General features: G+C 42.7%; 1 protein-coding gene across 1 annotated transcript; it reads right to left on the reverse strand.

Moving 5' to 3' along the window:
- Positions 1-10,713: 10,713 nt before the first annotated feature.
- SMS (spermine synthase) lies at positions 10,714-91,948 on the reverse strand. Its single transcript, XM_090062311.1, has 11 exons — positions 91,758-91,948; positions 55,328-55,448; positions 44,772-44,865; positions 43,122-43,186; positions 39,080-39,255; positions 37,854-38,010; positions 36,944-37,031; positions 34,809-34,923; positions 29,550-29,629; positions 15,699-15,814; positions 10,714-13,656 (listed from the first exon to the last, which is right to left on the reverse strand). Exons 1-11 carry the CDS (start codon positions 91,813-91,815, stop codon positions 13,614-13,616), a joined length of 1,113 nt encoding a protein of 370 aa, XP_089918437.1. The 5' UTR covers positions 91,816-91,948; the 3' UTR covers positions 10,714-13,613.
- Positions 91,949-136,482: the final 44,534 nt, after the last annotated feature.

The following is a 136,482-nucleotide window of genomic DNA, read 5'->3' on the forward strand; positions in this document are numbered from 1 at the left end:
CCAGGGTTTCCATATTTCCATGTCCAAAAAGGAGGACACCTGTTGGAGGGGCAGTGGTGCCCTGCCCCTGCCCATTCTGTTGCTCCTCACTGACAAGTCACCCCCCCCAGCCCTGCTACTGCCCCTCACTCTGGACCCATTCCCCCCTATCCTACCCCCAGCCCTGCCAGTGTCCTTTACTCTGGACCTTAAGCCTCTGCCCCAACCCTGTTGGTGCCCCGCACTCCCCCCACAGACCCCTGACCACCCCCAGCCCTGCTTTCTCCCTTTCTCTCGCCTGAGCCTGTGTGGGGAACACATGACTCCTGACAACCAATCGCCTTGCCCGCTGATCCCAGCAGGAAGCAGCCAGTCTGGGACAGCAGAACACCTGGGCATTTGCTTTTTTTTAAAACAAACAAAAACAAACAAAAACAAAAAAACCCCACCCAGCTGCAGCACAGGCATCCAAAAAGAGGACATGTCTGGGAAAACCCAGACATATGGTAACCCTAGTGCACACTCCATCCCATCTTCCAGGTCATTGATAAAGATACTGAACAAAACTGGCCCCAGAACCAACCCCTGGGGCACTCCACTTGACACTGGCTAACAACTAGATATCCAGCCATTGACTACTACCCTCTAAGCCTGATGACCTAGCTAGTTTTCAATTTTACAGTGCATTTGTCCAGCCCATACTTCCTTAGCTTGCTTGCGAGAATATTGTGGGAGGCCGTATCAAAAGCCTTGCTAAAGTCAAGAGGCAGACAAGATTCTTTGGGTAGATTTGATATCTTTTATTAAACCAAGTAAATAGTTGGAAACATTGTTCTTTGCAAGCTTTCAGGCAGAAACGCACTTCTCCAGGCAGGGAAAGTCTGTTGGTGTGTGCATGCTTTCTTGGGTAAAATAGAAGCCAAAATGCAGGTCTGTGAAAATGCAAGTACATGGCAGTAAGTGTCAAAGGGAATGGGAGACAATAGGTGTGAAAAGGTAGTTAGGGGAAGGAAGGAGAAGGTGATAAAATGTAGTTGGTAAAATGCAGATAGGCTAATCAGATGGCAGGCAGGCTAAAACGTGTCATAAATCCAATGTTGTACCTTGCTAAAGCCAAGGTATATCACATCCACCACTCTCCCTGCATCCAGAGCCAGTTCCCTCATCACAGAAGGCAATCAGGTTGGTAAGGCATGACTTGCCCTTAGTGTTTCCATGCTGACTGTTCCTAATCATCTTCTCCTTTTCCAAGTGCATAGAAATTAATTCTTTACCATGTTTTCTCTACTGCTAGAATCCTTTTTCAGTACCTGCCTCAGGGCTGGGTGTTTTCCCCTCACTCAACACACTGCTTTTAGCTATTAACTGACCTCCAAGATTTTATAAAAAAAAAAATCAAGTGTTCCTCAAGCAGGCTTAAACACCTGCTCTCAGAAAAATTGGGCTGACCCCAGGCTTCTCAGACCTTAGTGTGGCAAACTACCCTGTGACCGACTCTTATGATTGCATAGTTTCCACGGCTGGTCCCAAAGTCAAATGAATATTGTGGTTTAGTTCAAGCCACAATGAGGAGGCTGAAATGAAAATTAAGTTGATAATCCTCCCTCCATGCATCTTCTAGCATTTAAACTGAAAAACAAGATTTGTAGTCCAGCCTTTCTTTACAAAGACAGGGTAGCTGAATTTCATTTCATCTGGGGAGAGCTGAGCATCCTACCAGGCAGTTTGGACTTAATACATCTGAACTGCTTGAGCTGCAAATTTGGTTATGTCCATCTGGTTCAATGATTCTCAGAAATAGTAGTTAGGCTATGTGGAGCCTACTGCGGTAATACAGCTGTCCAGAGACCCTGTGTAACCCTTTACAGCATCACATTGGGCTGTGCAGATATACTCTGTATCTAAATAGCCACTCAAAAGGCAAACAACTTGATGAAATGCAGTGTTATTCAGAAGAGGCAGATAAAAAATAAAAATAAAAAAAGAGTACAGGCCTAACTTGTCAGCAGAGAAAGGATTCAATTATTGTCTTTTACATACAGAATTGCAGGCTTTGTACTTAGAAAGTGTGCGCTAAATAGGCTGATGCAGTGAATCGGGTATGTTTGGGGTTTTCTTCACAAATCCTGTTTCCTTTCCCCCCTTCCCCCGCAACCTCCTTCCCCATAAACTGAGGAAACACATTTATCACCACTCTGATTTAGTTACCATATTTTTTCAAATACAAGATGACCCCCTAATAATGAGATTCTATATATGGAAAATTATAACAAATTAATCAGTTTTCCAGGTATAGAATCTAATTATTGGAGGTGTGTCTTGAATTTGTCCCCCTCCCACTGCTACAGCTGGGAAAATAAATCAGGGGGGTTAAGGCAGCCCTCTATCCCTTGCTCATGAAGGAGGAAACGTCTTCCCTCTGCAGCTTCTTCCCTCCAGCCTTACTGTCAGACCCTACTCTCTCTGAGCACATGGAAGTGAGGAGTGAAACACTGACCTTGAAATAAACATAGCTGCAGTAATTTGCTTACAGTACCCATAGACTTAGCTTATCCAGAATTGATGCATTTTACCTTTCTTGAAATTGCTGCAAGTTTTAGCACAGGTACTCCATAAATATACTTTTAAGCAACACTTTTGTACTTTTGTATACATACTACAAAACTTTTTTTGGTAAAAATATGTGTCTATATGTCTATGTCCATACCTTTAAAAGGTTATATACACTCCAAGTATCACTCCACAAAGAAAACCTTAACCCGTTACAAAAACCACACCCACACAGCCGTACAAAGGCCCACTGGCCACCCAGACCCATTACATTATCCGCTTCACATGCTACACTCACAAACACCCCTGGTCTCTCTCTTCCTTTCATCCCCACCCCACTTCCAGGGTCACATACTCAGTTCGCCTGTCATCCATGTCACTGTCAGTCCAGCTCCCACTGGAGGACCTGCTGCTGCTACTGCTGTCGCTGTGCTCAGTTCCATTCGTCTCTCCCTCACTGTCACTGCCCCCTTCTCTGCTAGGGGAAAGTTGGAAGATCCTATGCCATGTGTCTTTGTGCCAGGTGGCTTTGGTCGTGTCCTCTCCATCCTCCACTACCAATTTCTGGTTGTAGGTCTGGAGTTCACTCAGCATCATTTTCACACAGCCTACTACATCTACATATGTGTCTGTACAACAGGCAGTTGCTAGCCTTCCACAGGATGCTCCTGATGCAGGACACAAACTGGTTGAAATGGGCCAATGGGTTCCCCTGTTTGGCAAGATGCCAGAGATACAACTCTGGTTAGCCACTTGATACCAGTCACCATTTGGCAGAGCTGTTTCACCCTTTTCTATACCTCCTTGGTGCAGGTGCAGAGCCAGGGGAGGTGGTCGATTGTCTTGGTGGCTCCATGGCAGTTGGGCCATGAGCTGACCCTCTCCATGCCTCTGGGCCCTCACTGGCCAGGCTTGGTAGGCTATTAGCCAGCTTAGGTCATGGATTCATAGATGTAGGGTCAGAAGGGACCTTGTAGATCTTCTAATCCAACCCCCTGCCGGCCCGGGCAGGAGAGAAAACTGGGCTCAAATGACCTCAGCTAGGTAATAATCAAACTGCCTCTTAAAGACCCCAAGGTAGTAGCCAGTACCACTTCCCTTGGAAGTTTGTTCCAGATCCCAGGTCCTTGCGAGTGCTCCCACACGGCTTGGCACACGTCAACCGCGAGCAGGTCCACAGGCGATGTGATGTGCCTCAGCCTGTCTCCTTGATCTGCTTGTGGTTGCTCATGGTGGGAGGCCATACAAGCTGCAGCACTGGTTTAGGACCTCTTAGAACCACAGTGAGCCCATGATCCATGGTCTGTGGTTGGTTGGGGTGAACCCCCCACACTGTCTCAGGATGTACCCTGCAAAATATCTCACAAGGCAAGAGGTTTTGGATTCCGTGCCCATCGCCAGCATGCAGAACTGGCTTACATACTTGGTCCATGGGAACCAAGCATGTCTGGCATGCCCCTGCCTCCTTGTACAAGGTCTTCCTGGAGACCTTTTTCCATCTGGAACCCCAGAAGAAAACTCACACAGCCCTCTGGATCCTGTGGGCAACACACTCAGAAAGAAGGTGTTACACAAATTGCCAATTGCTCAAATCACAAGACAGACCTTATAAAAGGGAGATATGGCAAAATGCCTTGTTTATTGATTACATGAATTAGACATAGAGGTTCCAACACACCACTCATATAGACACACACAAATCATCATATATATCATGTATCATACACACGGACACACACTCAATACAATGATTCCATTCAGAGAGTTACTAGCAGCAGTTGCTCAATAATGGCACTGGGTGGCCGGCCCCGGCCTTATTGAGAAAGATTCCATAGATAGCAGCTTTGGAGCAGGGTGAAAACAGATGCATCTGTCCCCTGACAAAACAGTAGAAAGAGACTCACCCAACTTGGCATTTTCAAAGTCTTCTTTTACAGGGATTGGCATCCTTTGTTTCAGTGCTTTGGGGTTTTTCCATACCCAGCTTCTGTTGTTGCAGTTGTAGCTCATTCAGCCTCTTATCTCAGCCCTGGAGTGTCCTTGCTGCCCATCTGACAGGATGTGTGCCTTTCTTCTCCTTGCTCTCTCCTGTTGTGTCTTAGGTCTCAAAGGAATTCTTCAGGCATCCATTAATTAGTTTACTGACCGGTACCTCACATTCGTTGCCTTGTTGCTTACAAAAAGAGTTAAATCTTCTTCTCCTGTCTCTATGCCATTCTCTCACCATTCGCCCTTTCACATCCATTCACTCAAAAGGGGCATACAGAGTTCACTTGCTTATGTAAAGCAAAAGAATACAAAAATGGAGTTTTCAAGTTACTTACAGGACAAAACTAACATGGTTACATTTCACTATTATTACACTCTATGTTAACATCAGCTGTTAGTTCTGTTCATGCCACAAAGGGAAGACCAGTACAGTGTACAGAAGTATTGGTAACAACACCTTGACAAACGCAATGTGTTGCCCCCCCCCATGGAAAGGGAGTGCATGTTCCACAGCCCCTCTCTGCTTTACCTTTGCTTCCATCTTCTCGCATTCTGTCCTGCCGCTCAGCTCAGGGGCGAAATCTATCCCAAGGATTCTGATCCCCCTCACAGGGGACAGAAACTCCCAGGGACTCCAGGTCCCTGAGCTCACTCACAGCCAGGCAGGTGCTCTTGCTCAAGTTGAGCTTGGCCTCTACCACCACCTTGTATACCTGTGTGTGCTTTAGGGCTCTCTCTACTGACCACTTGTTCTGGCACAGGATGTTCAAATCATCCATGCAGGCCTAGACCTTGGCCACTTGATTGCTGCTACCCAGGATGTAGACTCCGTGGATCCCTGGGTCCTGGCTCAGGCACTGGGCCAGGGGCTCGATGGTGCAGATGAACAGGATTGGGGAGAGCAGGCGGTCCTGCCGAACCCGATACCACCGCATCAGGCACTCAGGAAACAATTGATCTGCACTTCACAGCTCATTTCTGTGTAGAGGATCCTAATTCAGAGGACAAAGGTCAGGGGGACCCCCATCCACTCCAGCATCTAGAACAGGAACCGGTGGGACACTGTCGTAGGACTTATCCAAGTTTAGGACTGTAATGCTCTATCCTCTCTACAAACTAGTCCACAGCCAAAAGGCTCATGATTTACCATGTAGTTCATTGGGATGGGCCCCACCAGTCAAGATTTCAAGCCATGGTGACCCCGCAACTCAGCATTGTTTGGTATGTGTGTACTCAATACCCACCCCCACAGGATTCATGTGCTAATTAGCTCTGACTCATAATTGGAACTGGGTGTTCTTGTCACGAGTCCTGGAATCCTCCAAAAATTCATATACAGATGAGGCACCAGGCAAAATGGTCCAACTCCACCTCATGGAGGGTAGGGTCACACTAATCACGTGACAGGCTGAGACAGGGGGGTGACAGAGGGATTCTGGATGAATGGTTTGGGGTACCATTTGGTGATATCTTCCAGACATTAAGGCCAGTGAATAAACATGGATCATTGGACATGGGAAAGAAAGGCACAGCTCAGCTATGGGAATGAAGAGGAAGTCAAAATGTACATGATGTACTAGCTCTCCATGACTTACGACTTGGTGCTGAGAGGAACTGTGCTCAATGGGCACTACCATATATCTTATTCAGATGGTCTGAATTAATTAGGGATGTGAAAACTTAAATGGTAAGTATATTTATACAGTTAACATTTAGTGTTGGACACTGTCCAGTAGGGAAGGGAAGTAGTGCAATGCCCTAAGAAGGTAGCTAGCATGTGGCTCTCTCTCTGCTTCCTCCCCCTCAGCATGCTGGTGACTTGGGAGGGATGGTAATAGGACTAATTGAGCATATGGCTCTGCCTCCACCTTCCTCTCCCTGCAGCATGCCATAGGTTAAAGATGTAACAGTCAAAAAGAAGCCACATTCTATGGGCACCATCCTAGGAGAGAGCCACAGTGTGCCCGGCTCCACTTTGTGGGAAATTCTTCAGGGGATTGGGGAGGGGCATAGGGGACCTGGCCTACACACACTGGGCAGTGTGGAACACACTTTAACCAATTTAACCAATATCATTACAGCTTAAACAGGTAATTATTTAAACAGTATTTACATCCCTAGGAATAACCTATCCTTGTGGTACGTTACCATGAGAATGTTTGCCCAATATGGGCCACATGTTTTATAGCCATGTTTTGCACTGGCTGTATTCAATCAATTTCATAGTTACTTGCCATCACTGAACATGCTGCTTTTGACAGCAGTTTAATGATGGACAGTATATTCAATGAGGTTTCCTTGCATGCAAATATGAGGAGGGGCTCCCCCCCCCCCGATGATTGGGGTAAAAAAACCCAAAAAACTTCATCTTGTATTTTACAAGTAAATACAGTATTTAAGGACTATTGAACATAGCAGCTTATTGCAATAAAATGCAGTTTAAAAGGTTGAAATTAAAAGCCATTTTAATTCATGTAGTGTTGATGCTACTCTACTACACGACTCATTTTTACTAATTAGTTATCCACATGCAGTGGGTAAAGGTAACTACTAACCTTAATTTACAATTAGGTTGACTTTCAAATAAAAGTGATACACTTCATTGCTGATTCACTGCAGATAAGATGAAAGCTTATGCTTTCACTTCTAAACCTTGTATCTCAGAATGCAGCTGGGCTTTCATCACCCTCCCCAAATCAAGAGAATATAATTTTAATGAGTTTAGAGTTGAAATGTAACCACTAATCATCCAAGACATTTTCAGTTAAGTGCTGCTACAAAGCTGGTTCAAAGGCATAGCTCAAGTTTATCTTAAGATTTTTCCAACTTTGTAGCATGAAGCACAACCTGCAACAAGATGGTCATTAACACTAAGGAACCAATCATAGAATGCTTCAGTCCAACCCTACTGAATCCCACCCTCCTTCCAGCTACAGCCCACCATGTAAGTATAATTGTACTCTGATCCTTAAATAAAAGCATCAGATGATTTCTTATACAGTGATACCACTGCTTTTACAAGCAACTTAATAGCTAGACATGGAATTAAGAGCACACTGCTCTTATTGCATACTATTCCAATAAAATGAGGCGGTTGTCTTTTTTGAGTGAATGTAACTAAAAGCATCAATTGCCAAGATGTTCTGAACTGTGGAAAAATACGCAAATACACAACTGCTTTAAACCTCAGTCTTACCTTTGCAATTCTTAAAACTAAAAACCTCTCTTAAAAACTAATTATGAAATGTACTTTATTCAAAATCCAGCCAAAGACAATACCCATTTATCTAAAGTGAAATGGGAAGGAAGAGTGGATACTCTTAAATAGTAGAAAATCTTTCTTTATAAGCAGGTTAAGCCTGGCAAAATCTGGAAAAAACACATGGCCTCAAAACATGGATTTAGAATTAAACCTAAACTGAAATCCCAGCTAACTGAAGTAAAATTGTGGCTTGTGGTGAATTGTCCTGCAGCTCCAAAACTCTGGTTACTTGAAAATTGTGAATGCCCAGAAATGCTGTGATAAATGCTTTTCATAGGATTCAGAAAATGAAATTCAAGCCTTAACCCTTTTTCAGATTCCTCTCTCCCTACGAGGTTTGAACAAAGGGTTTGATATTTCAGCCATGCACTTGTAGGAATGGGCAAACTGGCTTGAAATGTTAAAACAGAACAACCACCATTAAGTTCAGTCAAGCGTTCAGTCAAGATTTTTTGACTTCGAAGAGTTGAGATTTATTCAATTCCTGTGCACCTTTGCATTTTCTATTTTGAGACTGCACCAGAAAAATGGAAACACCAAAACATACCATAAGGAAACTTATCTTGATTGCATTTCTCAGTCTCCCTGAAATTAGAAAGTTCTATTACAGCCTACAAAATAAAGATGCTCAGATAAACCTGGAGGCATTTTACCTGTGAATTTAAACCTTTGAATGTTTTTCTGAAATCAAGCCTGACAGCATCTTCATTCACGTGGGTTTTTTTATGGTTTGGATTTCCAAGAGCATTCAACACTTGAACCACATTAATGGCAGTTAAGTCTCTTCAACTCTAATCTAAGTCTTCATTTTCCAGTGCAGGATTGTCCCTTAAAGTAAATTAGACACCTTACATAGTTCCTCTTTACATACTCACTCAGATTGATCCTATTTTCCAATTTCTCCAGTCCTGGTGTTTGCGCTACATTTACTAACTTTTCTAGATAGAAGTAGATGTTGAACCATATTAGTTTTAAGGCACACACTATGAATGGACACTCCTTTTTAAAACAGAAGAACTGCTGTGCCTCTATCACTCGGGACTCTTTGGAGGTAGCGGTATGATACAACTAATGGGGAACTTAAAAACAAAACCATCACAGTGCAACAGATCTCTGTAAAAATCTCCTCTGATGAAGTTCTCTGGGAGTCACAGTGCTCATAAATAGGATTATTTTCAATATAAAATGTAAAATTTGAGGTTTTACTAAATTGATATGTACTTTCTTTAGCTTAGATGAACTACAAAAATATAATTCCATGTCAGGATTCTCAAGTCTACCATGTAGATCTGGAACTTTTGTCTAAAATATATTACTAGAAAATATTATTCAACTGTACATGTAAGTCATACCTATGGGTCAGATCAACAAAACTACCAAACACAGACAGAATCTACTCCTCACAGCATGCAAAAACCCCCTGCTAAATTGTATTAATCTACACTCATGAGAGAACTCCAGGTTGTGGAGCATATACCTGCAGGCCCAAGCAAAATGCTTAAAACTCAGAGAGTTCCTTCCAAGGCAATCAGCTCTTTCAATACTTTTCTATAAAAGGAGTCCAAATGCTTCACTCAAGCCTTTTTAGTTAACCTCATGGGCCAGAGGTCTAGGAGTGCTAGAAAACTTAACTTTTAGACAACTGAGTCCTTCATTAAAGAAAGTCTTATATCTAGAATCACTAGTAGGAATGGTAGAGTCTATTAATAAACCAATTTCTCTTTGAATTTCAGTGTCATTATTCTTCTGGCCTTTTCTTTCTCCTCCTCTGATTCTCCCCAAAGATGTATCAAGTGGTATCATTAAAATAAGGAGAGATGGTTTGGAGAAGTTTCACAAGAGACAGAAAATGCATCCTGGAAGGAGTCTTGAGATATAGTTGGAAAACTGACTTCGCAGGTGGTGTGAGGCTTTCAGTAGTTTACTGTAGGACATGAGGTAATTTTATGGTGGTGGGAAAACTCTCTCAAAAGGCATAGCATTTTCTAAAGTACTTAAGTACCTAAGTGTTTCTTGGAAATGGCACTCTGTAGTCACTGAGGAGCTTCTGAGTTTTGTCTGCATTAACACAACTATGCCCTATGAAGGACTTGTTGCCTACAAATTCTGGTTCCCAAGAAAAATAAACTAACTGGTGGTTATAAAACAATATTCAGAACACGCAGGGATCAGTAAAGCCAACAGTTGCTATGTTTTTGGGGTTTTTTTCTTTTTCCACAGGATGCTCCAATGTGAAATTTATGGCAATATTTAGACAAGGAATGAAATAATAGGAAGCAGAAGTGTCAGTTTTGATAAGTAACTGAAGAAAAGTTAAACAGCAAAGCGTTATTTATTGTAATTAGAAACTGCCAAAACACTAAAAAAAAATATGACAACGGTTAAGTGCTAGAACTGCATATACTCAGTTCTGTTATTATTATCCATGACTTTGGGTATTATCCATGGGTATGACTTTAAAATTCCGTCATGGCTTGCTTTGTATGCACAAAGAGATTGTTCAAACATCTTTACTGGTACTGAATTAAAAAGTTTTCTAGTATTCTATAAAGACAACAGTATTCCAAGAAGCTTTTCAAAGCACAACAATGGTTGCAGAGGCAGACAACGTCCCTGATGTGTGAAGTACTGGACTGATGCTTTTATTTTACTGAGATTTTCGAGACACCAAAGCACTTGCTTAGTTGTGTTTTGATTTGTTATAAAGGCTGTAGAATTTTGAAGGTAAATGAATATAAAACTGCTCTCACCTTTCTCCATCACAAATCTCAAAATTATTAAATAATAAAAGGCAAAAAAAGATTGTTTTAATTTCTCAGTAGAAGGACACAGAATAGTGTGCGTGTGTGTTTGGCAGTTACCATATTCAAATCATTGCATGGTTTTAATATCAAATCCACAACTGTCTTTTAACAACTGAATCACACAAGAAATAAGAGCGTACCTTTAATTTAATACGTGCACTGCGTTAGTGTGGCAGATACATAGCCAGCAGCCTTCTTTCCGCACAGTCAAATTTCTATGAAACAGGTTTTTAAGTATTTTATCACATTTTTAGGTGGAAGCAGCATTTAGTGCAAAGAATAAGAAAAACCCACATCAACTCTCTCTCAGAAATCTGCCTGAATACTGTGCAGTGAGGCACCTGTCTATATCCCAACTAGCTTTAAATGTAAGTTTTATTCAGTACTGCAGGTTTCATCTGGAAATTTTCACAACACAAACATGGCGAGGTTTTCTTTTAAAAAAAGTTATACTACAGCAACAAATAAAAAAAGAATGACAGTGCTTACACATTTCTCCTGTTCAGCGAGAAGAAAAGAAAAAAAACTGCCGTGTTCAGCATTCGCGAATTTTTTTTTTATACTACATCATTTTATAAAGATACTACATAAAAGGTTTCAAATCAAAATAGGCACTGCCCCCCCTTCACTATATTAAATGCATTAAAAAACAACCCTCCCCCCTCAAACTGGAAGGAAGCTGTACATATTGACCAGCTTTCTAAATGACCTTTTTACTTCCCTACCACTCACCCACCCACGAGTGATCTCATTCACTGAACAATTCAGGGGCTGACTTCACAAACATCCCTTCACCCTCAAACAGCTCTTATTTTTCATCCATGGAGTCTTGTGTATCCGTGAAAAGCAAAGCACTATTGTTGGTGCTGTAGACCAATCATGTTAAATCTCTGGTCCATTTTGAGGACTGGAATGTCACAGCAAATTCAGGCACCAAATATATAGCCATGTGTTACCTTGCGCAATCTTGCAAATGCATGCACAGATACAAGCTTAACAGTATTTTCATGAGTAATCACAATTAAATCAATGGGACTATTCATGCATGTAAAGTTAAGGATACGTGTACATTTTGCAGGATCAGAGCCTTGGCTTGTACCCTGTTTGACTGGACTGACTTCATCACTGAGTTACAGTTGCTCTATTTTTTTATTTACTGAATAAGTCAGGGTTGCACAGGCTCTCAGTCATGGAGTAATTTTGTTCCAGATATATAAGTATCTTGACTGCAATTATTTGAAACAGTTAAATTAAAAAGGGGGAATATTCCATTTAGGTCTCCAAATTAAAAGTAGTCTCTAGCAATGTAATCATACTTACAAAAATAATTATGCACCAAGTAAAGAAAAAAGAGAATTTTTTTGCAAGTAAAACTTTGCAAGTAACATCTAACACCATTTTAGAATTCTGTTTGGATCTGAGAGATGACTAATAAAAATATTTCTTATTTATTTAGGGGTACGAATATGAAACCTGATTTTTTTGGACAATCTTGTTATCAACATAAGGAAAACCCACCACTGTCTCAAAATACAGGACATGGAGATAAAATGGTTTAAAAAAAATAAAAATATAATTTTGGTCCAAAGCGTGGAATATTCAGGGAAGGATAGTGCATTTCTTTATTCTCTCTCTTGGAAATGTATATAAGAGTTATTCTTCTTACCTCCTATGTATTGGGCTCTTTTTAAAGATCAACTAGGATCAATGTTATGAAATTGGTAAATAGCAACTTTTTACAAAAATAAATTTTGTGATAATATGAAAACAGCCAAAGGAAGAAATGTTTACCTTTCTAAACAAAACAAAAGCAATGAAATCTTGCTTCCCGCTGGAATTCTGACTTGGAGGTGGATACAATGTACGGTCCTAATCCTGAATTAATGTCAATGGGAACTCATACAGCCATTTGATCAGAGCTCATCCTAGTGAAGTAAACGTATTTGCTTCTAAACATGCACATATATGTGCATTGTACTATATGTGTGCATGTGTGTACACACACAATATAGCTGCACCATCTATATAGGTATACAACGATCTAAATAATGTTCTGTCTCATTTTCAAAAAGGAAAACAAGACAGAACATTACTTAAATCATTATACACCTATATAAATGGTGCACCTATATTGAGCGCACACAATTCCTCTGCAAGGAACTGAAATGTGTGTGCGTGTATACACAATGATCTAATAATTTTTCCAGTCTTTATTAACACAGTATTAGGCCATAACTATATACAAAGTCTTTCTAAGGAAAGCCCTCATTACACTTCTCACATAATGGCAAGAATGAAAACCTGGTTTAACGTTCAAAATCTATGGTGCTGAAAGTGCTTCTATAACCTATTGTTAACCTACATTAAAATCCAAGTGATAAATGTGACAGCAGCTAAATAATTTCAAGTGGCAACAGGTCAAATCTGCTGCTGGAAGGACTACAGCAGGAGCAAACGAACAAACCTAAAATTCATTCCTTCACTTTATAATCAAGGACATAGGGTATTTTGATTTAAGTTATGCCCTTCAGAATTACTGTATTGGAAGCATTGTGATGTTCACTTAAAAAACAAAAACATAACCAGCAACCCTCTCTCCAATAAAAGCATTGTAGCTTCAAAGTAAGTATCTGGAGGGGAAAAAAAGATAAAACCAAACAAAGACTACATGGACCACCCTCAGGGATGAAATGCTAAAGATGTTGCTTTTAATTAGTTTGTGAAGATCTACAAAAAATAAAAAGGATCACATTCTAAAGGTTCAGTGCATTCAGCAGCTATAGACTTGCTGCTAACTCATCTTTAAGTTGACTTTCAAAAATAACACCCTAGCTCATCAAAATATACATTTTCCATTTGCTTTTAAATTAAAATAATAATAAAAAACATTTAAAGAATTCACAATCAATAGCATGACTAAGTTTCAGAATCATCTACAGCATATAATTTAAAGGTTCAAGATGCCAATATGCAACACATGGCAAGCCTATATGCTCCACGCAGCATGTACACTTAGGAAATCTTGAGCTTCAAATTTCAGTTCTCTTCTTCCAAACAGTATAGAACACCCATCTGAATAAATCAGTTAAGGAATAAAGCAAAGTGGGTCATACTTTGACAAAGTAACACTTTTAAAACTGGTGAGAAGTCTGCCGATAGTTTGTTTACAGCAGCTCAAAAAGACTGAGTGGGCAGAATCCTACACTTGCTTCCATAATCCAAAATATAGGATCTCTTTCTTACACTCAGACCTGGTCCAGATCCACAGAGGTATTGTGGCATATAACTCCCATTGAAACTAACAGGAAGTATGTGCTCTACAGAAATTAGGACTCTAAATATCTTTGAAGAGGTCAGTCTTACCTTTGTACGGTATCTGCCTTGTTCTCGCATAACCATGTTGTACATAGGACTGAAAACAGGCTGAACAGGACGTTGCACTAAAAGGGCAGATCCTCCTTTTCCCTCTGAAGGAAAAATGACTCCGATATAGCAGAATCAATGAACTCCAATTGCTCAGAGGATCTGAAGAAACCACTTAACTTTTGAACAGCACAAAGGGCTGATTTACCTAAATTTTCCATTTTCTGTTATTCATGAAGTGTAAGTGAGATTAGACTCAATTCTGTGGAATAGGACACAGCAAGGGGACATAAAGACTTCTGTAGGTTTTAGGATTGCAGTAACAGAGAGAGCAAAACAAAGTTCCAGGATTTGGAGCTTACTCTATGGAAAGTAGTTTCACATAGATGTATGCATTTAAGTTTATAAATTGATTTCGCACATGCTCTAGATGGCAGCCTGGATCATCGTTTTAGGTCTCTGCAAGGAACTGAAATGATGGACTGTCCATAAAATAAATTATTAGCGTGTATATCAACAAATACCTACATTTCAGAAGTCCTCTTCTGACAATACAGTCAGCATGAGCATTCTCTAGTTTATGTAAGTTTGCAAAAATTGTGGAAGCATGGAGAGAATAAAAAGTTGAATATTTTGACTGTATTGAGATACTCATCAGCTGATTATTCTGCCAGACTATCTGCATGCATACAGAGAAAAAAACACCTAGAACAGCAAAAGGTTTGAGCAGGAGGAGAAGGTATCAACCTGTTTCAAAATACTCAAGGAGAAATGGAATCAAGTCTTGAGGCCACCCATACAGCACACAAAAAGCACTCTGGTTTCCCTGTTAATAATTTGTCATGCTAATATATGCAACTGTAAAATGTTGTCAGAAGATCAGTCGTCTATAAACAGAGCTCAGATGGAATCTGCTTCCCTTTCTGACGCGAGCTTCCTCCTTGGAAATCTTACTAATTAACAGCTCACGTATCCTGCATATACACCAAAAAGCAAAGACAAAATTAAAAAAAGAACAAAGTAAGTATTTTGCTAAGCACACCTTGCTTGGTAGGGGCCAGTCTGAAGTCAGTGTGACTAGTTTCCTGCCGTGGGATTCTTGTACATATAGCAGTCATTTCATATTACAAGTGAAGAAGGCAAAATGCACTAAAACACATATTTGTGTAAAGGCTTCTTTCTGCACTGGCAGCCAAATTATGCCTGCTTCATAGCCCAAAACAGCAGAATTTATCACTTAAATGGACCTTCCAAAAGACAGATGTAGCCATAGTTCTCTTGAATTATTCTGCATACAACTGTGCTAATGGTGCAATAACTACTTAAAAAGGACTTTAGCATTAAATTAAAAATATTATTTTGTTTGGCTCTAGCATTTCTATCCCTTTAAAATACATCCATAAAGTGGGGAATAGAACTCATCATCATTCTATCTAAGCTTATTTTTCACAGTATATAAGCAGCTGTATTAACATTTTTGGAAGGAACAAGGGATCCAATTGGGAAAGAAGCATACCACAGATGTCAATGTGAGCTATGAGGTCATGGCATCTTAAAAAAAAGCCCCTGTATTTTCATAATTTATATTCATTTTATAGTGAATGAATCACGTTTAAATTACTGCATTAAACCCAATTTACTGACCACTTAGGAGTAACCTACTATTCAGTTTACTCCAACACCAAAAAATACCTGAGCTTGTTTAGTTTATGAACCAAGCAGGAGCAATCTTTTACATTTTTCAAGGATACAACTCCATGTATGAGGGGACACATACAACCTCCTTTGAGAATTCCACAGGACAATAAAGCTTGCCAAGCTGTTCTTCATAGAGGGTCAAGGCTTCAGTTAGATTGATGCAGTTTCCCTGGCAGGACCGAAAAATAAAATAGTGTCTTAGTTGTAATCATATGTAAAGAAATCCGCATCAGCAAATGCAAATACATTTTAAGATTGAATTCTAGGCAGTTATGCACTACAGAAACATAAAAGTTTTTTCTTAAAGTAAAGGGATTCTAATGTAATATGAATGATATCGATTGAACAACTCTTTTATTTTGTTGCATTTACTTAGAAAATAACAATTTATAATTATTTTGTATTTTTACAACAAACCAGACAGGAGAATGATCCAGCTACCTTGTTACTGGAGTATTCATTTCTTTCCATTTTTGGCAGCCTACTATTCAATAACGATAGTCTTTCTATTGTTTGTATGCATTAGTAAATGATGAAGAAAACCCTGCCTAATATCACTTAATATCTTAACATACTATACTATGAGTCAAGCCATGTGTTAAAGTTTTGTTTTTACAGTATAATCTATTCATACAAGAAATGATGAAATAAGAGAAATCCAGCAAAGTTATTTATATTTCTGCCTTACAAAGCTGAAACAAGTATTAAAAGACTTTAGTTCTTCCCTGTCAGGTCACTGAAATGCAACTGCTTCCTACAAAAAGCAGTCATATTTTCTGCAACCAACAGTGGTTTTTTACCCCTCAATAATATCAGCAATATTTTTTTGCTGAACAAAGAAAGTAAAACCTGACAAAAACAGCTATCAAGAAATACCAGCCAAAGTCCAAGCTAAGAATTAAATTAACTTCAAGTAACCAAAAAAACCTATCCAGATCAACTACAAATTCTTGGACTATGCACACCCTTCTATGGGATTAAATTTGAATAACGAAAAAGCCAGCATTGAAGAATTATACTTTTCAATGGCCATTTAATACTGAGGTATGAGTCCCTATGTAAAGAAGACTGTCATGCAACCGCTACTCCATAACTTGTTTGAAAAATGTAAGGGCAAACTCAGTAACACTAAACATTCAGGAGAACTTTACATGCATAACTGGAGCCACAGACAGACAGGGCCCGCAGGCACTTTGAAGCACTGCAAAAACATACTGCTACACGTGCAGATACATGGGCCAAGTTACAAAGTTACTTTAAAATAGGGCTGTACGAAATGGAAGCATTCCGTTTTGACCAGCGTTTCAACAGAACAGTGTTTTGTTTCAACTTTTGTTTCAAGTCAAAATGGCTGTTCCGTTTTGACATTTTGCCCATAGGCTATAATGGGGAAGGTCAAACCAGGCTCTAACTTTGTCATTTCTGACCAGATTTGGATGAAACTTACAGGAATGGTAGCCCCTTCCCAGGGCATGATGCGTGTCACGTTTCAGGAAGATAGGTGCAGGAGGTTTGGGGAAATTGCACCTCAAGCTGCAGACAAGCAATACTCATGGCTTGGGTGACACTGTTTATGTAGGCTGCAGCAGGGTGAAAACTGCAGGCCTGCTAGCCCCTGCTGAGGGCAAAAAGCCTGCCAGCTGTCAACAAGATAGGTACAGGGTTTCTGGGTTTTGGGGCCCTGCACCTCTGGCCACAGGTAGGCAAAACACGTGTCATGGGTGCTTGTGCAACTATGTCTGTCTTGGGGCAGAGGTGGGGGAAAACCACTGCAGGCCTAGCTGCTAGGTTCTGCTGCGGCCACAGAGCGCTCAGCTTTTAAAAAATAGCCCTATATTAGGCTTCTTTTAGAACATACAAAAAGTATAACTGGAAACAAACAGTCCAAAATAATGAGGCACAAAAGGGAGTTTAACCAATGGCACACATGAGATGAGCCTCAAACAAGAGGGGCTCATATTTAATCCACTGCATCAATTCCATTTAGTTTCTTCCAAGACTTTTTTCCTCATGGCCCATATGTAGCCTCTATTAATGAGTACAGAGCAAGTGCATGCTGTCAGTCTGTTTTGGCTTCAGGAATAAAAAAGGTATGGAACAATGTTCATTGTCACCCAGTAGTACTAGGATTTTAGCCATTACAGTGTATTAGAAATATGAAAAAAATTTAGGAGTTTGGAAGGGAGAGAGAAGAGCTCATTTTACTCCCCCTCCCCCTGCTTTCTGAATTATGCTCCAACTTCCATGTGCGTAAGTCATACTTTTCTATAAGATTTATACATTTTTCTCTGGAAAAAAGTGACTTAGTTTGCTGACATGCCAAAAAACCCAGCTCAGTAAAACACATTCCTGGTAAAAACCAAAGTAAAATTTTGTTATAAATGCAGTCTAGCACTCAAGTCAGAACACTTCACACTATACATTTCGTATTTATTTCTGAAAAGGTAACAGATACCATAAGTATCAGGAAACAGGAAAGGCGACATTTATAAAAAGGTAAGAGAGGCACTCTAACTTTGCACAATTGTATAAAACACCAGACTGAAGAGACTGCTGTAGTACTGGTTTAGTAACCTATTATTATCCAGGGGCCTGCAGTGGTTATTTGGTTCAGCCGCCCTTTACCAAGCATATAATTTTGTTTTGACATCAGATTGAATGTGAGAGTAAAAAAACCAATCTACGTGTGTAATTTAAGATCACAAATAGAAAATTCTGCTAGGTAATTTATGGAACATACCACCATTATGGAGGAAGTTTAATAAGATACACAATGAGATAAAAGTGTCTACAGACTGTTTCCCAGACTGTCATCTCAGGATTCCTTCCCTTCTCCTGTCTTTGCAAGTGACAGAGGAATCACAACAGACAATGGGGCAGACAAACTACAGGAAAGAAAATAACACTTCATTGTGTAATTTCTGCATTTTGTTAAACCCACAAACGCCCACTCCCCAAATCAAGATTCACTTTAAAAGTAGCCAGATACATTCTTTGTAGTTTCTCTCCCTCTTCTGAATGCTCATATAGAAATGTAGGTTATATATAAAACTTCAATTTCAAAAACAGTTATTGCAGTTTTACATAATAGGTCCAAACTCAAACAGATTGTACCTACAAGATTTACACAAGTTTCTGCCAATAATAGAAACAAAATACAATTCTTTTCATTATTAATAGCCAGTATTAGACAACTTGGATGATTTGGTCTATGGCTCCAAAGTCCATACACCCATAATTTACATTTTGTTGTCAATTTAAAATGTAATGTGTGTGAAATCCCTGAGTCATTTAAGTCAGAGCTGTCCAGCTGGCAGTGGTTAAATTGCAACCTGTAAGACTGGTTATAGCTAATGGCGCTGCTATGCTGGGACAGGTCTGGAACCCAGGGAATGAACACCACTGCCACTCCGCCACCTCCCTTGCCTGCCAAAGTCAGGGGCTTGAGTTGCCACTGGAGATTGAGTCAGCTGAAAGAGAAAAAAGAGAGGGCAAGCAATAGTGGCTTCACACCATGGGTTTTGGAGCCACACCAGTGCAGTAGCTCCAGCAGCCTTACCAACAAGCTGCCACGATGCAGCTGGAGGTATGTTGTCCATCCTGTAAGAAGCCCTGTAGGCAAGATCCAGTCCATGGGGATCAAATAACAAGCTGGATACCCCAGATTTAAAAATCAATGGGAGAGGGAATCAAGCACAGCGGTGTACTGTATAAGGGAAAATTGTTTAAAACTTAAAGTTTTAAGAATATAAATTTAAAGGAACAGCCATATATCCTGACCCTACCGTTCTCCAGTATCAGGCAACATTGGACAAAGACCACAGTCAAGGAATCACATGCATTCTGATCTCAACTTCACAAACTTTAAAGCAGTTAAACAATTCAAAAGAGGGAATTATTCCTTACAGGGATATATCTGAGGTCAGAAATCAGAAAGCTAATTTTTCCCATTTTGTCTAGACAGCAAACTTTCAAAGAGTTAGTTAAATTTACTCTGTACTGTATTTTATTAAAACTGGGGAAAATTCACCTGGAACCTTTAGGTTTTTTCTTTTCTTATTAGTTCCACCTTATCATTAGTGCCAAGATATTAGCTCAGTATCTCTTTTGGCTTGGAGAGAGTCTAAAGCCATCTTAAAAGTTTCAGGCATACTAGTGATTAGGAGACTGAACTTTGGTTCTTTTACCCCGTATCTTTCTACATAATTATATTTTTACGATTCCTACATACATGGTAATGCTCACATAGATTAGCTGCCCACACCTTTCCCCATGAAAACTGCCTTACCTTTTAGGGTAAGACTACATCACTTCCACAGCACACTTGAGGAGGGATAGTTCCAAGCATATCCTACTCACCCACTCCCATTAAATATGGGAATGAAACAGTGGAGCTGCTCTGTGGTGCTCCTGACACCTTTGTCTCCAGTGTGCCTGAAAGTAGCCACTAGGTAATGCCCCAGAGTAACTTCACCATTGCACTTGTGGGTTTTTCAGGAGCAGGTGGCTGGGACATGCCCAGGAAAATGTTTCCCTAATACTACTGAAGTAAGGTAGGTGTACTGCAGAGGTTTCATGCTCTTTAGGACAGAAGTCCTCACTGGTGTGTTTGCAGAGTACATAACATAAACCCTGACATGGTTAACACCTCCAAGCAAGTGCTCTGAAATAATTTTTAAATAATCAAGGTGGATTAGGTTGGAAAATGGGAAGCTCTTGAAGAAAAAAAAGTCTGTCCTATTGTAATGCCTCACTCTCATGATAGACAGATAAACCAACGAACAAACATCCTCCAGCCAGCCCTGCTTAAATGCTTGACATCACATACAGAACATTACCAATAGCTCCTCATACTTTAAAGACTTCTTGTCCTTTGCAAAATCACATTATCTCCTCTCCCTGCCATGAACATATAAGCTATTATTGTGCTGGGTGAAGTGGCAGTAAATTCTCTCAGTATTCAAGTGTAACGTATCAGTGGATTTCTCCTTACATGGGATGGAAAAGGAAACAGTTGAATAGGGCCAATATTTATTTTACTCATTTCAGAATGGACTATAGGCCTGAAGATAGCTAAAGCGTGGCAGTCATTCAGTCCGAACAAGGTCATTTGGAAATGGTGGTGAATGGCCAGAAAGGGTTTTGAGGCTTTAAAGTTTCCGAAAATACAATTACATTTGATGCAATGGAATTTTGAAGAATTTTGAAAGGAATTACATACGTGATGCACACAACTGTGGCTCCAGTCTTCTTTACATCTAAAGTTCAGGAGAATCTTACTGCAACAGGGAGCCAGAGACTCCTGGTACTTGAAGGCAGAGGCAGTAGCAGGGATATCCCAAGTTGGGCAGGAAGTGCTGCATATTATGGACTGGTTGCAGGGAAGTAGGCAGCTACGGAGTCATAGATAGAGGCCTACTGAAATGGGGGAACCTGCACTGCCCCCCCCCCAGTTTTGCAGTCTAAGCATGGCAGGCCCCCCCACACCTCTGATTGATTGACAGAGGGGCCCCGGATGCTCTGCGCCCTCCAGAGACTGACAGATGACTTCTGGGGAGGGGTAGGACTTCCAGGGCAGAGGTGTGGGAGGGCCCACTGTGCTCTGCCACAAAAATTTTCCCTCCTCCCCCATGCTTCATTACACCATGGCTTCTTAGTTTTGTTTTGTTTTTCTGTTTGTAGCTTCCCTTCCCCCACACCTTTTTTGTCTCCTGCATGCTGTCCATTTTTTGCTTTCTGGCAGTCCCTGCACTTCTTTTGTGAGGACTGGGCTTTTTCACGGGAAACCTACCAATTTTGGGGTTGCCATTAAAATCACGAAACTGCGATTTTGATAGGTCCCTATTCATAGACTAAGAGTACTTGCTGCTGGGCTACTAGTTGAGAAGTAGGACAGTAAAGCAGAGCCCTGCTAAGGCAGCAGGAGTAGCAGTTGTATGCTGCCCTGGAAGTTAGTTGCTAGGCTCTAACAGGAAACCCCACCCCATGTCTAGGAGAAGAGCCACCAGACTGGAAGGAGCACATAAAGCTATTGCCTGAGCCCAAGCAAGGGTTTAGGCCAGGGGTTGGCAATTATTTTGGGAGGGGGGCTGCTTACTGAGTTTTCGCAAGCAATTGAGGGCTGCCTGACAGGTAGCCACGGGCAGATAAAGATTAATTTTCTAAATTTTTTAGGGGCCCCATGGGCCAGACACAGTGGCCTGGCGGGCCGCATCTGGCCCACCCCAGTTTAAGCAGCAAGGAAAACAGCCCTACAGCAAGATGGGTGCAGGGGAGACACTGACCTGCTACCTGAGCTGCTCTGAGACTGCAAGCAAGGTGCTTAAACTGGCAGGGAAGTATGATCCTGTATGTGTGTACACGCAGTGAGTTGTTGTTTACATCTGCACCCAGTATGGGAATAGTTGAGTTACAGCCTGAGGTCTTGTATTTTGGTTTATGGTTATACTGGTGGTCCAGGAGTGGCTACAAAGGGAGATAAGGAGGCCACACTTGGGTGCCTGAGGGTTACATTGCAGTCAGCCCACAATGGGGGCCCAGCCACACGCCAGTGTTTTGAGCCCTTCCAGGAACCTGGGCTCAGTTCACAGAGTAGGCTTAAGCTAAAGGATGGCAGAAGCTTAGAGAGGCTGAAGCCTAGCATGGGCAAAAGCCAGACAGGGCCAGGGGGTCCAGGGCATAAGAAGTGCAGACACCAGGATCATGAGAAGGCAAGACAGGGGGGTGGAGCCCAGAAGTCATGTCCAGCACAATGGGCCTGGGCGAAAGAGCCCAGCTAGAGGAAAGGGGTGGAGACTGGGAAGGCTGAGGCCCCAACAAGGGCGGAGAGGCCTAAGGAGGCTTGATGAGAGTGATTAACCAACAACATCTGCAAGGAATGGGAATGACTGTGGGGGCAGCTGGAGGTAACAAATACCCCTTAAGGTGACAAGTGCCCAGGGGGTATGGGCAGATCAAGAGGGCCCACTTAGCCTGGGAGGAGCAGGACTGGGACCAGTGGGTCTGAGAGGGATCGGTTGGTTGAAAGACAGACAAGGGCTCGATCTGGGACCCAAAGACAGCCTCCCTTTTCACCAATCAACTCATTACATCAAGGTGTGGCAGATGAGGGAAAAAGGAAGCCAGATCAGAGAAGCCAAGGCCACCAGAGGACCTCACGGCTGCCCCTGGGGCTCCTACAATTACCACTCCAACAGAAGTTCTAATTAAAAAAAAGAAAACCAAAGAAGCCAAAAAAGGAGAGTGAATATGAAGCAATGGCATAAGTGGCCTGAATAAGGCAGAGACACAATGTGTTGGAGAGCTCCCGGAAAAATGCAGCAATGACAGATGGCAGCATGGGGGGAGAAACCTGATCCTCGCTACAGCGGTCAGAGTTTACTGGAACACACAACTTATAAACACTGAGAACATGTCTCTCTTTAAGAGTAAGATGACCTAGGCTGGAAGATGGTGCAGGCTCTGTGCAAAAAGTATTTTTAAAAGTTTCATTTTATTAAGGGCTCAAGATGACAGCCATCAAAGATTAGTTTGTTAAGCAGCAGGACAAGGATTTAACATTACAAACAATAGTTTAATCATTAAAAATGCTGAAAAATGGCTGGGTTAAACCAAAGAGCAGACTATCATTAATATAATAAGGGGAAAAAAATTAAGCATCTCACATCAGTTCCAAGACAGCCTTACAATAGGTCTGGGTAGCATGAGCTTCAAGGCAGTTTTGACAGCTTGGGCAGGATTCTCAAGACACCAGACTGACCTGACACAGGTGTCTGCTTTCACTAAAGCCATCTACTCCTAAGTCACTCAAACAATTTGAAAATCCAAGGCTATGCTTTTGAGAAGAGGATTACTGTTAACATTTAATGCATGGTACATGGTCCAAACCTCAAAACCCTAGCTCCCACCACCTTGTGGGTACTCCTTGGTTGGAGAAAAGCTAAGGGATATCACCTAGACAGAAATGTGCCATCTCTAAGGCAGCAGCTCTAATCTATCCTCTCTGGCAGAAGCTACCACTATCGAGGCACTGAATGTCTGGACTCACTCTGGACTTTGGACTGTCTCGATGATCTAAAGGAGGGGATGGTAGATCAAGGGCAGCCTCCATTCTTCTATACTCTAGCCTAATTGGACATGCTGAAGGTCTTAGTGTGATGGTCACTTAGACCTCTTGTGTGTAAACCATGATGCAGAGGATCAACAGTTGACAAGAACACGGTCCAAGGAGGACAAGACGTGGTGGGGTCTGGAAAGAATGACCAAATGGCATTAAAACTAAATTCTCATGTCAGTTGCTACCTTGAGGCTCTATCTTTGAGGTGCAAAGTGTCTAATGGCTTCATTGGGACATGATGATACTCCTCACCCCACAGAAGCATCATTTTCACTATGCAGCATAAGTCAAGTCACTTCATTCCTGAGCTTCAAAATGAGAGGACACCAGAGAAGCAATAAGCTATACTAAGACCAAGTCTTTTCAACTCCTGCTACATCATGCAGCAATAGGTGATTAAAAGGATTATGCTCAGGAGTAAGTGTACAAGATCAAACCTCACACAAGATTCACAGAAGTTTCAGGGTTGGAAGGAACCTCATGAGATTATCAGGTCCAGCCCCCCTGCTCTGGCCAGGAAAGACTGCTGGGGTCAAATAACCCCCTTTGCTTCTTTGTAATATATAAAAGCCTGGGAGTTCTATCAGTAACAAGTTACTGACAGCTTGCTTCTACACTGGAAACGTGGATCCTGTGCAGGCATACTGAAATAGTGAGTTCATACAAGTCAAGAGTGAAAGCTGAGCAACTGAACAGCCTACGTTAAAGGTCAAAAGTCACAAGAATACTACCACCCTAGTATTGGGTGACAGGGAAAAAATTTAAATTTTAACTGCCTTTCATAACTATCTAAAAACAAATCCTAAAATTAGACAAGCCTGTTTTAGCATCGTTAATAATGCAGATTATCCAGAAGCTCTCTTCCTCTAGATTCCGCTGTGCTGAGAAACTGCTAGCCAATGGTCATCATCTTCCACCTAGTGGTACAAGACAATACTGCACAATACCCAGAGTATTCTTAACAGTGTGATACGAGTTATTCAAAGGTAGCAAAATTGTTTCAACTTCAATCCTGGAAGGAATGTTAAAGTTGGAGCAGCTTGTTCACACGTAAGAAGTAGAATATACCAGCTGCTGACTTTCTGAATCATTCCCTTTTTGAAAGGGCTCCGAATGTTCTCATTTGTCCACACCCTATGGGCTAGATTCTATTCCATTTCTGTTATATGTACATGTGTATATAGACAGACAGACAGAGCACACATTCTCATGAACCCAAGTTCACTTCATCAGGTGCTGTGAATGGACAAGACAAAGTAGAGACATATTAATGGATTTTCAAGGACTTTGTGAACAGTGGCCTAGAATTACACTTAGGCACCTCAGTTCACTTAGACACATCAGCAGGTAGAATAGGACCTGGCCTGAAGCGCTTCATCTGTATTTCTAAAGAATGACCATGTCGCAAGGTGAAATTACATGCAAGGAAAAGTTTACAAAGAACAAAGCTACTTTGCAAATATCAATAAAAAACTAAAAACTGCAAGTACATTTTAGTCATTAAGAAAAAAAAGGTAAAACAATCTAATTTCTACTATTCTTAGAAAGATATTCCCACTATAATAGCATGCCCTGTCAACTGTATAAAATACTAAACCCATATAATTTCATAGTATAATGAAAGACCCTGTCCCTGTTATGCAATTTCTATTAATTTTTAAGTATTTTGCAGATTTTGTTATATATACTATGTAAAGGGCAAAAACAATCAGTCGTTCACTGACATTACCCCTTGCTCCATTCTCCACTTTATTGAAATGATGTGGAGCCCTCTTACAAATCAGCCATCATGAAAAGCCTTCTGAGCTAACCTGAGATGCAACTCTAACTAAACATTTCTGGAGAGGGATCCCTACAGCAATGCCAGGCCTATCGGTTTGGTAACAGAAGAGAGAAAAAACATGCTGTACCAGACTGTGGATCCCCGTATGTGGTAATGCTACGTGACAATTCTAGACAACCTGGCAGCCAACAAAGACATGGACTGTTCATAAGTTATGTACAATAACATACTATGTACAAGCAAATTATAAACCATCAAGGAGTCGCTACTGATACGCTTAGATTTTTATCCTACCATGCCACGTCTTGCTTTCTTTCATAGTTTGCATTTGGAAGAGTTGCAGGTTTAATAATAATAAAAAAGGAGTCTCCCATTCCAAATACAAATGGATCCCAAAAAACACAATATTATTGATTCAATGGTAAAAATTTAAAAAGTGAATGGGCATCATTCACTTTTTTGCAGACCTTAATACCATTACAGCTCCATTTTCCTTACGATACTGTATTTTTAAACATGTTTTTCCAAATGGAGGAAGGCTCTATAGGCAGAAATTGTACCTTACTACACATTTGTTAGTGCTTAGCAAAATGATACAATAAAGATTAGTGTTCCCTAGACACTGTTGTAATATAGCTTATAATTTACATATGCTGTGCTTAGCTCATCAACCACATCTGTTTTAGAACTGCTAGATGTTAATACTGACACATTTTTCACAACCTTGATCTTCACAATCCTGCTTTGACAATGCACATTGCAGTCTTAAAGCATAAGTCTGCCTTAGGCCTGTCAAAAGGTGCTGCAGAGAGGTCTGTGTATAAAGGCAGCTTTGATGAAGATGAATTTGAAATTTAAATCACTTTATTGGAAACAGTAATTTTTAACCAGTTTGGAGCATTAAGGGCTTTTTTATCCTCCTTAATTTATATTAAATACTCAAAACTTTAAATAATTAAAGAATAAGGGGAAAAACTCTAAAAAATTCAGAACTGCATCTTGCATGTGTAACAAAAATAACTATAAAGGCTAAATTAGTCCAAATATAATATTGCATAGAAGGAAAAATTACATTACACATCTAAATATGGAGGGCATAATGGTTATACAATAGCAAGGGGCATTCAGTTACTACTCTTCCAGACTTTCATGCTGGCTCTGTTTCCTAAAGTTATTATACCTCTATTGCTTTTGTATCTAATTACCTGTTTACAATCACTTGTATGTTTTAGTATCTCTACCAAACGTTAAAAGAACCTCTCTACCAGCTCTTCAGCTTTAACTGCATGAAACTGCAGAAAGATCCTGTGCAATACCTCACTACAGTAAGTTCTGATACCAAATGGAAATTACTGGTAATAAACTTTAGAGACACAAGTTAATGTTAAGCACATCCTTTAAGAAAGAGGAGTAAGAAACCAACAGCCCACAAGCCACATTCACCAAGTTAATGTATCCAACCTAGTACTGATCTACAGGGGGACCCCTCAGGTCCCCTCTGCCTGTGTATCCCACTTGCCACCTTATTCCAGTTTCTCCATCTGTTACCATCCCAGTCCTCCCTGCTCTCTCTCTTGTGCACCCCTTTACTGCATCTGCCACTTCTCACAGCTGAATGTGTCATTTATGATACGAAAGGGTAACAGGAAACAGTGGCAAGGGGTAGGAGGCAGAAGCTACAGTCGGGGGGGGCTGGAATGGCAGCTGGGACACAAGCAGTGGTCCACCTTTGGACCAGCCTGCCTTATTTTGGCTTGAAGCTCCTTCAAGGTTGCTTACCCCTGCTTCAGCAATATCTAAATTTGAAGTACATTACTCTAAGTCACTGGTGGTCAATCTTTTTGGGAGGCATGCCTCAAAATTAACCCCTGCCCCAAACTTCCTGGGAGCCACACTGGTTCTCTTTCCCTGTGGAATCAGCTGGTCTGTTTTCTGTTCCCTGCCCCATGCTCCTTGCCCAACCTGCTGCTTTGCTTTCTGCTTCTTCCCCTATCTGACACCATACTGCCTGTCTTCTTGGTCTGCCCCCTGCCAGTAAGACTGCCACTTGCGGCATGCGTGCTGCAGGCCGGCCACCCCTGTTCCAAGCTGCACACAATTAATGACAGATGATTTTACTAAGCATTAAAAACGCCCCTTCAAGGAACTGAGTGAGGACTGTTCAATTACCAGATCCAGGTGTAAAGGGTTCAAACAGGTCTCAAAGGGGTAGAGGTATGTCAATGAAAAACCCTGTTTTGTCTTTACATTAAGAAACTGCATTGTCATTGAAGGCTCTGAAAAAACGTGAGTGCAGCAATGAGTTTTTCCTAAGCTAGTGAACCCAATGAGTGTATAGGCTTTTCTTTTTCTTTTTGAAAATAATAATACATTTAGTCTCCTCAGCATGGGTGAGCTGTCCAAGAGCCCATCTCTCCTGTGCTTGTGTAGTATGTCAAATGTTAACAGCTTATGTCAATTCAAAGCATTTTTATTGGTTTTCTTTCTATTAGCAGTCCCTTCCCTCTACCAACTGACCTATAAATATTCTTTTGGGATAAGGAAGATTTAAAACAAAGCCCACCACTCATATACCAAAGCAAAACATTTTTAAGTCTCTTTCTGGAACTTCTTTATAAAATGCTACTACACACACCTGCATATAGATGGAGTTTATACACTGAGCATTAATGTAAAACCTACAATTAAAAAAAACCTAAAATGATGTATATGGTCATTGTATAGGAGACTATATGCCACATGTGTCATGACAACCACAGAAGCGTCTTTAATACTTAATAAGTGATTAAGAAATTGCCCAGATTCCAATATTTCAAAGATGTTCCATTCTCATGGTCAAGGCTTCACAGAACTGTTTAGGTTCTAAATAGCATGGAAATCAGTACAAGAAAATCAGCAAGCCAATTAAGAGACTGACCCAGAATTGAGGCTATCTGAACTAAAATCATCTAGCAAAGAACAGCAAATAAATTCTCATTTTTCACCAACAGGTCTCCTATTATCAAGTGCGCCGCTGGCTTAAACAGAAATCAAGGTCAAATTAAAAAATTCTGATAAGCCATCACAGTTAGCTTGCTCACTAAATACAAGTTTTAGAGTATTAAAAAATTCTAACTTATTACTACACCTGGATGTTAGACATGCAAAAAGAACAGTTCAGAGATTTACTTAGTTGGTAAAAAAAACCCCACTGTCAACAACTCAAGAGTACAAGTATGTACTTGGTAAAATGTTTTTGCTATGTTTATGTATGGTTTTATATCATTCTATAATTGTATATAAAAAAGGTGTTGCCTAATGAATTTTAGAATTAGATTTGAAGTGGTCGTACTTCAGCTACTTTAAAAAAAACATACACTTAAAAAGGAAAAGTTAGGAACTGAAAGATATTGGACTAAACCTTTCCACAGTTAATGGGTGAAATCCTATCCTTATTAAAACGAAGAGTGTTCCCACTCTCTTTGCTCAAAGTGGTTTCACAAGTTGAAGTTTTAACAAATTAAACCATATTGTTCAAAGGTTGTGTCTTGCAAAATCTTATCCTCGGAGCAAAGCTGAAATTATGGCAGGGGAAAGAAGAGAATTACACTGTATTATTTATTCCAAATGTATTGCTTGTTAGATGTCCAGTAGATCAATTTTAAACTCAGTCATGCCATATGAAAAACAAGTTTTCATCTTTTGTTTTTATTATCAGTCATTGGCATGAAAACCAGTTCTCTGTTTATAACAGTTCATCTGTTCTTGTTTTTTTTAGAATGTCACTTGAAGGTATAATCCTCTACAACAATTCATCATGTTTCTGAAATTGTGTTTATAGATGGCAGGACATGAACAGTATGACCTCAGCTGAGAATAAACAGTAAAAACTTAAGTCCAATAGAAGCAAAGTCCATGTTTCACACAAATATTTCTAGGGATATATTAAACAAAGAAAATGTCTGCCTGGATATTTTTCACTATCCAAAGATGTAAATTGTTGGTGATATATATTTAGCTGTATACCTGTGTGAAATATTTTCCATCTTGTTTCAGGACTTTCATGGAAAGGTCAAGAATCAAGTGTAGAAACTCCCAAGTAGAATCTGGAGATCAAAAAAAGAAGAAAAGAATTAACACATTTAAAAGTTACCAGGCTTCCATTAATATTTAATCAGTTTTACTGATTACTATTTATAGAGCAGGGGTTTCAAATACATGAACCGCAGGCCAGACCCAGCCTATGCAGTCTTGTCATCCAGCCAATGAGGCCAGAAAATTGGTGCTGAGGCAAGAGAAAGCAGTGTTAATTCCAGTGGTTTTAGCAGCCCCAGCAGCCACCATTTTTCTCACTCCAAATTTCTGACCTCCTGGCAGTGCCACAGGTGAGATCTGGTGTGCAGAGCCATGTTATCTGGCCTGTGGGGCTGCCGATAGGTCAGGTATTTGGTGGTAGAATGAGCAGCTGCTGCTGAAGCTCCAATTAACACTGCCATGTGTCTCACCCCACCACCAAATTTGCAGCTCAGTGGACCAGATAACAGAGATCCTTGCTCTAGATCCCACCCATGGGGCCAAATGAGTTTGTTTTAGAGAACAGTTCAGAGGTGATTAGCCATGTTAGCATCAAGTCAGCCAGAAGGTAGGGCAAGGTAGCACCTCACAAACTAAATGATTCACAGAGGCATGAGCTTTCATAGGCAACAATTTAATCAAATGCTAACCACGTGCTCATTGCTGCCCAAGCTGCCAACCACTACTACGTTCCCACCAATAATTCCATGTTTGTGAGCAGCAGTTCAAGAAGAGCATGGCCCCTATTGACCACTCCAGTGCTTGTACCAGGAAGTTGTCCCCAGCGCTCTCTAAAAACTTCCTAGATTACCCGTGCACTGCTGTATTGTCCTCAGCAGATCTCAGGGTGATTAAAGTCCCTCAAGAGAACCAGGGCTTGTGACTGGGAAACTTCTGCTAGCTGTTTGAAGAAAGCCTCATCCACCACAATCTCCTGATCTGGTGGTCTATAACAGACCCCCACCATGACATCGCCATTGTTGCTCTCCCCTCTGACGTTAACTCAGAGACTTTCAACAGGCCTGTCTCCAGTTTCAGACTGAAGCTATGAGCTATACAGCTCTTTTACATACAGCACAATTCCTCCTCCTTGTCTCCCTTGCCTGTCTTTCCTGAACAGTTTGTACCCACCCATGATGGTGCTCCAGTCATGCGAGCTATCCCACCAAATCTCTGTTATTCCAGTTACATCATAATGCCATGACTGTGCAAGGACTTCTAATTCTTCCTGCTTGCTTCCCAGGCTCCGTGCATTCACGTACAGGCACCTAAGGTAACTAGCCAATTGTCCTGATTTCTCAGGAAGAGTGAGAATGCCTCCTTTGTTGTCCCCTCCTGCTTGTGCTTCCTCCAGGTCACCCACTTACCCCAGGGCTTTGGTCTCCATCTCCTGGTGAATCTAGTTTAAAGCTGGGGAATGGAGAAAGATGGGGATACCTGTACCTTAAAACATTTTTTAACTAAAACAACTCTCTCACACTAACCATTTTTTCTTCCAAAAGTTCTTCCATGGGGGTAATAAAAAAAATAGTTAAAAACTTTAAAGTTACAGTTATTTACAGATAATCAACTGTTACTGATTTATTTATCCATTCTAAATGGAAGGTAAACAGCTCTCCTTTTAAATCCATTTCGTACATGTTTAGAGTCACAGAGGTTCAATTCTATTTATCCGCATAAAAACAAGCAGATGAAAGAGTTGCAACAGTTTAGCTGATACGTTTCCAAGAAATAATGCTTTGGCCTCTTTGAAAATGGTTTGGCATTCTGTCTTCCCAAAGCCTAAGGTGCAAATGAAGTGCTGTTTATATTTTTTTAAAGTCTTTTTCTGATGGATTTGCAGTCTGTGGAAGGGTTTCTTTTAAAAAAAAAAATCAAAGTGCAATTCAGGATCTATGAGATTCTTTTAGACTTGAATTTTTGTCAGTTTTCTTACTCTTTATTTTGGATTAAGCTTGGTAAAAATATCCTTGACTTATACCAGTATTAGAAAACATCTGTGCAGTGGGATTTTTATTAAGTCAGAGCTGGCCTCATAAAAGAAAAGCAGTATTCTGAAAATTGAAATCCAGAGTTTATGTACTACTGTTCTTTTACAGAATATGTGCTTATATACAAAAGGTCAAAAGCAGGTAAACATTACTTATGTTTAATGTCAAATATAAACAAGAGCACAGACTACTTTAAAACACTAAAGATTCAACTGTACAACTTGCATGTAAAAGATACATTTTATGACTGTGTTTAACCTGAGCAAGTCATTGTTGGTTTCCTTCCCACTTTCTCCAGTCAACAAATCATGCCTTAGGCTTGCCTATCCTTATGTTTTAACCTTGAATTTAATTCTGCATGGATTCAAGAATGCGTCTGACGGCTATATATTACAAGATCAAAGAGAGTTTGATGGCTCTGTAAAGAAATGACAGTCTTTCTGCAGACCACATTATGACCAATTTTAATGCTTACATTATAATGATATATCATTTTTATTGATACCATAATGTAGATTTTGCCACCAAGAGGAAAGGGAACAGAACAAAAAAATGCTCAAAATGTATATTACATGCACCTCAAATATGGAAGTAAATTTTATTTAAAAACTGAATTATACGCCTGCCAGAAAATACTCAAGACATCTTTATGTTATATATTCCAATTTTATAAAAGGCCCAATTCAAGAAAGTGTACATATAGATTCTGAACCCATCAAATCAGGCCTGGGGAACACTGAAAGTCCTATATTTTAAGAAAAGCAAAAGAGGGGTGAAGGGGAGGTAATCTTAAGAGCTATGGGGCCCTTAGTCTCATTTCAACAATAAGAAAGGGCACACAAATTTTGAAGGAAAAAATAAGTCAAGCCATGGCAAGCAAAATAGATTGTCAAAAGGGTCCATGAAACGTAGGTCCTGCCAAGATGATTTGGTATCCGATTCCTAGACAAAGGAAATGCACTAAATCTAATTAACGTGGATTTCAGTAAAACATTTGAGATGGTGCCACACATGAATAATCAGTTCAACAGGGAAGAACTGGAAGGTGGCTACACCAATCCATATCTTGCACCTTCAGGACATGCAAGACAGAGCCTTCATCAACAACCCATCATCCTCTTTCATTTACTCAAGATGTTAATCTGTAAAGATGCTGCTTTGGTATTTAATGTGCTGTGAAGACTGGGGTGGAACAACAGCTCTCCTTTTGCCTTGGAGTTGCTCAAACATGGCTTGTTTGGAGAATCTATGAGTTGGCAGGCAAAAAACGTGGTCTTCTCATCTACTCTATCTGCAAAGCAACTGTGCTTGTTCCACAATCTAAAACATTTATTTCTGTCTGCTCCTCTTCACTCGAAATGTCTGGTACAAACATCTGCCTGGAAAGCTATTTAACTTCCCTTACACAAACTAGATGCTCTTTAATGAATCTAATCCACCCAGAGCATGCTTAGGTCACTGGTGTTATTAAAGATTTACAGCTTAGTGCTAATACTCAGATTTCCACAATGGCATAAGCTGCTCGCTTTACCTACTTGAACCATCGTAGTTTAGATTTACTAACCAGAATTAAGAAACAGGCTATTTGGATAAGAAAAGTAATTTACAGTACCAAAGGTCATTATTTTAAATTTTCATAACCTTCATTTTTGACCTATAATTATAAGGCATAATAGTTTAGCAGTGATCAACTTGACTACTTTCTTTGCTGCATTTTTTGTTCATTTGTAGAGTTATTCAGGGGACAAATATTATCAGCAAAAGTCTAGATTTCTAAATACATTGTCTACCAGTTTGCATGCCAGAGGTCCATTGCCTATTAAAGGAAAATAATAGCACAGAGAAAAGAACATACTCTTGTTAAAATTTTGGTGAAGGCATCAAACTAGCTAGTTAAATTATAGTTTGAGATCAGAGACCATCTGATAATCAGGTTAAAAAAAATGGGCTATAAAGTAGATAAAAATGGGTTGTACTAAAAGGAGAGGCTGTGGCCTAGAGGGAAGTTGCTTGAGGATTTGTCTTTGTATTCAGTGAAATTTGTTAAGGACAGTCAATTGGGATGCATCACCCATACAGCAGCAGATAAGAATACATCATACAAAGAAAAGCTGGACATTTTCTTTGAAAAGACTGGAGTAAGAGAAGTGGGCCTCGAGACCTGGAGTAACAGAAGTGGGATGCTGTCTGGAATCATACCAGAGCAACCCAAGCTTTTACTATTTTTTTAAATGGAGTGAGAGGGGAGGAGGGGTTGGAAGGTGGCAAAGAGCTATGCACACTAAAAATGTTAGCACAATAATACATGAGAGAGTGAGATAGCAAACAGCTATGCACACTAAACTGTTAGCAGAAGAATACATGAGAGAGAGAGAACAAACAGCTATGCACGCTAAAGTAAAATGTTAGCACAAGAATATGAGTAGCACTGACTATTAACAAAAGTTTAGTCTGGAAGCTGAAGGTTTATAATCAGAGGAGGGCAGTTCTGAAACAACACTTGCATTGTATTACCCCAAGTATTCTAATGGGTTTGAAAATACAGCTTAAATTATATTGTGAAAGGAATTACAGGACATAACCATCAACAATAGCAGGGTACTACATGACTCAAAAAATCCTTCTAAACAGTTCCCTACATAGGTCAAAAACCCATGGCAAGCTGTAGAGGCAGATTTGTATTGCCATTGTCTAACATACTTTATTACTGTTTAAATGAAGCTGTATGCATATGGGAAAGATATGGTGCCATTACTGCTTATCATGATCCCAGGCTCCCCCAAGCCAGTAAGGTGAAAGCCACAGGCTTACAGCCCAGCATGAGCTGGAGTGGTCCCAGGGCTATGATCAACAATCAGCTGATAGACAGTCCCAGCCCCAGCACCGCATGGAAGTCTGGAACCAGCTCCAGTTGTTGCTACCCTACAACACATTAAATTTAAGGTGCAGTGGAAACAAGCCAGAAAAAAATATGTCATAAAAAACATGTAATGTTTTTGTGGCTGGCTTTATGTCATGATTACCCAGGTCAATCGCATTTTAGGTGTAATTTTTAAAAGGGACCTAAATCCAGGGAAACAGGAGTACCTAGAAATGGTTGCTCTTCAATGCTCACACTCTGCTATAGCAAGGATTAAAATATCTTTAAGCCCCAAAATGTTTTGCTGCAAATTGTCAGAGTTAAAAATAAAATGTCAGAAAAGAAACAAAGAGAATTAACCTTCTTCTGGAGATGTGGAGATTGGAACAGCTGTCAGATCATTAATTACATAATCAAACTTCCTTCCTTCTTTGGCATACCTCTTCAGCACTGGAATACAATCTTCTATTAGAACCTAAAAGAACAAAAGATATTATTTTAAATGTGTAATCAGCAGGGATCCTGGTTTTCTGATTTTAAAAAATTCCCACTTTTTCAATTTAAAAAAAGTTAAACCAAAAATTGGGGATTTTTTTTAATTCAGAGAAAACCAGGATCCCTGATAATCAGGATCCTCTTAAATGGGACTATCTAAAAAAAAACAAAACATGGATTCATAGGGATTAAAATTGAAAATTGAAACATGGTCAAAATTACATTTACCTCTAAAATCAAGGACTACCTTGTGGCTTTTTACATTACCATGCAAAAGACATTCCCTTAACTGAGGGAATGGGAACATAGGGAATTTAATTGAGCAAAAATAAAAATAAAGAACAAACAAACAAAAAGAACTTCTATTCCCATGTCCACCACCAACTGCTGGGCGATGACCGAGTTTGCCATTTTGATGATGGGGAAGTTGAAGCGTAATGACCATCACCAGCCTTACAAGATAATGGAAAGTTTTAAATGTTCAAATCACAAGAACTTGACAAAAGCCAAAACAACATGCAATGTAATTATTATGTTTTCTGTAGGAAGCAGACATTTATAAATCCTAACTAGCAAGATAAGAATTTTGGATACAGCCTTGCAGTTATGATATAGGACCATCCAGTAAGTATGGGCTAACTGGCCTGATCTGGTAGATAGGGCATGTTATATGCCCTTTTGTTATATGGCCCCTGGCAAGCAAGATATTTATGGCACAACTGAAGAGTTAATCCCACCATAAGTAACAAGATACTGCAATTCATCAGATTTATGGCACTAACTATAAAATGGCAAACCAGGCACAAAGATATTCCACGGAAAAAAAACAGAGCATCTTTGCAGCTGATTTGTATGGCACCATAAAATGAATATGTGGCATACATACCTCACCATTCTGGTGCTCCCAATTGGGTAACTTTTGGCATCAGGACCTGAGCAACACCCAGCCTGCAACCAGTGAGGGCTAGCCAGGATCCAGCATGTTTGCTGCCCTGTTTGCAGCCCCTGGGAGCAGCTGTAGGGCAAGGCTCTTTAAAAGGTATCAGATTCATTACAGTACCATGCCCCAGGAAACCCACTGTGACCCAGTACTTCAAAGATCATGGGTCCCCAGGGATGGTGCTGGCAATCATCTGATTGCTGGCACCAGTCCCAGATTCCCTGATCCCCAGGATCAAGCTGGTGGCAGCTCTTAAACCAAACTGGGATCCAAGGCTGTCGGTGTCCAATCCCAACACCCAGCTGAGGGCAGCTCTGCAAGTGGCATGATTTTAATCTGAGGAATTTTATGCTGCATCTCAACAATGAGCATCCTGCCAAGCACATGGCATGGCAGGATATACAATGTTTGGAGTGAGGCATCATTCCTCATGTCCCAGTTGCACCATTTTAATATAGGTCAGGGACCTCCTTTTTTTCCTCCTTACAATGGGGGCACAATATTAAACTATAGGCTAATGATATAGGATTTTCCATGTTTGTGCTCTAAAGGGCTCCAGTCATGTGAAATACATCAGAGATACTGAATAATTTATTATAAATCAATTCAAGTTTGTGATTTATATAATTTATCAACCAGTTTAGAGGATTATAGTAAAAAAAAAAATCCCCCTGTATTTTTATGTTTCTTTCTTTTATAGCCATTGCCTTTTTCCTCCCCATTTAGCCTATACCAAGGTTCAGTTGTGGCAACATGCATTATTGTGTTCCTAGTTTCCTTCTTGTGAAAAGTACAGGTTATTCATATTTTTAAAAATATTTGTAGTGGGTTTGGAGGTGGAGAATAAAGTAATACACCAGCATTTGAATTTTAACTCTTCTGCAAACTGTACTATGATCTAGATATACAGATATCAATTAAACTGCAAATCAAAAGGAAAAGAAAGTGTCAAGTAATTCTGAAGTCACCCAAAAGCCTTTCTGAAAAATTTAGTTTTTCAAGTCTCTTTCAGTTATATGTTCGTACATAAGTTTAATTGCAATGAAAACAGAAAGATTACCTGATAGCACTCTCCTTTAAGATTGTCTAAGACATCTCCACATGTTTTACGCATGTATTTTCTACACCCGTCGATCACCAATTGGTCAATGTTTGATGTCAGTTAAGGTGCTTTTAATTTCAGCCAAAGGAGCTTCTCAAAGAAACTGAATCATATAGAAGAATACTAACAACACATTTACATATGAATTAATCCCCAACCTCCGTGACAGGTTTAAAGAAACTATATATTTTTTAATGTTTTATTTCCAATTAGCCTTACCGGCACTAGAAATTCCCACATAATTAAAAAGCTTTATATTATAGTTAACATATATAATTTGAAATTAAACAAAACTGGTAGTGATGGATTGGACTTCATTTTAAAATTACAATTTCAATTTCCAGCAAGAAGGCAAGAGAGTACAGGATGACCATAGATTTCATGTATCTAATGGTTAACTTTGCAAGCAATGTCTGGAATTTTGAGGTTTAAAGTTATTTTCTTTAAACTGCATAGTTGAAAAAAGGACCGGGTCAGTCATTATTACCAAGGACTAAATCCTGATGTTCCCATTGGTTCAGTGGCTTTAAAAATTAGGCAAATAAAGTAAGGGGTTCAGCCCAAAGTTCAGGTAGGTTGGCTGCAACAGCAGAAGACTAGCCTTGGCACAAGCAGCCCTTTCCTGTCCTATGCAAGATCCCAGTTTGGACTGGGAACTACATCCTGGAACTAGAGCAGGATCAAGTAAAAGAAGTAGTGCTCAGATATTAGAATCAGACTCTTTTAAATCAATAGAAAGGAATTGTTTTATACTCAGTCTTTCAATGTATATCAGCATAACAATATGTTTAATGCTGAGATCCATAGATACCACAGAAAAACAACACTGAAACTTTAAAATGAGTAATCAGTTACACACTGAAAGGATATCTCTACCATAGTGACCATCTTTGGCTTCAGTTTGACTATTTCATAAAGTATACCCCCATCACCACCTCCAAGGATCAGCACTTCTTTCCCAGTGTAGTCTTCCTTCCCACTGCCCATAATGGCTTTTGTATATGCCAGGTCACTTTCTGCCAGATCTGAACAGAACAAAGAGAAAAATTGAACAGAAACTCTGAATTTGTAGATTTACTAAAATCGCTAAAGTTGTTGGAGAGTAGGTTTAGATTAGACATCTGTAAGAACTACTTCACAGTCAGGGCGGCTAGGATCTGGAACCAGCTTCCAGGAGAAGTGGTGCTGGCTCCTACCCTGGGGGTCGTTAAGAGGAGGCTTGAGGCCTACCTGGCTGGAATTATTTGAGTACAGTTTTTTCTCCTGCCCTGGCAGGGGGTTGGACTTGAAGATCTACAAGGTCCCTTCCAACCCTACTTCTTTGATTCTCCTCAGTGCTGTGAGGCAGCTGGGAGCCATGTGGCAGTGGAGCAGCATGGGAGCAGGAAGGTTGGGAAATGGCTGGGGGGGGTAGGCCTGGGCTGCTGACAGCTCCCCTTGGGTCCTACTGCCACTGACTCCTGTCATCTTTGACACGTAGCCAAGAGCAGATAAATTTTTTCTACATTCTTTAGGGGGCCTGCAGGCCATATTTTGTCCACCCCTGACACAGACAGACTTCTATAAGTTTGGATCCTTATTTAATTAATACTTCTTCAAAATTTCTGTGGGACAAGAAGAATCCAGATAAGTTTAATAAAGGGCTAATAGGAAGGGTGATATATTGGTGTTCTACAGCTCCTCAGCCAAAGAAAGCCAGTTAACCAGAATAAAGCCATAATTCTGAGGGGAAAATAAGTCATCACTTTGGCTTTGATACTGTAAGATAAACAGAGTTTCACATGATAAACAGGATTAAACTACTCCATCCCCCAATCCCACCATTTTATTTTTCTTCAAAAATGAAAAATTGTTTAGAGGACTGATCACTGAGTTTGCTTTCTTGATCCTTAAATAAAATTTCAAATACTGCAAATTGAAAAAGTTAAATGTGAAAAGAATATGGTGGTGTGGATTCCATAAGAAAACGTTTTATTTAAAACACTTTCTGAGCAGCTATCCAAAAGACTATTGGCTAGTAGATGGGTACATTGACAAGACAGAATCCAAAGGACCTACAGTTTCAGACGGTACGTTTAGAGAGACAGTACTTACTAACATCTCCACTGAGGATAAGAATATTCCCAAACTGTTTTGAATGAAGAATTTTGATATTCTGAAATGATGAATCTTCATCATAAACAACTTCATCTATGTCATATTCCACCAGACGTCCATCAGCTGTGGGCCAGTATCTATCAATGGCATCTCCTCGCACAATGGCTGGCAATCTAAGGAGGTGGTGAAATATTACAAAACCTTTAAAAGTTAAATAGGTCTCATCTTAATTTTATGTGAATGCATAACGTGAGGGGATGATCCCTTCTCCCCATGGCAGTTAATGTTTTTCTTGATTATTATTAGGAATGTAGCATTACAAACCAGGATATAAATCTAAATAAAAATGATAGCGATAATACTAAACACAGTATTGATACCCGTTCCAGTGTTTCAGATCAGATCTCTAACGACAAACACGAATCAAACAAAATTCATACAGTAAAATGTTGCCAAGGTGGGATTTTTTTTTTTTACATTATAAAGACAGCAACAGTTTTCCATAAAACACATTTAGCATATAATATTCAAGAAGTTTATAGCAATAGCTATGTTTAAGTGAGAACCAAAGCATTGATACTTCAAAGGAATATTATGCAGTCTGGATGGAATCAATCTTTCAAACAGGGGAGAACATGTTTAATACACTGAATACATACAATACAAAGTTAGTTGCCAAAAGTATGAGAGACAGTGATAGGTCACAAATACAGAATATAAAACAAAGTAACTTGAGTTCTCTCTCTATTATTTTAATTCAGTCATAAAACAAGCATTGATCCCTACAAGTGTTTTAATTTAGGGCCAGGTTTTGTTGGTAAGGCAAATACATTTTCTCGGGTTCCTTTTTGCAAGTTACAAAGTGCAAGCATAATCTTTGACTTTATTTTTCTGTAATTTTGCCTGGGCATTTACAGCCAAGCATGCATTAATTCTGCATAACTGGTTCAAATATGTGAGGATAAAAATAGAATTAATTCAAATCATTTTAGAGTGTCTAAACTGTATACAAGTTTGACATAAAAATATAAATATACTTTAAGAAAGAAAAATTCATGTTTATAAGGTTTATGAATGTGAGACCACACTAATAGAGCAAAACACTTGTACGAGAGTACCCAAATGTTGATTCAATACATTTTCCTATTTGCATTTAAAAATGAAGCTTTTCTGGAAGGGGAGGGGAAGGAAGAGATAGTTTTTAGTTTCCAACTATTCTAAAAAGACATGATGTAAATTATCTCTTTTGTGAAATACTAGGTCAGGCGTGGACAAAAGATGGCCCACAGTTAAATCCAGCCTGCCAATTGATCCTATCTGGCCTGCTGGCCTGCATTCCCTTTGCACTGAGACTATCACTGAGGGATCTAACAACAGAGATTCCACAATCTTGTACCTAACTTTAAAACCGTAAAGTTCTACTTCACATGTAAATTAAATCCTTTTAGTTGGGAATTCAGATGATTCCTTCCTGTGCTACCCAAGGCAGACACAGAAAGCAATAGATCAGTGGTCACCAACTGGTGGATCGTGATCTACTGGTTGATCAGGGAGCTCTTAACAATCTATCTCAGTTTTGGGGAGCTAGCCCCCCAAGACTGAGATCTATTGTCAGAGGCTCCACAATTGGAAGCGGCAGGGTGCATGTGGCTGGGCTGAGCCAAAGCCCCCTGCCACTGGGCCCGGTTGGGTAAGTGGGATGATCACCCTTCATACCCCCTGCCACCAGGTGAGTGGGGCCCCAGCCAGAAGGGCTGGGTGAGGGTCAGAGCCCATGCAGCTCATCCAGGCATGCAGGGAGGCTGCTACACACTCTGGCAGAAGCCATGCTGTGAGGTGGCTGCTGCTATAGGCTTGGCTTTGCACCTGGAGCCCCGCTGCAGCTGGCCTGGGAGTGGCCCGATGCCATGTGCTGGGACTGGAGCAGGGCAGCTGCCGGGGGGCTCCCCTTGGCTCCAGCCCCTCAGTCCCTGCTGTCATGACGGCACTCCACTGTCTGCAGCTGTCTGTGCACAGCGCTCTGATTGGCTGCTGAGACAACCAATCAGAGTGCAAATAAAGACAGACAGAGACAGACAAAGGCTTTTATTATATTAGAAAATGCATACACACACCAGCTGAACACAATGTTTTCTTGATATATTTACAATTTTAAAGCAATTTGGAAGTCTGCTAGTGCCTCAATCACTACAATAATATAAATTCTAAATACCTATCAATTTTGGTATTAGATTTTGGGTTTGTTTTTTTTTAAAATCAGAAAAATCAGAGCTCCCGCTACCCACTTAGCTCACAGAAGACAGGTCCAGGCTCCTCATTCCCAAGCCACTTCCCCCTGGTCCTGCTGGTGCCCCCCACCCCTCACCCACAGCTCCTGCCCCCCCAGCCCTGCCAGAGGAGGGCCCCAGCTGGTGTGACCTGGAAATACAGGGCAGAGCAGCGTCATGTGGGGAAGCTACTTGCTGCTGCAAGCTCTGTGCTGCCCTGGTGAGGCATCCCCTGCTCGCCCCTGCAGTAGCATGGGGTTGTGCCCCTTGCTGCTGATGTGCGGGCAGGGGATGTCTCACCAAGGCAGTGCAGCAGGGCAGGGTGCCCAAGCCTGCAGTAGGCAGCCCATGCCTGCCCCCACCCCAGCCACAGGTCTGCCCTGCCCCTTTGGGAGCGAGCACAGCGACAGGGAGCCAGCTGCTCCCCTTCCCCCATCCCGCTCTCTACTGAGGCCCTGTAGCCACACACTGAAGCCCTGGGCCCCAAGGCACATACCCCCCAGCTGGGCAGCAGCCCCAGCCCTGCCCTTCCCAATTCATTCCCTCCCTCCCTATGAGGGCTTCAGTCCCTGCCCCCTACCAGATTTGCCTGCAGAAGCTGCTCTCCAGGCTGCCTGGTGACCATGTGCATATACATGCACATGGCACCCCTGCCTAACCATCCTCCTCCTGCTCCCACCTGCCTTCCCAACACTTTGTAGGCTGCAACTCTGCCAGCCTGCAGAGAGGTCTTTACAAAAGTTTCTCCATTAAAATAAGAAATCCACATTTTCTTCTGATAAAGTGGTAAATCCACATTTTTCTCCGTATTTCCATGGAAAACAGAAAACCTGGATCCTTGCTGATTACTCTCTTTGGAGTACAATTTTTCAATCACTCGCAAACATATATAGTTGACACAACCTCGCATTAGAGCACAAACTGCCAGAGGATCAATGTAAATTAAAAGGGTTTTTTTCTTCCTCACCCCATACTTCAAATATTTCCATAACAAAACAATTAACTTTTTTCCACTTTGGATTCCCCTTCTCCCCATGTATCATAATTATCCTACAGCATAAAAAAAAGTTTTACACAAAAGAACTAAGATGAAAAAAATATACAGAATTTTTGCAACTTAACTAGAGATGGCATCTATCAATTCTACAATAAAACTGCCAAAAATATTTGTAGCTATTTGGAAACACACATACACACTCTTTCTGAAAACATTTTATTATAAATGCTTTTAATAAAGCCTAAGAAATGTGAAGCTGAAATTTACCTGAAAACATGTCCCTACCCCATAAATGCCTATTGCATGTTATTAGTGTTGCTCGTGGAAGCAACACAAAAAAACAGCACTAGCAAATCCCATTAGTAGCCATGTAGAACTTGAAATAAGATGTACTAAAGGTAAAATTTTTTCCAAGTGATGTATACATTTTTAAAAACTAGTTAGAGAAGACATTAACTGCCCTACAAATTATTCAAATTGGGGAGGGGAGAGTCCATCAGTCCTTATTGACAAGTTTAAGCATTTTTCATCACTTTTGAAATAAATCAACAGTAAGTCACCTGGGTATGTATAGGTCTACCTCGTTAATATCTGTACCAGCAAGCAAATAAAGATCTGTCTAAATCCTGTATAAATTCAAAGTGATTCTATGGCTTCAAGGAATGAGGCCAGATTTACAATAGTGTAACAAAGCAGAAGTTAGTCCGTTGTCTTCAATAGTATGAAATAATAATGTAGACCAATCTACACGAAAGAGAGCTTGTATAAAACTTACCGCTTCACCCTTTTGATGCTGCCCTGAAACAACTCTTTCATTCTTTCTTCTATTTTGTTCAGTATCTGTAAAAAGTATAAAAAAGGCTGACCATATAGAGACTAGAAAGGTACTTTCCACCCATGAAGCATCATTTAAACTGCTGTGGTAAAGAGAGATGTATTAAACTGTGCCTTTCACTCCTAAGTTACCAACACAGATGCTGTTCTTATGAGGTCAGTGTAAAATATGGTAATGGTTGCTGCCCAGATCCTAGCAAATTATTTATTAAAAAAGATAATTAATTCTCCATGTCAGGGTTAAAAAACAGCAGCATATGGAAATTCTCTCTTCTACTAACAGGATTGTACACCTTTGTTGAAGAAACTACTCACTTCTGTCTATGGCTCTGCCAACCCAGCTCATATCACAAGCAATAGTTCCATAAAGAATGTGCCTGAAATTAGTATGTTCAAGGTATGTTTGAATTATTTGGGGTTTTGTGTGTTGATTTTTAAAGAAATAGCTTTGGGTTAAAGCAATAAATTTCGGTTAACTAAAATGTCAGGCATTCCAAGTACACATGCTATTGAGACAGAACAAAAGCATCAGGAGCTTGGAATTCATCTGACTAGCGGACAACGATTACAACGCACAACCTGTTCCTCCTTGTGTTACTGTGTGAGGGCACCACGGCAAAGTAACCAAGACGTTCAGTTCAGTCACCAATTCAAAACCTATGTTATTGAGGACTTCAAAAAACAGGGATGAAGGACAGATTATGGAACCCACATCTCAAATGACCACGCATTTCGTAAACAAGCATGACCATTTTTCTTCACGTAACTCAATGTGAATCCCAATCTAGGGGCATGTCTACACAAGATGCTTTACTGTGCAGAAGAGCTAATTACTGCATAGTAAGTGTCACTGTTTACAGGTGCTGACTGTTATGGCGCAGTAATTTCCATTACTCAGCAGTTAATTTGCTACCTGTAAATGCAAGTAGCAAATTAACTGCTGAGTAATGAATTACTATGCAGTATGGTACATGTAGATGGCCGACTGGGAGCAAATTTGCTCCCTGTCAGCTGGACAGCAGGGGGCAGGAGAGTGGTTCCTACCCTGGGGAGCTCCCTGTTGTCAAGGCGGGCTCCACCACCATAGCCCAGGAGGGGACAAATGTCCTTCTGCCCCAGCAGGGACTGGAAACAGGTTGGGAGATTGTTCCCAGCCTCAGTTCCACGATGGTAGAGCAGGAGCTGAGAGTGTGTTCCCAGCAAGCTCCCAGCCTGTTCCCAGCCCCTGTTCCGTGATTGCAGAGTGGGGATTGGGAGCTTCCTGCATGGGGAGAATTCCCTACCCAGCCTGGAGCTGGCTGGGACCTGCCCCTGATTGAGACAGTTCCCAGCCAGCCTTGAACTGTGCAGGTAAATCTGCACATGCAGCCTGCAGGTGGCTGGGGACTATCCTACTTCAGGATAGGAAAGGTACAGGAGGAGACAGGGAATGCACACATGACTCCAGCAAAGACTACTCTTCTTAACTCGCATGCCTTAGGTGCACACACATATACCCACAGCAGATTTCCAAAACAATAGATTCAAATCAGCAGCTAGCATTTTTCCTGTACAGTTTTCCAGAGCTAAAATAAAAGAGGTATATAGTTACATGATCAATTTTGTCTCTTCCTTTCATATCATCGTTGTAGCTCTGCAGATCCACTGACACTAATCCATGAGGGTAAATTCTCAGCGTGGCAAAACTGCAAAACCAAAGAAGTATTTGTTATCAATTAGGATTGTGTTTATTAGCAGAACTGGACTCTAGCAGGAGGAAAAACTGAAACTCCATGTTAAAGTCAAAATGCTTGTTTATTTTCGTAACATTTTTTTTTTGCAACAATGTCAACAATTACTTTTCCAATTCTTATTTTTCAAGAAATCACTGCAAAACAAGAGAAGAATTGCAAAGGCATGCCAGAAACTAACAGTAAATGGTAAACAGCAAATGGTACCCTTTATAAGAAAGGGTACTAAACCTCCGAACAGCTATAAAAAGAGCCAGATTTTTAAAGCAAAAACAAACTTCAGGAAACGATTACATTCCCTACCCTTCCAAAGTCAAAAAGCTTATACAATGATCTCAACCAACATTTTCACGTTCAAAGATTAACAGCAATTCAAAAAGAAAAATGTTTTCATGATGTAAGACTGGGCAACTATAATTACTCTCTACATCTATTACAGTAGTGTTTAAGAATCAACCAAGAATGGAGCTCTATTGCACTAGGCACTGTATAAACACAGCAGTAGACAGTAGGCCCGTGCAAAGCTTCAGGTGCTGATTCAATTCAGAGATGATTTGGCCCAGTTTGGTGGCCGAATCTCTGAATCGAATCGGGAGACCAATAAAAAGGTCTGAAGAGATTTGAAGCTCTCTGAATAGATTCAGAAAAGATTCAGAGTTTGGGGATTCAGGCAGTCCCCACTCACCACCGCAGGGAGCTAGACCCAGACTCCATGCCGGTAAGCAGCGGGGAGGGGAACTGAAGGTGGTGGGAGGGGACCATTGGGGGACCCCTACCAGGCTCTGACCCCCACCTGCTCCCCCGGATCCCGCGAGTGCTCCCCCAGCCCCTCCCTATGGCTGCCCTGCCCACCCCAGCTCTTTTAAAAAAAAAAAAAGCCCTGCACTCACCAGCTGCTGTAGCAGTCATCAGGGCTTCTGGGGGGCTCATGGCAGAGCCCCCCCATGCAGCACAGGGCAGTGGGGATTGCCCCCCCCGGCAGGAGCCCATGAATATGGAGGTTTTTGTTTGTTTTTGGTTTTTTAAGAGCCACAGCACTGGGGCCGGGTGGGGCAGCCATGGACAGGGCTGGGAGAACAGGTGTGTGTTGGGGCCTGTTTGACTTGGAAATTCAGCAGCGGTCAAATCTCCAAAATCATATTTGGCCGAATTGATTCAGGACAGTGATTTAAATCACCAAATTGAATCACTGCCCCCAAATCAGCCAAGTCCGAATCCAGAGCAAATACTAGCCATTTCACACAGGCCTAGTAGACAGTCCATGCCTCAAAGAGGTTACATAAGAAAAAAAACACAGGGTTGGGGGGGAGGAGGGGGCAGAAAGAAAACAACAGCACTAGCAGCAAATGTCATGTTAGTTCCATATTTTTCTTGGATGGATTTATTTAGGAAGGAAGAAAAAGAAAAAAAAGGAAGAGAAAAGGGGTCTGATAAAGAAAGGGTTGGTTAAACCAAGTTAAGAGGGACAGGTATGGAATGAAGCCATGGTACATAGCTAGAAGAAAGAAGGGGCAGGAGAGAATGTCCAAGGAAATCTGCATAAAGTTGGCTGGAAAAGTCCCATCTTTGGCAGTCTCTACCATTGCTCCTACTGGCTGGAGTCTCTGGACAATATGCCTGAACACCAAGGAAAAATACTTTCATTTATCTATCATTCAGTTTTTTGTTCCCCCTCTCTTTAAGGAAAAAGAGAAGGAAGGCCTTTAAGAGATGGTTAATGCAAGATCATGCCAGACTCTATTTTGGAAGACAAGGAGTTTGTATACAGCATATCAAATACTTTTCTTTTATAAAATAAATTTCAATAGTATGCAGATTTAGTTTTCCTTCTGCCCCAGATGGTTTCAAAAAGTCTAACTAGTTTCCTTTCCCTTACGGCTAATTAAGAGATATATGAACAATAAATCCCATTAAAACCATGACTTAGCAAAGCCAAGGACCAGTATTCTTCCTTGTACTATCTATAAAATTAATTCTGCATAGCCTATAACTTGTAAATAAGCAGTAATACAAATCTTTCTTTGGAATTGTTCCAGCCAGGATTAGATAGGACCAACTGGTTTTAAAATGCCTAGGATACATTTTTCCTGAAAGCAGGGACTGTAAGCACTCTTACGTTATGCATTAAAAAAAAAAAAAAATAGGAAAGGCAAAAGAAAAAAAGAAAGGAAGGCAGGCTTGTGAGGGTTCCTAAAAAATGTTCTGTCTCAGGATTCACCTATTGTAATGCTTTGCCTATACATACACATAATGAGTACATACACCTACCTTTAACTCTTGGATATTTCTTTAGCTAAGTAGGACAGGAATCCTGAATTCAGCAGAAATATTTAAGCATTTTATACTCCCTTAGTCTACTGTACCTGCACAGCAGATGTAGCTAATTTGTTTTAATTACATAGATGCTTCCCAAATATAATTTCTGAGTCCCTTAAACATCACCAAGTAGCTGGCTGATGATGAACTCTGCTCCTCCTCAAGTGTGTGCAAGTCTTAGTATCTTTGCAAGTTTTGTTACCAGAGAAACTACAGTACCATACACCCCCATTTTACAGAACTACGAATCAGCAAGAACAGGTCAGACTGTTTTTTTTGGTTTTTGAGGGATGTAGCTAGGACCTATCTAAAGAGAAAAAGGAAAAAAAAAAAGCGGCAACTAGACTGCTAAACTAGTTCTGGTATAGTCAAGCCTTCAGTCCATGGGAGATGACTCTCTCTCAGACTGAGAAAAATTTTATATAAAATACAAATAAATTACTTCAGCTAAGTAGCTAGAGCTGGTCAAAAAGTTATAGGCAAATTGACTGATGTGACAAGGAAGAAAAAAAGGCTTTAAAATATCTACCACTTACCCCTTGTTCTTCCCCACATCTTTCCTGACAAGCTCAACTGCCTGCCAACACTGAGAGAGTGTGTGCGCGCGCGCGTCCCTGAAAGTGCCTTCCACATTTCTTGAGCGTTTCTTAAATAGCTCTATACTCAAAAAAAAATTTTAATTAAAAAAAAAAAAAGGTGGCAAACAGAGTAATTCACAGTATAACCCCTCCAGTACGTGAGGAGATTTAGTTATAAAGAAATATGCTTGCTTAAACATGTTACATGTACGTAGGCTTGGCAGGATTCCATTTTTTAAATTGGTAAAGTTTATTAAACATCAATTTCATCTCACACTTGGACTGACAAAAAAGTATTTCCATCTCTAATAATCAAAATTTATAGAACGGGGACATAAATACAACAGCTGATGGACTATGTGACGACAGGGGGAGCAGTCCTACAGAACCATGCTGACTAGTTTGGACTTGTTCCCAGAAACCCCAGGGGATTGGGAACAAAGGAAGAGGAAGTGACAAAGCGGAAGAGGGAGTTATGGGTGAGCGGAGCTGGGACTGATGGCAGCTCTGCTGGTAGCAGTCCTACAGTAGTCCTACATTTGTCGCAGCAGGCAGTCAAATTGTTCTATAGTAATAGTACAATGTCATTAATAAATTATCTGCCCCCCCAATTTCATGCAATCCTGAAAATTTAAATGGATAAGAAATCTAAATAAATGCTTAACAATGAACAAACATTGATACTATCCATCTACTCTAAATTATTAAAAAATATAAATCAAATTCTGCCAAGCCTAGTTTTAGGCTACCTCTGTAGGCTCATACAATGCCTTCAGCCCAAGAGGCAGATACTTCAAGTCACTGGCAATAGTTTCGTTAAAGTCAATGAACTTGTACCAGTCCATAGGTCCAGCTATGCTGTTAAGCAGAAGGCAGATCAGAGTGGTATCTTAGAGACTACATGGTACAGAGTGGTATCAGCTTTATTAGGAGACAGCCTCTACTTCTCTCTCTGGTGTTAAGGGGAAAGTAATATTTTCATTTCACTAGATGGCACTCTCGCACTCTGAACTAAATGCATGTTTCTGCACAGTGCCAAAGACTGCTGCACTATTACAGGTAACATTTTATCATATTATACATATATTGCAAGAATGGGAGTTATTTAACCTCTCTCAGATCAGTTACTCAATTGGGTAAACCCTAACCACAAACTAAATTTCCCCTTTAACCTGAGCTTCCTCTCCTAAGCCATTTATATTAAATCACTGTATTCAAGAGCTGTTAGGTTTCTCCTCCAAATGGGAAAGCATTTCAAAGTTGGATGATATGCTCCCTCTGTATGTACATACACTGTTTATAATATTCTTTAGCATTCTTTCTTTAAAAAAGTAATATGATAAACACATAAGGCTATTTTACGGGAAGTATAAGAATACAGAGCAGACGCACTTCTACACTGATTTGGATTTTATCTGTTTGTTATTTCTAATGTTAAAATAGAATTCTCATGCCAACAGAACACTGGTGTACTCTCCTCTCTTCCTCAAACTGGAACTGGTACAAAGGCCTATAATTCCCTTTTTCGGACCTTTTGAAAACACAAAACTATACTAGTTTAACTAAAGACAGCTTTTAAAAATCTACTTTGCTAAACTGATAGAAGCCCTTGATTGTTATTGTTTTCAAAATGGCTTATTTAACAAAACAGCCAAATCCAAATTAAATGGGATGTTGTTGTGATCCACTTCAGCTAAAGTTCATCCTTTCTTCTCTGACAAGTTTTTTCTCCTAACAATTTTCCTTCGTAGCTAACCAGCTTTGCTTATCTTAGCCACTTAACATCTAGTGAAAATATTTTTCACAGTTTCCAGGGGAAATTGGAGAGATGTCCTGTGCAGGTGGTATGCGTGCCAAAACAGCAAGAGGTAGCTCAGGCTGCAGGTCAACTTGGGAGAGGTTGCTATTAAAAGCTGCCTTGTTACCTTAAAAAGCTAGGATTATCCGAGTAGGCTTATTTCTTTTATGCCAAGACTACAGAGAAAGAAACAACTTTTTTGCCAGTTCTAGGTTAGATCTACTTTTGAACAGTGAACCAAGCAGAAGATGAGAGGTGACTCAAAGGAGCTAGATATCTCAAGTAAAAAACATCTAACATTAAGTCAGAGACTTGCCAAACCAAATCTAGTCCAATATATTTTAATAAATCAAATCTTGCTGGAGCAAATTGTTCTCTGCATCTAATGATGTCAATGCATTTAATATGCTTTAATAAATGAAATCCTCTCAAATCTCTCCTTAAATATAGGGGATTTATTTATTCTACTTTTACAGATAAGAAAAAATGAAGGCACTGGAAAACATCCAACATTACAAAAGAAGTCACTGGCAAAGGCCACGTACTTATGTTCAGTTTTTACTAGGAGAATTGCCGTTCTGGTAGGAAATAAAAGTGTGCAGAAGTTAAAACTTATTTTTTCCCCTGGAGCTCCAGGAACAACCAGGGTTAAATCATTCCCAGGCGAATTTCTCTTGGGAGACTAAACATCTGCACACCTTCTGCTGGCTTAACTCCTGTGGGAGACCAGGAGGACTGGAGCTGGAGGAAAGACTCCCATCTCTTTCCAGGACTGGGGGACCCTGGTCTGGGGAGAATGCAGAGGGCATCTGCTCTCCTCCTCCCATAGATGGGAGTGAAGGGGAGCAGCCCCAACTGCTCCTCACCTGCTTGTCATACTGGAGGTTTGGGTGCAAGTTAAAAAAAAAGGGAGTGGGGGGAAGAGGAGGGTAGTTTACTGTTCTACTCCCTCTGCTTGGCTCCCTGCTTGCTTCTTCTTGCTCCCACCCCTCCCCAACTCAGCTAAAGGGCCCCTTACCTCCCAACCCCTCCAGCTTCCTCTTGCCCCTCTGCTACTCAGCTGAGCAGTTGGGACAACAATTTAAAAGCTGCCTTCAGTGCAGATTCCTAGCCCCACCAACTTCCCCTTGCCACCCATCTGACACAGAATAACATGAAGTGAAACAAGGCAGGTTGCTGTGCTTCTGCAGAAATCTCACAGAGCCCTGCCATAGCAACTGAGTGCTCCTGCCCCACTCCCCGAGGGCAGGCTGTCAATTAATGGACTCCCTTAAGAGCAGGAGTGGCCCAGGGAGCAGCCTTCTTGTGCCTCATGGCTAGAGCACATAAGAACTGCATTTGCTGGGTCAGACCATAGGTCCATCTTGTCCAGCGTCCTGCATCACAATGGCACAGAGCAAATGCTGAAAAGGAGAGCAAACTGGGTATGACCAGAGTTTTTTCCACTTCCAGCATGCCTGGTCTAGGAAAGGTCTCCAGCCACAGGGCTGGGGGAACATCTGTACAGTCCATCTCCTGAGCTATCTTTCTACAAAAAGAAATTTCCAGTTTGTTCATTCCCACCTCTACAGGCAATGATTCAATTGGTTCAAGGGAGCGATGTCCTGCCTTGCTATTGACTGCGAATGGCCGTTTCATCCATGTTTGTGTTGACAACTGGATGAGTGATGTTTTACAGTTGAACCCTCCTCAATTAGGTCCTTGGTCACGGTAAACCATGAATTCAACGGACCAGGTAAAAGTTGCCAAAATGTGACTTTTGGTAGCCTAACTTCAGACAAAACAGAACATGGATCAGTTGTTCTGGTAATGACAACAGGAAAGTGTGCCTTAATCCCCAAATCAACTCCAATTCATTTAACAGCTGCAGCTTACCAAATGACAAGGTCTTTGTCAGAGACAAAATTTTGCCAACAGCAGTAGTAATGGACTAAATTCATTACAACTGTAGCGTATGCAAGGTCATCTTTCCAGAGTCTGTATGGTAGAGCTAGCAGTATATTTGTATGTTTTCCCATTTGTTTTTCCAGACTAAGTATTTTAACAAACTACAGCTTTATACCTGTAGTCATAACTTGGCCCAGCTTTTCTTATCTAGTTATGAACAGTATAAAATGAAGTAGTAGCACTTCCCAAACCAAGGTCTTCTATATTTATCTTTCACATTAGAACTGGCTACTCACTTCTGCACACTACAGATTGTGTGTGCCTGCTAAGACCCAGCTACCTAAGCAGGAGAGCAGTTTTGCTCATATCTGTAAAGTCAGAGGCATTCAGGCAACACCTTCACTCTGCCCTGAATGTTGTTGCTTATTTTGCTAGCGTATTATTTTTGGAGTTACAAGCTTCCTCCCAAAAGTCATGTGAAGTTTTGTTTGTTATTTGGGAATTTTGGCTACTGCCTATGTAGGAATAAATGCCTGCTGACAAAGACAAAACTACATCCGCATAATAAAATGAAGCACAAAACAGCTGCCTGTAAGTCCAGAGAGATGTCTCTAGTATCATCATCAGAACTTAGAGGATGTCTTCATTGTTGCTGAATGAACATTGCTTGGTATGTACTTTTGATTTCCAAGAAAAATAAATTCAGCCTGAACTGGAGTTCAGGCAACAGTAAAACATCATAGAAAGCAACAAAAAACTAACTTCCTTAGCCTTATAAAGGGTTTTTGAACATGAAAGCTTGCTTAAAATTGTTCTCCAGTTTATTTAAGTTGGTCTAATAAAAGATAACAGATTCACCCAAAGAACCTTGCCTGCAAATGTATCGGGTACTTACAAGCCTAAGTTTGCACTGAGAATCCAGTCCCTTGGCAATTTTCAAAACAGGCTCTCTCATTGCTTGGAAAGGACGTACCACACGTTTGAAATTCCTACTGTCCTGTCACCTAGAAAATTACTCGCCAAAACAGAGCCCTGGCTTGTTGAGGCCTTAAAAAAAAAAAGGAGACTCAACTGCTCTATATCCACAGCTAGTCTTTGTACAAATGACTGTGGTAGAGTTGGCAAGACAAGATCCTTGCAGATCACCTGCCAGTATGATTGCATCTTTAACAGGATTTGCAGTGTTCAGATTTCACAGATGGGCCCTCCCACTCAGGTCACCCAAGTAACTGGCCAGAGGGACATTTGAGACAGAAAGCTTGAACACAGGGGGATCCAATGTGGATCATTACTGGAATCTTATATTCCCGGATGGCATCTTCAGAGTCTTTCCTTAGTGTTACATTCCACAGAGCGCAGGAAAAAAATCTAGAACTAAGTCAAGGAAACTATTCCTTTTACCTTGCAAATTCCAGACTGGAATTGGAAACTACTGTGCTGCTTGAATTTAAAGGAAAATTTCCCATGAGAAAAAAGCCCAACAGAATCTCTTTAATCCTTTGGCTCTAATTCAGTTTTTCATTTTTAACTTTAATTAGCTTTGTCTATATACTATTTGGGGAAGTTAGATTGCCAAGCCAAGCAAAAAATGAAAGAACCAGGAAGTGGAGAATGCACATGCACCAGCTTTTTTTTTTTCAATCCAGTTTTTCAACAGTACAATATAGCAAAAGAAGTGAGGACATGAAGGAGAAATTTGAGGTCAATCCAGTGGAAATTAGTTTCAACTGACAAGGAAGCTAAGCTGGAGAGTAGAAATAAAGTTCAAGTCTCATGTACGAGTGCATTATGCAGCCTGGTGGGGACCTTTTAGACTAGAAACACTAGGTTATTTCTCAGAGGCCCTGCAAGGGCACAGATACTTTTCTAGAGGTCCAAGCTTGCTTCAGACAAAAAAAAAACCAAAACGCTTTCCTGCCCTTGGCAGGAAAAACACAGAGAAAGCTCTTTTCCTCTCTGTTCCTCAGTCTACCGTTCCCTTCACTACTTAAGTATTCAGTACCAAAGGTCTAGCCTACACTTAAGCATTTTACTATCATAATATTTTTATTAAAGGGTATGTTCATTCTTACAGGCAAAACACTCAAAAATAAATACCACTATGTTGGCAAAAAGTCTCTTATTCCCCTTCCTATCCAGGTAGCTGCACAACTTCAACCATACTGAGAAAACCTTTTTGTTTAGAGAAGGCCTTCATGTTTCTAAATATTGGACCAATAAGTAAAGCGGCACTGCTTTTTTTTAATGGGAGGTAAAGTTAGAAAAAGTGCGGAGATTCTTTTTTTTAACTTGTTCAGCAGAGAGGAGTCTACAAAAAGGGGAACTGAAGTCTTGTAAACCTCTACACAGCGAAGTTCAGACAGTATTTCTTCTAATGGCAAATTCATGGTCTTTCCTATGCAGAAGTAATTTTATATTCCTGCAGAATGTAGTTATTAATATGGATTAATAAAAGGCTTGTTGCTTACACCAATGCAATTTCACACTAGCATACTTAACCTTGCTTAAAAAAGGAGTCACACTAAAGAATACCTCGTATGGCCAAAGACAATGTTTTCACACTGTACAGATAGTAACTTGGTACAGTGCAACTGGCTCTGTATAGCTTTGCAGGTGAGAGCGCAGTGAGGGCAGACCCAAATGTCACACTAACCGATACAAAGCATAAAACCCTACTCAAACTCCTCAGATTTTTCTTTTGCTCATCCTTGGGAACAGAAATTAACAGATTCTCAGGTACATATGAAGTGCAGTAAAGCTCATTTAACAGGTTCTATGAAATGTTGAATAACCCAATTATATATACAACCCTGCAAAATCATTTTCTGTATCATAAAACAGATGAAAATAAGTTTTGTTTGGTCGCTCATCTCAATTAGCATTGTTTACATGAACATATGGTCCCCACTCACACCATAAGCAACCATTTTTGTGCAGTCAATTTTTAAGTGACCATACTTGCAAAGAACCAATCAAGTTTTTCAAGAAGCCAAAACAAAGGCAATAAAGGGGAAGAAATACCTTAATTACTATAACTATTATTGTAAAAATGATGCAATTTTCTAAAGTTGGATTAGATGTATTCAACTAAATATTACTTTTGGAAAACTTTGAGATTCTGAGGCCATAACAGCAGTGATATATAAACAAAGGGTTTGAAATACAACTCACCCAAAATACATATGGAGAACTTTCGATTCTGCAGAATCTAAGTGGTTATTTAGAAGTATCTATCTGGCTGAATAATTAAGCTGATATCTGAAAAGTTAAGGAATCTGAGGCAGACTGTCCTAGATCTTTAGACATGACTCTCCTGTCCTTGCTGCCGAGACATTGTGTATAGCAGAATGAAAGCAGACCAAAATGGTTCTGTTCAGGAGGTGAACTGAATCTTGTCTAGTTCTTTGTCACCAAGGACCCTTCCCATTGGGCGAAAAACATATACGCACACAAACCTAGATGGAAGTAGGTTACCAAGAAATTCACAGGAACCAAGATGCTTGGCAAAGAGAAAGTGAAATAGGAAAATATACTTTGTAAGAAGTACATTAAGTATTGTAGGGATCAGGACAGGAAGGAGTTAAAAGTGGTGGGAGTACAGGGGAACAGGGGAACCACAGGAAACTAACTGATCTAGAAAAGAAAAGAAAATTAAAGAGAGGAGAAAAAGGTGGTAAAACAAAAGAATGATTGAGGAATATAGTCATACAATTTAACACCTTAAAAGGGGGAGTGGGTACATTTTAGATGCAATATTTAATTGTAGCAGTCTAACGCAGTACCCAACTGTCTTACACTAATCAGAACATAGTTTCTGGAGTACAAATATCCAACTTACCTGCCATTTTTGTTGGTGTAAGTTGCTAGGTAACCATGATCTTCCCAACTGTGAATTGTTTCTGTCATTCTCTGCTGTTGAAAAATGGGCTGTAGACCTTTAAGAATGGCATTGCAATCAGCTGAAATATCAAAGAGGGAAATACATAATCAGCTGAGATATTCTCACATAATTTCCTCCATCTGCTTCTTTAATACAAGGTTGGGTTTTTTTTAAAAGCAGTTGTATAGTTCTTCATAGCAACCTGAATTACTATATATACCATGTACCACATCTTCCCCCATTCCTCTCATTGGAACAACAACACTTGAGTTTGCAACTGTACACACCATATGAAGGCAAAAACAAAAAAATGTAAATCTTTATGCATCATATCCCCTTATGATATGTTCCAGGACTAAGAAATTCTACTATAGGAGATTATTTGATCAGGTTGTTTCCTACTGTGCTAAATATCAACATATAAAGGGAGATTTGTTTAGTTTTTCAGGATTACCATTATTCCTTTACTTCTAACAGAAGAACTCAGTCTTCTTTACGTGTACTCATAAGCAACTAAAATAGTAAGGATGGCCATAATGACTACTACATTGAAATAACTGGATATTTAGTCATCTACGACTTTTGACATTCTTTTAACATTTTCTGATACAGCAGGATGGGCACAGGCAAATTTTTCACCTGTTCCTTCTTGGTTCAACAACAGGTTTTTTTTAAAGAGGGAAACCTGAGTTGCCAAAAGGATAAGACAGCTCTAACTTGGGTGTGTAAAGAACAAGGAAAGAAAAATCAATACATGCATTTTCTTCTCCTCTCAAAATTAGTCCATACTTTTCACTCCTCTTTTCCACCCAGTGACTGTAGAAACTGGGAGAACGTCTGTTCACCAGAGCACCCCAAGGGAAGACAAGATCCAGCAGTCACAAACTTCTGGAAAGTTTTAGGCTGGACATAAGAAAAAATTTCTTTACCATCCAAGTCCCCAGGGCCTGGAACAGACTCCCCACAGAAGTGGTGCAAGCACTTACTCTGGACACTTAAGAAACACTTGGATGCCTATCTTGCTGGGATCATTTGAACCCAGGTGACTTCCTACTCCTTGGGCAGGGGGCTGGACCCAATGATCTTGCAAGGTACTTTCAGCCCTAATGTCTATGAAATCTATTAAAATCAGTCTGTAGATCTATGTTAAGACAACAGTTTCCTACCATTCAGGTCTCAACCAAGCACTGACCTCCATGTGCCATGCAGATGTTGGGTTGCCTGCCACTCAGAACAAAGGAAATTAAGGTTCCCGTAGACAAAAAATACAAAATACAATGGAAAGTCTTATGGCCAATTTCCTCAGAAGTTGTCATTTATTTATATAATTGCCTTAGCCCCCCCCCCAAAATGAAGGACTAGAGTCATTATTACCTTAAATAAATGCGAGGGAGGGACATTATTCTCTGCCAACTGTAATCAAGTTATTTCTATCCGATATGTATTACCCATATTCTGTTATACCAGTGATTCTGGTAAACTTACATTTTGGTTAGTTTTGTCCTGATTTGCATGTGATGGAACTTAAGGTGCTAGTCAGACACAGGTAATTTTCTTTAAAACAACCCTTTGAGAGAATCAGCAGGTGTAGCTGCTTTATATATATAAGCAAGCAGATCCTCTAAACCAGCTATCACATGACAAGACAAGGCATAACCTGGATTAACAGCCTTTATACAGGGGGAAAGTGACTGACACAGTTACAGTAAAATTATTCCACTATGGTTATACCAATAAAAATCCCCCCCCCAATTATTTTTTTTAATTAAAAAAGAGTATCAGCTCATGTCCGAATAAATTTAGGCTGGGACAAGTCAATTTCCCATGCCCCTGCACACCAAGTAAGCCCTATGAATCCAGAATCTTTGCCTGCAGGTATGAAGATCAGTAGTTCCACAACTCCCAAACTTCCCTGCCCCATGCATCATCATCTTAAAAACAATCTGTCAAGTGAATGGATGGAACCTCAAGCTCACATACCTCAGTAATACATTTTGCGAACCCTTGCACTTGCCAACCCAACCCTATTATTTAGGACACACATATACAGAAGTTACATGCTGACGATTATCCATAAAAATTACCAGAGAGGCCAAAATATGTAAGAGGAACAAAACTCTCATTCTTCTGGATAGAATCAAAGAATGATCTTATTTCATCAGCTTTTCTCTGGACAAATTAAAGCTGGGAAGACAGAGCTTCCAAATCTAATATTAGATGAACATTATCCAATGAAGCAAGAGATAACATTTATCTCCCACTTCACATTCTTTAATTTCCTATGCTGCAATTTATGCTTAATTAGAGGTTCTGTTGGACAGCACAGAATATTTTAATTGCTGATAAGGCAACAATTAGTTTGTTGCTTTGTCAGCTGGGGCAGGGATAAGCTGCCCAACCAGGATGGGGGAGAGGGGCTCGGGACTTGGGGAGTGGGGCGGGTGCTGCCACCCCCAGACAGGACAGGGGGTGCAGGATGAGGGCATGGTGGCATTGGGAGCAAGGGCTGCTGCTTGCCCCCCTTCCACCCAGAGTGAGCTGCGCCTGCATTGATTTCCACCCCCCACCCCCAGATGATCAAGCAGCAGCAGGGCATAGCCCCCACTCCCAGCACTGCTGCACCCATATCCTGCACCCCAGCTGGGCAGCTTATCCCAGCCCCTCCCTCCCCCCTGCCCCTTCCCTCTCCCCACCACAACCAACTTACCAGCTATGGCTGAATCTCTGAAACAGCACTGAATTTTTCCAAATCAATTTAGAGGCTTCTGATTCTATTTGGACGTTTTAATTGGTCTCCCAATTTAATTATTTGGAGATTCAGCTGCCGAATAGGGCCAAACCTCCTCCAAATCGAATCATATGTACATGTATATAGTTTCCTTTTCCAGTCCCACAATACTTTCAGGTGAAGGTATAATTCAAACACTATTATGAAAGAAGGCTTTATGCAAGGATAGGTAACCACTGGCATGCATGCCAATTAGTGGCACGCGGAGACATTTTCCCCGGCACTTCAGGAAGCGTATGAGAAAATTGTTTTAAAAATATATTTTTTAATTTGCTGCTCAGAGCTCTCCAGAGCAGCCAAACGTGCCAGTGCCATGGCAGGCACCAGGGGTGGAGTCAGAAAAACACAGGGAAGGACAGTCCAAGTTCTGCTGCCCCCACGCCATGCCTAGAGTTGCCAACTATGCAACCCTGAAGCTATTCTGGGAGATTTTTTTTCCCCAACATGACATAATCTTAACTAAACAGCTAATGTAATGTAAATCTCCAAGACTGCTTTCAGTAGTTAACAGGAGATGGATGCTGATTCTGGTAGACTTCCAGCCAATCCGGAAGGGTTGACAACCCTAGCCATGCCCCGCAGCCTGACCCAGCCCAGCCCAGCCCATGGACGGGAGCTGGGGGTGGGCAAAGCCAGGACCAGAGCCAGGGCCAGGCAGGCACTGCAGAGGGCCGCTGCGCTGGAGGCTCCCAATGGGTGGGCAAAGCCCTGCACCTGGCCTGGGCTCAGGTAAACAGATGCCCCACATCCCACCCAGGAGGGCAGCATGGGGGGTGCTGAGCACCAGGCCTGGGTGTCTGGGGCAGGATCTGGACAGCACAGGGAGAAGCAGATGTGGGGCAGGCAGTGTGGGAAGGCCAGCCCAACCAGGCCCTTGGGAAGGTGGCAGCTGAAGCAGAGTTGGGGCCGGGTTAGAAGCAAGGCCCTGTGGGCTCAGGCACCCAGCGGCACCCAAAGTGCCCAGCTTGCATAGTTCAATAAGGATTGGGTGCAGCCACCCTGCCCATGAGGGGACACTGCCTGGCCAGGGCAGGACACCAAGCTCATGGGGCTCTACCTGCCTGTATGCTGGGCACAGCCTCAGTGGGGTAGACCCACCCCTGGTGCAGGGGCCTGGCCACGGGAGCCTCTCCAGGCTCCAAGAACAGCTGCCGTGGCTACCTCAGCATTGCACACCCACAGCTCCCCTCCAGGGACCAGGGCTGGGGCAGGCACTGTGCAGGGCTGCTGCACTGCACACTCCCAGCCAGCTCAGGTCTGAGCACCAACTGTGTTAGCTGTTCCTAGGGCACCAGGGTGGCTTTGCCCCATTCACACTGTGCCTGGCATGCAGGGAGACCGAGCCCAGAGTCAGAAGCCCCCCAAGCACGGCATCCTGCCCTGGCCAGGCAGCATCCCCTCGCAGGCAGGGTGGCTCCAGCCCATCCCTGTGGAGCTGCGTGGGCCAGACCCCACCTTGAGTACCACTGGGCACCCCTGCCCACCCACCACAGTCCATGTCTGCAGAGCCCCAGGGCAGCCCCCACTTCTCACCCAGCCCCTGCTCTCCTCCGGTGCCTCTTCCACCACCGTGCCTGCTTCTCCCTGCATCACCTGGCTCCTGCCCAAGCGCCCAGTGCCCCGGTGCTGCCCTCACCTGAGCGGGACAGGGAGTCTATCTGCCCACGCTCTAACTGGGCCCCTTCCCCACTGGCCCTGGGCCCAGGCTCCCCTCCGCTCCAGGACCATCAAGAAGGCCTAATTGCCCCAGCTCTGGCAGCTGTTGCTGGAGCATCATCACCTCCCTCCACCAGACACTGTCCCGGACCAACAGGTCGAACTGCAGCTGGTAGCGGTGGGCAACGTGAGTGGCGAGCGACATACCCGCTCTCTCTTTTTCCTTTCTCCTTCTCCTTTTCTTTTCTTCTCTCTCCTCCTTTTCACCTCCTTTCTCTCCTCTTTTCTTTACCTCTTTTTCATTCCCCCCCATCAAAACATGCTTAACAAAAAAGAATACACAAGAACAACTGCAATATGTGAAGTTTTATTTATTGCCACCAGGTTTAGACTTTTTAGAAAACCTGGTATTACCGTTAAAAAAAGCAACATTTATGATTATTAACTGTATTAATACGCAGTGCATCCTGTCGTGTAGCCCCCACCCCAGTTTTGTTTTTCTGACACACCAGCACTCCAGCACCTTACAAGGTAGACATAACAGGTTTTTTTGATGCTCCGGCCAAAAACATTGCCTACCTCTTGTTTTATGGTTCAACTGTGAGTGCTCCAATTCCTGTATACATCAGCACTTGCTAGGCACTAATTCTGCTACAGTGGCTCCATGGAAAATTCATTTCAACATCTTTTGGTTTAAACATTGCTGACAACAGTTTCTAGTCATCCCTGTCCTTCCTGCCTAACACCCCCCACGCTTCCTCCCCATACTCCTTACTGTCTCGTCTGTTTCAGTTCTATTTCATTTTCTTCTTTCACAGTCTCTGCAAAAGCATCACAACAATACTGCTAGAAGACCACTCAGCTTAACTGGCCAAACAGTTATTTTCCAGACCTGAAGAACACGAACATTCCTAAATTCTAATCCTCATCTCATTATCTTGCAAGGATTATTTCAGGAGCAGTTTTTTCCTTAAAAAAAAGGATGGAGGAGAGAGCAAATGATAGTGAGATTGGAAAGGAAAAGGAATGTCAATGCCTTCAATTTAGCAGCAATTCTGCTTGTTGGATATCAGTTGCAAGGACCATTAAACCAACAATGCCAAAAATTCTTCTTTTGTGATAGTATCTTGTCATTTTAGCCCAAAACCACTGCTAAAGTTCCGGGCCCAAACCCAAGCATCGCTTGCAATTCTGTAACCACAGTCCCAAATACAAGAAACATAGCTAATGCTAGCCAAAAAGAACAGAAGCTTTGCCACACTAAGCCAAATTTACTTTTAGCCTGCAAGGGGCTTAACTGGCAATCCAAAATTAGGCCAGCCATTACACACTGTGCATCAGTACAATCCAGGCAAGCCACTCAACTCTCCTCCCCATGGAGGAGGTTGTTTAAACTTCCCCAAGCTCTATTTTAGCCATGTAGATCCCAGGTATTTTCTGAAAAGGACCCGAGATACATCAGTAGTTCATCCTGTGTCAATCTGAACATGGTTTCGGACTCTTAATGGCATCACTCCCGTGACCCTTTGCAAAAGAAAAAAGAGAATGAATTTGGCAATGATTCAATATTGATTTTGGAAAATTCTAAGATTTGTGTATTAATTATTCGGTTTATTGAATCACTTTGCTATTGAGATCAAGTGGCTGCTCAGTCTCTCTCAACAAAGAGAAGACTGAATTCCTTAAAACCCATTGCAAGGTATATTAACAGTAAATCCAAAATTGGTCACCAATTCATTATTGTCATCATCTGTATGGGTCGTTCTTGCTAGCCAGAAGAATCAAACGTAATAAGAACACCGCACACTCCTGCAGTTCTGAGCGTTACTCCCCTGTCCCTCAAAGTAATTAATGCTGATGTAAAATGTACGTTGTTTTAAGTTTCCTGACACAGGACTATACAAGTTTAAACACTGGGTTGGGAGAGCCGCAATTTGAGACCTTAGGCTAGTCTAGATGTATAAACTGCTAAAAAACAACAGGATTTTTTTGTTATGGCTCCACTATTAAGTATGGCTCCTCACCATTTCACTACCATTTTTTCCTCTCATGGTTTAGCAGTACCATTCTAGCCATACAACTCTGTATCTTAAATTTTTAAAAAAATGTGCATCTGTCAACATATTTCGCAGTAAATATGCCTTTCACAAATTGGGGTATTACAGTTGGCTTCCCTCCCCCTGCTATTTAAGTGACTAATAAATAAATAAATGGGGGGGGGGGAACAGGGATAAAAATGTGTTAACAATGTAAGAGGTATATTTTCCTTTAAGTGACCGTACACAATATTTCTGACCACAACCCTGAGGATATTAAGGTTCTGTACGGACATCTATTTATTCCCTGAACATATAACAACACAGGAGCTTATAAAATCTACAATCACAAAGAGGCTGTAATTTTCAGAATCAGCTGCAATCAGGGTGAGAGAGTGAATATAAGACTGTCCTTAAAAAAAAACAAAAAAAACCCCCCGAAACCTTGGCTTCCCAGTTTTCTGTTCTTTTACTAGCATTATTTACAGCATTTTCCCCACCCCACTGCCAGGCAGTACTGTAGCTGCAAAATCTTAAGCAAATTTGCTTCCCTAGAAAAATCCTCAGATTTTGTAAAAATTCCTTAAAGTTAGTGGGACCAAAATCCTAGTGGATTTCATAACCCTGGATTCTACAGAGATCCCACGACATAGGGCAGATACTACAGTGACTACTAGCCCACCTCTCTACACCACAAACCTCCCTAGAAAGAAGATGATGATCAGGGATCTGGCTTTTCCATTTCCCATGGAAAAAAATGGATTAAAACCGTGGCTTTTACTTTTACCAGAGGGAAATGTGGATTTCTTATTTTACTGGAGAAAACTGAAGATTTTGCAGTTTTGCGACAAGCCCTCTGCAGGCTGGCATAGTTCTAGCCTGCAGGGAGCTGCAGGGGAGGGCGGTCAGGAAGGGGGTGCCACGTGCCTGTGCACACATACAGGTGGCCATCAGGCAGCCTGGAGAGCAGCTCCTGCAGGTAAGTTGGGAGCATGGGCAGGACTGAGGCCCCCAAAGGGAGGGAGAGAGAGGCAGTTGAGCAGGTCTGGGGCTGGGACTGCTGCCCAGCGTGTATGGGGCTTGGGGTCACAAAGCATGTCTGCAGGCCACAGTGGGAAGTGGGGGCATGGCCATGGGCAGCTTATCCAGGGGAGTTCGGGGTGGCTCCCCCCTGCTGCGTGTACTCCTGGGGGGCAGAGGGGACCCACGCCTCTGTGCATGGGATGGGGATGGTGCATTGCCCACATCAGGCTCAAGCTCCTACCCTGCTGCCCTCCCCTGGAGCCTCCAACATGTGACTGGTGCTACAGGGAATAGTAAAGCCATACAGGAAGCTGCCTGCTGCTGCAAGCTCCACGCTGCCAGCATCCCCTGTGTGCAACCCTGCACTGCCCCCCCACTGCAGCTGTGCAGGCAAGGAACACCTCGCCAGGGCAAAGTCAAGCTCTCAGCAGCAGGCAGCTTCCTGCACAGCTCTGTTCTTTGTGGTGCCAGTCATGAATGCTGGGCTGCAGAAGCCTAGGGTGGAGGCCAGCAGGGCGGGACCCTGAACCCGAAGTGGGCAGCATGCAGCCCCGGCCCCATGCACAGATCTAGGGGGCATGGGTCTCCGTGCCCTCCCAACAATGCATGCTGCAATGAGGAGCAGCCCCTCCTGCCTAAGCCTGCAGTGGGCAGGCAGCAGGGAGGGAGTCCAGCTCCACTCCACTATAGCACCCACTGCCTCCAGCCAGGGGCAGGTGGCTGTGCACTCAGGTCCCAGGCACCATAGCCTTGGTGGCTGGGAGTGGAGGGCTGGGAGAACAGGAGCTGTGGGTGGGGGCTTTCATTTTAATTGTGGATTTGGGGGTTTCAAATCAGACAGTGCGATTTAATCAGAGAATTTGCAATTTTTTAATCACAGAAAACCAGGATCCCTGATGATCAACCAATAAAAAAGGAACAACAAACAAACAAATACCCCCAAAAGAGCTGAAGTCATCAGCCCTCATCAAGGACATGCTAGCACCAGGTGAGCCTTCTGCAGGCAAACTAAATTTTGAAAACGTACATATACATATACCAAAGCCTGTTTTGCACTTTCCAAAGTCCTCTTGCACATTGTTGTAAAAGCCCTTCATTATCACAGGGTAGGAAAGATGATTTAAAATGAGTTACATGAGAATACTGTGAGCCTTCCAAAAAAGGATTCAGAATATTTCTCATCTGAAATGTAGGTACTTCATTGTTATGCGATTTGAGAAAAACCCTGAGGAACACAACAGTTTACAAATCCCCATTCTAGTATGAGCATTTGGTACTCCTCTGAATAAACAAGCTGGTTTACCTCAGGCTGTGAAAAAGTGCCAATTAAAAACAACTGGGCCTGGAGACAAACGTCTCTCCCAGCACTGTTTCGAAGCATTCTGTAGCCAGTTAGAAGCACCACAGGAAAAGGCTTTGTTCTGTACCCACTAGCTCAGTGCAGGCACAGACCTACAGGAAACATTTACACTAACACTGTACTGGCGTTTTGAGCTGTTCACAAGTGCAGATGATTTAAAAAAAAAAAAAGAAGAAGAAACATAAAAATCCTTTCCTATTGTTTCAATTTGTTCTATACTTCTGAAACAGGCAGAGAGCATTCATGGTGATCGATGGAGCAGGGTGGAGAAGAGAAGTAGATGGAAATGATCCAGCTACTCTTCATTACCACACAGAAAAAGCAGGTCAACACTGGACCTTCCCATACACGTGCTGTATTCTATTGCATTCCTCTTTTCTGTAACAGGAGGCAGGTTCCAAGGACAGTTCCTCTTCCCTCCCCCAATAAATCTGCTCAGCAATTTAAAATAAACTACTAAAACAGGAACGTAAAGATTACATAATAAGTACAGGGCACTACAAGTGAATCTCTTGAAATATTCACAGTAGTAGCGTCTCAGCCAAGTTGGAGCTAATACATAATGCAATATAAATACATACAAAAATAATGTAAAGGCAACCGCCAGAGAAAGCAGAGGTTTGTTCTCTTTACCTTGTCTTTCAAATTAGAAATAACAGCTTTTGACATTGTTCTTAATCTAAAGCTTTCTAAATTGCTTGCATTCTCAGTTTCTTTTTTACTTCTCTCAATTCTTCCCGGTCTACAACAGTGCTTTGGGGCGGGGGGATGGAAAAAATAGCAAAGGCCTTCCTCATTGAAATGAAGGTAATCAGCAAAAGCTCCTGCTTTACTCCTCTAACAAACTGCAGCCTGTATATGTGTACATTAGGATTAGGTGGCAGAAGCTGCATCCTTCGAGATTTTTAAAACCCAGCTAGACAAAGCCTTGGCTGGGATGATCTAGTTGGGGGTGGTCCTGCTCTAGAGAAACCACCTTTTCAAAATGGAAAGGCAGGACACATGCCTGCCCTCCATGGCTAGAACAAAGATGAGTGGGGTGTGGATGGATGCAGGTTGCCCGCTGTGGGCTCAGTGCTCCCTGCCCTGCTGCCCTTCCCCAGAGTCCTGCACTAGCCATGTGCACCCTGCCTGCCCAGCAGCAGCAGGGGGCACAACTCCATGTCACTGCCTGCCAGCTGCTGCCAGGCAGGCAGGGGGTACACAGGTGGCACAGGGCTACTAAGGAAAAGGCAGCAGGTTGGGGAGCCCCAAGCCTGCAGCAGGCAGCTCATATCTGCCCCCACCCCACACACAAATCTGAGGGGGCATGTGCCCCCATGCCTCCCCAGGAGATGCACGCAGCAGCATTGAGCCTCCCCTACCATGCACTCCTTGGACAAGCCACCTGTGGTGCCATTCCACTCCCCGCCCTGACCCTGGGTCCCATGCACTGCCCCAGCCACACTCCCTCCCTCACCATGGAGGCCTCAATCTGCCCCACCCCTACCCTTCCCCATAGAGTTTTCTGTAGGGAACTGCTGTCCGTGCTGGATGTGTGAGGGTGTGCACATGCATGTGACGCCCGCCCCCCTATGTCCCACTCCCAGCAGCCCCTTGCAGGCTGAAACACTGCCAGCCTGCAAGGGGAAACCTGCCATTTCCCATGGATCCCTGCACAATGCTGCAAATCTGGAGCAAGTGCTGTCCTGGAGGCATGCAGCCCAGGACCAGGACCCAAGGTTCCCATTCCGGTACTGTCCCACCCAATTAGGGATGGGTGGTCACCCTATCCTGCTTTGAGCAGGGGGTTGGACTAAATGACCTCCTGAGGTCCCTCCCACCTCTTATTTTCTATGATATAAAGCCAAACAAGTCAAAGAGAAACAAACAGCTTTCCTACTTTTGTGGAGCCAGATCATTTTAACATGTGATAAAACAAAAAGGCTCCATGTTTTGTTTATGTAGCTTAACTTTGAAGTGCTGCTCTCCTCTGAGAAGCAGCTATATAAATATTGTATGCAACCAACAAAACGTTTCTTTCTCATGTGTACCAAGAGTAATAATAGCTTTTAGTAGTTTTTCCTTTCTCCTCCCATATTAAGACATTTCTCTGAAGCACAGGACTTCATAATGCTTAAAAAAAATTGTATGTATTCATTGCAACAATCAGTTGTGAGGCACCTTATTGGTAAAGTTCAGTACTAACTGCATCTAATGACTTTGGCTCTGTACTTTGAAAAAATGGCACAGCATATGTATTTACTTCTAGTCTTTAAAAGTAAAACTACATTTCTGTCTTTCTTCAAAGCCAAAAGCTTCATTTTAAACAAGCTAAATTACACCCCAGGGAATTGTGCACAGAAAAAAAAAAGAATTATGCAAAAATTAATTACTTTTATTTATTTTTACATTTCATCTTATATCCTTAAGACCTATGCCAAAAACCCCATCTGGGTGTGTGGCAGGGGTGGGTGGGCCACATGTCCACCCCCACCCACCCCTGCCAGTGGCAGAAGCAGCAGGCCCTCAGGGTCATGGCAGGCAGACCCCCCAGTGACACGCAGCTCTGCCAGAGTCCCAGGGGCTACACGTGGTGGCACAGAGCCAAGCCAGTCTGGCCTGGTCTGCTGGCACACACCTTCAAACCAAACCAGACTGCACATGGGGTTCATGGCACTGCAGGCGGGAGCCACGCACCATCAGGCTATGCAGGCTCTGTGCCTCCACATGGGGCTTCCAGCACTCCAGTGGGAAGCCACGTGTGGAGGCATGGAGTCGGCCTGGCCTGACCAGATGGTGTGCAGCTACTACCCGCAGTGCCATGAGTCCCACGTGCTGCCATGGAGCCAGCCCAGTTTGGGTTGAAGGTGCACACCAGCAGACTGGGCCAGGCAAGCTCCATGCCACCGTGTATAGCCCCCCAGGACTAGGTCAGAGCCGCATGCCACTGGAGACTCTGCCTGCCATGGCCACAAGTGCTCCAAGGGCCTGCCTGCTGCTGCCACCACTACCAGTGGCTGAGCACCATGGGAGGGAGACTGACATGTGGCACACCCACTTACAAACCCCACCTCAGCCCCACTCCTGCAGGCAGGAGTTCCCCACCCCACTCCCCAGCTGTGGAGTTGTGTTCCAGCGTGCTTGGTGCCTTCATGTGGGGCTCCCAGCTAGAGTGCCAGGAGCCCCGTGGAGATGGGGGCACAGACCCCGTCCAAGTTAAATTATGCAAAATTATATAGGGTCATATGTTTTATGTGCAAAATTGCATGGCCACATAACTGCATATTTCCCCAGGGTGTACTAAATAATAAACTGCTGCTATAAGAACAGCTATAATTAAGCTTTATTTATTTTTTTACATATGCAGACTCACACAATCTATTCAGTACACAGCTTCATTATAAGCGTGTAGCATATATAATCATTAAAGCTTAGAAAAAATGAGTGTAAACATTGTTAGCAAACATGACCGCAGGGTGCTGTGGTGCCCATTCTGGCTATCTTAATCCCACAAAGTTTCAGTTGGAGAAAGCACTTTTTTTCCCATCCATTTCTAAGTAACTGCACAACTTTGTCACGGGTGCTGGCTTTTAGAGTGCCACAGGCTTGCATGGATCATGATAAACAGGATCACTGTCCTAAAGAATTAACAATGCAAACTGGATAATGTGCAAGCAAGTACAGCAGGCAGAGAAGAGGGAAGAATGAGGAGAGTTTGGTCCTGAAGTGGGGAAGCAAGTAAATGGACTGACATCAAGTCAAAATTAAACAATGCTACAGTTAATTCTGAGGCAGAAATGCAGCGAACTCCCACACAAGTCTAGTTTACAAGCGTCAAAAATACTTCACGTACAGAAAGAACACAGAATACCTCCAATTCCAAATCACCAGATAATGATATACATCAGGACAATAACACCCATCTCTACTACTTCATGCCCTGCAGACACGGAAGTACTTAAAGAAGAGCCAAAGATATTCTAGGACACTGAAGTTCACCCTTTTTGGCAGATGTGTCACAAATTAAGCCACATGCACTTGAGTGCCACTCTGATCCCCTTCTCCCCAATCTGTTGCTCTGCTTTCTGCTCCCTTCCCAATCTGCTGCTATGCCATCTGCCCCTGCCCTACAAAAATCACACACACGCTGCCCATGCTACAGATTGGCCACCACCTGTTCTAAGATCAAATGTTGGGGTTTAAGTTTTATTTTTGTTTGTTTTTTGAAATAAAGACTATATTATTTTGTACAAAGCCTAGATTTCTCTTACCAGGAGATGAGTAAACACCCACCTGGGAACCAAATTCCAAGGAGAGTCCATGAGTAAGTGGCATAAGTGAAACCCTCCTCTTCTGCTCACATGCCAGGTACCATGTACAAGTATATAACAATTTGTACTGTTTTAACCAGAAGAGCAATACATGTTTAAAACAAATGTACATAAACTGATACAACACATGGGTTGGCACTCTTTTTGTGATTTAAGAAACTTCAATATTGATTTAGTTTGAACCAATTTCTTACTGAACTAAAATGAATCAGTTTAAACCAGGTTTAAGATCAGGTACATGGTATTCTGGAGGAGATTGTACCAGTTTCTCACATACACATCTGCAGTTAAGCCACTGCAACTCTGAATAGAGACAAGTTATACATTGATGCAATACCTCTGGCACCACCAGACAAGTGAAGCAAACTGAAATGAGTCGCTCATTTTCTTATACCTTCCTGCCAGCCCCTGCCACCCCCCCCCCTTTTTTTTTTTTTTTTTTTTGCTATACTCTTCCAACTGCCTGCACAGGCTTTTTAGCTCCAGACCAGCAGCATTTCTTTATGGGAAGGATAAGCATAATGTGACAGGCAGAGACAACCACTTTCTCTGTATGAAAGTGTGCCATCTGTTTCCTTCTCCGAAGACAGGTCTGAGCAATTCTGAGTAAATAAGAAACTCTGGAAGCTTAAGCATTCAGACCTTGACATGCTCCAATGTCCAAATGACAAGTCAAAAAGACCAAAATCCTATTTTTCTCCCCCTCCCAAAGATCACTGAACAGGACAGGTACAAATATTAACTCTTTATCTTTGAAACTATCCACAGGCCAGCTCTTGCATATTATATCCAAGTATAAATTAACAACACAAAACAAAAAGGTATTTTAAGCCTTGTACTAGAAAAGTTAAACCCATCTCTAGCTCAGACATCAGAATAAGACCAATTAAAAGTACATCATCTCTCAGCTGTCTACTCATTCCTTCATTTGAGGCATTCCATTCTAGCCACAAGAGACAGAATACAGTATAAATGATCTAATATAGGAAATCCCTTTTTTCTCATTTCCTTTCATTCCCTCCTTCCCCATTCACCCTTCTTTCCATTCCAGCCACATAAACAATTCATTTATGTCTTTCCTCCTCAGTCACTTTTGCAGTAGCGCACACGCACGCAGAACCCTATCCCCAACAAGACTGAACTATTTCCTTCACCGGGCTTTTGTACACTGGCCCCCATGGAAGTGTTCTTTTAGTAACAACTAAACACTTTGGAACTTTGCTTTTGTTTTTTTGGGTTTTGTTTTTTTTTTTAAAGACACGATTTACAGCAGCAAACAGTAGCTACGGCAAGAAAGCCATCAGTGCATGTGCTGCACAGCTGTGCCTTCTGGCAGCTCCTGCAGAACCGAAGGGTTACACACTACAGCAACTGTAATGTCAGGGCATGAAGTGCCCCCTTGGAAAAAACAGATGTTAAAGGGGCATGGCAGTCAGAAGACGACAGAGGAATCTCTACACAACCTTCTGCTGGCTTCTTTCATTCCGAGAGGCGGTGCTTATCTGCCAGTTCAAATAAAGGACACACGCAGCAAAACTACATCACAGACTGGGCCTTAAAATCTCAGCCATGCAAACTTAATAATTTGAAACAGGGTAGAAACTGACAAAACACATCCTTAATTTTACCAGCGAGTCACACTTCTTCATATGTCATCTATTAGGATTAGATAATCTTTGACAGCACAGATTATTATCCTGAAATGCCTCACATTCTGCTGGTCCCCTTTAAAAAAAAATCTGGAAACAATAATGCACACAGTCCAAATAAGTTTGCCTCAACCAAGGCACTTACCTTAAATCCTACAACAGAGCTATGGTGCTGCTGTACCACTATACTTACATATACAAGGTGCTGATTTATGTACTACTGCATTGCACAGACTGACTCAGGAGGAAGGAATAAAACATCATTTGGTCAAAGAATCTCAACTTGTTATTACAACAAGGGGAAAAAAAGGTTGGTATTTATGTGGGTGCAGTTAATGGCCTCTGGGCTCCTCCAAAAACCTCACCCATTTTTTCTCCCATATGCCAAGTATGGAGTGAGCTCTGTAGAATTTATGAAAGATACAGTCCCTGACTTGACTTGTTTACCATTTAAAGACACAATCCTGCATGGATCTTTAAGTGGGTATTAGGGTCGACCATGACTAACCCCCTTCCATAATCCAAGCCAAAACCAGAGGGAGAAGTCAAAATCACACCCAAAGACTGAGTGGCTCAGGAGATGGTTCTTACGACTGGCCATCACAAAGGGATAAAACCCAATAACACACAAAAACCAAGGATACTTGACCACTTACTGTAAACTGGCACAGCTAGATTTAAAAATCCTTTTGGGGTAACTGAAATTTGGTGGAGAATCATTTTCAAGTTTCAAATACAAAGGAAGTTTGCTCATCAGAATCTATTTCACTCTTTAACTGCATACACAAACATTAGTCTCACTTGTCAGAGATGATAAATCAATATTCAGAGAGTAGATGCTTGACTTGAGAGCATAACTACATTTCCCCAGTATGACTAAACATATTTTTCCTGACTTATGTGCAGTACAAATAATACTGCTTGATTATAGAATTTGTATCATCCAAGGTCCTTGGCTCCATCTTTTTTGAGTAGTTTCGACCACTCCCCATTTACCACTATCTAAATGCAATTACAAGGAGAATCCTGCAACCATTGTTTCTTATTTTATTGCTTTGCTCGAGTTTGGCTACCCAACTTTAAAATCCCCTCCGTGCTGTGAAGGAACTAGGACCATTTTAAGAACTACTTGTAGCTATCGGAGGAATGTTTTTAAATTAAGCTGGGATGAGTCCCAAAACAACCTTCCCCAGGAGTGAAAAGAAATTTAAGGCACTAATCACGCCTGTCAGAATTTGGCATGCTGACTCCCTATACAGAGTACGTCTTGAAGTACACACTCTAGAGAGGCAAAGAGGGAAGATTAAAGAGAAGTACTAGGTCACCACTGCTTCAAAAATATATGGTCAGCTTGCATAAAGACTTAAAAGCAAAAAGCTGAAATGATAAAAAAAAAATGTGTAGCACTCCCAGGGGCCTGACATGAAACATCATCAACAGAACACTTACACCAAGTTAACCTGTCACCAGAGACTGAAACTCCTTCCCTGCCCCCAACATTCGAACCAAGAGGTGGAAAAGTTCAAGGGCATTGTTGGAGATGGCCTGAGAGCTGGCATCTGCATCTTTTCGAGATCACCATCTTGGCCTAGACCAGCACAAAATTGAACACACAAATCATGCTGCCTTTGGCCACTCAGTGCAGAAGAAAACAAACACAACCTCCCCTTCCCCCCCGCCCAAAATCATCACGATCCTGGAGAAGGCCATGTCCAGCGTACCAAAGAGGGCACTGAGGGCTATAAAAAGAGTAGCTCCAGCTGGGGGGCCACCCAAGAAGGCCTAGAAGAGAGGCTCCTCCACCTCCTTGCAGGAAGGGCAGGCCACTGATGCTGCCAGGTCTATGGGTCAGACAAAGGTGCCCAAGGCCAGGGACCCATGCAGCAGCCACTACTGGAAGTTGCCATTTTTTTTTGTGATGGGCAGCTTGTACAGGGTGCAACAGGCCAGGTGAGCGCTGGTGTTGCAGCCACTAGGCACTGCTTCCTGGTCATGTCAAGGCAAGCAGCAAGGATGCGGGCATGATGTACTTTGACTGTCCATGCACATAGTGTCTTCCTAATACGCAGATGGGATAAAGGGAAGGAGCCATACAGTGGGAAACTAGTTCTTCACAAACTTGTTGCAGACAGTAAGATAGGAGTATAAGTGTGTGGAGGCATATAAGCAAGAAGAAAGCCATTAGCAGAGACTTACCATACCTACAGCTTGCAGCTAAGAGTTTGAGGGAACTGAGTATCAGAAACAAGTCACACCCTCACAGCAGCCAGGAGCAATTGCAAAGGGGAAATACTGAAACTCCTTTCTTCCACCAAACAGAGTGGTACTGACCTCCTATGAAATCAGCCAAAGGCCCATCAAAGAAATGAACCCCATATGGGGTTTTAGGTAAAAATCCCAGCAGCTTCCCCTTCTAAGATAGCAAGAGTTCTCTCCTCCCAAATGAATACTCCTCTGCTCGTTACTATCGTTGGCTAATAGAAGTGGACTGTCTATTACTTGCCAACTAATAGCTCCCCCTCTACTCCCCCACCAAAAATACTGACAGTTCAGTATTCAGCTCATGCTCTCAATCCAAAAAGTACTTCTAAAGGTTAACAGAACAGTGGAATGAGGTCTTGGAATATACTACTATTAGTAATGATGTAGTTTAGCCCTCTGCCAAGATATGCCATGTGTCTCACAATTAGGTCCATCTTGTAACACTGCAGAATTACTTGAAACAAGGAGAGAGTACTTTAACCCAATACAATCAATATCAGTAATTTAAAAGTTAACAAGCAGGAAGCCCTGGATTTACAGCATTAATTTTAATCTTGTTTTGCATTTGTAAGTGTATTTTCTTTTGTAAAAGTGTTTACTCTCATTAGTTGAAATAACCATTGAAATAACTATATTTGGTTGCAAATCCACATTATATATAATTAATTTGGTATTTTTTGATAAAAGGAAAGATAAACATATATAGTATAGGGCACTATTCAAATTCTTCATGTTAATAAAAGAAAAAGAAAAAGAAAAAGAAAAGACACGTTTGCCATATGATCATTATTGCCCCTCAGATTTCTTTCAGGCTGTATTTTAACTGGAAGGAAATTGGAATTTAAATGTACAACATCATTTTGAAGTTATTTTCTTCATTTACTAAGATAAAGATTAATGTGTTGGAAATGCAAGAAAAATTTTATGAAAACAGTTTGTATTTAAAACCAAGTTATTAAATAAGGAAGTATTACTATACTGAGATTGAAAATTTGGTGCATGGAAGCCAGAAAACAAAGGTGTTTAGGCAAAAAAAAATCTATAGGGACCTAAACTTCATAGGTGCTTTTGAAAATCCCAGTGACCACTCAGCTCTCATTGACTTCACTCCCATCCAACCTCAGCTTACCTATCAGCAACCTTCAGTACCTGAATGTCTTTGAAAAATCTGATCCAGTCTCCAAGTCTGTAAACTTAACAGATTTAATCCTCTATCATTTGCTATTTATTTACAGGTAAAAAATTAGGAAAAACTTATTTTCCACTTCTAATTGGTTTCACAACTTTAAATAAACTATTTAAATAATACTGTTCCTTTCTCTGTAGCTAGCATCCAAAGTTAGTCAGGCAAACATTTCTGTGCGTATTTATATTTACAAAAACAAAAGCATTTGCTCCTATCTAAGTACTGACTGTAGCAAGACCTTCATAAAGCTTCAGTCAATCTTAAAAGTCAAAAGATGTCCCTCCCCAGCTACAGTTCTGTAAATCCTTTAAAAAAAAAAAAAGCCATAAAATGTCATTGCATTAAAAGTTCTTAACACCTCATTAATGAAGCTTTAAGAGATTTTAAGTCATACTAAATTCAGGCTCTAACACAGGCCAATTTAAAAAAAATAAGTAGAAAGAAAAAAAATGTAGTTAGCTTATTTTTTAAAGGAACCATTGGCCTTTAACAACCATAGTTAAAATCCTAGTCACTTTTCCTAGTTAAAACATATAAAATGACATTTTTACATTCCTCATGTTTGCTACATGTATTTATTCAGGATTATACTTTTGGAAATAATGGTTTTTACTGTTCACTGCTTTTGCACAGTAATGGCACAACAGCAAGAAAAGGAGCTGCGCTGGAATCTCTCTCATGTGTTATCAACAGAATAACTGACATTCTGTTTGCCATCCTGCTACATTTGCCAATCCTGCTGCACATAAAGGAGTTACAAAAGTTTAAGTAAAGAAAATAATTTGGTCCAAGTTTAAAAAACAAAACAAAAACAACACACAGGCAATAGCAGACAAATGGAAAGAATTTATCCTGACCCTCAGTTCCTAGGATGGAACACAAAGCTGGCCTTTAGAACTTTCTGGGCATGTCTACACATGCAATTAATGCAAAGCAATAACTCTAGAGTAGTTTGAGCCAGAGTAAGCTGCTCCCAGGTGCAGCATCTACACATGTGCCCAGGACAGCACTAATTCGAGCCAGGGCAGAGCAGTCCCAGGCTGGCAGGGGGCATTGGGGGATCAGCTCCAGGTGGTGGCGTTGGGGGGCAGAGGGGCTGGCTGGGGGGCTGAAAATGTGGACATGTGTGGCTAGGCAGCAGGCAAGAGTCTGGCACCTGGATCGCTAGGCTGATGGAGCAATTTATGCCCATGGTCAGTATCTACATGTGCGCTCATATCTTACTGTAGCATTTAAATTACTTGACTGTGGTCTAATACCATTGCACATGTAGACAGTGATGCTTTATTCTGCAGCCAATTAGTTGATTCTGCAGTAAAGTGCATGTGTAGACACAGCCAATGAGATTACCTGCAATCCAAACCTTTAAGTCACACTTTCGGAGCTACCCTAGAAAGCAGTGCTGCAAGAGAGTATAGAAACAGTAGTCTAAAACATGGGTTCCAAGTGCTACACAGTTGTATACGGATTCTACCACAGAGAAAGCTATCCCCGAAATGAGTGAAACAGTGCAACTTGGCTTTTATCTCCAGTGACATCAACACCAAGAAACTGCACTAAACAATTTGCACTGGAATGACTAAACCCAATTAGCCATAATACTTCATCATCCCCACAGCAGCCCACTAACAGGGTAGCCTGTCCCCTTCGAAGGAACCACCAGCCCTGCTGAGTAGCTATAGCTCCTCAATGAGCCATTCCTTTAAACCCCCCAGAAAGAAGAGCAGCAGGGCAGTGAACTGTAATTTAACAGCTGTAAGCCAGAGGCAAGTGGTGAGCTACACCACTTGCTTCATGGAGAAGCCAGATTACTGTGCTAGGGCCAGAGCCACTGGGGCCTCCTCCTGGTATCAAGGACAAGACATCAGGGCTTTGTCTATTTAAAAAGTGAACTGGCGGAAGAGCTCCTTAGGTAAGAAAAGCTAAAGGCAAGGCAACCTGTTTGCACCCACCTTTGCAAACAAATATGGAGCTTAGACAGACATAATTATAGTGGGAGGAGGGGATGAAGAAAAATCATGGTTCAAATTAATCTACTGGTACTGTTTTGTTAATCCTATTTTGTGTTAAGTGGAATTAAACAAAAAAGACCGCAAACCCCCAAATGAAAGAGGGTGAAGTCATCACCTACTGCGGGACAGAAGCAAACAAATAAAAGATTAGCTGAAGTGTGCTTCAGAAGAAGAGCACTGACTCTATTCTAAGATGTCAGGGGACAGATCTTAGAACTGGGAGTGGGGGAAGGCAGGCAGCTGCTGTGCTTAGGCTCCAGCCCCTACCCAGGGTCAGGGCCCTAGCCACAGCTGCTGCCAGCCCTGCCCCCAACCTCTGCACCCCACCACCTCCCCTTAGCAGCCTCTTCCCTCCCAACTCCCTCACACTCAGCTGCTGCTGCGTGCGTGCACCCTATAGCAGTTGTGTGGGCCAAGCACCACTATTGAGTTGGCAAGGGCCCTGCTCCGTGCCCTAAACTAAGACAAACATGGAGCCTTCCAGTGGGAAGCAAGGTGGGGGGAGGCAAGGAGGGAAAAGAGGGAAACAGAGGTGGCCAGGAGGCAGGCACAAGCTGCTTGACCAGACCACACTACTTACCTTTCCATTGCCTGGCCACACTACTTACCTTTCCATTCCCAGCAGCAGTGGGAAGGACAATTTTCCTGAGCAGGGACAAAACCCCTCAGGCCCCAGGGGAGGCATACCTAGGCCAAGGGTCAGGGGGGATGTAGTCAGAGAACTGACTGGAGGGACTGGATGTATTTAAATCAGCTGGTCTGGACGATCTCCACCCCAGAGTGCTGAGGGAATTAGCTGGGGTCATTGCGGGACCCCTGGCACGGCTTTATGAACACTCGTGGTGCTCTGGTGTGGTGCCAGAGGACTGGAAGAGGGCCAGCACGGTTTCCATCTTCAAAAAGGGGAGGAAGGAGGACCCAGGAAACTATAGGCCAGCTAGTCTTACCTCGATCCTGGGCAAGCTTTTTGAGAGAATTATCCTGGCATATGTCCACGACGGGCCAGCAGGGGAGATTATGCTTAGGGGCAACCAACACGGGTTCATTAGAGGCAGGTCCTATCAGACCAACCTGGTGGCCTTCTACGACCAGGTCACAAAATCCTTAGATGCAGGGGTAGCAGTGGACATAGTCTTTCTGAACTTTCGGAAGGCCTTTGACACTGTCTCTCACCCTTTTCTCATTAAGAAACTGGGGGACTGTGGTGTCGACACCTACAGTCAAATGGGTTGCCAACTGGCTGGAGGGCTGCACCCAGAGTGTGGTGGTGGATGGGTCATTTTCAACTTGGAGGGATGTGGGCAGTGGGGTCCCCCAGGGCTCAGTCCTCAGGCCCCTACTATTCAACATCTTCATCAGTGACTTGGACAAGGTGGTAAAAAGCATCCTGTTCAAATTTGCTGATGACACTAAGATGCGGGGGGATGTGAGCAAACTAGAAGGGAAGAATATGCTGCAATCGGACCTAGACAGGTTACAGGGGTGGGTGGATGAGAATAGGATGGGATTCAACACTGACAAGTGCAAGGTGATGTACCTCGGGAGGAAGAACCAGAAGCATACCTACAGGCTGGGGAACTCCCTTCTTGTCAGTGCAGAGGCAGAAAAGGATCTTGGAGTCATCATTGATGTCAGCAGTGTGGGGATGCAGTCAGGAAGGCCAACCATACCTTGTCATGCATCTACAGATGCATCTCAAGCAAGTCCAAGGAGGTGATACTCCCCGTCTATGCAACACTGGTCAGGCCGCAGCTGGAGTACTGCTTCCAGTTCTGGGCACCGCACTTCAAGAGAGATGTGGACAACATGGAGAGGGTCCAGAGGAGGGCCACTCGCATGATCGGGGGCAGCAGGGCAGGCCCTACGAGGAGAGGCTACGGGACCTGAACCTGTTCAGCCTCCACAAGAGAAGGCTGAGGGGGGATCTTGTGGCCTGTCACAAACTAGTCAGAGGGGACCAGCAGGCATTGCGTCCCTGTTTCCCCAAGCACTACCAGGAGTGACTAGAAATAATGGTCACAAGCTGGCAGAGGGTAAATTCAGATTAGACATCAGGAGGCGCTACTTCACTGTCAGGGTGGCTAGGATCTGGAACCAACTTCCAAGCGAAGTGGTGCTGGCTCCTACCCAGGGAGCTCTTTAAGACAAGGCCCCAATACTCTTTCCTGCCATTGCAGGGGTTGGACTAGATGATCTGCTCAGTTCCCTTCTGACCCTACTAACTATGAAACTATAAAGCTGACTGTCTAATATTTAAATTCTATACATGGAAAATTATTACAAGATTATAATGTTTTTCATATATAGAATCTAATTATGGGGGGGGAGGGGGAAGGTCACCTTAAATTCAGGGTCTCTGAGAGTTGTAGAAACACAATAAATCAGTGCAACTGTCTTTCTTCCCCCTGCACTCCAGTCTGTACCATGTGCACTTGCACATTTGTTAGGAGAGGCTCTGACATATGCAAAGAGTTATTTTTTACTATGCCTATACTATACTATTTTGTCAAATTCTCCCAGTCATTTCAGATTTGCCAGTGGTAACCAGTGACTGAGGTACCCGTTTCCTCTATATCAATCCAAGACTCCTCCAGCCAAGACAGGCAAATGGTTTTTCCCATGTTTTGAATGATGTACCTCGGCTTCATTCAAAAATAACTACATCTTATGTACCATCCTATTATGGCTAACTAATAACTTCATACAACAGCTACAAAATACTAGCAATGCTCTGGGAATAACATGCAATTAATTAACTGACGCTGCTCTTGGTGTTTACTCTGCAAATATCATTTATGGACCTCCTACTTTAGGAGCAGCTTTTTGTTATTGGATTTTTTTTTAAGTCAGATGCCTTTCTGCTTCTTTAGATTTGGACCCCAATTAGAACTGAAATATGAATGTTTCAACTGTTCACCTGACATTTCCTGCCCTGCTGCACTTATGCCCATATTACAGGGGTCATTCACTGAAGGTTTCCCCAATTCATGCCCGCCTGTTTTATTTTCATTTTTTTTAAATTAACTGAGATCTCTACACAGACTTTGCAAACATGTAAGGAAAAAAGGTAGGCAACAATATAATAATAATAATCATTATAATAATTATTATGTTATTATAATAAAATAAATCTGGTTTGAAAATGGGACCATATGGATACTTGTGTTTGAACCAATTAACATTTTGGTCTTGGAAGAGAGGTATTTAATTAGAACCCACTGCAAAGACTGAAAGTGACAACAGATGGTAAAGAAAACCTGAAAACTGAACATTTCAAGCAAACTTAAGTGTTTGAAAGATCTTTAACATCAACAGCTGGCATATATATACATATACCTCTATTGTTTCATCCTGATGCATAGGATAATGAAAAAGGAGAGTTACCCAGTACACGTGTAAATAATTTGATACAATCATTCAAAATTGCCTTCAAGGTAAACCCTGCATCCCATTTCTCAATAAACAGACTCTTCAGATGTGCCAAGAGAATTCCTCCCCGCCTTCAAGCTTTATATTAGAAGATGCTTTGCAAATGGAAGATGGAAGTCACCAACAGCAGCAGTGAGCCACTAATGAAGTGAGACTGGGGGGAGGGGGGAAATGGTGGGGGTAGCTTACATTTTTCATGCAGACTTTCAATCAAGAAGCAGTCTTTAACTTCATCAAAGTCTAAAAATGGTTCTGTTGCATCTACTTATAGCCTACTGTCATGCCTTTATTAAGGGGACTTCAGTGTGGCAGGCAAAGACAAAATACATAAACCTCATTTCTATGGAAAATGGTGGTACTAACTTGTGTACCAGGTACTGCATGAGCAGGGCACTAGTATTGAAGAACTGTTGTTTGGGGGAGCCCTGTTTCTTAATATGTCTTGTTACAGTAGCCTGAAGTTCCAGTTAGTGTCAAAGCTTCTTTGTGCTAAATAATGTCCAAACTATTAAAAACAAACAAACAAGCAATAAAACCAATTTAAGGTGTTGTTCCTTACTTGTTGTGATCTATAATTTGAATTTCAGATGCTGCCTGTGCAAATTTGATCTCAGAATACCCCGTCTCTACTGGCTTCATTAGGTCCACAACAGATACTAGAGATGCACTATACATTGGTCCATATAGCATCAGCACCAATGAAAGGAAAATTGGCATTATCAGCAATCAGCTTTTTCTGGCCGATAATGTCACAGATAAATGGCGCATGCACGCACGCAGCTACAGCATGCACACAGCCAGGAGAGCAGCCCAACAGCATGGAAAGCAGTGTCCAGCCAGCAAGTCTGTGGGGGAGGGAAGGGGCATGGCAGGAGGCAGATCAAGGCCCCCATGGTGAGGGAGGGAATAGAGCTGGGGCAAGGCTCCAGGCGTAGCCCCAGGCGACTTATCCAAGAGAGCAGGGAGCGGGCGGCTCCTGCCGCTGAACGCACCCCCAGGAGAGGCACGTGCCCCCTAGATCTGTGCATGGGCTGAGGGTGGGCTGCCACTGTGGGCTCTTTGTGGAAGGGGCGCTGGGACAGGGCTGCACTCGGGGCAGGACAAGAGGTAGCAGCACTGGGAGAGGGGCTATGGTGAATTTTTGGGCAGCTGTAGCCCACCCCATAGCCCCCCATCCCAGTGCTGCCAACGCCTGCCCTGCTCTGCCCTACCCTAAGCACAGCCCCGGCCCAGTCCCACCACCGGGAAGAGGCCACAGCAAATAGCCGACCCCTCATCCTACATACAAATCTGGGGGGCACATGCCCCCTATGCCTCCCCCAGGGTGCGCACAGCAGTGGGAGATGGCCTCTCACCCCGCCCTAGCCACACCCTGGCTGGGCAACGCCAACCCCTGCCCCACTCCCTCCCTCACTGTGGGGGTCTCAATCTGTCTCCCCCCACCCCTAATCCCTTCCCTCTCCTAAACTTACCAACCAGATGCTGCTCTCCAAGCTGCCAGGCTGCATAACAGCAATCGGATCAGAATCAGCCAATAGGGCTGGTTAATAATCAAACATCAGTATAGCTCCCTCCTCTCCCCCCACAAAAAAAATCTTTATCTGAGCACCCATCAGACACCACTTATTTTTACATAAATTTACACCAAAAGCATACATTTTAAACTATGTTCTCACCGATTGGAATATCTGCAGATCCTTCACCCAAAGACTATTTAATAAAAGTTAGGAAGCCAAGCCAGATTTTGAAACTATTTATTCAATTTCAGTCCTATGTCTATTCTATTCAGTTTTTAAACTCTCCATCATTACCTTAGAATACAAGTGCCCTCTAGAACAAATTTAGACAACACAGTATTTATTACACACACTCTTCACTCTCAAAGGAAAGAGCTGAAGTTTTAAGTTATTTTTATTGATTTTTTTTCCCATGGTATGGCTGATATCCTACATGCATTTGCTATTAAAGGCAAGGTCAGGGAAATGTGCCCTGTGGTCAGAATGGAAAATGCTGATGTTGAAAGTAATTCTTAGTTCCTGTGAGACTTTATTCCAATCTCAAGTTAGTCTTTTGAGAAAAAAATCATCTCATATATTGACAAACTTTGCCCTTGCAGTAGGCAGCTTCCACATGCCTGGAAAAGCAATGCTGATGACTATGTTTTCATGCCTGAGCATTTAAATTCTGGTTCAAGGCACTGAGCACCTGAGATTTTGAATCTGACATTCTACTGAAATCCATCATAGCAAGCAGATGACAGGTTTGATGTGCTCATAGCAGCCAATTTTACTAAATGGGGGGCGGGGGGGGAGAGTTGTTGCCTTACACATTAGTTGGACTGTCCTAAAGGGCCAATTTCTTCGTAGCTAGGTACACTGCAGTATAGCTGAAACCTGACAAAAAGGCAAATATTACTAAAAACAGGTCAATGTCTGCTGGACTGTGAGGATCTACAAGCCAAATCCAGATGGCAGAAAGCATTTCTTAAAGATACTGGTATAGAGGAGTATAGCATCAACAAGGAATCTAGATACATTACAACTGTACACTGATAACCAACTGTAGGCAAGTATATTCAACAAGAGGTGACTACACAAGGGTTAGAAGTTATTTAAAACATTTACCTCAGCCAATCTGTAAAAAACTGAAGGTTCACCTTCACTTTAGCTTTTCTTCAACCACAAGTCAATCCTGGCCAAGAACTAAGCCAATTTGATAATAGTGACATTATTAAGTGTGGTGAAGGAAAGTTCACCTGTGAGTCATGTGTCTTAACAATTGTTGCACCTGTATGTGGAGACTGAAATGAAGCAGGAACTGATTTCAGGAGACTTTATAAGCAAGAATGCTGGACAGGGACATAATGCTTCCCACCTCAGATAATCCCCCCTCATCCTTTCTTTCTGCAAGGTTTAAAACCACTTCAAGACTTTTCCCAAAACCACTGCCACCTCTCTTACACATCAGCATTACAATCAACTGGGTCAAACGGTAGAGATCCAGGAGGTTTCAGAATAGAAGTCTACCCACCTTCCACCAACAGCAGAAGACCATACAGTACAACCACAAATGCTGTTTCTATACCTTGGCCCCGTCTGCTCCAGACTGCACTAGACGTAGGATTCAGTTAAATCAGTGGTCTCCAGTCTTTTTAAAAAGGAGATCACCTTTGGCATTTAAAAACAACCTAAGATGTACTATGCTCCTGCCACCCCTCCCCACCTTCGCAGCAGGTAAGTCTGTGGGGAGGGGATGAAGGTGGGGAAAATCAAGGCAGGAGAAAAAATTTGTTGGGGGGGGGGGGAAGAGTGCCTCCCCAGCAGGCGAGTCCCACCCAGCCCAGGCCCCACTCAACTTACCCCTGCTCCTGCCTCTGCAGCACAGTCCCTCACCACAGGGGCCTTAATCTAGACTCCACCCCTTTCCCTCCCCCACGGACTGACCTGCCAGGCTGGGGAGAGTGCATGCATGCACTCAGGCACTTAGCCCCCCTCCTCAGCCTTGGATCAACTCCAACAGGCTCTGAGATCTACCACAAGAGGCTCCAAGATCTACCAGTGGGTGGATCGAGGTCTATTGGTTGGTGACCACTGAGTTAAATGAATTTAAGAGGCCTTTGGTCACTTCCCCATGAGCTTACTCAGAAAAGTTCTGGCACTGGCCCTATGAAACTAGATCTGGGTTTTCAAGTATTGGCTGGGCCATTTGGCATTTGTAGGAGATAAAGTATCTTTCACTGAACGAGATATTGGCTAGTTTGGTTGAACAAGGCTCTAGTTGTTCACAACTTTCTCAACAATCAAAAAGAGCGAGGATCAGACTCCCATGTCCTGTGCAAAATCTCCTTCAGAGTGCTCTTCCATACTGAATCATGAACTATAGGAAGGACCATTTGTTGGACACAAATATATAAGGCCCAACAGGTCTTCCTGCATAAGATGATATGGGGTTTTGTTTTTTTAATAAACAAAGAACAGTTTTTCATAATACTTCATGCTAGGTTCTGCAACTAACTGCAGCCAAGCCTAATTTGATGATAAAGCTTTTACAGAAGCAAGAAAAAATATATTTTTATAATATGAGATAGAAATAACCATTAGGAGGATGCATTTAAGGGACACAAACATAAAACATCCTTAAAAAGGCATTATGTATAATTACAATTGAAAGATTAGAGAATAAAACCTTTATAAACAGCTGACTGTGTAGTTAGTTTCCCTGCATCTCCTTTAGTCACTCATTTCTTTAACTCAGCAAGATATGAAAGTAAAGGAATAGGAAGATACAATTACAAAATCTCAAAAGGGAACATGGAACTTAAAAGTACCTTTTTCCATCTTCTATGCTAATCTTCAATAGTCAACTTAAAACATTCCAAAAAAACATGACACATAAATTTATTAATAAAATACAAGATTTACTCATTAAAAAAACCAGAAAAGGAACATAGGTTGCAATTCTAATGGCTAATTATTTCCAAGACATTTAAGAACTTGTCAGGCTAAAGAGAAAATTCCAAGAGGGTAACATGGCTACAGTCTGACAATCAAGCTGTTACCACACTATTGCTTTCGTAAACAGTCACCTCTTTCACTTTTTAGCAAAGCCATTCAGCAACTTCTATACAAAGTTTTGGGTTGGTTACTTTCTTTTTAAAAACAGACTGAAATCTTTAATTCCCTATTGGCATACTCAAACCTCTACGTGACATAAAATTATCCCTTTAGGTTCAGAAATAAGAGTCTGCAGTATTAGAGATCAGATTGCAGACAGACATCAACTTGCACAGTACTCGATGAATGTCTTGCTCTGTTTGAGAAATCCTATATAATTTTAAAGCAGATTCTGTATTTAATCTAAAGATGAGGTCCCTTCCTACCCACCTCCAAATTAGCCTGGGGGGGGAAAAAGCCCCTCATCTTAGATTCTTCATCGGGGGGGAGGGGGGCGGGCAGGCAGCTGCTATGACTCCGATACTGGCTCCGAGCCTGGATTAAGGCCAAACTCAGACCAAGAGCAGCAGCCTCCTACCCACCCTCCACTTGTCCTCTGCACCATTCCTTTCCCCCCATGCTCCCCCACTCCCACTTCTTTCCGCCCCTCTACTATCAGGTTCAGCTCAGCTCCAGCCCAGGCTGTGTCCCTTCCAAGGCACAGAGCACATGGAAACTGTCCCTTGTCCAGCCAGTCAGCAGTGCTGACGCTGCAACATGGCCGGGCAAGGGATGAGCTTCCTCCATGCTGTGCTCCAGGAGGGAACAGAAACCAAGCAGTCTGACAGTAAGAAAGGAAGGGGGAAAGAGGCAAAGACTAGGGGAGAGGGGGAGCTTGGGGTGGAGGTGCCAGTGGCAGGGCAAAAGGGCTACCTGCCCCCTCCACTCCAATCTTCTCTGATGTAGCAGTGGGAAAGGAACAAATTCAAGACAACCCACCAAAATTAGATTCTATACCCAGAAAATTATAACAAGTTATAAAAGTTTTCCATATATAGAATCTAATTAATAAGGGGTTGCCTTAAATTCAGGGTCAACTTAAATTTGAGTATATAGGTTGTTTTTCTCTTATATTCCTCGTTTGTAGATCAACTCCAAGAATTCCCCCACCCCTTAAAAAAAAAAACCTGTCTGATGTACAGAACAGAGCCTTTGAAAAAAAAACTGTATCCACCTCTTTAGAATTGTATCTTAATACAACTGAGTAACTACTTACTTGTCACGTAATTCAGTATATAGCTTTCCATTTGAATTTTTTTCCTGCTGATAAAGAAGCTCCTTGAGACCTTCATTCTCATGTCTTGGTGTACCGTCTATATCGAGACAACCACACATTGGAAGCACAGTTTATTAAAGTTGACATGGAGAGGAAATAAAGATTGAGTGTGCACCCTCTTTTGCATTATCTGAAGGTAGCCTGAGAAGTTTGGTTAAATGTATCCACATTCACACACAGTACCCTTACACCACATCACACAAATATTCAGGTTCGTCTTATGCATTCGATGCTTTCTCAAAAATATCGTAACCTCATTAAGCAGTAAACTGAAAGAGTGTGAATGAAAGTGTTTTGTTTTTAGAACATTTGACGTAAGCAACAGCTAACAAAGATAGCTACAAACCTCACACCTATTAAAACTGGCCCACAATGAGGTTTTAAAATTCAGAATTTTAAAGAACAGTGTGGCCTGTAGATGTGGTCAATTATCTGATACCTGCCTGCATGTCTCTTGCATGCATTCCCAGATTTACACTATACATGAACTCCAACTAAATGGTTATTAAGTCTTGAGCTTTGCATTGAACGCACCTCTGGAGCAGTAGCACCCAACCTTTTCACTCTGCAGACCAGATGAGTGGTCAGGTTGGTCAGTCCACAGGCCAGATTCAGTCTATGGGCCTGACCCCTCTGCATGGCAACAGCCCACTTGCGGCCCAATCCCAACCCCTCCATGCAGGGCTTTGAAATTTGGCAAGGGAAGAGCAGTGACAGGGTTAACAGATCCCCTGCTACCATATTTCCACACCCATGAGGAGCTCAGCTGGCTGGGTGACATAGCTCCCTGGGCCACATCTGGCCTGTGGGCCAAGGGTTGAAGTACCCCTGCTCTACAAAACTCAGTATCTCACTGTGATGTCATTGTCACACAAGTTAAGATACACGGCTGAACATTTTTCAGTTCCAATTAAGTGAAAAAAATAAATTTAAATGATGTCAGCTTTAGTATAGGGGCTTGAAACAATTGACACCTAATAGAAAATGCAGGAAAATGTTAAACAGTTTGGTAGCTAAGGAAGATCCATCCAAGAAGCACAACAGTGACTTGAGTATCATGGCATCTTTGCTTGCAAGAGAATGAACTCACCAGAATGGTCAGTGCCACCTGCTCTACTAGACAGCCCATAGCAGAAAGTCAGGACAGGGTTGTTTTTTTTAAGCTACTTTTGATAACCAATTATTCCTCAGCATTCAAAGTCACTACGCAACTATGCCTCACGCATAGCTGTAGTGACAACAGCAATCCCATCACTTTCTGTTTCCAGTTTCCACCACAAGTAATCAGGAGAACAGTTCTTCAAATTTTCCTTAGAGGCCTTCAAGACCTAGTGCAAACACTTTGTGCCCACTTACCCCAAAGCAAGAATAAAACTGACCACACAGAGAAGTCAACAGAACAGTTATTTCCCAAATCCTCCTATCACCCCGTTGGCAGACAGATAAACAACTCTGGCAAATGGATTCATCCCAGTGAAACTGCTGAGGACAGGAATGTTGATATCCATTATCTCCATCCGCCATTTCCCAACTAAACCAGACCAAGGAGAACCTCCTTTAATCAAGGTGGGGATGGGAAAGCAGAGAATTTTTTTTTTTTTTTTTTTAAGAAAACACAGACTTTTGAGAAGTAGGGGTACACCAATAAAGATTTTCTTGGCTGATACTGATGGCCGATTATTAAGCAGCCATATTGGCCAATACTAATCTGACTGCAGATTTACAGGAATGCAGCCCAGCAATTTGGAGAGCAGCATCAGGCCGGTAAGTCTGTGGAGGGGAAGGGGTGTGGGGTTGGGGGGTGCAGATCAAGGCCCCCCACAGTGAGGAATGGAGTGAGGCAGAGGCAGGGGCTGCCCACCCACGACAGCAAATGCAACCCTGTGGCCAGCTCATCCAGAATGCATGGGGGGGGGCGGGAAGAGAGCACGGGGGGGGCAGCTCCCTACCACTGCGCACACCCCCAGGGGAGGCATAGGGGTCATGTGCCCCCAACCTGTTTGTGCACAGGGTTAGGACAGGCTGCCCACTGCAGACTCTGGGCCAGGGGTTACACCAGCCTTTTCCTGGCAGGGGGGCTAGGCTAGGGCTGCACTTGGAAGGGGTGGCAGGAGTTCTGGGCAGCTGCAGCACTGGGCTATAGGGTGGGATGGCTATAGCCTGCCTCCTCCCTCACCTCACTTTGATCTGCCCCCCACACACTATAGCCTGCCCTGGAGCCTCCCCCCCATCCCACCAAGTGCCACCACCACCCACCCTGCCCCTGCCTGAAGCCCTGGCCCAGCCACCCCCCGAGAAGAGGCTGGCAAAGTCCCTGGCTCCAAGCCCACAGCAGGCAGCCTGCCCTTGCCCCACACACAAATAGACTCCAGACTCTGGAACAGACTCCCAGCAGGGTTGGTGCAGCCACCTACCATGGAGATCATCAAAGGAGACTGGATGCACCTCTTGCTGGGGTTATCTGACACGCCTAGGGCAGGGAGACTGGACCCGATGATTTCATGAGGTCCCTTCCAGCCCTAAATGTCTGTGAATCTGGGGCACATGCCCTCTCCCCAGGGGGTGCACGCAGCAGTGAGGAGCTGCCCACCCTTCCTACGGCCCCTCTCCACCCCCGAGTCACCTTCACCGCTGTGGCTGGGCAGCGTGTGCCCCTTACCCCACTCCCTCCCTCACTGTGGGGGCCTCAATCTGCCCCCCCTTTCCCCCCAGACTTACCAGCCTGATGCTGCTCTCCAAGCTTCTGAGTTACGCTCCTGGCCGTGTGCATGCATGCATGCATGCAGCATTTGTCAGTGACATTGATCGGCTACACCAACCAAAAAAAGCAAATGGTTGATAATGTTGATTTTCCTTTTATCAGTGCTGATCCGATATACAGCCAATATATCAGCGCACTTCTACTGAAAAGTATTTTCTGTTTGATATTTTCTTGCTTTTTGCTGGCTGACTAAAAAGCCTAATTCTGTAAAGGCATAAGCATGTGAATCGCAGTGAAACTTCTAGAAGACAGACATTGACAGACACCAGAGTCTGATCCTTATAAGCTATGAAGTCAAAAAGAGCTTATCTTTATAGATCTTGTGTGTGTAAACATTACAGAAATAACATGCTCTGCTCTGCAACATAACGAAATTAGAGAGAAAACTGCAAGTGAAAAATCCAGTCTGAGTTAGAGGATTTCAACTCAGGGAGAAAACAAACAAACAAACAAACACACACACACTTCTATCAAACTTATTCACCTGCTGTTGTGACAGGCAACACATCCAATCCAAGGGAAAAATCTGATTTTCCCTCAACTTTATTTACTTGACAACACTTCTACCATTTGTCAGTTTTCCCTTTTCTAGGGAGTGCCCTTTATATACACCCTACCTAGATACAGAAGAGCTGTTTTTAGAAAAACATGGAAGCACCAAAAAACAAAACAAAACAAAAAAAAACAGGACTGTAAAAGAACATGCAGATACAAGTAATGTGACAACACTGCCCCACTTAATCAAGGGGATGGGAAGGCAAAGAAAGTATTTTCAAGAAAACACAGGCTTTAGAGAAGTAATTTCTATTTGATAATGTCTTCATGGTTCTTGCTGGCTGACTAAAAAGCCTAATTCTGTAAAGATATAAACATGTGAATTGCAATGAAACTTCTAGAATCTATGGTACTGCTGAACCAGATCTACCAAAAGACGCAATTCAGGGAAATGCCTGACCCCACCCCAAAGGGACAAAAGACACAGTATGTTTCATTTCGAAAGTATGATATTAAAAGCTTATCTACACCCGGGCAAAAGGTGTGAATTATACCACAAACATGCATTAGTGCACACTCACTTGGTTTTTAATGCATGCTAACTCCACTTACTAAACACTTTGGCTGTTGACATGGGGCATGAGAATGAAGCAGGTAGGAAATTCATAGCCCATGCAATTTTGCAGTAAGAATACATAATAGCTCACCAAGTTTCATAGATTTCATAGACATTCAGGCTGGAAGGGACCCTGAAGAATCATCGAATCCAGCCCCCTACCCCAGGGGCAGGAAGTCAGCAAGGATCATAGGAGCCCAGCAAGATAGACATCCAAATGCGTCTTGAGGGCGTTCAAAGTGGGTGCTTGAACTGCCTCTGGCGGCAGTCTTTTCCAAACCTTGGGGGCTCAGACAGTAAAGAAGTTCTTTCTTATGTGCAGCCTGAATTGGTCGTGGTGGAGTTTGTGACCGTTCGATCTTGTCATCCCTTGGGGCGCTCTGGTAAACGGACGTTCCCCCAGATCCTGGTGGTCACCCCGACAAACATGTAGGTAGCTACCAGATCACCCCTGAGCCTGCAATTTTCCAGGCAGAAGAGTCCCATAGCTCTCAGCCTCTTGTGATAAGGTCTGTTTTCCTGACCTCTGATTATGCGCGTGGCTCTCCTCTGCGCGCTCAAGCTTCTCCACATCCTTTTTGAATTGTGGAGCTCAAATTCAAAGTAATTCAAGTAACTGAGAATTCAAGTAATTGAGAATTCATCTCCTTATCTACCTACCATCTTTTTCAGACATCCTGCTGGCCAAATAAAGATCATATTTTTGCTGACCTTTGGCTTGAACATGTCCAGTGACAGCTAACTAGTCCAAGGTACTGAGTGCAGTCAAATCAGATCACCAGCTCACTTTAGTTGCCAATTACTTATTTTCTGTCTGATCAGCTGCATTGTCTGATGAGAAATTCTGAGTAAGCTTATAAAATTACAAGATACTAGTTACGTATACATCTAGCTTATGCACTGATGCACAGAAAAAGTTAACATTAAACACTTATTTAAAATAAGTGGCTAACTTTAGGTAAAGGTACAAATTAGGATCCTGCTTTCAAGTAAAAAACAAACAATATAATCCTCAGACCTTTCAGCAAGTCTTCAAACACATGTCAGTGCTCATAGGTCTGAATGTTTAACCCTGTATTACAGCTAGGGAAACCTGAGGCTCAATGAAGTGAAATGACTTACTCAAGGTCAGCAGGCAGTGGCTGAGCCATGAAGTCAGGTCTCTCAGATAACTGGCATTCGATGAATATGCCACCCTTCCCAAAAAAAGGCTCTTGGTGGCTTACAAGATACAAAATAACTTATAAAGCAGGTAGAATATTAAAAGAGGATATAAAAAAACCTCCCTACATGATATCCCGTCTTAGACTTGCTTGCTAAATGCCTGCTCAAATAAAGTCTTAGGAGCAAGGGTTTTCAAGCTTCTTCACCTCAAAAGACTCCAGAGACGACTATGAATGAAAATCCTGAATCCCAGTCTTCACTCTTTTTACTACAGAAAAAGAATACAGCAATGCTTTGGTTGCAAAGAACCTGGGAAGACCTGTACAGGTCTGAACATGTTTGATACTATGGATTCCTATTTGATATCTCTGGGGTCTTGCCAGTCACATGCAGGCGTTTGCACATGGAGTAACAATACTGCCCAGCACCTTAGAAAAGAATCTAATGGCACCCGAGCGGAGAAGAGAATCAGTCATAAAGCAGCCACTCCACCATGTTGCTGCAGCATTTGATATACATATAGGTTGGGCTGTCCCTTTCCAGTTACATATCTCCTCCAAAAGTCCCAGCGAGGGCCCTGCTGTCAAAAACAGATAGTTTAAAATAAAAACTATGCAAACTGTGACTTCACTCCAAAGCCTAAGGTTGAAACCACGCAGGCAGGTCCCGATGTCAGGTCCCTTCATATGGTTCCTCGCTACGGAAGACAAAATATAGATATACATGCACCAGCACATATTTTATTATCTTGATAATAAAATATGTGCTGGTGTGTGTATATATATCTATATTTTGCCTTCTCCAGCGAAGAATTGCACAATGGGAGTTGACAATGGGATATCTAGATCTAGATGCATCTGGATTGATCTAGATAGCTACATTCACGTATGCGTCTAGATGAATCTAGATCAGAGATATACAGCAAAAGCTTTGTTATCCGGCACCCATGGGGAAATCGGTGGGTGCTGAATAAAAAAATAAGCCAGTTATCTGAGAGGCCGCCTCTCCCACCATGTCCCGTGCGCCGCCACCCCTCCTGCTGTGAGGGACAGGGAGCGGGGCAGAAGAGAAAAAGGGAAAAGAACTCTTATTGTGGGGGCTCGGCAAAACCAGAAGTGCCACAGCAGGCACTTGCAATTTTGCTTTTACCTTACAAGCCAGCATGCCAGCTTGTAAAGTGTCAGATAACGCGCCTTTTACTGTATCTCGAGATGTATTAAGTTTTGCTTTCTAGATAGATCTAGGGATATATATCTAGAGAGAGAGAGAGAGAGAGAGTCTCTCTAGACATGTCCAGACCTATTATTTTGCCTTCCTTAGCAAGGAAGAGTACAAAGGGAGCCGACAATGGGCTATATAGCTGTGTCTAGGTCAATCGAGATGCGCCTAAACACAAATCGAGACCGAGGCTCCTAAACAGGTACCTCTAGGTGCGTGTGTCCAGACCGATCTAGACAGATCTCGTACATCTGAACTTCGATGTATCCAGACACCGCAAAGGTATACTGAGGCGCGCGCGCAGAGGAGGCACGTGTGCACGCCGCATGTGTCGCGCACACAGGGGAAAACAAAACCCTGCGGCATTTCCCTCCCCTCGCCGCTCCGGCCACCATTAGCGAGTGCAAGCAGTGCAGGGGGAGGGGGCACCATTTTCAGCCCAGCGCAACAAAACGCGGGCCCTGCCTCGTGCTTCCTTCCACCCTCCCCCCCCCCCGGCCCGCCCGGCCCGGCCCGGCGCAGCCCGAGGGCCGCTTCGGGCCCGCAGCAGCAGCGCCCGCGCCTCCGCGCTCGCAGCCGGGCCCGGCCTTTGCATTATGAGAGAGGCCCGGGGCGGGAGCGGGGCCGGGAGCGCCCCGCGGGCCGCGGTACCTGTGGCGCCGAGCAGGAAGTCCAGGGTGCTGTGTCGCGCTGCTGCTGCTGCTGCCATAGTGCGGGGGAGCCCCGTGCCATGCCTGGTGGAGTGCCACTGCAGCTGGAGCCTGTCTGCGCGCGGGGCTCGGGCTGCGGCGGCGCCGGCCGAGTGTGCATGTGCGTGTGCAGGGGCGTGCGCGGGGAGGGGCGGCCGAGGGAGGAGCCGCGCTCCCGCCGCTGCAGGCTAGCTCCTCACCACAAGGCCGCCCGCGGGAGGCTTCTCGTGTCTCCCCCCCCTTGTACGACCAGCCCGAGTTAAGCGTGCCAAAAAAAGAAATACATAAATCATGGACTAAATACAGGGGTGTAGGCTGTAGCCGGGTTGGTGAAAGGGCTTAGGCAGGCAAAGTGTTTTGGATGAATAATCTGATATCGGATCGACTGAAATAGTGGGAAGCAGTGGCGAGGTGTAGGGGGTGCGAGGGGCTGCATGCGCACCCCTGAGAGCGCCGGGAGCAGCGGGCCCCCCACAGCCCACCCCGCCGACCTGGAAGTGCCAGGGGCCAGGTGCGGGTCGGCAGGACCGGCCACGGCCCCCTCCCCCCCCGGCCACTGACTGTCCGCTGAGGGGTGGGGGAAAGTACCCGCCGACCCAGGAGGCATCAGTCACATGGTTGGAAGAAATTTTCTTAGCAAGCTTTGGGGCTTAAAACCCCTTCCTCAACCTGCCAAAGGGTTTTTAAACCCCAAAGCTTGCTAAGCACATTTTTTTTTCCAAACTATTTAAGTTGGTCTAAAAAAAGAGATCAGATTCACCTAACAAACCTTGTCTGGACTAAATACAGACGTTGGATTTATGACACATTATAACCTGCCTGCCATCTGACTCCCCAGGTACCTCTTCACTATTTAGCAGCTACATTCATTCCCCTTCCCCCCATGGTCCAGCCTGTCTCTCACCCACAGACCCCCCAATTTACATTTTCACTGACTGGCTTTCTTGCATGCAGCCCAGCCTCTGGCTTTACTATTCCTTCCATTCAGGAAGAGCACACACCAACCGCAGCTGCTTCCTCAGCCTCACGAAGGGTTTTTATACCCGAAAGCTTACTAAGAAGAATTTTTCCAATTATTTAAGTTGGTCTAATAAAAGGTATCAGATTTACCCAAAGAACCTTGGCTGCCTATGTCCTTAACACAGCTACAACCTACATCCCTTCAAAATGCAGTTATTTCTTGAGGCAGCTCATTAAGGCAGCAAATTGCAAAACCCAAGGCAGTCTCAGGGAATCTTAACTGGCTTCTGGGTTTGTTTTTAATTGATCTATTTTGTATTCCAGGTCAAATCAGTTCCAAATCATATTGATGGAGCAGGCAGAACTCAATCGTTCTACGCACCATGTATGGCACTACAACCAGCGCACATCTTCTGTCTGAGGCTCTCACCCCAGGGAATTCAGATACTACCAAATTCATTGGCAGGCAGCCTATTTGCAGGCCCAAACCCGGAGGTCTTGGGATTCAGCTGGCCCCATTTGATCTTAGCCTGACTTCTGGATTTTTTTTTTTTTAATTTTTCATGTTCCAAATCAGCCAAATCAATTCTAAATCCATGAGTCATTCAAGAACGCACCTGGTCCTGCTATCGGCAAACATCCTCCAGCCCCACCTGGGGCTTCAGGTGCTTCCAAATCATTTGGCAGGCATCCTACGTGCAGATCCAAGCCCAGAGACTTGGGGTTTGGAGGCCCCCAAGTTTTGCTTGCCCTCAGTCATACAACTGCAGGAGCAACCTAGGGAGAAGTCTCCCATTTCCAAGAAGTGGGCCTAAAACCAAGACCTTCCCACTGGAAATGAAAGTGAAGGTTAACTATATATTACCTCTGCCCAGCTATCCCCAGTAACTAGGAAAACTGCCTTAATGATCATGGTGTTTCCCCTGCCATTTGCAGTCAGCACTTTCTTATGACTGCTTACCTGGAAATAAAGAAAGGCTTCAGCTTTGATGACCCAGTTCTTACTCACTCTCTGGCTCTACACAGTGTGCAATATAAAATAAATAAGATGACTTATTTGCATACGTGTTCACATATTTTTCAAGGTACGATAGTTTTTCAGCAAATACAATCATTGAGAGCTTTCAATATGATCGGTTCATATTTAAGACCCGGCAACGCAGAAAGCCGCTGCAGCTCAGGTTGCACCCCCTCACAATGTCTCAGGCTGTGCCCTTCTGCCACCTGGGAGCAGCCTGGCAAGTGTAGACTGGCAGCAATGCAGGGAGAGGCCACCCCTAGTAGCAAGGCGGGGAGGGGGGGGAGTTGGGAAGGAGGGAAATGCACTTCAAGTTAAACCGGCCCTGATGGGGAGGACACCCTAAGGTGCAGCACAGAGCAGTGGCATGCGGGAATATGCATGCCAAATGCCTTCAGCCCTCGCCTGGCAGCTGCAGGCCTGTCTGTGCTGGTGAGAATCTTTGCCTAGACAAAACTTGTTCAGCATAAGCCTAGGACAAGAGAGGCAGCCTTTGTGGGGGGTGTTAGCCTTACACCCTCCCTGAGTGCCACTCTAATCCCCTTGCTCTGCCCCATCTGCTGCTCTGCTTCCTGCTCCGTGCCCCATCTGCTCTTTGTTGCTGCCTTCTCTGGGCTCCCTGCATCATCCACTGCTCTGCTGTCTACTTACTGCCCTATGCTCACCATCCACTGCTCTGCTTTCTGTTTCCTGCCCTATCTGCTGCTCTGCTTTTTGCTGCCTTCCCCATGTTCCCTACCCCATCCATTGCGCTGCTGTCTACTTACTACCCTCTGCACCCTGCCTTTTGAAGTGCACGTCACAGGTTGCCTACCCCGGTCTAGTGGATCACAGGTGGTACATATTAGTTGGGTCAAAAAAGGTTCTTTTACAGTTGCTTGTGTGATAATAACAATATACTATTGTATTCTATCCTGTAGGATCAATGTGACCCTAGAGGGGGGAAACAACACTTTTTCAGCACATACGTTTATAGTTAGTTATTCAGTGATATTATTGCTCTTTTTGCTGAACATACTCAGCATACAGCATCACAGTTATCTCAGCTTTCATTACCAAACAAGCCAGTTTATTTAGTAGAGGAGCCTGGCATTGTAAAGTACCCAGGTGACAGTCAGCCTGCAATATGACCCCAATTTTCTATCTTCAGAGCCTATAAATAAAACCAACATTAACCTAAACAAAGCTTAGTGTGGCAAAAGAATGCAGTGCTCAAGTGCTCAGTCTGGATTACAGCTATCACCAGCCCTTTTTTTGACCCAAGCAGTTAGCCATAATTTAAGGTCCCCACAAGTTGTTTTTAAGTTGAGGAGAAATTGGGGATGGAATAACTTAAGTTCGATGGAGTCTTACCTGTTTACAAAGACTATACAATGTCCTATTGCTTTGAACACAGGAGGAATCAAAGTAACTCAAAGTCTCCTGAGCCTACATCTCTCTGCTTTTTCTTGAGGCCATGCTACTATTACTCCTGACCCCAGTTTTCCATCGTCTAAGAACATAAATGAAGCCAAATAAAGCTTAGGGTGGCCAGAGAATGAAATGCTAAAGCCCTCAGTCTGGATTAGAGCTATCACCAGCTCTTTTATTGACCAAAGCAGCCAAAGTTCAAGGCATCTGTGTATGACACATTGCTGCCTTCTTTTTCAGCTTCTCAGGGCTTAGCCATTTTTCTTCAGGCACACAAATCTTATCAAGAAAACAGCAAACAAAATCTCTCCCCAACTTATATCTAGCATGTACCTGTGGAAGCCACTATTATTTTCATTTCATTGTATGATATTGTTTCATTTTATTGTCTGATTACATGAAGAAGCTTTCTGCATTTTTTCAACTCTCTGTGAGAAATGTCAGTCGTTATTTCTACCACTTGAAAGAGGTTTAACCAGCCTGCACGCAATCTTCAAAAGAAAGTGGTGACACTGAAATAACTTTAAAATCTGTGCATAAGTTACCAAATTATACCTTTAGTCGCACATAGGCAACCTCACTGAAGAAAATAGAGCTTGCACAGGAAAAAGTGAGGACACAATTTGTCATGCAAAACTTCCTGATGATCATTCCTGTTAAAGGAAAAGCTTGGCAGTCATTCTACAATCAAGGCAGAGTCTGTAAGGCTGGCAATTAGAAAAAAGCATGCTCTCATATGGGAGTTAAGAACTTTTCTTCTGGAAATTAGAGACAGAATAAATATGGAACATCATCCAATTCCATTTTTAAATGGGTGTTTTAGTTTAGTAATATATGTTGAAATTAGGAAAATGAATGATTATTGCACTAATATAAAGGTATCCATGTCAATTTAAATATTACAGTTTACAAGATAAGGTACACAAACATAATATCCGTAGTTGTTTACTAAATTGTGAGGAGCTCAGAAAACTCTAAGATGGAGAGCCAATACAAAAGGATATTGGGAATATGACTTTAATATAATAAAATAAGATTTCGTTTGGAAAAATGTGAGGAGTGTGGGATGGAAGGGAAATAATCTAAACTACCACCACTACACTTTTCAGTAAGTTGAAAACCTGAAAAACAGTAATAGTGAGATGTAGGGGTAAAAGTTAACAGTAAATGACATACAAGTTTACAGTGTAATGTGAGAATAAAAACCTTATGTGAGAACTTAGGATTGTACGTACAGAGGTATCATATCACTGAGTGGGCAACTAATATGCTTTCCCTATTCTGCTGCTTTGGCATAACTGCACGTGTAATATTACATTCAGCACCTTATTACTAAACCATTCCTGGCAAACTACTGGCTAAATTATTATTAGAAAATTATCATCACACTGAAGGAAATTTAAAGACCAATTAAAATACTAAAGAGTTGCAGAGTTTGATTTACAAGGCAAGATTAAAGAGCTGAAAATTTATAGCGTATTTCAGCAACAATATGGAATTTGGGTGAGACATCATTTTCTAAACATTTGAAGGGTATAAAGGTAAAAGAGAGAAAAAAGATATTGACATTAGATACATATGTAAAACTGGTATGAGTGTTAAAAAGGGGTATGAACAGAAAAACCTAAGAGTAATACCTCTTAGGCTGTGGAATAGTGTCTGGAAAAAAAGTGATGGTGGAGCCCTACCACGTAAAACTAGATATTATAAAAACACTAGCAAATGGGCTGTAGGGAACAATCCTACGTTGGAAAGGGGATGGACTGAAGGGCCTAAGAGACCCTGCCTATCTCTGTTTCTGTGCTTCTATGTGATAAACAGCATGTATTGTAGAGACTCAATTGCCTCCTCTGGACTGTCTCACTATTCAGTCTCCAAAACTGTTAACTATTCCTTCTGAAAACGTCATTGGTCTGAGTTCCAAGCCTGAAAATATTATATTCTGGGCCAGCTACAAATTGAAGGTCTGACATCCCATGACCTACCACAGCTAAGAACATTTTGTCCCATGGGGGAATTTAACAATTGTCTTTTTAAGGCAAAAAATAACATTTATGACCCTGGCAGTATGCAAGATATTGTATCCTAATTTGAGACATCATGAAGTATTTTCGATAAGTTTTAGAAATTTCTAAAAGTCTTTTTTAAAGACCTCATTCCGAGGTCTAGACATGGTAACTACAATAAATTGGCTTTACAGGCAAAATGATAGCACCATTTTAAAAAAATGAAACAAGTTTCCAGACTAAATTGTATCTAGAATATAGCATTAATAAAACACTGTATGGTATGAAAATATGTTGGTACTTGTTTAGGTTTGTCACTTAAAATTCACATTTTTCCATGATTTAAATGTTTCATTTTAGTCATGGAAAAATGTGGATTTGGGGTTACTTTTTTTTAACTGAAAATTGAGGGTATTTTCTAAGAGAAAACTAGAATCTCTGATTATGAGTAATATGGCCAGCTCCATCTTATGCTAATTGAAAATTTCAAACTACAGAAGTACATCTTTGTGTGTGTATGTGTGTGTATTCAAAGGAAAGTTGTGATGAACCTAGAACAGCTTTCAATATCTGTGTATAAGTGCCATATATACACGCACGCCTGATTTTGCATGTTTCTGAATACTCAACATCTACCCAACATAGGTATTAAAACAGAACTGTAACATATGCCCTTCAGAATATCCAACCCCTGTGCTCATACTGAAATGAGTATCTGGGAAGTAGAATTGAACTGGGAATACCTGGGACTAGAAACAGGATAGGAAAAGGTTCTGATGAGGTGCTTTGGATAAAAAGCCTGTCACCTCCACCCTTTTCTTCTGTTGGGGATATAAGCTCAGCTTTCTACAAGCTGTTACAATCAGACTTCAGTAATGCAGCTCCATCATTCCACATTTTTAGAATTTGCTTCTGGGTAAGTAAGAGTTAGCTAAAGTTTTAAAATGCTGTTTTGGAAAATAATGGATGTGAAAGAAAGAGGAAATTAGTGAAGGTAAAGACCAAAGATCCATAAATAAGAATTTATGATCAAAGATAAGGCAAATAAAAATATCATATTGTGTAAGAAAAAAAGAAAAGAAAAGAAAAAAGAAAAGATTATGTTTCTCAAGGCCTAGCCTGTTTAGACTAAATTTGAATACGAATAATTAAATTAGGGCCTCTGAAGAAGATAGACCTTTAATTAATTAAGTTCTTATACTACTTTCATCAATATATCTCGGCACATGACAATTTATTACTACAAATACACAATCCCTCTTCCTTTTTTACAATACTCAGCTCCAGATCTGTAAAGATATGTAGACATTGCTCTCATCAGCATTGCAAGGTCTAAGTAATTTAGTTCTTGCATACATAACAGTTCTGCTTGTTAAGCTGTATCAGCTGGGCTCGCACTTCCTTCTACCATTCAAGGAACTGGTATATGCCTGGCAACAGAAAAATACCTTCTGACCACACAGCTGCATTTAAACCAGGGATCCAGGTTCCTAATTCACAGTTAAACTGGTAGCATCCGCTATAGTGCAGACAAGAGATCCTGTCTACACTCACAGTTGCAAGAATTTCTGGTAGCAGGCAACAGTTACCATTGTCAGCTACACATACACATTAGTGTTTTTTATGGCTCTGAGCAGAAACTCAGAAGCTATGCTGAGAGTATAAGTGGATGCTAGGAAGGCATGCACTGTTGAAGGGACCACAGCAGCCAGCAGAAGGTATGGGAGTACTATACATGCCTTCTCCTGGTTGCCAACTGGCCACAAAAGTTTTAATCCACTTAGCAGAAACTGTATAACGTATGGCTCTGGAACCAGAAAATAACTTTGAATGTAAACACACTCGAAATGTTGCAGAGTTCCAATGGCAAACTGTTATGGTGTAGATTAGACCATAGCTTTAAACAGCCAAGTCCCATTTTCACATAGGACTTATACTTCAAGGATCCTAAATCTCCATTGTGAACTTTTTGTGCCGAACGAGCCATCAGAACTATCCACAAGTTCTGGGGTGCCCCCAATTCATTCTTTTCTCATTCACCACACATACTGTAGCACACATTAAAGTAATCTACACTATTGTGCTATGTCCCGTGTGTTGTCAAAACATACATGCCATATTCCTTTACAGAAACCAAATGATTAGAGCCCTTCTAGGAACCAGAACATGAACAACTTGTGTTTTTCATAATGGTGGAAGCCAGAAACTGTTGGAATATACATCCTTGTGGAAGTCATCACCACCACAGAACATCACCATCATACAGCAATTAAATTTAGTGCATTCACTTGGGAGTGATGCGTTCACAGGATCCATTACAGGAGCTTCTATTGACTGTAGCTCAAGAACTCCTGCCTCAAGCTAATCATGTAGAGGTATGCTGAAGCAGCTTTTGGATCAGTATATCAATGATCAAGATAATTAAGGTACACAGCAAGGCCCATGGGCAAGGGTGCTCCAGATGCCGGTGTTAGAAATACCATTCACATAAATATGACCTGCTGCACTGTCTACAAAGTTGATGTAGAGTACAGGAAACCCTTGGTATTCGCGGGTTCAGCATTTGTGGTTTCAAATATTCACAAATGCTGAACCCACATTCCTCGGGAGCTCTTTGCTTGCTGCCGCCAGGCTCCCACCGCCACTGTTGTGCTCCTGCCATCACCACTGGAGCCATGCCCTCCCCCCACCAGCTGCCAGGGGCACTGAGTTCATGAACGCAGTGCCCTAGTCATGGATTTCACCATTTGCAGGGATCATGGGAACATATCCCTCATGAATGGCGAGGGCCACCTGGAGATAATTCTGTGAAGTGATGTAGAACTCTACTGGTTCCATGTGGAGTGGGCCCAGAACCTACTAAACCCTGATACCATTCCCATAGCATGAAAGCACTCCAGTAAACAATAAAGGCTCTGGCTGTATGGATATCATGGAAAAAGGGATGCCAGAGGTGCACACATTGCCAGGATACAAACTGTATAAATGGCTCCTATCTTGCTCTTTTTAAATGTTTTTGGTAGTGATATGGGGCTCGGTGTAGGAAAAGCTGGGCGGGGGGTGTCCCCTCCAAAGTGTTGAATCCACTGTTTTTTGATGTGGTTTAGGAGGTCTTCATTCTGGACTGGCCATATCCTTTCTCCTTGCCTCACTATGCAAGGGAACTTGCTATTTTGTTGTCAGCTCAAGGATCTAATGGGAAGATACCAGAAGCAGACAACTAGCAGTGGAGTAAATAGAGTGGGGCAAGTGCAGCACTAGTTGTGGATGGTTATTTAAAGGGGGCACTAAAATGGCAGCTCCTGGGGAACCTGCATAGTGGCAGCAGCAGTTGGGGTGTGAGAAGTTTGCACTTCGGCAGCAACAGCCAGAGTCTTTGAGATACCTACATTCTGCTAAAGATCAGGCAAAAATAGAACCCAGTAGAACTAGGATGGGGAAGCAGCGTGCCAGGTGCAGGCACTTATTTAAAGGGGCATGAACAGCATCCCAGAGTACTCTGCAACCCTGCTGTCCTGTGTTCAACATACCCCTCCCTGCTGCTCTCTGATACTCAATAGTATCTCTGCCCAGGGCCCAAAGTTGGAAGTTACTCCTCTGGGAGCTTGGATTTATCCCAGCATGTAGGATAACTCCTGCACAAGATGAGGGCCCATAAACAGGTCAGGGGCACCTTTGACACACACTCACAGGGTGCTTTCATACCTTCAGGGGTGCCTTTCTGTCCCAAAACCCTCTCAAGGAAACATGCACAATTTCCCATGAACCCTTCAAGCATTGCAAGTTCATGACATGTACCCAACACAGTTTTGCATGACTCCCAAAGATCTTCCCTCGCCTTCTTTGTGGAATCTCTCCCTGTTTTCTTCTTGCATTTTCTGACCCTCCTGTTCCCACTTATGTTCCCCCTCCTACTCTTCAACTGCTCCATTATTCACTGACTTATTTTGCCTTGACAATGAAGCTCTGCCAGAATGACATTGATGGCATGGCTCCTTCCTGCCATGTGCCACATATTCCTCTCCGTGAAGGTGAAGGGGGAACTAAGAAGACTGAGTGGGGTAAAGTCTTGGAGTTGGAATTGCCTGCAAAAACTGAAGTGCAAAGGTGTCATTTAATCTTTATTTTAAAATGTTAACAGATGGAATTACCCAGCTCCCTCCAGCCTTCTGCATGGCAACATTTTGCAGTTGTTACCACAGACAGTGTGCTACTCTCACTCATTTCTTCAGCTGGCTAAGCAGTGGGCTACAAGGGGACAACTCTAAAAGGAGAAGCAGAGCACAGGATGATGACCCTATATTGTAATAATTCTGCATTATAACTTGCCAAGGGCTGGTGTCCTTAAAACAAACAGACTAGGGGGGCACGGGCATAAACCAACTTGGATACGCATTTTTTAGGCTGTAGCCTAAGGTTTGCCTATCAAAGACAAATATTTTTGAAGTTTCCACTAAAAAAGGAGGCAGTCTTCCAGGCCAACGGTGTGTGTACGGTGCTTAATGTCTCCATTGCCTATAAAGGAATGGAAGGAGCTCATTTGTTAACTCACAGTGTCCTGCAGTTTGCTTTACCAAGTAATCTGACAAACCACAGGTACTGAAAAGGTCCCTTGGACCTCAGTCTAGCTGCTAAAGCAGGACAGAAGCACTTCAGAAGTGGCTGGTCCTGACACATGTACTGCCATAAGATTTCCTCCCAAGACTCCCATCCAGGATACACTTGGTTGTGTAAGAACCCCCCACATTAGATCTTTTCCGTCTTGATATCTCTCAGGGCATTAAGTGTCTCAAACATGTTTGAATTATCCCTTTGTCAGGGATATGGACAGGGTTGCGGACAGTCAGGACCTGACCCTTGAGGGTCACAACCAAGGAGATTAGGAGCAGGCATGGTGACTAAAGTCATGAGTGAAGGGATCAGGAGAAAGCAGGTCAAGAAGCTGTCTGTATGGGACTGAGAAGTAGGTGATTGCCCAAGTAAAGCCACAAGCCTAAGTGGGGTCAGAAGCAGGAAACAGGAATCCAGACCAGAGTCACTAACTAAGGGATCTGGAGTAGGCAGCTGCAGCTGTACTGAACCAGGACATGGGCAAACTGAAGCCACAAGCCAGGAGCTGGCTGGCAAAAGACCTGGGTCTGAACTGAAGTCAGGAGTTGGAAAGTCTGGAGCAAGGAGTCAGCAGGAAGGAATCAGGAGCTAGGCACCAACAAGCAGGGACCCAGGGCTAGAGGGTATTTGCAAGTTGAGTAGCCTGCTGAAAGAGCTGCTGCTTATAAACAGGCAACCATGTCTATGTAGGCAACTGAGACCAACTGGAAGTAGTTAGCCTGCTGGCAATCAGGCCCACTCAGATAACTAGGTTAACAGGGCTAATTAGCTAACTGCTGACACATCCAATGTACATCTGTGGCCATGGGGGGCAGATCATGAGGTACGCACATGGTTCAGTGATGGAAGAGAGGACTAGTCTATCCAAATGCCATGCAAATCACTGCAGTGGCTTTCTAGTAGATGACAGTGCAACTTGTCCTTGTGTAAAGTACTAAAAAAGTAATAATAAAAGTAAAAAGTTATTTCTTGCGTAATGCTTTATCTTTCCAGCATGGTGGGGAAGTGCGGGGAGATGAGTGAACACGAATAAGCCTGCTTCTCCTCTATAACACATCCTCTTGGAAACTGTAGAAGTCAAATCCATTCTACTTCAGCAGCACTGGCCATGTATCAGGGAATCCTTCCCCTCTTTCCCAAAAGCATGGATAAAGCCATGCCTTCATTGCATCTGAACAGTTCCTCAGAGAACTCTCCAAAGATGGTCTGGGAAAGGGGAAAAAGTGATGTTTTCTGGGTCCCCACACCTCCCTCCAGTCCTTCTGATGTATCCTCCTACTCATTTACCACCCTATTGCAGTCACATCCATCAATGGGGGGTCCACACTCTGTGATGGTTTCTGTTGGGAACACTAGTAAAGAACTCAAATTCTTGCAAGCAGAGGCAGGATGTTGAGCCATTGGGTTTTTGTTGTCTACTGAGTAGTTATGGTCCTGCTTTTCAGCTGCTTCATTCAATCCCAATACTCGCACCAGTTCTGATGGACCCCACTCCCTCGTGCATGACTGCCCTTTATGCATATTTATTCTTGGAGCTGCAAGTGTAATCAGGTGCCTTTGCATAATCCTCCCACATATTGATCTGCATGCAGTTGTCTTCTGTGGGCTGTATTAGCAGAAGAGCCCATGGTACGACGTTAGTCTAAGAAGTGGGGAGGTACCTGAGCAAACCATGACAAAAATAAGGGGTCAAATGGCATTATACAGTTAAAGACTGTAGCCCAACTTCTGGCTGAACCGTAGACGAAAGGGAAGACCGAAAGGACTTAAAAAGGAATTGTGGGATTATTGCTCAAATATGCCCTGCCAACACCACAGGAGGCAAAAGGGGCAGAAATAAGAAGAGCTGCAGGGGAGCTTCCAGACCTAGGTAGAAGTGCTGCCAGAGATGCACTTAAGTATGTGTTTAACTATCACAACAGGCATGCCCTTAGTCTCCTTGGAAAATCCTAGACTTATAGATGAACGGAGACCAGAGGAAAAAGAAACTGCCTGTAAAGAAATAAACCAAGTTATTACATAATATTCTAAAGATAAAAACTAATTAAGTGTTAAGCTTCTACTTCACTCTACAAAGACAGAACTAACACTACCCTTGCTTCACAGAGGTCATGCTGTAACCCTGAGAGGAGACAATGAGATGTAAAGGGGGTGGCAGGGGGAAGGAGAGACTAGAAGAAAAATATTATGTACAATGCCCAGCACAATGAGGCTGAAACCTGGTTGGGGCCTCTGGATGCTAGCCTTAGTAAAACTAATAAAATACAATCTTACAGCATATCTTTAGAAGGGAAATCAACCGTTAAATAAATCTTACAACTAAAAGAGTTTTCTGATACTCAGCTTGAATTTTACATAAAGTTTCCCTTTATTATCAATTGCATCCCTTGTGCATCTCAAACAGTACCTCTTGTTTCTTCCATATTCTTCAAATGCTTGTTAATTAGTAAATTGTCACACTCTCAATTGTCTTGGAAGCAGGGAATAAATATTTCATTTTTAAGTCTTTCTTCGTAACTCTGACCATCAAGTATGACCTGTCAGTGGGTACAAAATGATACATACTACTTTGGTGTACATAGTTATCATCAGTCATCAAGCAGTTGTTCAAAAGTGGCCTTTATCAACTGACAAAGGCAAGGCTTGCTTCAAGGCTGTAGATACAACATTTATAGAATGTCTGCTCAACAGGAGCTTGCCAAAGTATTCCAATAACGTACCATATGACAAATTACATTTCATGGGTTCTAAGGTAATCTCAAGACCCCTACCAAAAAGAAAGGTATAAAAACATTTTAAAAGGCTACATGAAATGTCTTTTACTTTGGGAAAACACCCACAACCTCGAAGGATTTTCTCCTAAAAGGAAACAACATACAGGGTTCCTAATAGAAATTAAAGGTACAGAGTATTAAACACAGCTGAGTGGAGGATTGGTAGAGAACACGAATGCTGGAAAAGATTTAGATATCTGAAACAGGGAGAGCAGTACAAGTATGGATTCACCTCAACTAATCCATCAACAGTTGTTCCAGCAGTTCCCCTGCTGCATCAGTTCATACTGGAATAATATTCTGTCTTGGTTAAAAAACAAAATGCTTCATGAGAGTCATGCCAGAATGCAGATGATGAGAATTCCAGATGTCAAACAGTTGCTTCAATACACAACTATACTAAGTGTTTTTACTAAATAAACGCTCATTAATCATAGAATCATAGAATCAACGAGTCGGAAGGGACCTAGACAGATCATCTAGTCCGACCCCAATGAGTACTGGGGGTGGCAGGGGTCATAAGACCCCAGCCAGGTGCCTATCCAGTCTCCTCTTGAAGATCTCCAGGGAAGGTGAGAGCACCACATCTCTGGGCAGCTTATTCCAGGCTCTGGCCACCCTTACAGTGAAGTAATTCTTCCTAATATCTAACCTAAACCTGTCCTCCCTTATTTATGAAGTAGGGCAGAACAGAAGGTTTTTCCATCAGGGGTATGCAAACTTTCAGAGCAGTGGGCTGGGAAGCAAATCCCTTGTCCCTGTGGCCAATCTCCTGCTGCTCTGACCCCCTCCATGTTCTGTGCCCCCCTCCACTCACCAGATGGCACCAAAAGCCATAATGAATGCCAACAACCAAATTCAGCGGCAAGAGCACAGAGCATGAGGCTTTAAGAGGCTACCTTAACATGGCTCCTTTAAATTGGTGCTCCCACCCAATAAGACCTTTGTGGGCTGTATCCAAGCTCTTTGTGGGCCAGATGAGGCCTGCAGGCCATTGGTTGCTGACCCCTATTTTAGATCATTGACCATATAGGGCAAAAAATAATACAATTTTCTTTCTTAAATGTTTGCTCATTTATTATGACAATATTGTGATTGTACTTCATGGACACTAAAAAACCCACTATTTCCTTCTGATGATAAAATAAGCCCACAATTCCCATCACAGCCAATGTGAACCACAAGGTTACAAACATCCATAAATGGAAACTCCAACCCTGTTGGGAGTTACTTGTATATGCATGTTTTAATTTCTCAATTATATTTCATATGGCAATTATTTTAATGATTTAAAGCAAATGGTGCATACTAAAATTTTATCTTTGGCTGGCTCTTATGTTTTCACCATACTTTACTGAGATTGTTATTTAGCAATTCTAGAAATGCAAGCAGCCTAGCAAGGAGGGCTATCAATAGAAACCTATTAGAAATTAGAAGGCATGATTAGGTAGAAGGTTTATAGTCAAAAATCTGCTGCATTGGTATGTAATTGCCATTCTAATGGATTCAGATTGCAGTCTGCTCTATTCTATGAGATTCTTCCTTCATTCACATTCAGTTTTCTTTACAGGCCAATGTGTGTCACAGCCCACACTGCTGTGATTCACCATGTGCAAAGGACCTTGAGCTAAGAATGCAGCCTTCCAAAGGGACAGAGATTAGATCAAGTGACACAGATTAGAACAACAGCTGCAACCATTACAATGATACTTATGGATGAAGTCTTTCCTAACCTTTATTTTTATATATTCAGTATGCAAAATAAGCTTTTGAGAGATTAAAACTGCATCTAACTTTCTCCACACATTTTACTGTGTTTTTCCCCATCATACTGAATGACAATAACCCTACAACTATAATACTGAAGTACTGAAGTGCTGGCTTTCAACTTTTGTTAGTGCTTTGTTTGGAAAGTGTGAGGAGGCACCAATGTAAAAAGTGAGTTTTTTTATTTTTTGAACCTGTGTGTATGAAGAATTATAGATTTTTGTGGCAAATTAGAGGTGGAAAGGATTAAGTAAATTTTCTATCTTACAATTTAACAATTAAACAATGCTTTCTTACCTGAACTCAAGCAATGTATATTATGGATTTAGTTCAGCAATATTATATATTGATGCAGTAGTGTAATTGCAGGGGTATGACCAGGGCAGCAGCCACTCTATCACAACCAGCAGCACAGCAGCCAGGGTTGCCCTATGTAATGTGGCTGCCCATGGTGCAGAATTGCTTTGCTAGGCCTCTGTATTGATTTGTTTATTTTACAGCTCTTTTCCCTTAGACTTTGCTCTTTGACCATACCAGTCCTGTGATTCTTGTTATTACACTTTATTCATCTGCTCTAAATCATCACTAAACTCTTAATAGCAGGACTCAAACAGTAAACAAAAGCATAGTTTACTGATCTTCAGTGAGGCACTAGGTCTTTTTTTTCCTGGTTAACAAATATTTTAAGTATCAATGTATGCTCCACCGCCTTCAAATTACCACACACAATAAGCAGTACTAAAATTTCGCTCCTCAATGATTTTACAAAACTGTCTTCTTTGTAAACAATATGTAAACAACTAGTAGTCCTGGTGAGCCTTGCCTAATATATGTACATATATCTATATCTAGCTATATATCTGTATATCTGTATAGATATATATATATAGTGTGTGTGTGTATGTATGTATATACACACACACACTGTGATGCCAATTAAACAAACTGATGTGTAAACTTGATATGTTTCTGACACTAGAAAGCAAAATACATGAATACTATGTTTAAAAAGTAAAGACTTTGTAGTGAGTCTGTTCATATAGACTCAATGGGCGCATCCACACGAGTGTGCACGTGCCTCTTGCCCCACTTCAAGCTCCTTTGAGGCAGGGCAAGAGGCACATGTAGAATGAAAAATGTTCCCCTCACTGCGTGGGGAGAAACCCAAGTTTGTCGTGTGGGGAGAAAATTAGACCCCTGGATATCCAGGGGTCAAAAAAAAAATAAAAGCAAGGCAGGGTCCTGAGGCAACCGGAGGCTGGGACCTCCAGAGAGATGCTCTGGCTGCAAGAGCATCTCCATGGTTGGCCCCTCACCCTGGTGCTGAGACATGGGGCCGGCCAGGCCGCGTGTTCAACGCCAGGGCTCTAGTGATGGTAAATAAGGGGTTGGGGTAGGCTGGAGAAAGGAGGGGACCATAGGGGTCCCCCTGTTGGTCCTACCCACTCCCCCAGCCCCCCGATCCCTGCCTTGCCTGGCCCCTCCCCCCACCAGCCCCCCAATTCCTGCCCAGCCCCTCCCCCTGCTAGCCCCCCAAACTGCCCAGATCTCTGCCCAGGTGGGTCCTGCCACCCTTGGGGCCCCTGTGCTGCCCGGCCAGGCCCAGAGAAGCAGGACCCGGCATGGTGCACGGGCACTGCATGCTGGGCCCTGCTGCCCTTGGGGCCCCTGTCCTGCCCAGCCAGGTATGTGTGGAGGATGTTGGTTGGTGTGTGGGTAGGTGTGGGGTGATTGCTGGGGGAACTGTGGGTGTGAGGGAACTTGCGGGGGGGTTGCTCAGGAAGGGTGGGTCTCCTGGCTCCCACAGGGTGCAGCCCCCCCCCCACAGAGCACATGGAATTCCCCCCTCACAGGGCCCCAGCTCCACCGCCCAGGGCCCATAACTTACCTTTAGCAGCAGCAGTGGGAGTGGGGGGACCACACTTACCCACATCCCTCCATGCACACCCACCTACCTTCCCACCCCCTTCCTGCAAACACCACACCCCCCCATGTGTGAAGAAAACCAAAAGCACACATCAACACATATAGGTACTTAGAAATTATTTTATCATGATGATAGAGACACTGGTAGGCTTCCACATTGCTTTAATATTGTAAATATACCAATAAAACATTGCTCAACTGATTGCTGTCTCTCTCTCTGTCTAGAGATGTGTGTGCGTGTGTGTGTATAAAGTGGTATTTTGTGTTAATTGTGGAAAAAATATGGATTTGGGGATATTTTTAAAAATGGATTTGGGATGCTGCTGGACCAGTCCAGCTGGCACAAGGAGTAGTGTCCCCAGGTACCAAGTGGCCGAGCCCCAGAAGCTCCTGAGAATGAGTAGCCCTGAGCTACTTGCCAAGGCAGGTTTTTGTACAGATGGGGCCAGGACAGAGCAGCTTTTTATACTGCTGGGGACAGCACAGGTGCTGGTCCCAGGCCCTAGCTCCCCCTGGCTGCAGATCTGGGAGGAGCCAGGCAGGGTTATTTTGCCCCAAGTGGCACAATTTGGTCCACAACAAAGTGCATGTCTGAGCACATGTGCTGAAGCAAAAAGCACCAGCTCAAATTTGCACCACTTCTATTTGAGCTGCTGCAAGTGCATGTGCTTGCATGTGTGGATGCACCCATTGACTTCACCATAACATGCTTAAAACTCAGCACTGCTAGCTTGCTTAAATGGCAATAAGTCATTTTAATTAATAATTGGATTACAATTTGCTTGCACATTATTTTTAAATGCTATTAAGGTAATGGTGGGGTGCAGCTTATAAGTTTAATGAGGAGTCTTGTGTATGTAGTTTCCAGAACTTGGCCCTAAGGCAGTAAATGCTTCAAGTGCCTGGTGCTAAGAATCCTTACCATTGCTAACCTTCTATTTTGCTAAACAATTTTAACCCCAGTAATAAATGCAGTACAAATGAAGCACTTTACAACTGCCTTGATGCTAGGGAAAATTGCAATGTGCTAATACAACGATGGGCAATAGTTTTGGTCCAATGGCCACTTAGGGAGTTTTAGTGAGCTGTTATAGGCTTAGTCAGTACCCACCAGCTTCCCTGTCCTGCAACAGCTCACCAAAACTCCCTAAATGGGCCCCATGCATGGCCGAGCAGCTAGAATGGGGCTGAAAGTGGGCAGAGAAGAGCATCTGGAAGCAGGACAGGCAGGTGGGCCAGGGCTGGGATTGGGATCTTGGGGCAGTGACAGTGCTGTGATCCTGATCCTGGCCCCACGCACCCATCCTACTCTGAGACACACCTCCCTGCCCAACTGCAGCCCCATCCCATCCACCAAGTGGCACTAGTTCTGCCTCTGGGTGCAGGACAGAAGGGCTAAGGTGCCCACCAGCAGGGCTGGGTCTGGCGGTGGCAGCTAGAAAGAGCCACTGCCAGGGTTGTTAGGAAACAGAGTCTGACCACTGTGATATCCCAGCCCCACTGTGCACTTGGGGCATGTGAGGACTGGCCATACACACCATGGGCCAGGGTGCTCTCTATGTCTGGGCTGGGTGAGGCCAAGGGACCCACTCCAGGCCGGACAAAATTCCTTGGTGGGCCGAATTCAGTTTGTAGCTTGTATTTTGCCCACCCCTCTGATAACATGTAGAGAAAGCAAGTTCAGGTCATGAGCTCCCAGGCTGATAAAAGAAGGGACTGAGGGACGGTTGCAAAAGCCAAGCATTCAGCAGTGTCTGGGTACCAGGAAAGTGTTTCACATTGCATTCAAATTCCATTCTAGTCAACTAAAAGAACTGGTTCCACAGAGAACTGAAAGGAAAGGGATGGAGAAAGACCTCTAGGTTCTTAGGGACCACTACTCTGTAAACACACAGTGACATTTGTTACAGAGGTTTAGTACTTTTACCTGTAAATTAGGGGCCAGGCTCTTAGCAGCTATAAATCAGCACAGCTGTGTTGTAGACCAGGGGGCGGGCAATTATTTTGGGCAGAGGGCTGCTTACTGAGTTTTGACAAGCCATCGAGGACCGCATGATGGGCAGCCAGGGGCAGATTAATATTAATTTTCTAAATTTTTTAGGGGCCCTGTGGGCCAGATAGAATGGCCTGTTGAACCGCATCCAGCCCCAGGGTCACATTTTGCCCACCCCTGTTGTAGACAGCGGCACTCTAGTGATTTACCCTATTCTTGGATATAACCCCAGGCTTCCAGTTGGTCATTCATGGCCAACATGTAGGAGACAGATGCAAACAGGACATTGCCACAACAGATTTCATACAGTGACATATAAGCTCTGACTAGATTCTTTCCAATTCGTCAGACAAGTCCTTCATAGAACTCAGAAGCAAAAAAAAAACATTGAAGTGGGATCCATAATAAAGGCAAAAGAGTGCATTCCTTTCAACTCCTGATTCTAATGGTGATGCAGGATACAAAGCCAAGAGTGTTGAAAGTGACATAGGGCTAGATTCTGGAGCTCACTCTGTTTTTTTTCCAGCAGTGCAAAACTATCCTGCAGCCAGCAGAGTCACACTCCTGAGGATTCCTCTTTCTCTCTGGAATCTGAATGGCATAAATCTGCTGATGTAGCTTCCTTGCCCCTGTTATTCCTAATGTTCCCAAGGGAACGAGGTAGTGTTACCCTTTGGGTTATGGGGAAGCAGGTATTTGGTTTAAACTAAGGCAATGGTTCTCAACCTTTACAGGCTTGAGGCACCACTCCATAACTTCTGTGAACTGAATGAACTTCATTTAAAAAACAAATTTACTTATTACAGTGCTTACCTCCTTGCAGAGAGGCCAGGCACTGGGGACAGAGCAGCTGCCAGGAAGAAACAAGCCTAAGTCTGAATTTATCTTTCAAACCTGCTTCTCTCTTCACACTTCATGACACCCTTCAAAAGATTTTGTGACATCCCAAGGCACTGTGACACTGTGGTTGAGAATATTTGAACTAAGGCCCAGAGTGTAAAAATAGCTTAAGGCTCTGCCTTTCCATCCATAGTTTTGTTCTGACTATTCTGACTTGATCAGAGAACTTGGTTCTAAGTAGTTAATGCAGTAGCTACCCAATGAAAATAATATGCTGGTAATGAGTCTCATGCCATGCCAGTATTTATCTGATATATAGAATCAATTATTGGCAGCAACAATTTTTAATTTCATAACAACAAATTCCCAAGAATCAGACTCAGAGAGGGATGATCCAGCACAACAATAAAAAATGCCAGAAGGCAACAGTGGGTACATGTACACAAGACACTTTATTGCACAGTAAAGCATCAGCATCTACATGTGGACAGCATTTATTGCATAGTAAATTAAGCTAATGCATGGTGTCCTAGTACCAAGAAACACAGGTACTAGATTAACTGTGCAGTCCCGCCCATCCCATACTGATCAGAGTGAGCCCCGATTTGCATGAGACTGGCAGGAAGCTGCCCCAGAAGTGGGACAGTACCCCCTTTTCCCAAGGTCAGGCCTGACCCCTGTGCCTCCTGCCAGCCTGTGTCTGGCACCTGGGGGAGCCTGGAGCTTCCCCCGGCTGCTGCAGGAGGGAAGAGCAGGGCTGGAGGAGCCCTGCATTGAATTGCTTCCACGGGAGCACATGTAGACACATTCCCGGCCACATGTTAATGTGCCTTAAGGTGCTGCAGTGCACAGTAACCTTAACATACATTAATTGAATGTGTAGACGCACCACGTTCTCTTGTAAATCAGCTTCTCTAAAAATATAATTCTGACATGAGTCCTACTCTTGGGTCTTTATTTCCTATTTCAGGACTAAGTAAGTAGGACCTTTGGAGGTAGGTTTTGTTTGTTTCCTTTCAATGTTATTTCAAATTCTAAAATATCATTGAGCATCTAAACCAGTGATTCTCAGCCACGGTGCAGTGATACCCTGGGGTGCCAGGAAATCCTTTTAAGGGTGCCAAGAGACTATTAAGTGTGCAAACATCTACATGATTCACAAAATAAACCTAATGATACAAATAGGAATTCATAGTATCAAGAACATTCTGACCTGCTGCGGTCTGAGTTCTTTGCAACAGAAGAATTGCTCTATTATACTTCTATTATAGTCAAGAAATGAGTGAAAGATAAGAGCTGGCATTTTCTGAGGAGTGCCTTTAGTTTAAAAAAGGTTGAAAACTATAGTGATACAGGTAATTTGTAGCTACTTGTAAAGCTAAGGGAATTTTTGGTCTGTGATTTCATAATTCAGGGATTGTGTCATTTTTTAAACATTTGTTATACATGTCCACATACCTTATATTGTTCAAATAAAGAATGTTTAAATAATAAGTTTCCTTTTTGACAACAATAGTTGACTATACATTTCATTTTCTTGCTTATTGGCAGTAAATCTAGTCAAATTATAGGTTGCAACTAACATTAGTCATAGTTTTCATTCTTTTTTTTGGAAAATAGTTAAAGAAGTGAACCTGGTTACTGAAAACTCTAGTAATCTACATATTCTGGTTTCTAAAGAATTCATAGAATAATTGGGGAAAACATTTCCATTCATGGGTCACATGAAGACTATTCAAATTTGCATTCAGCTGGTCACCTTAGTATAGCATTGTTTCTGTTCCCTGACTGTGTGGGAACCTGTTTAAACATAAGAATAACAAGTGGTAACTACAGACAACATATTTACAAGATACAGTTTGCAGAAAATCATCCTTCATGTTCAAGTTCAGAAACTGAACAAAAGTCAAATATTCTCATAAATCTCCCTCATCAAGAAAAGCCATGAATGCACTCCGAAGCAGTGAAGCGAAAGTTTTGCATTTATTCAGAAAATAATGTCCTATACTGTTCAACCAGTTCTCATAATTAGCCTGAGCAATAGCCAAATTAAATCAATAAGAGACAGCCTCCCTTCAGCTTCAGTGATCTTTGGATCAAGTCCATTGTCAGTTTCCCCTTCTGACTTGCATGCACTAACACAAAAAAACAATACAGTGTTTGATGGTAAACACTGTAGGGAAATATTTAAGTACAAACACGTATCTATGTTCATTGGCAGTTTGCAGAAAACTTGGGACATTTCTAACCTCATGTTTATGGAACTAAAAATTGCAGACTTATAAACTGACTTTTAAAAGGCAAAGGTTCAACATTTTGTTTGTAGTCTATATTGCTCCTATGAGGTATAAAAGATGGCACTGGACATTTCAGTTCAGAAAGAAATGAGTTGGAAAGCCTGTACCAGGGAGGGACCAAGCGGAGATGGAATTCTGTGGAATAGGAAATGGGTGGAATGCTGGTAAAAGGCTGCTATAAAATCTGCCCCTTCTTTTCAGGTTCTGTTTGAGGTTGAGACATAACATGACATATTCAAAAACTTGCCTTAAACTGTTGATAGAAATGCAAAATGCTGTGTTTACCTAATAAAGCCATGAGGCACAAAGACGTTACCTGAAAATGAAACAAAAGCAGCAATTGGTTATAAGTCCTTTTGTGTTTCTTTTTGATAGCCTGCTTATCAACCGTCTTCCGCCTGCAGCTTCTAACCCACAACATTCTTTTCCCCCTCCCGCTTCTCTGACCTGTACACATTACATTTCCTCTCTCCCTCTTTCTGTATACACAGTCACTACTTACAACCTCTTCTGGGCAAAACCTCCCCCTTGACGCTCTCTGGCTACTTTCTCTTCTTTATTTGAAACACCATTCTTTTATGTTCTTTCACCTCCTGAAACCCTCCTTCTTTCTGTATTTCTCTGATGCCTGAATCGTCTTATTTTTAATTCCACATTACTTTTCCTTTCTTCTGAATGCCTTCAGTTTCCATATCCTTCAGCCTCCTCCTTCCCAGGCTTCTCCATCTAAGAGTGAAGTTACACGTTACACTTAGCCCATACTAAATCTGTGGAAAGTTAAGCAGTATTAAAAATCAAATGTGCCGTGAGCAGCCACACACTAAAGGTTAATACCATTTCTTGTCTGCACACCCCTGACTTGGCATAGAGGGCTGACAAGCAGGGGTGTGGCTAGCAGCCAGGGAACCCATATCCCTGCTCTGGGGGCATGGAGGCTGGGCACAGTGAATCCTAGGATGTTGGAGGACTACAAATTGTTCTTTTCACCTCTGTGAAGCCCATTGAAGTTACCTTAACATGACCTAGGTAGCATGGCTCAGAGTTAACCCTTGCCTTAAGTGGCATAACTTTAAAACACTTCATGGGCACTTTGTACAAGCTAACAAGCTTTAATGTACAGATGTGCACATTTTAAGTGCCCTTATTATGGCCTAAGCATAAAGTATAACTTCACCCTGAGTTTCTTCTCTTGGGCTGTATTTTATCCCATTTGGTAAGTCTTCTTCCTACCACGTAAGTCATTCTTTCTATGACATCTCTGATAACTGGAGGGGAAAAAAAGCAAGGCTAACAACCCTGCTCCTCCGTTTACTGTCCCCACCTTGCCCTACTCCGAAAAAGCAACCCCCTCCCCTACCTTCCAGATTTTCAAAGTACATAGTACTGTTGGATTTTGGTATTCAAAACAGTATCTCAAAGACAGCTGATATTTCCTTAATTGAAAAAGTCATACCTGCTGGAGTATATCATTATATATTATCACTAATATTTGTATTACATTAATAATCACTAATCACTAAAATCAAGGTGGTGTACAAGTAAGAGGTAGTACCTACCTGGATGAATTTATAATCCAAATAGTTAAGGCTGACAGCATGGAAGCAATGAACTAGTCTTCCCATTTTATAGTGAAAGATGTCCTGGGGACCGAGAAAGCAAGGGAAACTTACTGGGAGAGCAGGACAGGAGAGACGCCGCGACAGAGGGAAAGCCCGTGTGGCTCGTTAGCCGCTTCTATGTACAGCTGCGGCTGGCAGCTGACGGTGACGTCAGATGCTGGCCGGCAGATTTAAAAATGGTGGCTGCCGCTCCAGAGGTGGCGGATAGCAAGGGGAGCAAACGGCTGTCAGGGCCATCCACAACGCTAGTCCCGCTGGACAGACAAAGAAGATCCAGCATGCCGGAGAGAACAGTGGCTCGGAGGGGACGAGTGATGACCGGAATACCAGTGGATCGATCCCGAAGTGATGGATCGAGTGAGCGAATGAAGATTGAGATGACCCAGGAGTATTCAGAGGATCCCGAAGTAAGTGCTGAGGTGATGGGTGCAGGCGTCGCTGAAGAGGGGTTGTCACAGGGGCACTGAGGTGCCTTGTGACTTAAAGGATAAGAGGAGAGTTGTCAAGCAGCAGAGCAGCGCAGCTGCGGGTTGCTGGGGCAACCAGCTGGTCAGATGACCGGAAAGGGGCAGGGCCGGGCCCTTTATAACAGCTCCGGTTGGAGCCCGTGAGCAGTTCCCCTCCAGCCACTGCACGAGCAGGAGCTCTGCGGCGGAGAGCTGAGCAGCAGAGCCTATGGTGGCAGTTTGACTGCTGCAATGATGCGAGGGGAGAGAGAGAGCCCTGAGAAAGGTATTGGTGAGAACCAGCATGGCGTGTGGTTTGTGTTATAAGCCGGTGGGCTTTTGCTTGTGTTGTAGCCGCTTGGCTTACGGTTTTGTTATGATTACACCGGAGGACCGGGTGAGGCTGTAGGGGTGAGGAGGCCTCACGGGGGCTCCCCAGCAGCTTGGGGGTTCCCGGTGCCCAGCGGGGGCACAGTGCGCAGTGCCACTTTAGGCGCAGCACGAGGAGTGCCGGAAAGGCGCTCGGGGTGTGGGGTTGTAGCCCCAGCCGTGAGGAGTGCGGCATGGGCCCCAGAAGGGGGCAGCGGGCGCGAGGAGTGCAGCATAGGCCCCAGAAGGGGGCAGCGGGCGCGAGGAGTGTGGCATAGGCCCCAGAAGGGGGCAGCGGGCACAAGGAGTGTGGCATAGGTGCTCAGCAGGGCACAGCGGTTTGCGCCGGAGAGGCGTGGCAAACGCCCCAGAGCGGGCAACAGGCGTGAGAGGCGTGGCAGAGGCCCTAGGTGGGCCATGTACTTGATCAAGCCACCCCAAGGCGGGTGGCAGGTTTCATTGACAGTCACCCAAGACAGGTGCAAGCTAAAGGGTTGTCTAGAAGGTCCCCGTACCAGCAGGGGACCAGCAGCCCTAAAAACCAGAGGGGCCAGGTAAGGCTCCGGCCGCCTGAGTCTTACAGGACACACTTTATGTCAGGGTCATCATTGGCAGGACTTTGAAGGGGCCAGGTAGGGCTCTGGCTGCCTGAGCCTACCAGGTCACAGTTAGTTGGACAACCACCATTGGCAGGGGTCAGCAGGGGCCAGGTAAGGCTCTGGCCATCTGAGCCCAATTGGATGGTCACCAGGGACAGGACTCAGAAGGGGCCAGGTAGGGCTTAAGCTGCCTGAGCCCAGTTGATATAGAGGGTTAATCCAGTCAAGGGGGCCACGCCAGAGAAAGGGCGCCAGAGAAGGGGCGCGGATTGCGGGTCAGGCCCAGGGGCGCCAGAGAAGGGGCGCAGATTGCGGGTCAGGCCCAGGGGCGCCAGAGAAGGGGCGCAGATTGCGGGTCAGGCCCAGGGGCGCCAGAGAAGGGGCGCAGATTGCGGGTCAGGCCCAGGGGCTCCAGAGAAGGGGCGCAGATTGCGGGTCAGGCCCAGGGGCGCTGATTGTGGGTCAGGCCCAGGGGTGCCAGAGAAGGGGCGCTGATTGTGGGTCAGGCCCAGGGGCGCCAGAGAAGGGGCGCTGGTTGTAGGCCAGCCCAGGGGGTGCCAGTAGGGCGCAGAACCAGACAACGTCCAGGAAGAGCTGCAAGGCTAGGGGTGTGCTATAAGGGGAGGTCAGAGGCATGCACTGCCCATAAGGCTGGGGTGAGAGCACCCCATTGGGAACGGAGGCAATACCAGCACGGTGTCATAGGTGCAAGTAGGCAGCCTCCCATACTGAACCTAAGATCAAAGACGTGGCGGGTGAGTCGAGGGTGCTGGATTGCCTAAGTGACATGGCAGGGGGGTGCTAGCGAGTACACGGCCGCTCGTAGGTTCCCACTCCGTGACAGGGGTGAGAGACCGAAGGATCACCTGGCTGGCGAGAGATCGGGGCGGGATCGCTGCCGAAAATAGAGGACACTGAGTAAGGGATAAGGGTGCAACTCTAAAACAGCCGAGAGGTGCTACTTCCATGCATGATAATAGGGAGCTGGTGGTGGGTCAGTGAGGTAGCTGGTATGGTAGAACCCCTTTGAGGAGGCATGTAGCATGTGGTGTATAGGGTGACAGGTCTGTGGTGGGATATCTATTGTAGTAGAGGCTAAGGCACCGGTTCAGGCCAGTGTGAAGGAATCTACATCAGGGCAGGAGTAACCCAAGGGTTTTGAGGGAAACTTGAAGATGAGAGCCGTTATAGAAGCCTACAGAACCATCACTGAGTGGGCACAGGGAAGTGGAGGCCACAGGTGGCGTGAGGCCGGGGTCTAGGGGTGGCGGAGCCCCGTGTGCAACTGACGAGCCAGACTGAGGCCACCGAGGGACCCGTGAACTAGCCCTGCCCCACTAGTGTAACAGCAAGTCGTGGCAGGAGAGAGCAGGGTTGATGACGCCGGAGGACAAACGACTACAGTAACATCCTAGTTCGGAAAAGGGAGTAGCCAATGACCCGAAGATCAGGACTCCCAGTAGTGACTCGCGAAGGCATGTCGGGTACAAAAGAATTGAAGTACAGAGAGACTGTGATTTTTCCAGCATCACATGAAATCTGTGATAGAGCTTGAAACTGAACTGAAACCTCCTGAGTCTTAGTCAAGCACTTTCATGGTGTTCATAATATTTTAATGTAGAAATATCCTACTTCTCAGTTCATCAAGTTGTTGATCATTTTTAAGAGGACAAGAACTAAAAAAAATCAATACTTTTTCTCCCTCGGGCATCTAGGTGTTGGCCTCTTCAAATCCTTTTGTAAGCAATAGCTTTTAAAAAGGTATTTCATACCACCTCTCACTGTTTAGCTGGAGAAAGATATCAGCAAACTAAATTAGGCAAGATTTCCAAAAGTGATCAGTAATGGCTTATTAATTAGAGTAATACGAAAAAATTATGAAGGGTGTTCAAATTTCAGTGCCCGCTCTTTATTTGGTAGTTAGCAAAAAAGTTAAAACATCCCTATACACAAACATAAAAATTGCCCTTGTCACTCAACCCTGCTATACTGGCTCCACCCCCTTAGAGTTAGATTATTTTGAAGCTTTCCCAAGCTGGACACCTAAAAGCTGCCCCAGTTTGTTCAGAATCTGGCCCACTCCTTTCTGTTTTGTTACTTAAGCATTTAATTAAAAAATCAATATTAGCCTTGATAAAGCATGGAAGGGAAAGATATTTAATTCTGAAAAGGTGTTTTGGGGTTTTTGGGGGGGGGGTTGCGTAAGGAAAGTTTCCAAGTTCCATTCTAAGCTATTTAAATTCTCAAACAGAATAAAAGTGAAGTACTTAACAGTGATTTTATAAAAGCATGCAGGGGTTGTGAGAAAACAAGATAAGAGCCACTAACAATCCAAGGCCAAAAGTGCTAGAGAAAGAAAAAGGCACTTCAGATCAAAACATCAAATGTCATGGTTGTAGTATAAAATCTTACAAATGGAACATAATTGGGCACAGACACAAGACAGTCCCATAACAGTCTCCCCAATTACAACATCATAGTACTTCTTACCAAGATATACAAAGCATGCAAGGACAAGTCTGGCAAAAATTACTTCTTAGTTAAACCTCCAGCAAAATCAAAAATAAGACCCACAGCATCTTCATTGTTTCTCCTCCACTTCTGATAGCAGCCTTAAGTATAACATTTTGGAAGATGTCTTACTCCATCATCATAATTTTAAAATTTATTTTTGACTGAAAATACAAAAAGTTACCAAGGAAATAACAGCACTTTGAAGTACTTTAAAGTACTTCTGCATTTGTTAGGGAGGGCATGAAATAGGGGAGGGGAAGTTGAGGGAGATATGGAGAAGCAGGGGAGGAAAGGGAAGTTACTTACCACTAACTGGAGTTTTTCAGGACATTTTCCTTAAAACAATCCAATTGATATCCATCTCTCTGCTCTTCCCAAGGCTCAGTACAGTGCAGTCATATTGATATTGAGGAGTGCATGTATGGAGCATGGCAATGGAGTTGTGATAAAATTGTACCCTTTTCTCTCTCTCCAGGGAGTTGTGGTTGTACTCTTTGTCCTGGCATAAACCTGTTCCTCAGAGGTGTAAGCATTACAATGTCCGTATAAATGTTTCCAAAGCAGTGCCTATATAACCTGGAGGAAGACTCTGGAATCCCAGGCAAACAACTGCAGAACTATTTCAGCATCCACTCCCAAAGTATTTATGATAGCATTGGGTTTACTGAAGGAGGGCATGGGGCATTTGAGTGACCATCTTGCAGATATACAAAATGGAAACATTCTAAAAAAAGCCACTGAAGTCCTTTGGGCTTTGGTAAAATGGGCCTTGCTCGCCACCAGGGGGATCATCTACCATAATCATGCTGTAGTACTATAAGAATGACAGAAACTAGAACCAAAAAAAAATAAAAGGTGGGGTGGAGGGGGGTGGTAAAAGAAGAAAATAAAAAGTAAAATAAAACTGTTCAGGAAGCAAAAGAACAAAGAAGTAGAAACCAGGTGGGTTTTAAAGAATGGCTGTTAGGCAAAGCATATGCTTTGGAACAGACTACAGAAACTCCCTCTCAAGCTAATGCATGCCATTTCTATATAGAACAGGCATAAAGTGAAGAAATAAGACATATGAACTCTGTATGGGTATTTGCTAGGGTAAAAAATTGTGAGCTCTAGTGCCTGAGGACATCCACACCTACAATGGGATGTGCATATTGAGCACTTGGAGGAGAAACAGTAGGGAAGTGGCACAGATGATGTGGAGGTACAGGGCAGCCCTGAAATATGTAGTTACCTGTCCTGCATTGTTTTAAAAAACTCAGTCTAGGTCCTTGCATGAAGGCAGCCTGTCAGTGTTGATAGCCATCTATGTGAATAATTTAATATTTATTTATATTTATTAGAAATCTGGGAAACTGCCATAAAAAGTCTTGGTAAACTCAAGTCAAAGCTGAAGACTGAGTTATACAAGTTGTGTAAGATAGAAAGGCAACTGAGGATGAAAATTTTTAAGAGTGGAGCATTTATATAGTGTTGAATGGCTTACCTGATTATTTCATTGCTTTTTGTGACTTAGAGTGTGGGAAATTAATTTCTAGAAAAGATTTTTCATCTGTATTTATCAGTATCTTTAGACACAATATTTTATTTTGATGGTTAGTTTTTATTTTTTTTTTTAATATCTGTAGATTAGATTCTAGAGAGAAAACTGGTTGGATTGTCAGGCTCAAAAGGGGTAGTAATCAATGGGTTGATGCATAATTGGCAGCCAGTATCAAATGGAGTGCCCCAGGGGTCAGTCTTCGGGACGTTTTTGTTCAATATCTTCATCAATGACCTGGAAGATTGAATGGAGTGCATCCTCAGCAAGTCTGCAGATGACACCAAGCTTTGGAGAGTAGTAGATATGCTGGAAGGTAAGGCATAGGATTCAGAGAGATCCCGATAAATTGGAGAATTAGACCAAAAGAAATCACTGAGGTCCAATAATGAAGAGTGGAAAATCTGGCACATAGGATGGATCAATTCTGTGCACCAATACAAGCTAAGAACCAACTGGCTAAGCAGCAGCTCTGCAGAAAAGGAAGACCTGGGGGTTACAGTGAACGGTAAGTTCAAGATGAGCCAACAGTGTGTCCTTGTTGTGAAGAAAGATAATGCCACACTGGGCTGCATTAGTAGAAGCATTGCCAGCAGATTGAGGGAAGTGATTACACGCCTCTATTCAACACTGGTGAAGCCACATCTGGAGTACCGTGCCACTGTTGTGCTCCCCAGTACAAAAAGGATGTTGACAAATTGGAGAGAGTCCAGCAGAGGGCAACAAAATGGTTAGGGGCCTGGGGCACATAACTTCTGAGGAGAGGCAGAGGGAACTGGGCTTTTTTAGTCTGGAGAAGAGAAGACTGAGAGGGGATTTAGTAACAGCTTTCAGCTACCTAAACAGTGGTTGCAAAAAGGATGGAGCTAAACTGTTCTTAGTGGTGGCAGATGACAGTACAAGGAGCAGTGGTTTCAAGTTGTAGCAAGGGAAGTTTAGGTTGGACATTAGGAAAAACCTTCTCACCAGCAGGGTAGTAAAGGACTGGAACATGTTAACCAGAGAGGTTGTGGAATCTCTATCCCTGGAAGTTTTTAAGACCCAGCTAGACAAGTCTTGACTGGGATTGTATAGAAGGGGATCATCCTGCTTCGAGCAGGAGGTTTTACTTGGTGACCTCCTGAGGTCCCTTACAACCCTAATTTTCTATGACTATGATTAATATTAGGCATCCAGCAATCCAGCTGGTTAGCATTTATTTCATTTGTATAGTATTTCTTAATAATGTTTCAATGACCATTATGACAAAAAAGTCTTATGTTCTGAATCATTATTTAAGTTATTTGGAATTCAAGAATGGCTCCAATAAATTTTTAAGAACTTGTTAACTAAAGGTTCTGTTCCTTGTAGGAATGTTATTGATATGAACCTTCCACCAAAAGATAAAAACCTTTTTAATAAAGTTAAGCCATTACAAACAAACAAACATTCAAATAGCCAGACTGTTGTTTCACATGATATGGGAATAAGGCAGTCTAAAACTCTTTTAATTTTCTATGAGTTGCTCAATTTAGTATTTGTTTGTTGTGTTTTTCATTGTTTCCATTATCCAACAGTGCATACAATATCCAAGAGCTCTGAAAATACTGCAATTGTTACAACTAATAAAATCCCTAAAAGGTAGGGAAATCTTATTCCCATTCTCTAAATTAGTTTAACAGCAAAGTTTTTGTAAGGTAGTTAGGCACACAACTCTCTCAGATTTCAGTGAGAGTTAGGCATCTAAATACCTTCAAAAACTGGTTTAAGATACTTGCCCCAAATCAGAGTCTGTGGCTGAGCCAGGAATTAAATGCAAATAATCCAAGTCCCCACCCTAGTGCCCCAATTCTTTATTCAAATGATAAGATTTGGTAGGGTGGGGAGGCTACCGAAGGAAAGGGAAGGTTGTAAGAAGTTGAAACGTTGCAGTGCAAACCAAAGGACACTTTATTTCCTTATGCCCTGCTCACTCATACCCTTCAAGGACATCTGTACTCTGTCAACCTTCTAATGCACATACTTTGATTATATAGGGATACCATTTCTGTGTCTTTTTATTCTTACCTATATTACAGAAGAGACAGAATACTTAAGTTTGAATAAAGAGTTTCCAGGTTGAAAAGATTAAGAAATGCAGATCCAGAAGGCCTTTCTTACCACTGTGTATCTGTGCAGTGGGCCCCTCTTCCTATTGCGAACAATGATTGTGATTGTCATGTAAGCTTTGTTTCAGTCAGACTACTTGCGGGCTAAAGAACTACGTATCAGGAGGGATGTGCCCTCCTCAGAATTAGTTCTGTAGCTCCCATTGACTTCAGTGACAGAGTATCAAGCCTGTAGCAAGTAATGATGAAAGAACTGGACCCTTTTATGGTCACAGATTGACAATATCCCTAGTATTCTTGCAAATTTGGGGCTAGATTTTCAGTCCAGATGTTATTTCCAGGCTATCTTTTCCCATGGTTTTATTTTTGACCCAAGATTTTCTGATAATGGGTATAACTTAACTATGTCTCAAGACAAAAATTTTATTCATGTAAGAATGCTGTGTTCCGAAAGCCTGAAGTACAGATTACTAACCTGCAGAAATTCAAGCCTATTCATTCAACTGTCTAATATAACTGGTTAATTATTGAAATTCTTGGTAGAAATAGTTAACTGCCCCAAGGCAGTAGAACAGCTATCTTTTATCAGCAACAAGCTAGCCATAGGGTTGGGGTTTTTTTTGTTTTAAATGAGATGCATCAAGGTCACACATCTGGAGTGCTGGAGGAGTTAGACTGGCAATTTCAAAGCTCTTTTGTTCATGAAATCTCATCTTCAAAGCAGAGCCCTGTAAATCATGAAGAAAGTTACTGTCTATTGTCATAAAAGATAACGTCCAACAACTGCTACAGATGAAATGAATGCTTATTCAAAATCTAAATGCTAACCAAATGCACACTGAATTCAAGTATTATATGTACTGTGTTAGAAATTAAATGTAATTTTGATTTAGATTGGAGACTTTCATGAGCATATAAACAAGAACATTTTAATAAAAATACTACATAAAAACTCATGGCAACCGCTGATCCACAAGAAGTCTGTGGGACCATCCCACCAAAACCTTCAGTGTGCCCACCTAGGCAAGAGTATGGAGGAATGGAGGCTGCCCTTGACCTACCTTCTCTCTTTTAGACCTTGAGACAAAGTCCAAAAGCCAGACCAAGTCCAGATGTTCAGTGCCTCGATGGTTGTAGCTTCTGCCAGACACCAACAAATTAGAGCTGCTGCTGACTACCTCATGCCTCAGCAAGGACATGTTTCTGTCTGGGTGATGTCCCTTAGCTGTTTTCCAACCAAGGAGTACCCACAAGACAGTGTGGGGCTAGAGTTTTGAGGCACCCTATATTCACCTTACTTCAGGGATTGTGATATTGTGGTATTTGATAGGAATTCCCCCACCACAAGTAGCACCACCACATTGCCACCTATCCCTCCAGTTGGATGCTCAGTACATGATAAGGCCAGAAGGTTCTGGACAGTTGAAACTTGTGACCCACAGTGACCTAGTTTCATTTCTTTGAGCCCAGTTTGATTTACCTTATATAACTGTTTGGAGCCAAAAAGGTGATTGTCACCTCTATAAGATGTGAGAATTTAATTGGGTGAGAGCTGAATGCTTGATGATTGGATAGAATCAATAATTGATGTGACCTCTGAGTGGGTGATTGGCTTCAAAAAGTGGTGTGGCCTTGGGGGTATAAGAGAGTTTAGACCCAAGGAGTAAGGGTGGGGGCCTGTCTGTGTGGGTTCAGGTCTCTGTGTGTATTATGATTTTGGTACGTGTGTGTGGCTAAGTGACTGAGGGATGGCTTGTTGCAGCTGAGTTCTGAATTGATGCCAAAGGTTCCTCAAGCTCACAGCCAAGCACCTCAGGAAACATCTCAGTTGAGGCCTGATCCAGAGGGAACCAGGGCTTTTCCAAAGGATCTGCTAGTAGGCCAGGGTAACGTCACCAGGGATCCTGGTTTTCTCTGATTAAAAAAAAAAAATCCCCAATTTTCAGGTTAAAAAAAGTAACCCAAAATCCATATTTTTCCATGATTAAAATGAAATGCCAGTAATACTCACACACACAACCCAAACTCCACATTTTTCCATGATTAAAATGAAATGCTAGTAATACACACATACACGTGCACACAATGGTGTCTAATTTTGATCATGGAAACATGGGGATTTGGGGTCAATTTTTTTAACCCAAAAATTGATGATCCTTTTTATCAGAGAAAACAAGGACCCCTGTATATTCCCTACCCTTTTGGCTGAGGAGGTCAAGTACCCAAGTAAAGGGGCAAGACTTCTGAGGGAGCTGGAAATGTGAAGTTGGGTGTTTTATTCTTATAGTAAGTAAGTTTGCTGTTAACTGTGCTTGCAATGCTGTTGCAAGTAAGGGGAAAGAGCGTAAATCAATTTCTGTTCCTTATTTGTACATTTATCTTTTCCTGTAAACTTTCATGTATGTGTCATATATATATAGTACTATTTTGTTAATTCTTGTTAGTTATTACAATACAGTCTTGTTGTTTAACTGAAGTCTGTAATCACTACTAATTACATATTCACTTGAATAAGCAGGGCTGTAGGTTTGAACTAGTGAGAGTACTGGGCTGCCACATCTTCCACTAAGGAGGACTCTTGAAAGGTTTAACACCCCTCACTTACCTAATTAAGATTCAGTCTCCAACAAGGGTGCAGTTACAATTCCGCATCTTGATATGCTAGTGTGAATTCCTGGGCCTATGTGAAGTCCTAGTGTTTTCATTTGGACTATACACAAATAAAACAAATCACCACACACTGCTTCTGATGCAGGGTTCTCGTTTACCTCCAATAATGAGGAAGCATTGAAAAGGACTAGGTACACAAGCTCCCACAATTCTGTCTTTATTCCTGATGGTAAGCTGAATATAGAATTACAGAAAAACGAGGGAACTACACAGGTAACTAGATTCCAACTCAAATGTAAAACTGCGTAAGATCTACAGCACTTCTAGTGTTTACAACTATTTCAGTAACTTATTTTTACTTCCAGAAAAATGGTGGTTCAACTGAATTTATTAACAGCTGAAGGGGCCTGCCGGGGTTAGCTTAAATGCTTAAGTGTTTCCCCTTGAAATAACTTTGAAGATATATACAGGGCCTTGATCCCTTTCTAAAAATATATGATCAAAGACTCCTAACTATGTACTGACCCTTTTACAACTGCGCCTAATAAATCAAACTGGGCACTCTACATGAGACACTGAACAGTAGACTAATTAGTTGTGCTGTACATGTCTTGATGTCTACATGTGCACCCCTAGTAGGCTGGAATGAACTAATCTACCCTACAGCAGTGCACGTGTAGATGCTGCCCTATCTGTCTGGGGCACAAGGGTGCTTCAGGGTGGGGACTGCCTACCAGCTGGCCTGGCACTGAAGCACTCTCATGCCCCAGCCAGTCCCTCCACAGCATGTTCAGCCATGGCGAGTAGCCCTGGGCTGGCAGGCTGAATCCTGGGTCCCCCTGCCAGCCAGGACTGCTCTAACCCACCTCAATATACTATACTCCTGAGTGCACATTCAAACAGCAATAACCCTGGTTTGGAAAATTAAAATAAACTCTGGGGATACTGAAAAGTGAAAATGGGTATTATGTGTTTGAAATATTCATTTTCACTTTCAAAGTCTTCAATACTAGTTCAAAACCAGTCCAAATGTTTAAATCTCTCCTATGCTTTATGGTTAGGGGTCAACTCAAACGAAGGTGGCAGCCAGCCCATTTTGCAGGTAGTTTGCGGAGGCAGCCATCATTCTCATGGATCAATTGTGGCAATACCTCTGATTGGCTGAGGGGCCCCAGTGGCGCCACCCTCACATCTGATTGGCTGCAAGGTCTGATCTGTCATACAGCCCTGTCCCTTGCTGCTGATTGGCTGAAGGCTGTCATGCAGCCCCACCCCATACCAATTGCTGGAGAGGGGTGTGGCCACATGATAGGCAGCTCTCAGCCAATCAGCACCCAGGGGCAGAGGTAGCAAACATCTTGGGCACTCCTTTTTGTTAGTAGTCTCTCTTCTCCCTCTGAGGAGCCAGCATTATTTTTTCATTAAATTTTTTCCACAGATTTTGCAGATATCACTCAATTTCACAGGCAATGCCAGAATTCATGATTTCCACAAAATCCATAAAATTGCAATTTTAATAGGTCCCTATTTATGGACCAGCCTTGCATGGGTTGTGAGCAGCATTGGAACTGATCATTATGGGCCTCTCTTTCTCGAAGCAAAGGAGTAACCACTTTCAGAAAGACGTATTTAGTGTTCATATGGAATAGCTACTACCCAGTGGGTTACAACACAATTTGTGATAAAGGCAGAACTGGCATGTTTAATATGTGGACTCCTAGCCCAGGCAGAAGCGTGGTGTACTGGTTTCAACAGCAAGACACAAGACAGCCAAGTACAGGGACTTTTTCTGAAAGAGAATGGGTAAGACTCAGTTCTATTGTACTAGACAGATATTTTTCTCCCCCATGCTGCCTAAAGTGACTGTGCAGTCTCTCATCTTACCTGATAAGAAAATTGGGGGCATGGGAGGAGGGGGCAAGATGAAGGAGATAATTGTTCCCATCTGTTATCCAAGTGTAGAACTGGGAATTGCATATAAATATTAACATTGGCCACTAGAGCAGTGATTCTCAACCAGGGCGATGCAGGATTCTTTTAAAGATGCTGTGCGGCACCACTCAACCTTAGCATTGTTAGATGCAAACATCTACAGAATGTAAACAGAAATCCAGTGTTAAAAACATTCTGACCTGTTATGGTCTGAGTTCCTTACAACAGAAGAATTATTCTATTATGTTTCAGTAGCCAAAAATGAGTGAAATCTAAGAGCTGACATTTCTGAGGACTGCCTTGAGTCTAACAAGAGGTGCTGGGTTTATAAGAGTTGAGAATTACTGCACTAAAGAGAATGAGGGCCAAATGCTGGTCTCTGGAATTCCAGCTTGACATGCCAACCTGTAAGCCACAGGGTTTTTAGAAGAGTCAGTCTCTCTTACATTGAGTGTTAAATGTTACCCAAGAAGCAGGCAGGATGGATCAGGTTTGCCAGATGTGTGACATGTAGCAGACCTGCTTATCTGTCAAAGCTACTCTTTTCTATCATAACAACTTTTGAGGTAATGGAAGGTCTTTATCCTTCCATCTTTTATGTCACTTCCTGCTGAATATAGTCCGGGGGAGGAGATAACATGTTTCCTTCTAGTCCTAGGTAGAATAAGCCACAGACTGACCAAGAGCGAGATCAGGCTCTATACTGAAATGTAGCGACTGACATGGATTTCAAACATATACTGCTAAAGATGATCTAATCTAGCCATTAAACAGCACTTAGATTTCTAGTGTCGGGTGTACCCTAGACCAGTAGTTCTCAACCTGTTTAGACTCAAGGCAACCCTCAGAAAATTCCAGCTCTTAGTTTTCATTGGCTTTTTGAATACAGAAAAACTAATACAGCAATTCTTCTGTTGCAAAGAACTCAGACCACAACAGGTCAGAAAGTTTTTAACACAATAAAATTCCTATTTGAAATTACTGGGCTTATTTTGTGAATTATTTTTGTACACCATATATAACAGCATTGCAAGTGCAGTTAACGGCAAACTTACTTAATATAAGAACGAAACAACCCAACTTCACATTCCTACCTCCCTCAGAAGTCTTGCCCCTTTACTTGGGTACTTGACTTCCTCAACCAAAAGGGTGGGTGATATGCAGGGATCCTCGTTTTTTCTGATAAAAAAGATCCCCAACAGTGCTATCATTGTGGTATCCTTGAAAGGATCTCAAGGCAGCCCAGGGTGTCACATCCTCTGGTTGAGAATCACGGCCATAGTTGATTCTATAAGGCTCCCCCCTCTGAATAACTCCCCTTCTTCTCATCTGTCTCTTAAGCCTTCTCACTTCCCTCAACAAAGTATCTAAGATGCTCCAATCTCCCAGAGAGACTCGGGTCCTCAAGCTCATCATTCATTAAATCTCCCATCTCTTCCTCTTGGAACATTTGTGAGCTTCATGTTGAAATTTCTCCAGACTCATTCTTGTGTTTCTGAGGACATCTACAGTAGGACAATTGGAAGTACTCCTAGTCCAAATCATCCATTTTCCTGATCTAGGCAGGATTTGTGATGCTTATTCTCTGCAGCAGGAGATGGCATGACAGTGCAAGTCTTCCTCTAGAGCAGCTTGTATAGACCAACCTGCAGCATAGTTCTATAAGGTACTGAAAATTTTTTTAAAAGGGACAAAAATCCTCGCATTCCACTTGAAGCCATAAAAATATCATCAAAGAAAGAAATCAAGTCAGTGTGGATCATTTCTAGCTGAAATGATTCTTTAAAACAGAAGACAATTTCAAATAATAAGCATTTCTCTAAACCTAAAGAAAACACAGGACATAATGAAAGCCTAGTGTGGTCCTGCTTCCTGCCCTGTGCAATGACACAGAAACACTGACTATTCAATCAGCATTAAACTTTGAAACAGCTATTCCAGAAGATCAAAATGAACAAATCTGAGCACTAGGAGCATTTAGGCAGAAATCTAAGCAAATGGATCTATGATTGGTATGATTGTGCAGCATGGAATGGTGCTGCCAAAAAACACACACTCAAAGGGACCACCACACAACTGATTGGAGACTACAAAGTAAAACCTAGGAAGGTCCTAACTGACTGTGAAGTCATTTACAGTTTACTTCAACAGAATGGGGTGAAGATGCTCCTGATTTACATAATAACAAAGTAAAAATCAAGCTCTTTGACCTCAATTCAGGGAAGGGGAGGGTAAAAAACTCACATTTTCATTGGGCACTTTTATGGAAAACCCTGGCTTGCATACACTATTGCATCATTTAAAAAGTAATATAAACCAGAGATTTCCTGCAAAGCCATAGTAATTTGGGTACCCATGCCCCAATGACTTGCAGTGAGAGTTGAGCAGCCAGTGCTCTTGGAATTCTTTGGAAGTCCCACTCTAAATAAATTGCAGGTTAAAATGTACAAATTGTAAATGGGTGTCATGTATAACAATGCAGGGTTTCAATAAGAATGGAAGTACAAATACACACAAACCTAATATGGATACTTTATTTTTGGTGGCTTAGACACTATTGCACAGGGCCAGAGGTAGAAAGCACTTAAGCTTTATTTAATAAAAATAATCAATTCCCATAGCTGTTTTGCCACATCACTTTTTTCTGAATGTAACACTGAAATATTATTCATTTATTGTGGCTTACAGCTCTTGAAGAAAAAAGGAGTGATCCTCATGACAATGTGGTTTTCTAGTAATGGTTTACCAGTCTACATAGAGTACTATTCAAGGGCTTAACTGAAAACCTTTACCATAGAATCACAGAAAATTAGGGTTGGAAGTGACCTCAGGAGTTCATCTAGACCAACCCTGTGCTCAAAGCAGGACCATCCCAGTCAAAGCTTTGTGTAGCTGGGATTTGAAAACTCCCAAGGATGAAGCTTCTACCACTTCTCTGGGTAACTTTTTCCAGAGTTTTATTACCCTCCTACTGAGAAAATTCTTCCTAATATCTAACCTGAACTTCCCTTGCTGCACCTTCAGACCATTGCTCCTTGTTCTGTTATCTGCCACTACTGAGAACAATCTAACCCCATCCTCTTTCGAACCACAGTTGAGGTAGTTGAAGACTGCTATTAAGTCTCCTCTTCTCTAGACTAAATAAGCTCAGTTTCCCCATCTTTCCTCATAAGTCATGTCCCCCAGCCCCCCTCACCATTTTTGTCATCCTCCATAGATTAGTAGATGTAGGGTCGGAAGGGACCTTGCAGATGTTCTAGTCCAACCCCCTGTCCTGGGCAAGGGAGAAAACTGGGCTCAGATGACCTCAGCTAGGTAACTGTCAAGCCTCCTCTTAAAGACCCCCAAGGTAGGAGCCAGCACTACTTCCCTTCCGCTGGGTTCTCTCCAGTTTGTCAACATCCTTTTTGTAGTGGGGGCCCAAAACTGAGCACAGTACTCCAGATGTGGCCTCACTGTAACATAACCCCCAGTTTCTTCTTTTTATATAGATAGATATGCATTCCCTTCCCTTCCCCAACTATTTCTGACTTCTCCTCTCCCCCTCTGTTCCCTACAAATAATTATAAGCAAGCTAAGATGTAGGATAAGCTTTAACATTTTATTTTAGGTAGTAAGTTTTATTTTTCTCTCCCCTCTTTGCAAATAAGTGCCCTGATATTGTGATATAGATATCCACTGTTTTATAAGTGATTATTATTATGTTTGTATTAATTTTGTACTGCTTTTATGTTGTGTGATTACTGTTTTAGGCGTACATATGTAAGTTAGCATAAGTCATGTCAAGTTGCCATCTTGCAATGTCAAGCCTCCACCTTGTGTCCCCTGATGTTGTAACTTATAACTCATAACTACCCCTCCTATGTAAATTGGTTCCTGGATGAATGCAAGTGCTTGAGAGACAATGGCAGTAGGTCTAAAAATAGTTCCCTCTGAATAACCAAACCATCAAAATCAATACCTGGACCAAGGACCCAGCCCTTGGAACCACCCTCAGCATTCAAGAAACAAAAGATGAGGCATCCCACCATTGTGCCAAGCTGCACATGCTCAGTAAGAACACCTGGAGCCCACTGGAACAGGACTGACTTTGCCAGGACAGGCCCTCCCCATAGGAGATCATAGGTAGTCTGCCCCATAAAAAGGGTAGTGAAGACTGACTCCTTTGGACGTCCTCTCCATCTGGACCAGCACCATGCCACACCACCTATCCACCCAGAGGCCCTTTCAGTGACCCCACTTTGGACAACACCTACTGGACAAAGACCTCTTTCCAGCCTGGATAGGTAGCTATCACCCCTACCCTCTCTTCAACCAAGGACTTGGGACTCTGTTTCTCTTCCCTACTTGGACTCCAACCCTCCCTCTGGAGTCTCTTTCTCCTGCTGCCAGTGTGTGTGTGTGTACACTGATAACTTCATGGGGCTGTGTAGCATGTTGTCTGTTTAATAAACCTGTTATTTAGAAACCCTGAGTTGCGTTTTTGTCTGCTTCCTGACTGTTTCCTCCTTGCCACCACTTATCTGCCCCCCGCCAGCCTCTAAGCTGCCAGCCTCAGTTTCCAGCCCCAAGCTCCCAGGTTTCTCTCATTCCTGGCTGTCTCCTCCTTGCCACTGGGCTTTTTCCCATGCACCAGTGACCTTGAGAAACCCTGGGGCCACTTGACTTCCCAAGCCTCAGTTCCTCAGCCAGCTTCTCTCTACTCTACCAGTTCTAATCCCGGTCCCAGCAACTTTCACTCCTTACACTTTCTCTCTCACCTTAACCTTCTCTCAGGTACCCCAAGTACCCCAAACACACACATACATTCCGTACCATCCAAGTTAGGAACTCACCTGTGTGTACGCGTAGGTGGGTGGTATGTGTGTGCACTGGTGAATGTATGTCATCGTGTGCATGATACACGAATTAGTGATCCGAGTGTGTGGGTATTGACAGCTGATTGTTGTCTAATTTTTGGTGTGTAGCGTGTATGTGCTTGAATTGGTGATGGGTATGCATGTACCTAGGCTGGTTTGGATGTGTATGTGCCTGAGTTGGTAGAGAGAGAGAGAGAGAGAGAGTGTGTGTGTGTGTGTGTACCCAATTGATTTGTCTATTTGTATATGTGCAATTGTGTCTCACCCTTCTGTCTAACAGCACAATATTGAGATCCTGACAGTTGGCCTGACCCCAGAGGGCAACATCACCAGTGCTGAATGGAGGGGAATAATTACTTCCCTTGACCTACTTCTAACACATGTACCAATGCAAGTGATCCATCACTAGGGCACACATCAGCCACATTTCACTACGGCAACAAAAACAGTCAAATTTAGAAAAGTTCACAAGTCTTGGAGAAAAACTTTTCAGAAACAGCTACGGACTGCACAGCTACCAGACCTAAACTACCAAGGTTCTTACCTTTCAGAAATAAATGCAAGATTTAGATTTACTATCTTAAGTTCCTTTCTCATAGGCCTGCCTCAGTCATTCATCAAGGTACTTGTACTACATGCTGTTAAAAAAGAGGAAGAGAAAGGATTGACATGTTTATTCATAAAATGTTCAGTTACTATAGGTGCCATGGAAGTGCAGAAGTTGCATCCTCCATTTATATGCATATTGGAAAAGACTAAGTAATTCACTTACCTCAAAACCCATTAGTAGTAAAACATTGATTATTTATGTATTAGTGAAGTGCATAAACTGATTTGGAGCACCTACTTGGTATCTACATAACTATCAGAAATAGTAAAGGGGAAGCAAACCCAAGGGTTTCTATTAAAAGCGTTGAAATTGATGGGAACAAATCAGTTTCATGGCTGTTATCAGAAGCCCTGAAAATGAGGGGTAATTAGTTAATTTCAGAGCAGCTCTCCCCCATCATTTTCAAAGTTTCACTACGAAACTGACTAGTTCCCAGTGATTTCAAGAGTTCTAATAGCTGCCCTGGCAGTTCTGTGTTCTTCATGAGTACACATGCATTTTTTGAGAAACCGCATGGATTCATAGATGCATAGACTCATAGATGTTAGGGGCTGCAAGGGACCTCACAAGATCATTGGGTCCAGCCCCCCTTCACTTGGGCAGGAAAGACTGCTGGGGTTGGATGACCCCAGCAAGGTGGGCATCAAGATGCTTTGTGAAGATAGCCAGTATGGGTGATTGCACTTTGAGAAGTACTGTCAGTCCCCAAGCTATACTATTAAACAGGAAACAAAGTCCTTTACTTTAAAAATATACAAAGCTTATTTTAATCTGGATTTTCATCGCTAATCATCTTAAATTTCTAATTTTAGAAAGCATCCCCGGAACATATTTGTCACAAAGAATTGCATGCTTTAAGCCTGGTTTCAAAAACAGGTCAAATGTCTTGACAAATCATTTATTTGCAATCAACATACATTTACTGTAAGTGCGAAACAATACTTATTGTTTGTTTGGTGAATTGGGAGGAGGGACAAACAATATGTTATTCAAACAGAACAATGCTGGGTACATTTGTTAGTGTGCCTGCTTTGAATGTTTTCAGAATGCAACATGTTCTTAATCAATATTATGAACAATGCCCAGCGGAAACATTTGATCTAATTGTCAGACATCCCACAGTTGTCAGCCAGCATCAGAAAACAGGATGTGTAAAGAGGAAAAAGTTTTAAACAAAAAATATTCCACAGATTAGGTACAAGTTATAAACTTTTTGTACATCTAAACCTTAAACAGAGGTTGTAGAAAGACACCGGGGACTTAAAACAATTATATAAAGAGCGTGCTAAAGAATAAATCAGATTTCTGATGCAATTATTTGGATATCAAGTCTTACACAGTGAGCAAACTATTGCTTTTAAACTTCATATTAGCTCAGTAGTATAGATGGAAATGTACGGCCATGCCTGTCCTTTTGTGGTACTTCAGGAATGGAAGTTGAAAAATTGCCCCAAATGAACATCTGAGGACAAAAAGGAAAACCTTAATAGGCGTGGCTCTGCCATCTGCTCTCCACATGTTGTTAACAGAGTGCCCAAGAGATGGAGGCATAGTCTGGGCGTTCTGGCAGTCCCTGCATCATACATAGTACCTGTGCTATTTTGGCTGCACGTTGTCTCTAGTCCACATTAACATGTGTGCCACATCCTGGTCAAATTATTAAAGAACTGATGGCTTTATACATGGTCACATATATGCAGAACAGGATACAACATACAGAAAAACTACCACTATTGATTTACCTGAACTAGACCAAACTGTCTTACAAGAAACAGAATAAAATTGAGACAGAATTGATTAGGATCAGCTAGTTTGAGTACACAGAACAAATACTTTACAAATACGTATTCATTTTTGAATCAATATCACAACAACAACAACAACTATATACTGGCAGGTTCATTTCCACAGATGACATTTTTTTGTATCTGATTGTCATTTGGTCTGTACGGTAAGTTGCCAGTCTGTGTTCCCCTCCAACAAGCTGTGCAGCAGGTTGCCGTGCAGTGCTCTGAATGGGCTAATTAGCATCCCATATTGACGAGGTCCATTTCTCTGGTCCAAGCTAACTAGCCCGCCCACATGGAGGCATCTACATGGCTTCATCTTAAAAGGTAGCCACCCCAGAGTTGTATAGTGTGCTTGAGGGCAGTGTTGGCAAGGGATTGTAAATTTGCCATGTAGATATGGTCTAGTGAAGTCATGTAATTCACATGAAAACTGTGCAGGTTGTGGAAATGGTTTCATAGGGTAATAGGCATTTCTTTCCCATACAAGGGAACAGTAAATATTGCACAGTACGCAGAAAAATGCTGGGATAATTGGATCGTAATCACTGGTGTATTTTTCTCAAATTAAAATCAGCAAATCAGATAGGCCACCACAGAGCTGAAACTCTTGACTGCCACAGGCCAGCCCTCTGTTGGGAATGCTGTTATAACAGTACACTATCTTCTCCCATCTTCTGTTTCTGTAAATCCTATCAGTGTTCAAAATAATACACCCTCACTGAGACAACTGCATTCTTATTTTTTCAGTGGGCCCAATATTGGCCCTTACTTTAAGTGAAGCCTTGTAAAGGAGGTTATTAATAAGCCCAAATTTCCCTAGACAAGACTGATCTTAAAGCTGTATCTTTTCCAGTCACATTATGCAGCTCATTCAGCTGTGGTTACATGGGCATGGGAGTTTTATTGCATAAAGAAAAATCCATATGGTTCAATTGTGGGAGAGGAACAAGTTACAAGTTTAAAATTCCAGAAAAAGCCAGTGATTTTTATACACCACAAATCTGAAGTTATGGAGGACTTATAAGTGATAACTTATGTCTAAACAGATGAAGTATGACATATACAGTGTATACACATGCATTCACAAAAAAGTCATTATAGGCAATAGTAGTATTTTGCAGTATTGATAATTTTTTGATGCACAGATAAAATATAGTTAGCCACGATATCATCATTAAAAGGCTGAGTGAAGAGATTTCAGTGCTAAGCTGCGTATTTTTCAATGATTTCTATGCAACTTTAATATAAAGCTTTCCCAGAGAAATCCATATTTAACTCGAAAGGAAGTCAGCCCATTTTATTTGCCAACATAGCATAAAGCATTTAAGACTTTACAGATAAGTTTAAGTAAGACCAACCTAGAACATGTCTGAAAGTTAGACATTTCTTTTTCCTCATCTGATGGGGATATACATTTATACAGAAAAAGATTAGCAAAAGTACCTCTACAGAAATCAAAATTTGTCTTTTACACTAATTTAATCGCATGCTGTAAATCAATGGCTCTCATCTGGGGTGCCATGGTGGCAGCAGCCAGATAAAACTGCTGTGCTGTGCTTCCTCTGCATTAGGACTCTTTAATTGTTTGAAAGCAGGCAGCAAAGCAGCTTTATGCTGTGCGGTGCTTCCTGGTTCAGCACTTCATGATGTAACTGTCCCATCTGCTTTTGTTTCTGGGAGGAGTGTAGGGGGGCACTGGACCAGGTAGGGACAGGTTACACAGCAAGAGGCATCTCCTGCCTGCTTTCAGCTAATTAGAGAGCCCTAATGCAAAGGTAGCGGGCCCACATGGCACAGCCCTTCCCAGGCTGGCTATACAGCAGGCATGTAGTATAGTTTCACCTAGAAGCAGCAGAACCCAGCTGAGAAGCACTGAGATAAACTGAGGCAGCAGCAATAGAAATTCTCAGCCAGGGGAACTATGACATTCAAAAAGAGAAGGTGGGGTGCTGCAATCCTGAAAAGGCTAGGAATATATTGCTACTTTACATACATTAGTACTATTTAGAAAATCTTCACTTTAATCGTCTTTGGAAACATACCAAAAACACGAGGAGATTTCACATAAACAAAAAATTAAATGAAAACAAAAAGAATTCAGATGCAGTCTCTC

The sequence above is a fragment of the Crocodylus siamensis genome, chromosome 1 (genome assembly GCF_052110815.1).
Source record: "Crocodylus siamensis isolate JL-2025a chromosome 1, ASM5211081v1, whole genome shotgun sequence".
Lineage (NCBI taxonomy): Eukaryota > Metazoa > Chordata > Crocodylia > Crocodylidae > Crocodylus > Crocodylus siamensis.

Bases quoted from the DNA above. Each gene is read 5' to 3' on its own strand.
- SMS (XM_090062311.1), bottom strand. From the start codon at position 91,815: ATGGCAGCAGCAGCAGCAGCGCGACACAGCACCCTGGACTTCCTGCTC. The intron at 44,866-55,327 runs GTAAGTTGGATA...TTGGTTTTGCAG, and splicing joins TACACCAACAAAAATGGCAG to TTTTGCCACGCTGAGAATTT. The intron at 43,187-44,771 runs GTAACTATATAC...TACTTTTTACAG, and splicing joins GAAGAGACAAAATTGATCAT to ATACTGAACAAAATAGAAGA.